Genomic DNA, 144,179 nt, shown 5'->3' on the forward strand with positions numbered 1-144,179 from the left:
TGGCATTTCAGCCGTCTTGAACCAGGCTTGCTTGAATCCAGTGGCAAAGTGAGCAAGGGACTCACGTCTGAGCATACCCTGCCAACTTATGGCGAACAAAGCGGTACAAAAGGGGGTGGTGATGGACGGAGCATCAGAACCAATCAAACACTCACACCCAGTCAACAGATCTGGGTTTGATCCATCACCGTTCTTTAGCCCACTCTGCCACCCCAGTTCAGACATGGCCATATGAAAATCAGTCTGACCCTGTGCCTCATGGGAACAGTCCAGCACGAACTGCCAAGCCATGCCTTCCCTGGACCGGAAACAAGCTTCCTAGGACCGGTATCTGATACTCCGTCCATCACCACCCCCTTTTGTACCGCTTTGTTCGTTGGAGAAAACCATTAAGGAAATCGACCACCTCTTCTCCAGATGGAGAAATCTTCCCTTGACGATCTATGGGAAGGTCAATTTGGTGAAGATGAGTATTCTCCCTAAGTTGACCTATCTGTTCAATGCAGTTCCTTTAGTCTTCCCCAGTAAGAGCATTAGTAAGATCCAGAGTAAAATCAGGAGTTTTATTTGGGGGGATAAAAGCGCAAGGATGTCCTGGAAAAAGCTGAGGAGGAGGCTCACGAAAGGTGGGTTGGCCCTTCCCGACATCAGATGGTACTTAATTGCTTTTCAATTTAAGGGTATTAGGATGATACTTTCAATCACAGATGATACAATATGGGGTAGGCTCCTGGGTGAGATGGCCATGGTCGAGGGGGGAAGTGGAGGAGAAGGTTTTCTATATAAGTTTGGGGCTCTGAAATATTTTAAACGTGTGCGTCTCAAGGTACTTAAAGCCGCCCTGGAGACATGGTATAAAGTGAGATGCAGATGGAGTATTGGATATTTCTCTGATTTTTCTCCCATATGGGATTCCCCTGGGACCCCACTCTGGCGTTACCAATTAAGAGAGCGGGTGTGGCTAAGTGGTCTGACTTGACGGATGCAGATGGAATTCTTCCATGGGAGGTTTTAAGAGCTAAGATAGGCCCTGCACTATCTAAGTTTAAGTACTTTCAACTTAAATCATGGTACGAGGCAGAAGTGGGCGAAATAAGAGGCAATTGAGAGCTAGAGCGGCTTTTGCAAAATGTTCAGGCAAAAAGAAAGAGATATCCATGTGGTATACAAGGCTTCTTGAAGCAGATGATATAGACCTTCCATCCCAATCATCGGTTTGGAAACAATCTCCTCTTGACCATAATATTGAAGATGTTTTTTGAGCCATCTTTTAAACTACTTTATAAACACAACAAACCAGCCAGCTTAAAAAAGAATCATTTTTTCGTTCTTAACAGACTTTACTATACCCCGGCCAAGATAGCCAAGTTTGCTCCGTTACCCCCCCTAAATGTCCTAGATGTAAATCACCGAATGCGGACGACATCCACATCTTCTTTGAATGTCCGGAGGTAAGATCTTACTGGAAAGATGTGGGAGACTCCTTATCGGATATCTTCGAAGTAAACATTGAGATCAACCTCCAGTTGGTGTTTTTTGGGGATAATGGCTCTACTAACTTGGCTTTATGACAGACCCATAGGAGATTGTTGCTATACCTCATTTTGCTCGCTCGAAGGGAGATATGTATAAAGTGGAAAGACTCTATCCCCCTGAACAGAGAAGACTGGCTTAAAGCCTCGTTCGTTATGGCACGATTAGAGCAAGAGGGGAGCAGGGAGACACTGATTAACATTTGGCAACCTTTGTTAAGCTGAGGCCGGGATTTGTGATTAATTTTTAATTCGACAATAGTAATTTGAAGAGTGTTGGTCTTCCCCCCGGGTCCTATGATTACACCAAGCCCTCACTACCCAGGGCAGGTCGGACTGACCGAGGCGAATGCAGTTAGCCGTGAGGCGCCCAGCTGTAAGATACAATGGCTTGTTAAATCTTCAGGTGTCTATTGGTGAGATGAGGAAATAAAAAAAATAAAAAAAAGATAATGGTAGAGATCAGACAAATATTGGCATAGATGCCGAATTTTACAAATGTTGTACATCTGGATATGACAGGTGCAACACATATGGGCAATAGGTGCATAGAATGCATTTGATGGATTAGCAATTGCAGTTCGATCACAGGCGGAAGAGGATATAGAAAAGGAGATAGGGAAAAGAATAGATTTTGGAGGAAACAGGAAAAGGGAGTACTTGCACAGAATTAAATGACATTCATGCCAAAACAGATTACGTTAATTCAGAAAGGCATCATAACAATTGAAAGTAATGAAGACCTTCAGTGTAGAAATAATAGGTTACCCCAAAAGACCTGGGGCCATATTATCAAGGAACGGCGATAACATTATCGCCGCTTTAGCGGAAGGAAACTGCCGCTAAAGTGGCAATAATGGGCTTGATGGGCTTGATAATATGCCCTTGTTAATTCCCATAGAAGCCCAGGTTTTGGTGTGAAAATGTTATCGCCGTTCCTTGATAATATGGCCCTAGGAGAGGAGGAAGTGATGTAAATGATGAGTAGCCACTAGGGAACTATGAGGTGCCCTGCAGTGAAAGAGGGGCTACTACCAGTACTAGTTATCCCACAAAAATAAAATGAGAGTGACAGAAAAAGAACTTACTGAATTTTTAATAAAGGAGATAGTAGCAAGAAATATATTGCAGTGCCAAATAGTGAAACTATTCAAAACAGAGATGAGAGTTTTTCAATATAGTGAGCTGAGTGGGGTCCAAATATGAGGATAGAGAGAAGAGAATTCTATGCAACGTAAAGACTTTAGGCTTGATTTAGACTTAGGCGGATAGGATACTGGAGTGACATAACAGTGATCCAGGAGTGAGTTGGCAGATAAACAAGTGAAGTAATTCAGTTTTATTGAATATCCATCAAAGCAATGCATAAACAAGTACTACAACATCTCAGTTAAACAGCCATGTTCCAACTATTTAATTTGAAGGACAGCTTTCTCAGGTAACACTGAGAATCTAAATTTAACTAGAATTACACATACGTTAGGAATCTAAACTAATCAAATTATAAATAAACAATATGTCACAGCAAGGACACAATATTGTTTTTGCCCTGTTTAAATAAAAATAACTAAGACACTGTACAAGAACTAGGGAGACCACATGCACAATTCATATAAACATTATGCAGACATACAAAATGCAAACAAGACTATAGGAGAACATATATATCAATTAACGATTGTACTACTAAATCGATCGCTCCAGAACAGGATTTTATAACAGATAAGAGTTCAACGTCTGAGGTGCAAATACACTCTGATAATATGATTGCTTTTGCCATTTACCTTGTCACCTTTGGCATTGTAAGAGGATATTCTTTGAAATTGTACATTATCACTGGAACCTTGACTTGAAGTGCCACTGATGGCATCACTACTAACATCAGAACAAGGGGCCACATCTATCAACATTAGGAATAGTGATTACCTTATTACAATTTTCAGTGAATCGCAATTACGTAATAGCTATTCCTAAAGTATGAAACTCCACGAGTTTCATTTAGCGATTCCTAAGGGGTCACAAATTGACCAACCTTATTAATATTAATGAGGTAGGTTGTAATTTGCGACCCCCTAGAAATCGCTGAAATCACGGGTATGACGGCCAGCTGGGATCCGTGATAGCTTTTCAATAAAGCAATCTTTTTTTTTTAAATGCAGCCCGATTTTCTTAAAGGTAAATGGGTTGTGTTTATAAGAAAAAAAAAAGAAAAGTTCCACCACTTGCTCTTAAAAAACATTTTCAACACCATTCCTAAAAGGGAAGGGGTCCCTATCTCTCATTTGAGGATGGGTTACCATTAACTTGAAGTTGTTGGTAAAATGCGAAGGGCAGATTTACAAGCCCCGTACGCCACATTTGCGCCGCCATTGCTTCACTTTTGTGACGCAGCGGCGGCGCAAAGCCAGCGCCATGCTGCGGGGTATTTACAACGTGACACATCTAGGGAGATGCGTCACGTTGTAAAGCCCTGCGCCACATGTGGGCGTTCTGGCGCAGGGGGGAGCGTTCCGGTGCAGGATCTACAAGATTTCACTCAGTCACTTTTACGGGCTGCGTCAAAACCCTGCGCCGGCTTGAAGCACGTGTAAGGATTGACGCAGCATGTTAGGTATAGGGGCACCCCAAGCCTTGCTGGAGCTGCATCACGCTTACTGGAGCTGCGTCGCGCTTGCGACGCGACTTTAGCAAAGCCGCACCTTTACGGCAGCAGATACGTGACGCATCTGTCTATTCTTGCCCCGTGGTGCGCCGCATTGTAAATGCGGCGTATCCATGGTGGCGCAAGAGGTGTCTGCAGTGATGTAAAATACCTGCCGCATCCCTGCTGATATGCAGGGATGAGCCAGTTATTGTAAATCTGCCCCCGAATGTTTTGCGACTGCATTCCCGGTTACAAAACATTCATACATACCACTGCGATTTGGTATTTGAAAGGGATGCCCTAAACATGCCCCGTCCAAATACCGAATAGCAAGCACATTTTGCAATTCGGTAACAGGTCACCAAATCACAAAATAGAGTTTGACACATACGAAGTGTCTTTTTTGCATTTGCAAATGGTCCGATTCTGCAAATCGACCTGTTTGCAAACTCAAAAGAGGTTCATACATGTGGCCCTTGGATCTTTAACCACCTTGTTGACATCCCGTCATTGCTTACTACCAACTCTGATAGCATTCCCCCAAAAATTGTGAACACAACCAGTTCAATAAAACTGGGGGTTACCTTTAGCTACATGTTACATTTTCCTGACATACACTACATCTCCAACTTGAATTTGTGTGACTTTGGCTTTTTTCTTTGGTTTGTGCTTGTTCAACTCTTCTTCATGCAACCCTCTCCTCTACTTCCCCACTACCAGAACAGCTGGATGCTTCCAACAATTTCCTACCCAAGCAGGACATACCTTCAGAAAGGTTTGACTTCTTCTTAACATTCTAATTGGAGAAATTCCTATTACTGAATGTATTGTTGTATGATAGAAAAATAAGATTGTTCTAACAGCACCTTAAAGGTCAAGCTTGTGAGCAATTATCGATTTGACACATTCACCCAACACAGGGTTTATCTGTGCCACAGGACCAGGTGTCTGTGGATGATACAATGAGAACCTCAGATTACTTACACCTATTTTTTTAAGAATACTTCCATCTCCTCACAACGTGGACCCCATTGTCAGTTAATATGCGTGCAGGAAAACTCTCTCCTCAAAAAAAAATATCTTTCATAAACTCAGTAATGTTCTTTGTGTTCGATTCACCAAAAACTCTCACTTCAGGCCACTTCAAATAGCAGTCTACGATGACTGCAGCATACGAGTGACTTTGAATAAGAACATTTATTTGCCCAAGTAAGTCATTGCACGCCATGTTCCATTGATCAGAAGGAAACTCAATCGGATTTAAAGGTGGGACACAGGTAGTCAAACCTTTTTCACTGCTAGCACACAAAGTACAACACTTCACCAGATGCTTCAATTCCTATGAATTCATTGCCAACAATAGCATTCATGAAGCCTGCTTTTCGTCAAAGTGAGCCCCAAGTGTTCCTCATCTCCACTGGGAGAACCCTCTGGAGAAAAATTGATTTTTCATCATGTAAAAGTAAACCATATTCAAAAGATAATTTACTTGAAACCTTAGAGTATGTTTGTAAAGCCTCTGCCAAGCTATTTTCTCTGAGTCAGCCATTACTAATATCTCGCCATCTCCTGTGACAAAATATTTTTCATAAATGATTCTTGTAACTCTTTCTCACAGATAGCGTTGGCAGCTTCCATATCTGCAGAATCTATCAGGTTGAGGTGTGTAGCTCTTGATATTTTCATTATTCAACATATAAACTAAAGGCTTATGATTGGTAACTATAGTAAACTTCCTACTGTACAGCTACGTCATTTCTAAAACCCACAGGCACCATTGAAACTCCTTTTCAATAACAGAAAACATATATTAGGCTTTTCTCAAACCTTGTGATGCATACTCTACTTTGAGTTCACAATCTTCTTGCTTTTGAGTCAAAACTGCACCTAACCTGACGTTGCTTGCATCAGATGTAATCGTACAAGGTAGACATCGGTCATATGACTACGACTTTTGCACAGCGGCGATGGCGCAATGCTGCCTTCGATGTGCCTAAGCTCCGCAAGCACCACTGACAATATTATGAGTTGCAAATGTGCAACTCGTAATACGGTTGGCGGTCCTTTGGCCTTTCCCATGGCAGTGTCTTGAAAACGTCTTGAGAACTGCCAAAAAGTTACAGCATACTATGGATTGTGACATCTGTGCCGTGCTGGAACTGGGGGAAATACAGACAGGGGGGCACATGTTGTGCATCATGAATGCATCCTCATGGCGTGAGGGCCGTTGGGGCCCTGTAGGGACCCCTTTGTTCTTGCACCACCATTTTTTTCTGGGCTGGCTCTGCCATGAAAAGGCTGGTGGTGCAAGAACTCAAAATATGATGAGTAGGACTGCACCAGTCCCTGCTCAGCCTAATGCGTAGTGGTGCTCCTGCTCCACTGCCAGGGAACAGGTGGTCCACCACCGGTATGACTTTGTAAGTTGTAATCAGCAAAACGGTGAGCCTCCACTCCTGCGCCACCGTGAGTCTGGCAGTCACAAGACCGCCAGTCAGGTAATCAGGCCTATAGTTATAATTAACACTTTTTTACCTATTCAATACTATTCATGCATTCCTGGCTCAAAATAAACTCAACATGTTTCTTCAATAAGTTGTTTAAGTAATGCAAGTGTGAAGCATAGGCAGGCATAAGTCCTAGAAAATATTTCAGTGAACTTTTATTTTGTTGAAAGTGATCTTTCGATTATCCCAACAAACTTCACACCAAGTATTCCACTTCTTATCTAAAACATTTGCATTTTCCCTCTTCAACACTAAACCTCTTGTTTGCAAAATAGTCAATACTTGTATTAGAACTGTATCATGTTCTTTGCATTTAGAATAAGCCTGGGCAAAGCACTACGCTACGCTCGCGTAGTTTGCGCAGTTCGCGCTACTTCGCACTACGCGAACTGCACGTAACACAGTGCGAACACGCGTAGCGTAGTGTTGCGTAGTGCTGCGGTCATTTTTTGCTTGCTCGCGGTCCTCAACGTCAAGTTGGCGACCGCGAGCAAGCAAAATGACATCCCGGCGAGACTTTTTCCTTGTTCGCGATCAGCAACATCAAGTTGGCGATCGCGAGCATGTAAAATAAACCTCCCGGCGAGATTCCCAATGCGAGGAGGTCAGGTTTCTCATTGCGAGTGGTAGCGTATGCTCGCGACCGCTTGCAATGAGAAACTACCAGTTCGCGTAAAAATCTACTCGAGCAGCAGAAAACTACAGCTCGCACTGTGCAAGATGCCATTTTCAATGATTGCACAGTGCCGGTTGCTTGTCCCCACTGTGCAATAATTGAAAACAACATCTGGCACAGTGCGAACAAGGTACTACGCAGTTCGCGAAGTGCTACGCGTAGCTCGTGTAGTGCGAACTGCACTTTGCGGAGCTTCGCGAAGTGCTACTTCGCGAACTACGCCCAGGGTTAATTTAGAAACAAAAATTAAAACATTGTCTTGAATGACTGCTACACATTTAATTCCTTTTAACATCGGCTCCATGATCTTCTGAAAAACTGATGCTGCTGATTTATATCCAACTGCCATGCAAACTTATTGATATGTTCCAAATAGAGACACAAAGGATGTGAAATGTGTAATATCAGCATCTATCTCAACCTGATGATAGGCTAAAGATAGATCTAACTTGGAGGAACACCGGGACCCACACAACATGGACAAAATAGCATTGATTTTTGGCAGAGGGTGTGAACCCAAATAAATGCTCCTTGGAAACAGTGCGTAAATTGACACACACACACGCCCGCACACAAAGATCATCATCTTTCTTGCAAGTTACAACTAAGGGAGACTATAAAAAAAAGACTCAATGGGTTCTATAATACCATGACTATACAAACATTCAACTTTACCCCTCAAAGTTTATTTAATGCCAAATGGTACACCTCTCAATTTGTGTGTCACAGAAATGGCTCTATCCTGTATTTTATTCATGTGTCTAAACCGGAGAGGGCAGAAATCTCCACTCCACCATGGCGTTCACGGAGTTTTAACACTCGGCGCTCCGCTTAGAGCACGGACTTCAGCAACAACTCTGCCAACCAACAGCAGAGCGGAGTTTACCAGCTCGCTCACCTCTTACACACACACACACACATTTCCAGCTCGGTGATATTACAAAGATTAAGGGAATCCTACCAAGCACCCTTTCCTAACTCTGTGCTATTATAAAGATTATGGGAATAGGTCAGCAAAGTGATCAGTGCAGTGTGTCGAGAGTCGAGAGCCACTGGAAACTAATCTGATGGGAAGGGTTGGCCTAACCTGGCAAGGGCTCAACAGCTCCAGAAGCCTCTTCCAGGACGAAGAAGCCTGTGAGAAGCAAGGGCTTAATGCAGGAGAGCTTGGCCGACTGAGGGAGGAACTCATTTCGGGCAGGGATAAGGCAAAACGTGGACCCGGGGTGAGCTAATTGAGGTCTCAAGGAGCGCCCCCCAGCATGCAAAGCCCAGGTGATTTGCAGTGGCCTGTGTTTGCCCATGCCCCAGTAGTGCAGCACTGACCCCTGTGTGTATGTGGTGAGTGGGTGGGCTCATATCTGTACTTGCTTCAACCACAACGCGTTAATGAGCAACTAAAGTATTTTATTTATCCTGGGAACCAAAGCGTTCCCCAGTGTTAGCGTGGGATGGTGTTGGATACTGTTTCATGGAGTTTGCATGCCTAATCCAGCCAAAGGTGGCACTGCGGGCAAGGATCGCTGTTCCTGCCACAGGAGAATTAGGTAGACTCACAGCTCCTTTGGGCTGGGGAGGTTGCTGAGGCTTGGGCTCATGAACTGTCACAGCTTGGCTCGGGGTCACCCTGCGGCCTTCATGCCTTGTGTTCATTATTTACTGGTACACCAGCCTCAACAGTAGGTCAGGAAACAAAACTAGGGCAGATCTGAATGACCTTCACTCTGAGGTCAGGGCAGCTGCATGCAGCACTGGTGGCCTATGGTGACCAGCCTTCAGTCAGCGCAAAGCCCTCATGCACAGCCTTTTACTGCTGTTATTTTTTAATACATAAAATCTGGCATGTAATCTTGACGCTCACTTTTCAGAAGATGACTGCAGCATCCTAACTGATCCTATGGCCAGACAACATGACCGTGTTTACAATTACTTCAATGCATCAGACGGTGCCAAGGCATGAATCAATTTTTTATCTCTTCCATGACACTTCTTTATACAGATAAACTGCTTACTACCCAAATCAGAGGGCCAGAAGTGTAGCATAGATAGGGGCATACCTTTCAAGTTGCTGTGTGGTGGTGTTGCACCCACATCCCCTTTAGATGTACATACTCTGGTCGGTATGAATCAGAGATTCTGAGCCTGTCAAGTATTTTCTGTTCAGGTGTTGCACAGCATGTGGTGTGCCCTTGGTATTGTATCTCCCCTCCACTTTTGCTGTCTTCCGTGAATAAACTCGGTCCAAACAGGATTGGACAGAAGCAGCGGGTCCTCTCTCTGAGCCACTGCTGATCAAGATGAGACAGAAAGCATATTGTGAGTAATACAGAGAAGAAAACGTGAAATAAAATTAAATATAATGCATGCATGGGGTAAGAATGAAAGGATAGAAAATATTTTCAAGCAGATGGAAGCAAATTATACTATAACGGTTGGCCAAGCAATACTCCGCCTGCTAATGCAACTCCGCAGAATTTGGCAGAGTTTTCTAGTAACTCCAACGTCGAGAAATTCCACAGAGTAAAACTCCACAAACTCTACCCAAGCCTAGTTTAAACCCAGTTATTATCCCTAGTGATGTGGAAAACACACTTGAAAAGCAGTCCAATAGCCACCCAATTTTACATTCATCGTGTATCACCAAGGCTTGATCTTCAGTGCCAGGTCTTAGAGTCATCCCAAACAATCCTTGATGAAACTATTCTACTATGTTTAAACCCTGTACAGTGACATATATTGTACCTTGATTTCTCCTATCCTTGAATTCTAAGACATCTTCAAAGAACCCAATAAGCTCCATGCTACAACCTTCAAATGAAACAGGAGCTCTGTCAGGAGGCTGCAATGGTCTATCCCTCCACACCATGTAAATAAATTATTTGTGATCATGGTGATCGTGGCATCCTGAGTCCACCAGTATATTAAAAACTTTGTCCCCTTCTTTGATTTTAACATATGGGCCTACACAGTCAGCAACCTCCCCACATTTGATTTCCTCATGAACAACTAATATCATATATTGTAGTTCACATTGGATATAATTTACTGTTTCAGCATTGTTGTTGCAACACTGTCTCATTCTAGCACACATTTACCACTTTCACTTCGACAAAGTGCACAATTTTCAAGTATTATTCCTTAAGGCACGGTTTACGGCCATTGATTTGTGAAGGAAACCTAAACTTGAAACAGGAGTTTTCGGTTTGAAAAAGAAAAAGAATGTTGGACACAGACTCCTCTTTTAACAACTTAACCCCTTTGTTTTGTACATCCCTTAGAACCTCATTATGCTTTTCATCTGATTCTTCAACTCAGATGTGAGACGGTTCTGCGCTAATGGCTGCATGAATGGTTTCTTCTAATGATGGGCTACCCTTTGACAATAGTCACTACTGAATAGTCACTGCGGAACAATGGCTGACAGATTGATCTAAAAATATTTGATTAATATATTTCAAAAAATGTAATTAGGAGATCGATCTGTGGAGTGCTGTTACATCCAAATCAACAATTTTATGCTGACCATGATATCTTTAAGAAATGTGTGTCTATGCACCACTACACTAGGCATAATATCAAATTGTGCGTCCGATTTGTTTATTGGAATCTGGTACTGATCCATGGCCGCAGCATGCGCATTGCGCATTTCTTGTGACAAATGCGCAAACAAAGAAGTGCCTTGGGGACCCCTGACTGTGTCCCATCTGCAACTGACCACATCATCACCACTCAGAACTGACAAATCCCAATTATGAAACACCAATTAACAGTAGTGTGTCATGCACCCACACATCTGGTAGCCCATGGCAAAGATGTGGGATGAACACAGTACAACTCAGCAAGCATCAACAACAGGAACATATCAAGGGATGCTCACACAACACACACCATGGGTCCAGGCAATGTCACGGAACAACACACTTACTTGAGGGGACTCAACTCCTGTGGAAGCTCAGCTGTTCCAAATATAGTCCCAGGAGGTCTCAGTCATGTCAGCAGAACACTTGGTCAGTCAGCCATCAGTTACCACACAATGAAGGCTCTGGTCACAACAGCCAGGGTACGGGAGTGTCCCTTAAGTCATCTGCACCTACTCAATACATATGTCCAGCAAGTTGCACAGAGGACCCAGTTGCTCCTACACCAATGATGCCCACACCTACATGTCCAGTGGAGATGTGCCCACAGTCAGGGAAATAGACAAATTGGACAATGGGAAGCACATCATATGTGCATGTGTGCAAGCCACAGATGTTCAAAACGAAGTGTCAACGTGCACTCAATGTAGCGTTCAGGAATTATTTGTACGTGTTCAAGGGAGTGCTACCAGCGCTACGGTGACTGTCCAGAGGCTCCTTGTGGTAAATGTCCAGTCTATGGTGCAAAAGGAAAAGGTTCCTTTTGCTAGTGCGAGCACAATTTAAACAGGCTGGGGTAGCCTCAAATAAATTTTATCCAATGTAGAAAATATATGTGCCAGTAGTCAAAATTCTTACTCCAAGCAAAATTGATTTATTCTCAATTGTTTGCAGTATTCATTATCATTGTCAATAAAGTTTTTTAACATTGAGAGATTTTCTCCATCTCGTAGAGGTAACAGCAGTAAACCCAATGCATTTCGGGTTCAAACCGAACCCTTCGTCAGGGGTATTTCTTGAGCTGTAAAGTAACAAAAGACGAGATAAACTTAAGGTCCTCGAGCGGCACAAGGCAAACGCTAAAAAGAATAAACGCTAAAAAGAATAATGCTTGAATACGTGCATATCTATGTCTATGCGTGGTGCTGAAATACCAAACAGATCGTGTTAGTAAGTAGTGTATGTCATAATAGAACATTAAAAATATGGAAGTGTCTAAGGTTGTTAGATTGATAAAAAGTGCTTGATAGGTAGAACCTAAAAGCGAGAAATCCATTCCCGATCATAAGCGAAACCCGAGAGTGACTGGAGTCGAAAAAAGAAATGCGGATTATGTATAGACCCGGCGTGACTCGAACAAAGGAAACACCGTGTAAACAGCTCATAGCGGTAAAATAACAATGAAGAAACGTGAAACCAGGTTCAAGCTAAACATACAAGCAACCTTGAATTCTTACCCGGGAAATACAAAAGAATTCGCATCCGGCGAAAACACGTACGGCACAGGAGCTGGCGTGTGATCGTCGGAGGAGATGGGAGGAGTATAAGAGCAAACATAGAAAACGGGTGGTCACGTTCACAATGGACATAGAAAAAGTGCGCAAAGTAATGTATTAATTATACGAATTGAAAATAAAATAAAATAAAATAAACAAAGTGCACATTGAGGCATGAAGTGTAGAATATCAATATAAGTAAACAATATGAGTGAAGACGAAATGCTAAAAAGAGGAAGCAAATTTTAAGAAAAATTAAAGTGTAGATAGAAGAGGTACAAATGAAGAACCTAATATCTAGAATGACATAGTGAATAGAGACGGAATAAAGAAAAAGAAAAATGATTACTGAGAGAATTACAGAAAGATAATGGAGAAATAACAGAAAAGTATTAGATGCAAAACCTAACAATGTTTATAAAAAACAGTTAAGTTCAATCCGATCATAGAGTCCCAGAGGTTGTAGGGATTGCAGTTTTTTGGTCCAATAAAATTCTGCTCTTGCAAGAGTTTTCTGTGGGTCAGCGTCATTACGAATTTTGAGTGACTCTAGAACAGTGAAACGTAACTGAGAGATGTTATGTTTAGCTTCCATCCAATGTACTGCAACAGTGGATTTCTCATTATTCGTGCGAATGTTGCTTTTATGTTCTCCAATACGAATTTTTATTTTGCGTTCTGTTCTTCCAACATAAATTTTTCCGCAGGGGCATTTAAGTGCGTAAATCACATTGGATGTATCGCAGGTACTGGAGTGGCGTAATTTGATTTTATGGCCTTTGGTAGGATGGATAAAAAGGTTACCCTGAATTACATTGTTACAGTGTACACAATTAAGACACCTCTGCATGCCTTTAAATGTTGCGTTAAGTGTAATGGATGGTGGATTTAGTAGTTCTTTCAAATTTTTTGATCTTTGCATTGCAAAAATAGGTTTTTGTGGAAACAAGGCGGAAAGGTCTGGTTCTGTCTGGATGATGTTCCAATGTTTCATCATGATAGATTTAATGGTGGTGGCCTGTGTGGAATGTTTGAGAACACAAACTAATGGATTGATCCTTTTCTTCTTTGTGCGTTGAAGTAAGTTGTTGCGTTCAACCATAGTGAGTCTGTGTTTGGCCTCGTTCAGCAAATGAGGTGGATATCCTCTTTGTAAGAATCGATCTGTAAACTTATTCGTGATGGAAATCATCTCATCAGGATCCGAAGTGATTCTTTTGAGTCTGATAAATTGTGAGTATGGTAAGTGTTTTTTTAGAGAGGACTGGTGGAAACTGTCGAAATGAAGAGAGTTATTTCTGTCGGTTGGTTTAATGAACACTTTGGTTTGGATAAATCCTTGGGTGATAGAGATGAGTACATCCAGGAAGTTGATATTGTGCTGATCTATATGATGGGTGAACTTAATCCGTTCATGGATATGGTTAAGTTCAGATATGTTACATTCCAAATCTCTGAGGTCTCCTTTCCAGATGATTAAAATGTCATCAATATAACGTTTGTAGAGGACCAGATCATGAGACCATTTATGATTTTCAAGAATATGCTCATGTTCTAGTTTAGCCATGAAGATATTGGCGTACGAGGGCGCTCCAGCAAATCTCATGGATGTTCCATTGTTCTGGGCGTAAAAAACACCCTTCCATTCAAAGTAACTGTGGTATAATGAGAATTGAAGGAGTTCCAAAAAAACTGAGAAGTTTTTATACAGATTATCCACGTAGGCCTAAGCTGTACATGTTGCCTAAGATTCATAAAAATTTGGAAAACCCACCTTTTCGTCCAATAGTTTAATCATCTGGAAAGGAGACCTCAGAGATTTGGAATGTAACATATCTGAACTTAACCATATCCATGAACGGATTAAGTTCACCCATCATATAGATCAGCACAATATCAACTTCCTGGATGTACTCATCTCTATCACCCAAGGATTTATCCAAACGAAAGTGTTCATTAAACCAACCGACAGAAATAACTCTCTTCATTTCGACAGTTTCCACCAGTCCTCTCTAAAAAAACACTTACCATACTCACAATTTATCAGACTCAAAAGAATCACTTCGGATCCTGATGAGATGATTTCCATCACGAATAAGTTTACAGATCGATTCTTACAAAGAGGATATCCACCTCATTTGCTGAACGAGGCCAAACACAGACTCACTATGGTTGAACGCAACAACTTACTTCAACGCACAAAGAAGAAAAGGATCAATCCATTAGTTTGTGTTCTCAAACATTCCACACTGGCCACCACCATTAAATCTATCATGATGAAACATTGGAACATCATCCAGACAGAACCAGACCTTTCCGCCTTGTTTCCACAAAAACCTATTTTTGCAATGCAAAGATCAAAAAATTTGAAAGAACTACTAAATCCACCATCCATTACACTTAACGCAACATTTAAAGGCATGCAGAGGTGTCTTAATTGTGTACACTGTAACAATGTAATTCAGGGTAACCTTTTTATCCATCCTACCAAAGGCCATAAAATCAAATTACGCCATTCCAGTACCTGCGATACATCCAATGTGATTTACGCACTTAAATGCCCCTGCGGAAAAATTTATGTTGGAAGAACAGAACGCAAAATAAAAATTCGTATTGGAGAACATAAAAGCAACATTCGCACGAATAATGAGAAATCCACTGTTGCAGTACATTGGATGGAAGCTAAACATAACATCTCTCAGTTACGTTTCACTGTTCTAGAGTCACTCAAAATTCGTAATGACGCTGACCCACAGAAAACTCTTGCAAGAGCAGAATTTTATTGGACCAAAAAACTGCAATCCCTACAACCTCTGGGACTCAATGATCGGATTGAACTTAACTGTTTTTTATAAACATTGTTAGGTTTTGCATCTAATACTTTTCTGTTATTTCTCCATTATCTTTCTGTAATTCTCTCAGTAATCATTTTCTTTTTCTTTATTCCATCTCTATTCACTATGTCATTCTAGATATTAGGTTCTTCATTTGTACCTCTTTTCTACACTTTAATTTTTCTTAAAATTTGCTTCCTCTTTTTAGCATTTCGTCTTCACTCATATTGTTTACTTATATTGATATTCTACACTTCATGCCTCAATGTGCACTTTGTTTATTTTATTTAATTTTATTTTCAATTCGTATAATTAATACACTACTTTGCGCACTTTTTCTATGTCCATTGTGAACGTGACCACCCGTTTTCTATGTTTGCTCTTATACTCCTCCCATCTCCTCCGACGATCACACGCCAGCTCCTGTGCCGTACGTGTTTTCGCCGGATGCGAATACTTTTGTATTTCCCGGGTAAGAATTCAAGGTTGCTTGTATGTTTAGCTTGAACCTGGTTTCACGTTTCTTCATTGTTATTTTACCGCTATGAGCTGTTTACACGGTGTTTCCTTTGTTCGAGTCACGCCGGGTCTATACATAATCCGCATTTCTTTTTTCGACTCCAGTCACTCTCGGGTTTCGCTTATGATCGGGAATGGATTTCTCGCTTTTAGGTTCTGCCTATGAAGCACTTTTTATCAATCTAACAACCTTAGACACTTCCATATTTTTAATGTTCTATTATGACATACACTACTTACTAACACGATCTGTTTGGTATTTCAGCACCACGCATAGACATAGATATGCACTTATTCAAGCATTATTCTTTTTAGCGTTTATTCTTTTTAGCGTTTGCCTTGTGCCGCTCGAGGACCTTAAGTTTATCTCGTCTTTTGTTACTTTACAGCTCAAGAAATACCCCTGACGAAGGGTTCGGTTTGAACCCGAAATGCATTGGGTTTACTGCTGTTACCTCTACGAGATGGAGAAAATCTCTCAATGTTAAAAAACTTTATTGACAATGATAATGAATACTGCAAACAATTGAGAATAAATCAATTTTGCTTGGAGTAAGAATTTTGACTACTGGCACATATATTTTCTACATTGGATGAAATTTATTTGAGGCTACCCCAGCCTGTTTAAATTGTGCTCGCGCTAGCAAAAGGAACCTTTTCCTTTTGCACTATAGACTGGACAAGCCACAGATGTTACCATGCAAATTAAATGTTTACAGAGATGTTCCCAAATTGTTAATCATGACACACCCAGTTAGCTGCAAAGGATGACATGGAAACCGACCAGAATAGGATACATATATCATGGACCACATGGAGTACCTCACATCAACACCTCAGTATTCAACTTTGGAAATCCAGCATTACAACTGCAAGGTCATACTAAACATCATCAACATAATGTACAGCTAAATCAAATTAACAAGGATAAACAAAATGCTTTATTCAGCAATTTTTAAATGCTAAGTCCTTTCAAAACAAAGGCCAATGGCCAGTACATGTCCAAATGTCAACAATGTGATTTGAGTGACAACTGTCACAGGTTGCTTGCCTGCACTGGTGAGGACAGGGGACATCCCCTCGGAGGGGCATACATGGGTGCAGGCCAGGCACCACAGGGACAGGATCAGGGCTCAGCAGAAGGAGGCAGTGAAGGGGTGGTGGGTGCATGAGAGTCACTGGTAACTGCAGTGGAGCTGACTGAAGTAGTGGGTGCAGTCACAACTGTGGGGCACAAGTCAGATGGGGTGGGTGCCGGCACAACTGCAGTGCGCAGATCAGATGGAGTGGACTGGGTCCCCACTACAGTGCCCAAGTCAGACGGGGTGGTTGTGGACTCCACTGCAGTGCCTAACTCAATGGGAGCGGAATGGGGTTCAGATGAGGTTGGCAGGACAGAGGGGGACACACAGTCCCCACATCAGTGGCACAAACTGTCTGACACCCGCCTCCACAAGGGAGTCATTCTCCGAGCTGCTGTGGCCCTCAGCTGGGGTGGATGGTGCTGAGGACTCCTCGGTGTGGCTCCACTCACCCTCTGTGCCACTGGGTGCCTCCAACTCCTCGCCTTCTGTCCCACTCAGGCTCTGTGGCTCCTCCTGGTCCGTGGAGCTGTCCCCTCCTGTGGCCGTGGATGTATCTGGATAGAATTAGGAAAAAAAGAACAACATCAGTCACCTGCACTGACTGCAAACACCACAGTGAGTACAGCACATCACAGGGCAAGCCCTGGCATCATCAGCTGAACACTGCTCAAAGTGCTCAGACTGTTTAGAATAAGCCAATTGTCAGTCTCACCATCAATCATGGCACTCATATCCCTTCTGGACTTGCACCCATATGTCTGTTGGAGGTTGGATGCTAATAACTCAATGTGCAGACATGCACCACCTACAAATTTGTTGGACATGCAGGTGAACATGTAGGAGTATGTCACTATACACACATCACATTTATTGCCACTGACTCAGTACAGGTGTAAGGATGAAGGTGTGGCCAGAGTCTCATTTCACATGCTTGTGATGCATACCAGCAACACACACTATGATGTTCTCATGTCCTGATAGTCAATGCCACAATGGGGTGCATGGAACATATTTGACCCAAATGCAGGATCACTCATAGCAAGTTAAATGCCATGGCACTGGCATGCCTGGAAAGTCAGTCATTACTGTCTCATGTCACAGGGGCAGGGCATCCAGACAACAACAGTATGCACTGTGTCACAACCATAGCTCATGGGTAAAGCAAACTCTGCACCTGAGAAGTGCACGTGTCCATCCCCTGCAAACAACATATCCCGGACCCAGAAGACCCCACATCATACAAAACAGACATATGAGTCTCTTCGAACACAACTCCCTGTACATGAGCACATCACAGTCTGATGTGCATGAAACACAGCTGCCTGAAGTTCACAGTTGCATGCACCATTGTGCACTGTTAAGTGATCACACACCTATATGTCACACAGGTCTTGTCTCTCATAGTCACATCTCAGATGTCCTGCTGACCCTCAAACTCATGAACACCCCAGTTGTCCGGAAAAGGACGCCACTTCACAATGACACAGAGGCAGACACCTGAAGGCACATGTCACAAAGCACAACCTGTAAGTTGACACACAGGAGTGGGATTACAGAGTGTTTCTAAATGCCCTTGAGTAGACATGACTGCCCAGGTCTACGTGAAACAGTGTATAGCCCTTGACAGTAGTCAGGTGGCTAAGCAAGTGTGACACACTTGATATACATACTCCTGAGGCCCACACATTGGAGTCTCCTGCTGCATGGGTGTGTTTGAAATACCCCAGGCAGTTGTGGCGAGTCAGACCAGCAATTGGAACACATATCAAGGGCACACACAGATCACATGACAGATCTCAGGCATTGTGTAAACAATTGACCCACCCATGAAACCCACAACAGAGTCACGGTAACAGATGCTGTCCGGAACCTGAAGCATAGCTGACTGCAGGGACACCGTGCCCTAGTGACACAAGCCACAGACTGTAGGGTCCACACCTGTGGATCAGGTGAGGAGGGTGCATCACACAATTAAGGGACATGAGTCCTGGACTACAAGACCTATGGAATGTGGAAGTGTGACCAGGCCAAAAGACTGCAAATAGCATGTCAGACATAGTACACAGATTAGGCATGGATTTATCCCCCTCCTTGCTGCTGTCTGGCCTTCAGCTGCCCATCCAGGTCCGGGAAGACCACCGCCAGAATTCTGAGCATGTGGGTGGTCAGGGTCCGGTTCTGCCCCTCTTGCAAGGAGGCGACAGCTTCAGCTGGACCCTTGCGATCCTCCGGGTCCAGCCCCGAAGGTCCTGCCACCTCTTCTGGCAGTTGCGGATCCGGCGCTTGTAGACCCCCACCGATCGAACTGCCCGGGTGATGGTCAGCCATATCTCCTGCTTCTGGTGGGCATCAACATGTGAGGATGACAAATTAAAAAGTCTATTAACACACATGCCCCATATTTTTGCTGCACACAGTTGGATATACATGTCATCATCACAAAGGAACATGAGTTTCACAGGTAGTGCACCCATGGAAATGGACAAATGCCCTGCATGTCTGACATGTTAACAATGCCTGGGAAGTTTAAGCTTGCACAAATGCACTTTAGGTGTAGAACACCTGTTCATTACATGTACCTACACACTTTGGGGGATGAAAGTACTCAGTGAGTATGTTTGCCACTGGTGTACACACTGCTAGTACTGCTAGTCAGACAACATGCACAATTAGGAAGGCAGTGGACTGCACACTCACCTGCTCTCCTGGTTTCCCATACAGCTTGCTGTACTGTGGAACAAGCCCATCCAGTAGGGCCTGGTTCTCCTCCTCAGTGAAGGCTGGGGCACTCTCCAGAGTACGTGCCATAGCAGTAGCCAGAGGATGCAGAGACAGCAGCAGTGATAGCAGATATGTGGTCCAGTAGCATGTAGTGCAGGCAAGTGACCTCCCTGGGGGGCAGCCAGCCTTATATCTGTGCTGCAGAGGCAGAATCTGTGCCATGTGTTCCAAGTGATAGGTCCAACACGGTTGCATTCTATGAATCTGGCCAATCCATGGAATTGTACGATTCGTACACGTCTTCCGCATCATTCAAATCTTCACCTTCATAAAACCCTAGTATTTGCAACATTGTTGTAGGCATCCAACTGAATTTCCAGCGCACGACTCGTACAAGTTTTGAATCCGCATCCGTCTCCATGACAGTCCAGAGCCAATGGGTGCACATGGCTCGGTCAACGCGTAGTTTGAAAATACACATGCACCCATCTCCATACGATTCAATGGCCAAGGCGTACACAGGTCTCGGTCCATGCCTGCATGACGCGTATGCATGATAGTCACCCGCATCGGTTCTCATTGCAGTCAATGGCTAAGCACACGCATGGCTCGGTCCTGAACTGTGCAACGCGTACGCATGATAGTCACCCGCGTCGGTTCGCATTGCAGTCAATGGCTAAGCTTACGCACAGCTCGGTCCTGAATTGTGCAATGTGTACGCATGATAGTCACCCGCGTTGGTTCGCATTAGAGTCAATGGCTAAGCATACGCACGGCTCAGTCCTGAACTGTGCAATGCGTCCCTGTACAAGTCACCCGTGTCAGTTGACATTGGTGTGACTTTTTGAAGGCTTCCACACACAATTACTTGACAGGGACTCTGGTGCACACCTACCACACAACAGCATGTGCCACACTGTGTCCCATGGCATGTTAGGCTGCATTACCTGTGTGTTTTGGTGGGCAAAAATGTGGTTGGTTGTGTGGCACTTTTGTGCAGCCACTCCCAGGCTGTGCACGTGTTCATGGGGACCGAATCCTTTGTGTGTTGTGCACATTACCACTGTGATGTGCAACTGTACAGTTATGATCATGAGTCATGGACACAGTTGCAGGTTATCTTTGTATGCTGCCTGCTACACCACATGGCAGTGCGGAAGAAGTTACCTCTCATCCAGGATGACAATGACCTACCTCCGCCACCTATGGAGGATCCAGGCCTGGGCCATGATGCCAGTGATGATGATGATGAGGGTGACGTCCACACACAGTTCATCAACAAATTCTTCTACTGAATGTGAGTTTACAGGGTTGCTATTTCAATGTATTGAGTTAGCCTGAAATGTGTTGGGGCTGCTCTATTGCTGTTTAAGTGTGTCTGTGTGCCATTTGGCTGGATGTGTGCAGTGATGTGTCCTTTCAGATGAACCGTACTCCACAATAGTGTTGAACTGCTAACTTGTTTCTGTGTAGGTTTATTTTTACATGTTTTGTGCATGTGTATTGCATTTCTCTCCTGTTCTGCTGTGCTTTTGGCTGTGTCTTGTGTCTGTCCTTCCCAGGGTAATTTGCCTGTTGTTTGGTCAACACTGACCCCCAACACCCAAAATCCAACACCACGGTGGAAGTTGTCAATTCCCATCAAGTGATGTACCACACACCCCTGCACTTCAATTCTCCGTCACTATGTGACCATGTGTCCACTGTAGAGTACAATTACCTTGCAACTATTGTGGAATAAACATGTTGCTGATGTGTAATGAACCTGTGCTATGCCTTGTTAGGTGTGTTGTCTGTCTTCCCACATCTGACTGACATTTGCTTACCTCACCTGTGGGATTGTTACCACTGACTGTGGATCGGTGTGGTGTCTGTGCATTCCAATGTATTTCAGGTCAGCATCATTGTGTGGGATGAGTTACATGGACAAGGTGAGTATGTGTTGTGGTGCTATAGTGGTGTGTCTCCCTCACATGTGTCACGTCACCATGACTTACATAATGGTGATCACATTGTTGTAGTATTTGGCATGCACTGTGTTGTTTAGCAGATCAACATCTCCATGACACATGACAAGTTGGAATCACAACAGAGGCAAGTATAGTGTACTGGGGAGTTTATTTACAAACATGTGTGAGGATAGTGCACAGGGTGGTGGGTGCTGTACATTGGGTTTTGAATCCAAAGTTCACAGTAGAGTTGGAAGTGTTGGTAGCTGAAATGTCCAGAGTAAAGTCCACAGTCATATGCTACATTGGACCAACATGAACCCTCCATGTCATGTAGGCGAATTGTGTTAGATACGACAAGGTGAACGGTTTGCGCACAAAGAACATTGTCCAGAACAGGTTTAGAGGCCCTGGGGGATGTGCATGGACATCTGCGTCTCACTTGTCCTTCTCGGACGAACCCTCTTCTTCTTGGGGGGGGGATCCTCAGGTGCAGGCGTCTGCGGTGCAGAGGACTCTCCGCCAGAGTCATCCTCCCTCCCTGTGGCACTGGCAGATCGTGCGGCAACAGATGTTGTGGCCACACAGGGAGCTGTGGACATGTTGGTGCTTATCTGGTGGCAGCATTGGAGTATGTCCCGATGCACCACAGTAAGTGCATCCCACTTTGCCTCCATGCGGGCATGATGGGCAGCCTGCTCCTGTTGAATGTCCTTGAGGATCCCCACTACCTGGCCGAATCCTCCAGTGCTATCCTGGTACGCATCTATGATGCATGCCAGTTGGGGGTCATCATGCAGTCCAGACCCCTCTGCAAGGCATGCATTCTGCTTACCACCCCACCCAGCACCCCTATCCACACAGGCAGGACCTGCGGCGGCACGCACAGGTGATACTGGGCCCCCGTGGTTGTTGTTGCTGGTGGTGTTGTCCGTAGCTTCCTCGGGGTCCTGTGTCCCAGTGCTGTCGGTGTTCTGTGGCCTTGGTCTGTCAGTGTTGGTGGGGGTGCCCTATCTGTTGCCAGATGCTGGAGGCGTGAGTACAGGGGTTGCAGATGTTGGTACTGCTGGTGCTGCATGATGACTCACACCGCAGGTGCCAGTTTGTTCGTCGTCATCCAAAGAGGACACAGACGGATCCACACCAGAGAGCTGAGGGTCCACCAGAGTCTGGGACAGGGCCTCCTTTTCATTTGCTGCTGTGTCCCCAGCACCACCTGTGTTTGGAATAGACACACAATGTAAGTTATGTTTCTACAGGCATCAATGGTTCACATACATGACATTTTCTACTGTACGTCAGGATGCGTGCCTGTACACTGCTTTGTCCAAGCTTGTCACGGACAGAGATTGATATTGTTGTGGCACATTGCCCAGCCAAAATGAAACATTTCAATGTGCATGTCGAAGTGTGTGCATGCCCAGCTCATGTATAGATTTGGCTGTACATGGCCATTACTACCCAAGGGCCATCACGTTGCTGACACAGGTGTGTCATCCCTGTACACATTTGAGCTTTAACAAGGACATACGTGAAATTCCACTGAGGATATGTTGTAAGATTGCAGCATGTGTGGTAGCAGATTTTGCTAGTCTTTGTGTGTCACATTGGTGTATTGGTACGACATGGTCACAGTCCAGTATGCCTGTGATCTCTTGTGAGAAAGGTTTTTTTTACAGTGTTCCAAGTTCCCATCTCATTTCATGCAAGTGATGATGTCACCATCGTTTAAGAGTCTGGTGCTGAGTTTTGTACGTGCATATGTGATTTTACTTGTCAATGTTCTCCATGGTGACATGGATTGCACAAGAAAACTCTCTGGCTTTTCAATGCTCATGACAGTGAGAGCCGGTGTTGTGTGTGTTGCGGTTTGGCTGCTGTAAGTAGCATGTCTCCTCCAATGCAGTTCAGGTTATACCTTGTGTCTACTGTGTCAATGACAGTGAGTGGTGTGTTGTGTGAAGGATGTATGTGTGAATGAGACCATGCTACGGTGTCAGCTATATTGGGGTGTCCATTCCATTCTCTGTCAGATGTCCCCTGTCCATGATGTATATGTGAGTTCTTGTGTGTTTTGTGCAGTGTACTATATATGGATCTCCACACTTGTCATCTGCAAGACACACCTCCACAGCCAGGCCAGGGGGCACCCCTGGACACTGCATCCCCAGACAGTGAGTTTGAACATACGGTTGCAATGGCTGTGTGTGCGACCGTGTTTGGTTTGGCCAGTGCATATGTGTGATTTGCAGCCACATCATTTATCAGGCCCATGTGTCACACATCTTGCCCGGGCATTATCTTTGTGAGTGACTGGTACCATGTGTGCAATGTGTTTTAGCATAGAAGGTGTGTGTATGGCCAGCATCAGTGTTATTGATTTCAAGTCAGGACTTCTTTCTCCCCCAGGCCAGTTATCCCATCATGAAGCATGCCACCATTGCAGTGGGTGCAGGCTAACTTTCAGGATGTCAGTCAGTGCAGTCCTGGTGTTTGTTGGTGCCCAGTTCCCAGCAGCGCCTTGTGCTCCCTACAACAGAGCCCAGTGTGAGACATCTTGTCAGTCCATTCCCACTCCCTGTGAGGTGAGCATGTTTCAGTGTGAGCTTGCTGGGCCATGTGGGTGGGGATTGTCTGTGACTGAAACTCCCATCATGCTTTTGGCTACACCCCGCTTCCCAGCATGCCCATACTTTCTTCCTTTTGACTCTGCTTCCCTGTGAGGGAGTGTGACAGCAATGGCAAGATGGCTGACTGTGCAGTCCTGGTCTTTGTTGGTGCTCAGTTCCCAGCAGGGCCTTGTGCTCCCTACAACAGAGCCCAGTGTCAGACATCTTGTCAGTCCATCCCCACTCCCTGTGAGGTGAGCATGGTTCAGTGTGAGCCTGCTGGGCCATGATGTGGGTGGGTGGGGAATGTCTCTGACTGTAACTCCCCTCATGCTTTTGGCCACATCCCCCTTCCCAGCATGCCCATACTTCCTTCCTTTTGACTCTGCTTCCCTGTGAGGGAGTGTGACAGCAATGGCAAGATGGCTGACTTTGAAGTCCTGTTGTTTGTTTGGCTACAAGTCCAAAGAGAGCCCCTGTGCTTCACACAGCAGCAACCAGTGCGGTGTATCTTTGGGTGATATTTCACTACAGAGTGAGTCAATGCATTCTACCCGGTGAGTTGCGTGGTGTTTGTGTTGAGGGGTGTGTGTGTCTCCACATGCCGGTAAGTATGGTCAGAGCTGTCAGTCCTCCTTCCCACCCGGCCAAACATCCCACCATGAAACGTGCTTCCATTGGAGGGCACGCAAGTTGTCTTTCAGGATCTCCTGCTTCTGATTTGCGCACAACCCTTACCAGGACCTTGTGCTCCCCACAGCAAGACCCAGTGCCAGCCATCTTGTCAGTCATTTTCCACTCCCTGTGATGTGGGCATGGTTCAGAGAGGTCTATGCTTTTGGATACACTCACTTCACCTGCATACCCACTATTCATTCCTGTCAGTCAGCTTCACTGTGAGGTAGTGTGTTTGTGGTGACAAACTGTCTGACAGTGTTTATTTGGCTTTGTGCCACTGCCTTGCTCTATTTTTTGGTAGGTTTGTACATGTGATGACACAGTTACAAGTCACTATGAGATGGCAGGTATTGTGTTTGTCTGACTAGCATACACATCTTGGGATGATTATCTATTGGTTACTGTGGCTTTGCTAACGGTGCATGGTTTCACTGTTCCCTTGCCACACAATATTGAGTATGTTGGTTGTGTACTCACCAGGCTCTGGTATGTCTGCTAGACCATGGACGCTCTCTGGTGGTAGGATGACCCTCACCTTCTCCTCCCAGGACCTGAAGTAGACTGGTTTGGCAGGAGGGCCACCACCAGTGCGCTGACTCAAGGCGTGATCTTTCTCGATGGGTTTCTTGACCCTCCTGCGCACATCATACCACCTGTTCTGGATTTCGTCCTTTGTGCGCAATGTTGGTGCTTATGCATTCGCCTTGTCCACAATCCTCACCCACATCTTTGTTTTCTGTGACATGGGGGTCCTTTGGACCAATGTACCAAACAAATGTGGCTCTACGCTGATGATCATGTCTACGAGCACTTCTAACTCACTATCTGTGAACTTTGGATTCTTCTTTGGTGGCATGGTGATGGGTGGTGGGGGTGAGTGATGTGTGTGTGAGGGTGCAAGTGAGCGTGGGTGAGTGTAGGTTTTGCTAGGTGTATGTGTGAGTGCTTTTGGTGTGGTGTAATGGTGTGAAAGTTGTGTGATGGGTGAGTTGTGAGTGTGTCTGTGGTTGCTGTGTGATGGTGTTCTCTGCTGGCTCTTGTCTTGAATTTGCAAAGGATCATGGTAGTGATTGGTGTCCTTTATATAGGTGGAGTTGTGGGTGTGTCTTTTTTCCAAGTTTTTTTTGTTATATTTATTGACTTTGTCATTGCTTGTTTGGTCCTTTTTTCGTATTTTTTCCATTGGGTTTTCTAGGAATGAAGGAAACGTTCTTCTGACTGGGACAGACGCTGATGTTGGCTCATCCAGGCTTCTCCGGGTCTTTCACGCTGACTTTCTTCTGTGTTTCATACGCGTCGGTCGTGGAGATCTCTATTGCTTCAGGTCCCTGTTTTCTGTGCGTGTCGGTCATGCGGCTTAGGTTCCATGTGAGTCAGTCTGAGTTTACACGCATTGCATCGTACTGCGCGGATCGGACATCACGGGTACATGTCGGTAGGGTTCATTCCTGGTGCATGTCGGTCGGTGCAAAGTGTGTCCGCTTTCCAGGCAAATCACTGTTCTCCCTATGGCTCAGTCGTACGGCTTGTATTCCGTACGTGTCGGTTGTAATTCACACATGTTGCTGCACGGGTCGTACGGCGCCGGTTTGAGTCGGTCGGTCTCCGTTCTGGGTCCGTGTCGGTCGGTACGTTTTACGGCCGGAATCGGAATTGGCCCCAAAGTGTTGCTTTAAACAAGATAGTGCACATCAAACGTGGCACACCACTCCAACCAAGCAGTAGTTTTAGGCAGAAAGAGTGCACTAGGCCCCAACCACAACAGACGGTACACACAGGTACAAGGCCCACAACAGAATCTGCACCATCATATTCCACCTACTCTTCACCAGCTTTGCGCGACACGGAGAGCATGCCCGTTATTACTGATGACACAAATGCAATGCCCCCACAAGGACAACCACCAAGACCCTATCCTCCACAACACACCTTAGTAGGGGTGCTCCAACCATTCAATGAACTCGCTGACCCAGGGACCACTTCCCCTCATTGCAAAACCTGTGTCAGAATTCCAGAAAATTACTTTATCGCCACCTGCAAAATGGGTGGAGCCGTCAAAGGCTCCCTTCTACTCCACTGTGCAGATGATGAAATTTACAAACTTTTTGATCACGTTCCTAACACTGGGGCAAGGAACAACTACAACGCTGCAGTAAGAGTGCACAATGCACACTTTGATCCTCAATTGAATCCTGATTTCGAAAGATTCAAACTACACCAAGCGTATCAGCGAGGAGTTGAACCAATCGAAACATTTTACGTATGGCTGCCTAAACTAGCCAACACCTGCACTGCAGATGACCAAGCAAAAGCAATAAGGGTGCTAATCATTCAAGGGAGTAGAGACAAAAAACTGAGGGGCCTAATCCTGCACCAACCAAACAATGTGCTTGATGACATACTCATCAAAGTCAGATCAAATGACCTTGCCGCAGCCAGGGCCACCAAGATGGGCATCCCGATTAACCTACCCCAGATAGATCTCTAGCAGTGAAGGTAGAGAGAGCCGACACGATGTACACCAACAGCAAAGCCAGCAAGCTGAAGATGCAAAACACCTCTCAAGCCACTGCTCATTGCAGGAACTGTGGCATGACAAACAACCAATGGATGACTGCCCCGCATGTGGTCCAATGTCCTCCACTGTGGCAAAGCAATTAACTTTGGGTTAGTATGCCACAGAGGCACACGGGGGAGCAGTGCAAGAGGACGATGGCCACCATATGTCAACTCTCCCTCGATGAGATTGAACCCCAGGGCACCCCCAGCCGCATGCCCCACCCAAAGCACCAGCTTGAAGACTCACAACAGGATGACGAAGAGGAGATTTTTCTCATCTCATTCACTAATGGCCTCAAGAAACACAGATGGCCTCAGCCTTCCTGCATGGTGGAAATCGCTGGCTCAGAGGTCAGGGACATTATCGATACAGGAACCTAGGTGAATGTGATGGGCACCCAACAGTGCCACCACCACAAGCCTAAGACGATGCTGTCCCCATCAAACACGAAGACCTTCATGTGTGGCATCCAGACCCCACTGTCACTCAAGGGATGAATGTGTGTGAATGTGAAATAATGTGACCAGGAGATCACGACAACCTTCCACATCGTTAACAAAGAAGCAGACACCCAGATAGAGAGCCACATGGCTCAAGACCTCGGTCTTGTATCTTTTGTTCAGAATGTACGTACATACTAATTCGATGAGCTGCTGGACCAATTCCCTGGGCTAATCACTGGAATGGACTGCCTGAAGCCCCTCTTGTAAAACTTCACATTGACACATCAGTCAAGCCCAAAGCTCTTCATCACCGCCGAGTGCCAATCCACCTGAGGCCGCTAAAGGAGCAGGAGATTAACAAGTTTGAAGGTCTCAGAGTTACTGTGAAAATATTGGGACAGACCCCCTAGATCTCACCGATGGTCATAACCGATAAGTCAAAGCAAACAAGTAAAATACGCCTCTGCATTGACATGTGCCTTTCCAACCTAGTGATCAAGCAGTAGAGACATATCACACCTACTATGGACAATATCATTGGTGAGCTGATTGGCTCTAAGTGGTTTTCCAAATTAGACCTAAATGCCGGACACCACTAAATACTGCTAGCGGAGGAAAGTAGATACATCACATCTTTGTCCACACATCTAGGATTCTGCAGGTATAAGAGATTAAACTTTGGCACCACATCTGCTACTGAAGTCTTCCTGGATGGCATTTATGTGATGCTCTTAGGGCTCCAGTTTGTCATGAACTCAAGCAATGGCATCCTGATCCACTCTGCAACTGCGGAAGAACACCACAGACACCTGTGAACCACCCTGAAGCACCTGTGGGAGCATGGCATTGCTATCCACAAGGAGAAATGCTCTTTCTTCCAGACATCTGTGGAGTTCTTTGGGTAGATGCTCATCCAGAAGAGTACAGGTCGATTCCAGCAAAGCACTGGCCTTCAAGCAAACCCTGGCTTGGATCACCGTCTCTGAAGCACACAGCCTCCTAGGCATGGCCACTTATTGTGGCAGGTTTATTCCAAATTTGGCGACTATCAACGAGTCACTCAGGACCCTAACCAAAATCAACACCTTACAGATGTGGGGGCAACACGAGGAAAAAGCCGTCCTGAAGATAAAGCATGCACTGCTGAGCAAAACAACAATGGCATACTTTAATCCCAAGAACCGCGGTACACTGACAAAATATTGATACTCAAAATATCCCCATACCAAAATATCATGACCAAAATATCGATGTCAAAAAAATAAACATCATATACTTATAATGGTAAGTACAAAAGTATCAGAAAAAAATATTGATGTAATTCGTATAGGGGCCTATGCATCAACAATGCCATTTGCGATTCCTTATTAGCGAAAAATAAGGAATCGCTAATAAGGAATAGCAAAAGGCTATGCATGTAGGAATCGCTATTCAAATAGCGATTCCTTAATATTCCTTATTACCGAATCGGTAATACCGAATCGGTAATAAGGAATACCTACCCATTCATTCCTATGGGCTTGGAGGCCCATAGGAATGAATGTAAAGCCAGTCTGTATTAGCGATTCGGTATTACCGAATCGCTAATAGCGGGAGCACTTTCAAGGGTGCCAGGGTGTCAAAAGGACACCCTGTTGCACCCCTGAAAATGATATGTGCACATATGTTGCACACACACATGCTCTAAGGGCATGTGTGTGCGCAACATGAAACTTTGAAAAATGCACAAAAGTGCATTTTTCAAAGTTTTTGCAAATTACCATGCAGTTCATCTTCATGGTAATTTGCTCCCCCTATTAGCGAAATCGCTAATTTTTTAACTTTGATGCATTGCATTTAAGGAATCTCACTTTGGGATTCCTTAAATGCAATCGCTATTTAAGGAATCGGTATTTAAGGAATCCCTATTTAAAGAATCGCTATTTAAGGATTCCTTAAATAGCGATTTCTGCTTTTGGGTTGATGCATTGGGATTGGGTATTTTTTACTTAATACCGGGAGCTATTACCGAATCGGTATTTACCGACTGGATTTTGGGTTGATGCATGAGGCTGATAGTTGTTTTAAATATACATTTTTAAATATATATAAAATAAAATAATAAATATTAAATATAATAAATAGTAACATTAATGTAATATATATCTTAACAAATACAACAAATAAACCTAAAAAATAGTTAAACACACATATATAATAATTTACATATATCTACTAAAAAGTTATTAAACTAATCATTTTAATTGATATTATAATTGTATAATAATATAAAACAGACAGATATATACATGTACCATCAACATACAATCTTTAAGAAGCAAACCGTTATAACTAAATAAAAAATTCAACATTCTGAAATTCTTCAAATGTAGCCAATATTATTTTATGCAATAAAAATATTAATAATTAAAAATATATTATATTTTTAAATAAACAAAAACATAATATTATACATTATAATAGAATACCTTTTTTTTATAAAGTATAAAATGTAATACATATACTGTTCCCACTACAATGTATATCAAACTATGCAAACTATTAAAATGAATACATCAAAAATGCACTACTCCCAAGTCACACAAAGCAAAAATATTAAAACTGGTTACAATTTACAAATCGCCCACCAATAAATGCAACAGTAGTAAAAGCATTAGATTACGGATAAGTAATATTTACTGTACCCATTCCAGCCAGTACAACAGTAGCAAAACTGTTGGAGGGTGAAGAGATACATTTACTATTCCCACCCCAATGAGTGTAACAGTAGGGGAAGTGTTGTATAGCGGAGGGATAAAATGCACTATTCCCACTTCAGTCAATCCAACAATAGGGAAAGTGTTGGATAGCGGATGGGCAACATTTACTATTCCCACTCCATTCAGTACAACAGAAGGGAAGTGGTGGATTGCAGAGGGGTCACATTTACTATTCCCACTCCACTAAATGCAACAGTAGGGAAAGTGTTGGCTAGCTGAGGGGTAACATTTACTATTCACACTTCAATCTGTTCAACATTAAAACAAACAAAATATCTTTAACAAAATAAAATTATTTGAAAAGCAAAGTAAAAGAAAATATATATATAATCATGTTGAATAAAAAAAATATATATATTTAATATTAAAAAAACTACAAATAAAAACAGATCACAATCTTACATACATATTATAAATACCTACAAATACGATTGTAAATAAAATACAAAATAATTTTCATGCAAATAAATATTTTCATTTAGAAATTATTTATTAACAAAAACATTAATTATTACATACATTAAGTTTAGATACTTTTCACCCTATACCACCACAGAACTCACAACCTGCACCTACAAAGTCTTTACACTATTAATATAAATATTTATCAACAAACTCATTTCCATTAATTCAATTTAATATTTAATTAATTATAATTAATGTACTTCCCACAATAAATCCTCACAAAGCACACAACACACTCATAGCAGAGCGTGAAAAAATTAAGCATTTCAGTTGTATTGAATATCTGTCAAAACAAGTCACCAACAGCTACCACAAGTTGTCATGTAGGCACCCTGGCTCCAAATGTCTCAATTTGAAGTACGCCACAACCGTTTGCACATCACTTAGCACTTCCTGTGAATCAGAGCAGCTTGGAGGGACTGCATGTCCCAACAGTCAACGCGGCCTGGGTGATGAGATCACTGCACGAGGAAGCTCTCTTAAGCCCGCTAGTTATCCCGCAGCGTGGGACGCCACAACAGTTTGTACAGCACTTACCACACTCTGTGAAGCAGAGCAGCTTGGGGGGACTGCAAATCCCAACAGTCAACGGGGTCTGGGTGACAACATCACTATGCCAGGAGGTGTTCTTAAGCCTGCTGGTTATCCCACAGCACCAAGGGTGGGCCGCTTGCACCCCTCGGCGACAGGAGGAGGCAGGGTAGGGCCACCCCCTTTGGTTGTCTGCAAACGGTCCCTGAGTAAACTCTGTTGATATAGTTGTGCACCAGCTGGAAGTGTGGGCTCTGAGGAGGTGGACTCTAAACTGGCTAAGTAAAGCAGCGATCTGACAAAGTTAACAGCGGATTACAGGTACACTTTTTTACCTTTACTCCCGTAAGCTGCCCGCTAACTAGTTGGCAACTAGTCGGGATCTGATGTTGCCTGTTTTATACCAGGGTGAAGAGCTTGATTAGAACCCTGTCATATCCCTGAAGAAAAACTATAGCTCTGGGCTTGAATATATATTGAGGTGGATGAATAACCAGAGCAGTGTCTTCTCGTGCTAGTGACCAGCCCTGGTTTAATATTAATATAAATTGATTGACTCTTTTTTATATTTTGTTATTAGTACTGAAAGATGCCTGAACAAAACTAGAGGGACAGACAATACTCTATTGTGTTTTTGGGATATTTATAATTGCAATAGATTGTATACGAATTATATGAACTGTACTAGGTTTGGAAAAAAGAAAGATTCTTACTGCCCTGTACATATATTGGTGATTGTAATTAGGGTTACTTAAAATTAAATATCAGGTAAAGGAAATTACCACCTGATCAAGGAAAGTCCGGCTCCCCTGACCGGGTACAGACACAAACACAGACCTTATAACTGAAGTTTATTACAGGTGCTATGGGCGCAATAGAGAAACATATTACTAATGTTGAGGAGTCTCTTTTAGTATGTGGAGAACAGAATCCGATATCCTCAGCTACAGCACATTGTTTAGACAGCGGTATGGCTGGACAGACTGAGAAAGAAGCAAACGGGTATATTCAGAATATATCTGATACTATGAACACCTCTAGATCGGACTCGCCACTCCCGGCAAGATCGTCAAAAAAGTTATGCATGTGTACAACAACTAATGCACAAATTAAGAGATTACAAGTAGTAAAAGGTCTAAGCCTCAATGTAAAAATGCTAGAAAAGTAACAACAGATGCTCCTGACCAGTCTAAGAAGGCCAGTGATCTAAATATTGGGAAACTGGAAACATTGTGTGTAGCTGTTAAACCCCTTGAGTTATTTATGAAAAACAGCATAGAGAGTATTAACACATGATTAACAGAGATTGAAGCCAAATGTGTGACCTGGATGGATAGATTGAATTTCCGACTAACAAATGAGCCCTTGAGAAATGTGATGGCTAATAGCAATGCAAATGAATCACATCAAGGGAGGCATTTAAATGACGCATGTACATATAGCCCACAACGCCCTAATTTTCAGGTCCAACTAAGCAAACCAGGGAAAGTAGGGACACACTCGGATAGACCGCTACCAGTGTATAATAACCCAACTTCTGCAGAGGCTCCACCGCTGCATCCAACTGAGTTTTTAGACCTCCAACCTGCTGCCACTCAATATGTTATAATTTTATCAAATGTCTGCCTCTAAATTATAAGACTACTGAATCCTGGACTTTGCTTAAAAATAAGTCCTTTAATTGGTTAGGGGTGAGATCAGGGCTAATGGATTTATCTAATTGCAGATTTAAAAATGGCTAGAAGAATTAAATGGGTGGGCAGATCACAGAAACTTTTTCCAGGTGATTGCATAGTTTTGTCTTTTAAAACGCCGAAACTTGTGGAAACAGTATTAAATAGAACCAGGTCAACTTGCACCACCTTAGACTCGATATCTGCCCTTCCCCTAGGCTATTTTTATCAACTAGGTATTCAAGGGCCCATCCAACGGCATACCATGCAAAGTATTCAAACACCTCCCGTTTATCAGCCGTACAGCGTTCCGATCTAGAGATTTCAGGGCCTTGAAAACTTAGAGGACATAGATTGACCAACAGCAATGGGCCAAGGAGGAATGGAGCAGAGTCAATAAGAGACAAATGTATCTAACTGCTTAGGAGGAGGGAGGCAGGGAGATCCCCCCCATTCGCTGGATGAACATATTGGGCTACTATTTTGGAATGTGGCAGGGCTTAAGAATAAAGTCAACAATCAAGAATGGTTAGACTTTGTAACGAGGTATGATTTTATATGTCTGCAGAAGACCTGGTTGACAGAACCTGTACGTATAAACAGGTTTAGAACATTTTTTGTCCCTGCTGTCCCGGCGAGTCATGGCAGACCCAAAGGTGGTTTATGTATCTTTGCCTCGAATAGGCTGCCACCCGTCAAACCAGTTACAGGGCAAATCAACCCCTATTGTCAAGTGATCATGTGTGAAGGGTCAGGCTCGGCCAGGATGGTTGTGGTGAACTTGTATAATAATTCTCAAAATGGAGAGAAGTGCCCCATTTAAGTAACTTATATGAGTGCCTAAAAAATCTGGACAACACAAAAAAAACAGCTATTGCTCGTTTGGGGAGGTGATTTTAACATTCAACTGTGCCGCTCACACGATGAGCAAATAAGGGGCATTAACAGCTTAGACGGTGCATGCAAAATGCATTTCCAACACAATAGTTATGGTGAGAAGTTAAATGAATTGATCTATTCGCTAGATTTATCTTTTTGTAATGAATTGGTAGTACCATATGCACCTTTTAAATGTACTTTTAATGGGTGTAACAATCCTAGTACTATTGATTATGTTTTAAGTTCAAATAACTTGATTCCTGAAGTTTTTCATTTTAAGACCCACTCTATTTCACTAAGTGATCATTATCCTCAATCTGCCCAAATAACAAAGTCTCTATTAACTAAAAATAATAAAGTCCCTGTAACGGCTTCCTGTGGTGATTTACAGCTAGCCACTATTAAGGGTTTTTCATTGCGATGACGCAAGATCATTCCAGAGGACTTCCTCGGAAAACTAATTAAAGAAGCGAGGGAAGACTTCAAGATAGGCCTGGACGACAGTGCACAGCCAACAGATGTTATTAATTTTCTTCTAACCATATGCAAAACGGTGAAAGAGAACCTACAGTCGACAACAAGAATGAGAAAGACTAGAAATGGTTGGTTTGACACTCACTGTACAAAGGCAAACAAAAAACTTAAAGAGGCACTTCACAGAAACCCAAGGAATATAGATGAGGATAAGCAGTGTAGAAACGCTTAGAGACAGGATTTGAAAAACCCAAAAATAATGTTAAGACACAAGGCCTGGGATGCTTTGTGCGAAGCAAGTAGGTTAAATGATAATAATACATTCTGGAGGTTAGTAAACTCTGCCCCTTTGAGCAAAGATACTGGTCCTGGCATTGTGGTCGCAATCCCTGAGGATGATTGGATCAAACACTTTTCTGCTATTTATGCTGCACATTCCCTGATCTCATTGCTATTAACGATGACAATACGGACACAGATCAGCCACCAATTATCGCCTCATTTTCCCTAGAGGAGGTGATTGAGATGATAACTTATAGTAAAGGGGTAAAGCACCAGGCCCTGATGCCCTCCCGGTGGATCTGTATAAAGCGAACATCCCATTGAGGAGGCCCATCTTAACAATCGTTTTCAAAGCCTGCTGCATGACAGCATTTCTCCCAACATGGGGGGAATCAATTAGCGTTCCCATTCATAAAAAAGGGGACCAACACAACCCAGCCTGCTACAGACTGATTTTGTTGCTTGACTCTTTAGTCAAAATAGTTGGTTGAATAATTTTAAATAGGGTGCAAGAGTAGGCTGACAGTAAGGACGTGCTGACTGATTTAAAATATGGGTTTCATAGTGGGGTGGGGACAATTGAACAGAGCCTCAACTTGTCCATCCTCATAGGGAAATACACGAAAATCAAAGGCAGAAATCTGTATTTGGGATTTGTCAATCTTTCTTCCGCCTTTGACTGTGTCAACCACTCCAAACTCTGGTTGATTATGGGCGAGTTGGGTGTGGATTTCCAGATAATTTATTTTTTAAGGGAACTATATTCAGGAGCCAAGGTTGGGATCAGATACGGAATCCACTACGCGTGTACTCAGTCGTTCCGCATAGGAAGGGGGGTAAGGAAGGGCTGTGTCCTGGCACCTTTTTTGTTTTGACTCTATATCAACAATGTGGACACTGCCCTGGTATTAGAATCAAAAGATCTGGCACAGGTGGGACACCACCCTGTGCCTGCCCTTCTCCATGCTGACGACGCCGTACTGATGACGCATACACCCATCCTCAATGCAGCTGAAACTTAACGACGTTGTCAAATACATGCAGGATCTTGACCTAGGTGTAAATCAGGCCAAGACGTTTATAATGAAGTGCAGGAGGAAAGCAGGCAGCTCCCGAGCTATGAGAATCAAGGACACTAATATTGAACACACAAATACCTTCTCATATGTTGGCGTGTTATTTGACAAAGGAGGTTCTTCGAATCAAGCAATTAAAACAAGGTTGTTACTCTTTAGAAGTGCCTGTATGGCCCTATGCAAATCTGCCTTGAGATTGGGTTCCAACCCCCCTAAGGAAATGCTCATTATCTACACGGCAAGGTGTGTTAGCAAAGCAATATATGGGGCAGGTATATGGGGACATGTGAACTGCATGCCGATACAAGTAGTGGAGAACTAATTTTTAAGATACATACTCGCTACCCCCAAATCTGCATCAACCTTTGTTTGTCACGCCGAGTTGGGATTACCGTTTCTTACAGATTTAATCAAGACTCGACCAATTTTGTGGTAGCACAAAGTATGGACATCTGAGTATACTGTCTTAAATTAACTTGTCAGTTAGGATTGCTTAAACTGTACTTACTATACACAAATTCCCTGGTTAAAGTATGTAGGGAGCTTTTGTAAGGACCTGGGTCATCCTGAATACTTTAATAACCCTGAAAGCTTAGGGAAACTGAACAGATCTAAAAGCTGACTGCCTAGCACATTTGGAGAATAATAGGATGTTGGAAGAACTTTTAAAATCTTCTGTCCAAAGAAACCAACTAATTTTAACTAGTTATGACATCCAATTATATCTCAGGCTGGTCCCACATCGAAAGCACAGATATGTTTTAACACATTTCAGGATGGACATTTTTCACCGCATGGTTACGTTTCCGTAGGTAAATGATTGGTCCGCCAACTTACCTAATTGCCATGCGATAACGCTTCTCCACAGACAACAATGCATGTTGTCCTCTTTTGTAAATTTTATAAAAAATGGAGGAAGCATTATATATTGAGTTGTTTAAAGCATCTAGATGTTTACCTGTGCTGTCCGGCTTATCTTTTCTTGCAGTTCTTACCGACAGTTGACATATGTGTAAGAATGTCGTCCTTTCTGTGTAGCGCTTTTTATGCCAGGAAGTCTGTTTTAACAATTTTATAATATGTTATTTATTGAAGATTTTTATGTATTTTAGAAAATAGGTATTGGTATGGGTGAGCCCATCAGGATCATATGGCGGGCCTAGTTTTTAAGGTCGTCACCTTCCTGTATGCTGCCACACGAGGATGTACCAAGAACTTTTTAATGAATGCAAGTCAATACCTCACCTAGAGTATTGTTAATTGGGTTTGGAAAATATTGTCTTTTATAATTGAGGGTTGATCTATATGTATCTGGCACTGTGTTTTGGACAGCATTTTATTTGATATTGTTATGTTTGTTCTATTGTGCTTTTATGGTCTAATATTTTTTGACCGAATTAAGATGATGAATGAATGAAGTACAACATTCTCGAATAACACTACCATTCTAATTCTAACTATAACTAACTTAACATTGGCGAGATGCGCGTGAGAAAAAAACTCTGCCACGCGGCGGTTAGCGGAGTTTCGCCGGGACTCCGTGTTGCAAGTGAAACTCGGAGTGGGCAAAACTCTGCTAACTCTGCCAGAGGAGCGGAACTTATAGCCCACCCCTAGTTCTAATGAATGAAAGGCGAGAACGATCAATCTTAGCCATAGGTGGGGCATCTTTCATTTTAGGGACGACTGCTGTCTGGCAATACTGGGGTTGAGCTTAAAACAGTTATAGCCGTTCACACGCTCAATGAATAGTAGCAAATGTCTTACAAAATATTTGTTTTACAAATATTTAATGATCTAACATGCCACCTAATAGAAGTCTGAAACATACTTTTCACACCTCTAATTGTAATTCATTATGTCAGAGAATGTATTTGCTTGCATTCATTTTGCCTTTTAATAATAAAACCAATAGGAAATATGTGCATTCATCTTTTTATATAAAATACAACCCTAGGCAATTATATTTGCATGCTGCATGGGTGCTGCGGACCACTTTCACTCCTTCAGATGAAATATAATCAATGTAACCCTGCTCGAGCTGCCGCCTTTGAGTTATCATACTGCTCACTACTCTGCCACCTTTGCCCATCCACGGTGGCCTTCTTCACAGGGGGGCATAGTACAGGACGCAGCTCAATCCTTCACAGGGTCCAACCTCCTTAATTTCTCTGCATTTTATGTTGGTGGCGCAGACTGCTTGTATCATTAGCTCTCGAATATCACAGTAGGGGGGAAATCGCCCTGCAGTGCCACCGATCTAAAAAGAGAGAGAAATAGTTATGTACTGCCTCATCCTGCTGCTACATGACTATCTTTTGCATGCCCTGCAGTATAGTTTAATATATATCAATGGTATGCACAGCAGGATTGGGTGACAAATGTGCAGTATGTGCGTTTGTTTAAATGCCCCATTCATAGTTGAAATCCCTTAATAAACTAGCCTCATCAACCAGTTTTTTTAATTGATTAACTATTCAAATCAGATATCTAGAATGGTCTAGCAAACCTGATTGGACCCTGACAACGGCAATACAAAGACATGTTTTGTAAATCATGTATAAATATCAGAATTTTAAGCAGATTTAGTTTAACTGTTTCAGAAAGCAAGAACACAGGAGGACTGCAAGGTCTTAGTTTGATAATTCAATTTACGTCATGCAGAAATCTTCACCACCCTCCCCTCACTCCTTCCACAGTCTTATTTTTCTTGCAACTCATTAAATATAAAATCCAAACCTCTGTTTCTGCCTCTTACAAGGCGGGGCTAAGGATACTACTGTTTGGGTGTGGCCAGAAATAACTTTAGCTGTCATGTCATCAGTTCTCCCGAAAACTACAATAAGCAGAAGCTCAGAGAGAAACAGTGGTTTTGGTTGGCCCCTTTCAGCCATTTGTCTGCTTGCTTTATTTAACTTTAGGCATTCGTTGAATGGCCTGTCAGCAAAGACGACAGCATTTTGCAAATGTTCACATTATGCTATGCCTTTACTTCAGCTTTGTGATAGGGCATACATGTATTCCTTTCTGTAACTGTTGCGCCAGGGGCCATAGCATTATGCCGTTTTCCCTGCTGCAAAAACACAGACGGGATTTGTTCACTTTGTTTTTTGCAATCTTGAGTGCACATATTAACTCAAAATATCTCAGAGGCACTGGATGTATGCTCGAAATAAGTTTGTAGTCTAACTGGGGTATGAACCCTAGTCAAGACGCAGCTTGGCACAGAGCAGGCAGGCTTAACCTAGAGGCAATGCCTAAAGTATTTGTGCAACACTTCAAACAGTAAAACAGTGAAAACACCACACAAAAAGATTCCACACCCGAAAAATAGAACTTAGTTTTATAAATAAAACAAGATCAAGACAACAGAAAGCCAATAAGTAGATGTTGAGGCATGAATTTTTAAAGAAATAACCTTTAAGATACCGCTTAGAAGCAATAAGTGCTTATTGGGGATATCATGCCGGACCAGGACAAAGTCAAAAGTTGTGGCCGACAGTGATGGAGCACGTGTGAGATAAAGGGACCCAGTGAGGCCTGCTGAACAAAAGTACCTTGATCTTTGCTGCATCGATGCTGAAGATACGAACCGCAAAAACCAAAGGAAATGATGGACGGAGTGTTGAACATTGCAAGCACTCACCCCCAGTCAACTGATCTGGGTTTAATCCATCACCGTTCTTTAGCCCACTCTGCCACCCCAGTTCAGACATGGCCATATGCAAATCAGTCTGACCCTGTGCCTCATGGGAACAGTCCAGCCCGAACTACCAAGCCATGTCTTCCCTGGACCGGAAACAAGCTTCCTAGGACCGGTTTCTGGCATTTCAGCCGTCTTCAGCCAGGCTTGCTTGAATCCAGTGGCAAAGTGAGCAAGGGACTCACGTCTGAGCATACCCTGCCAACTTATGGCGAACAAAGTAAAAACCAAAGGAAATGATGGACGGAGTGTTGAAAATTGCAAGCACTCACCCCCAGTCAACTGATCTGGGTTTAATCCATCACCGTTCTTTAGCCCACTCTGCCACCCCAGTTCAGACATGGCCATATGCAAATCAGTCTGACCCTGTTCCTCATGGGAACAGTCCAGCCCGAACTACCAAGCCATGTCTTCCCTGGACCGGAAACAAGCTTCCTAGGACCGGTTTCTGGCATTTCAGCCGTCTTCAGCCAGGCTTGCTTGAATCCAGTGGCAAAGTGAGCAAGGGACTCAGGTCTGAGCATACCCTGCCAACTTATAGCGAACAAAGCAAAAACCAAAGGAAATGATGGACGGAGTGTTGAACATTGAAAGCACTCACCCCCACTCAACTGATCTGGGTTTAATCCATCACCATTCTTTAGCCCTCTCTGCCACCCCAGTTCAGACATTGCCATATGCAAATCAGTCTGACCCTGTGCCTCATGGGAACAGTCCAGCCCGAACTACCAAGCCATGTCTTCCCTGGACCGGAAACAAGCTTCCTAGGACCGGTTTCTGGCATTTCAGCCATCTTAAGCCAGGCTTGCTTGAATCCAGTGGCAAAGTGAGCAAGGGACTCACGTCTGAGCATACCCTGCCAACTTATGGCGAACAAAGCAAAAACCAAAGGAAATGATGGACGGAGTGTTGAACATTGCAAGCACTCACCCCCAGTCAACTGATCTGGGTTTAATCCATCACAGTTCTTTAGCCCACTCTGCCACCCCAGTTCAGACATGGCCATATGCAAATCAGTCTGACCTTGTGCCTCATGGGAACAGTCCAGCCCGAACTACCAAGCCATGTCTTCCCTGGACCGGAAACAAGCTTCCTAGGACCGGTTTCTGGCATTTCAGCCGTCTTCAGCTAGGCTTGCTTGAATCCAGTGGCAAAGTGAGCAAGGGACTCACGTCTGAGCATACCCTGCCAACTTATGGCGAAAAAAGCAAAAACCAAAGGAAATGATGGACGGAGTGTTGAACATTGCAAGCACTCACCCCCAGTCAACTGATCTGGGTTTAATCCATCACCGTTCTTTAGCCCACTCTGCCATCCCAGTTCAGACATGGCCATCTGCAAATCAGTCTGACCCTGTGCCTCATGAGAACAGTCCAGCCCGAACTACCAAGCCATGTCTTCCCTGGACCGGAAACAAGCTTCCTAGGACCGGTTTCTGGCATTTCAGCCGTCTTCAGCCAGGCTTGCTTGAATCCAGTGGCAAAGTGAGCAAGGGACTCACGTCTGAGCATACCCTGCCAACTTATGGCGAACAAAGCAAAAACCAAAGGAAATGATAGACGGAGTGTTGAACAATGCAAGCACTCACCCCCAGTCAACTGATCTGGGTTTATCCCATCACCGTTCTTTAGCCCACTCTGCCACCCCAGTTCAGACATGGCCATATGCAAATCAGTCTGACCCTGTTGCCTCATGGGAACAGTCCAGCCCAAACTACCAAGCCATGTCTACCTGGACCGGAAACAAGCTTCCTAGGACCGGTTTCTGGCATTTCAGCCGTCTTCAGCCAGGCTTGCTTGAATCCAGTGGCAAAGTGAGGAAGGGACTCACATCTGAGCATACCCTGCTAACCTATGGCGAACAAAGCAAAAACCAAAGGAAATGATCGACGGAGTGTTGAACATTGCAAGCACCCACCCCCAGTCAACTGATCTGGGTTTAATCCATCACCGTTCTTTAGCCCACGCTGCCACCCCAGTTCAGACATGGCCATATGCAAATCAGTCTGATCCCTGTGCCTCATGGGAACAGTCCAGCCCGAACTACCAAGCCATGTCTTCCCTGGACCGGAAACAAGCTTCCTAGGACCGGTTTCTGGCATTTCAGCCGTCTTCAGCCAGGCTTGCTTGAATCCAGTGGCAAAGTGAGCAAGGGACTCACGTCTGAGCATACCCTACCAACTTATGGCGAACAAAGCTAAAACCAAAGGAAATGATGGACGGAGTGTTGAACATTGCAAGCACTCACCCCCAGTCAACTGATCTGGGTTTAATCCATCACCGTTCTTTAGCCCACTCTGCCACCCCAGTTCAGACATGGCCATATGCAAATCAGTCTGACCCTGTGCCTCATTGGAACAGTCCAGCCCGAACTACCAAGCCATGTCTTCCCTGGACCGGAAACAAGCTTCCTAGGACCGGTTTCTGGCATTTCAGCCGTCTTCAGCCAGGCTTGCTTGAATCCAGTGGCAAAGTGAGCAAGGGACTCACGTCTGAGCATACCCTGCCAACTTATGGTGAACAAAGCAAAAACCAAAGGAATTGATGGACGGAGTGTTGAACATTGCAAGCACTCACCCCCAGTCAACTGATCTGGGTTTAATCCATCACCGTTCTTTAGCCCACTCTGCCACCCCAGTTCAGACATGGCCATATGCAAATCAGTCTGACCCTGTGCCTCATGGGAACAGTCCAGCCCGAACTACCAAGCCATGTCTTCCCTGGACCGGAAACAAGCTTCCTAGGACCGGTTTCTGGCATTTCAGCCATCTTCAGCCAGGCTTGCTTGAATCCAGTGGCAAAGTGAGCAAGGGACTCATGTCTGAGCATACCCTACCAACTTATGGCGAACAAAGCAAAAACCAAAGGAAATGATGGACGGAGTGTTGAACATTGCAAGCACTCACCCCCAGTCCACTGATCTGAGTTTAATCCATCACTGTTCTTTAGCCCACTCTGCCACCCCAGTTCAGACATGGCTATATGCAAATCAGTCTGACTCTGTGCCTCATGGGAACAGTCCAGCCCGAACTACCAAGCCATGTCTTCCCTGGACCGGAAACAAGCTTCCTAGGACCGGTTTCTGGCATTTCAGCCGTCTTCAGCCAGGCTTGCTTGAATCCAGTGGCAAAGTGAGCAAGGGACTCACGTCTGAGAAGATACGGACCGCAGCTGAAACGATGCATTAGTGTTGATCCATGCAGTGGGGGTGATTCACCGGCTCTAATCTGTGCAGCGGCAACAATGCGTCGTCTTCGGTGTGTAAAGAGCTGCAGTGTAGAGATTCAACGTCGTTGTTGAAGGTGCCATGGGTGGAGATGAAGAGACCTTATGTAGTGATTGTTCCAAAGGTGATGTGTCGGGCCCATGCATGCAGCGGACATGATGTGCCGGTTCTGGCTATGCAAGAGGATCTGATTCATGCAGCAAGAGCAGTGCGCTGGCTGGGATCAACACAGATGGGGTGATGTGCCATTTCTGATCCATGCAAGGGTGTCGATGTGCTGGTTTGACAGAGGATGCATGGGTTTAGCTCAAGCAAGCATCTTAGGCCTCATTACGAATGGCCTAGGACTGGTGTGGTACCACTTGGTTCAACAGACTCCCCGACAGCAGACTCCAGGTGCAGAAGCAGGTAAGTTGAACGTTTTTTATGTCCCGAGACTTCAGATCAGAAGGCAAGTGATGCAAGTACAGAGCTTCTCACCCAGGCAGGGGACCAGCAGAGAGCGAGGCAGCACAGCAAGGCAGTAGTACAGCAAAGCAGAGACCATCAGAGTGGCAGCCCTTCACCAGCACAGCAGTCCTTCTTCCTGGCAGAGTATCCATAGGAAAAATAAAATAAACAAAGAAGGGGGTCTCTTTAGATGAGAGAAGGTAAAGACCTTCTGTCTGTTAGAGAGTTCTCAGAGAAGAAAAAAGAGAAATTATTTCTTTTTTATGAAACCCCTCACTCACCAACCTAGTTGGTGACATGCTTCATCATCGGGGTCCACCCGAGCAGTCGAATACCACTCGGGTGTGCTTCAACGCCTGATTACAGCGGAGCAAATTTGTTATTATATCAGTACGTGTAAGTGACGTGTGTGAGTGAGTGAAATAAAGTTAAAAGTAATCCTACTGTACTCCCTAACAAATTTAATATGGAGCAGCAGGGTCACGATTAAAAAAGTGGTGAAGTGTAATACTAATGTAGGTTTAATTTGACCTAAAGTATTATCCAAATATTGACGGTCTACATGTTTCAACCTTTGAGTGTAATCACAGGTTTTCGTCAGGACCTATCGACACACCGGGCGGTCTACACGCACTAAGGTGCATCCAACCCTGAGCGTCTGTGTGCCACCTACATATACTTGCGAAGGTGGTAAAAAGGGTTCAGGGAGTCCTCTGTGTACAGATGAACCTGAAAAAAGCACATACAGTTCTGGGCAATCAGAAAATGATCTATTTAGAATTTAGAATGAACAGTGCCCATTTCCGTGTGAACTCTCATTTTTGCGCATATAATCACCTCATTCTGAGTTATGCGCCCCATGTAATTACCATTGGTTGTTGGAACCGAGCATTCGTTCCATATTATGCGAAACTAGCATCAACCCACTAAATCATTGTGGAAATCGTGGGTGTCTTACAGCTACACAGCAATTGTGAGTATACTTGATGTGTGATTCTATAGAGCGGACAAAGACGCACGTGAAAAAAGACTCTATTTGTGACATGTGTGCGCTAAGGAAATAATTTAAAAACAGAACACGGTGGAAAAAAGGAAACGACTCAAGACTCACTCGCGATTCTTACTCGAATCGTGTCATGGGCTCATAAGGGAGACAGACGGTGCTGCATTACTGTTGGACAAGAAACACAAAACACGGGCGGCAATGGTCAGAACACTTAACTCTAAGTGCTTCACGTGTGCGTAGCCACCATACATACTTTCCTACCTACTCTTACCTCAGCTCACCGACTGCCTGCCACAAACCTGCGGTGCTTCCCCCAGGCGCCCGGATGTTACTGAATGGGCAGCAAGGCTTCAACTAAATACTCCTCACTTCCTGGTTATACGTCACATGACTAGTGGACGTGGCCTGGAGTGAGGAGACAATTCTTAAAGCGACAGGTCGATTTCTGCCGGTGAATGGCTAGTCATAGGTGAGAAAATAAAAGGTCTCCTAGTTACTAACGCCCCACGAATTTTTCTAGATGACCCAGTTTTTAGAAGGGATTGGGCCCAGATAGCGTGGCACTGTACACGAGACTGGATAGTGCTGATAGTTAAAACCGCCAAAAGACTATCAGACGCTATGCTTATCGAAATACAGCTCACTGAGACACACATTAAAACCACCATCATGGGTTAAAAGAAAAAACTAGAAGAAATTAAGAAAGAACTCAACGAATACAAAGAAAACCTGACACAACAAAAGATCCAGAAATTCCAAAAAGATCTAAAACGGTTTTCATTTGTAAAAACGTATCCGTACTCAGACCCAGACTTCATTCCCCCCCCTAGGACTGATAGGAATTCAGATCAGTCGAGTAATGACTCATCCGATAGTAGTACCTCCAGCACGAACAGTGGGAGGTTCAGAAACAAGGGCAGATCAAAACCGTTCAGTGGTTGGCCCACCGTAAATCCACCAATGATGGGGGGACCACCCGGCCTTTTCAATCCACATCAGCAATATCCCATGTACGGTTGGCAACCACCTTTCATGCAACCCTCTTTCCCACAAAATATGTTCAGGCCTCCTTTTTAGGGAGAGGCAGGAGGGGAAGAGGACGAAGGAAGCCGCAAAATCAACAACAGGTTCATTGGGAAGAAGACGAGGGGGCAGTGGGACACCACACGAGGAGCAGGACCAAGGAACCCCAGGCAGGGACGAGCAGCAACAGAGCCTAGTCACAAACCTGTCGAAAAAAGAGCTCACATCGGCAGAAAAACAAGTTTTGGAAAAGGGACTGGGCTTTGTCCTGACACCTAAACTAGATAAGTTCAATCTACACTGTGAACTTGCCACTTTCTTCCGTAAACTAAGACTAAAAGCGTTCTTTGCAACTAAAAGTAACGACATACCAAGTGTTGACACTAATGAGACGGGACTACGACTCAAATCTAGTTTTACACCACCACCACACATGGTCCCTGGTGAAATAAGCACCTTTGAACAAGCGGTCTTCAACAAAATCGAGAGATTACCAGACAAGAAGCTGTTTTTCAATCTCAACAAAGATTGCAAGATTGCTTTAGAGGGTCTCAAGAACTGTGAGGACATCGTAATAAAACAAGCTGACAAGGGTGGAGGGGTGGTCATACTGGATAAAGCAATGTATCAAGCAGAATGTTTGAGACTGTTATCTGACAGGAGAAATTACCTCCCACTCCCCTCTGATCCATCTAATGACCTAAAATGTGACATCAGTTCATTGGTTAATTCAGCAGCCTGTAACAATGAGATCTCCAAAATGGAGGCAGATTGCTTGACAACCACGGAAGGCAAAATTCCTTACTTTTACATCCTCCCCAAAATGCACAAAGATAAGTTCCCACCACCAGGGAGGCCCATTGTTTCTGGGATTGGTTCACTCCTGGAGCCACTATCATGATTTTGTGACTTCTTTTTCAAGACTATGGTCCAACAATCGGAAACATATCTCCAGGATACCAAAAGTCCTCTGTCATTACTTAAAACAATCCAGGTTGACAAACACACCATCCTCGTCAGCCTGGATATTGAAAGTCTCTACACCAGCATCCCTCAGGATGCGACCCTAAACGTGCTTGAGCAGTCACTCGAGAACTCAGAATGGTCCCATAGAACCCCCAAGGGGTTTATCATCGACTGCGCCACTCTAGCCCTGAAACGGAATTTTTTTGAGTTCGATGGTACCCTGTATTTACAAACGGACCGTACTTCTATGGGTAGTACCTTCGCTCCTAGTGTGGCAGGACTCTATGTCTATGACTTTGAGAAGAAGTTCATCCTGACCACATCCAACCCCTTCTCTAGAAACATAACACTATGGCGCAGGTACATCGATGATGTACTCCTAGTATGGAATGGACCCCAGAATGTTCTAAATGAATTTTTCTTATGGATAAATACCTGCGATGACCATCTCAGATTTACTCACTGTAGTGACACCCAGTCCTTAGTCTTCCTGGACGTTGTGATCACTATAGAGAACGGGGCCCTTGAAACCCGCACACACTACAAACCGACTGCGAAACACAATCTACTTAGGTTTGATAGCTTCCACCCTAGGCCCCTCAGGGAAAACCTCCCTTTCGGACAATATCTCAGAATTAGGCGAAACTGTAGCAAGAGCTCTGACTTACGCTCCCAAGCTAATGACCTGTCACTCAAATTGTCAGACAGAGGATATCCGAAAAGATATTGGCAACTTGCAAAAAACGGGCTGCTAATCAGAACCGTGAGACACTGTTGGAACCCAATCCGAAACAAGGGACGGACACGCCTCTTACGTGCGTCACCACATACAGCACTATCTCTAACCAGGTCACAAGGACAATTAACAAACACTGGAACATCCTGAATACAGGCAATCTAAAATGAGAAAAACCCTTGTTCTCTTTCAAGAGAGCAAGGAGTATTAAAGATGCATTGGTACACACCAGACCAAAACAACCAGAAACACCAACAAGATGTACTGTCCTTAATTCATGGGGACTACCTAACATTACAGGTAATTTTCCATGCAGAGACTGTAACGTGTGCCATCTCACCACAGCCACAAAAACACTTTCCTTAGAACCTGGCATAGAATGGTCACAAAGAAAACATACAAACTGTAACACCACTAATGCAGTATATTTAATTACCTGCCTGTGTGAACTTCGTTACATAGGGATGACAACAAGGAAAGTGAAGCAGAGGATCTGTGAGCACAGGAGCACTATTAGATGCAAAAAATAAACCACGCGTCTAACAGAACACTTTCTTCAACACAATCATACACCCAACGATATGCGTTGGACGACAATTGAAACTGTGACTGGTACTAACACACAGAAATATCTGTATGAAAAAGAACAACGCTGGATACACAGATTGTCCACCCACAAACATGGTATGAACGATTGCATACCTTGGAACTCTGTGCTGAACAAATAACCTCATTGTGCCATGTAATTTTAACTGAACTACTGTTTTCCTTTCTGTAGCATTCCTCCTACGTGTGGAAGGTCCTATTCCATGTAAATATATTTTTAATAATCACTCTATTTTCTCACCTATGACTAGCCATTCACCGTCAGAAATCGACCTGTCGCTTTAAGAATTGTCTCCTCACTCCAGGCCACGCCCACTAGTCATGTGACGTATAACCAGGAAGTGAGGAGTATTTAGTTGAAGCCTTGCTGCCCATTCAGTAACATCTGGGCGCCTGGGGGAAGCACCGCAGGTTTGTGGCAGGCAGTCGGTGAGCTGAGGTAAGAGTATGTAGGGAAGTATGTATGGTGGCTACGCACACGTGAGGCACTTAGAGTTAAGTGTTCTGACCATTGCCGCCCGTGTTTTGTGTTTCTTGTCCAACAGTAATGCAGCACCGTCTGTCTCCCTTATGAGCCCATGACACGATTCGAGTAAGAATCGCGAGTGAGTCTTGAGTCGTTTCCTTTTTTCCACCGTGTTCTGTTTTTAAATAATTTCCTTAGCGCACGCATGTCACAAATAGAGTCTTTTTTCACGTGCGTCTTTGTCCGCTCTATAGAATCACACATCAAGTATACTCACAATTGCTGTGTAGCTGTAAGACACCCACGATTTCCACAATGATTTAGTGGGTTGATGCTAGTTTCGCATAATATGGAACGAATGCTCGGTTCCAACAACCAATGGTAATTACATGGGGCGCATAACTCAGAATGAGGAGATTATATGCGCAAAAATGAGAGTTCACACGGAAATGGGCACTGTTCATTCTAAATTCTAAATAGATCATTTTCTGATTGCCCAGAACTGTATGTGCTTTTTTCAGGTTCATCTGTACACAGAGGACTCCCTGAACCCTTTTTACCACCTTCGCAAGTATATGTAGGTGGCACACAGACGCTCCAGGGTTGGATGCACCTTAGTGCGTGTAGACCGCCCGGTGTGTCGATAGGTCCTGACGAAAACCTGTGATTACACTCAAAGGTTGAAACATGTAGACCGTCAATATTTGGATAATACTTTAGGTCAAATTAAACCTACATTAGTATTACACTTCACCACTTTTTTAATCGTGACCCTGCTGCTCCATATTAAATTTGTTAGGGAGTACAGTAGGATTACTTTTAACTTTATTTCACTCACTCACACACGTCAGTTACACGTACTGATATAATAACAAACCTGCTCCGCTGTAATCAGGCGTTGAAGCACACCCGAGTGGTATTCGACTGCTCGGGTGGACCCCGATGATGAAGCATGTCACCAACTAGGTTGGTGAGTGAGGGGTTTCATAAAAAAGAAATAATTTCTCTTTTTTCTTCTCTGAGAACTCTCTAACAGACAGAAGGTCTTTACCTTCTCTCATCTAAGGATACCCCCTTCTTTGTTTATTTTGTATACCTCAGGGGACTGGGAGTACCCCTTACAACTTAGTTGTGAAATCCCTTTCTCTCCCTTTTGTTATAGAGTATCCATAGGTCCAGAAGTGTACTGAAGTGGTGGTGTCTGAGGTCCAGTTCTTATACCAAGTTGTGCCTTTGAAGTGGGGGATACTTCAGAGACAGGTCTTTGATGTGTACAAAGGTCCTTCCTTCCTGCTCTGGCTCCAAACTCTTTGTAGGGGGTTATGCAGCCCTTTGTGTGGGGACAGGGCATTCAGGTGTAAGGGAGGCTGGGTCCAGCTCCTCCCTTCCATGCTGCCAGGATGGCCCATCAAGTCACACCTAAGCTCCTATGGTGCATGGCTCTCTAGTGGGAATGCACAAAACCCAGATGTCACCCTTCCCAGACGTCTATCAGAGACAGTCAGCAGGCACCAAATAACTAACATAAGAAAATGCCAGCTTTCCAAAAGTGCCAGTTTCAGAATTGCAATTTCAAATCTGAATTCATCATTAGTTGTGATTTTAAATTGGGATTGCAGAGACACCAAACTTGAAAAGTCTATCTCTTTGCAATTGGGAATTACACTTAAAAAAATGTAATAAGGTAATCCCAACGGTATACTATAGGAGAGATAGGCGTTGCAGCAGTGAAAAGTGAGTTTGAGAGTTTTTCACTTCCAGGATATGTGAAACTTCATAGTTCATGTCCTGCCTTTTAAATGCATTGCACCCTGCCCTGTGTGTTATCCAAGGCCTACTTTAAGGGGGACTTATATGTACAAAAGGGGAAGGTTTATGCCTGGCAAGAGGTTTTTCTTGCCAGGTCAAGATGGCAATGTAAACTGCACAAACAGGCTATGCAATGGCAGGCCTGACCCATGGTTAGAGGGCTACTAATGTGGGTGGCACTATAAGTGCAGGCCCACTAGTGGCATGTAATTTACAGGTCCTGGGTTCATATAGTGCACTCTACTAGGTACTTATAAGTAAATTAAATATGTAAAATGGGGATGTGCCAATATTACCATTTTTAGTGGAGAAAGCAAAAGCACTTTAGCACTGTTTAGCAGTGCACAACTTCCTAAAGTCAGCAAATACAAGGTCAGAAAGGTGGAGGAGGTAGGCAAAAATTGGAGGAGGTATGCAAAACGTGGGTAAAAGACCACCCTAAGACTGTCAGGTCTAACAATGTTTTTTCTGGCAGCAGAGATCGGGAAAACAAAGAGGCAACTGGTGCCCTGTGTTTCACAGCTCTTTTGGTAGCAAAACATGCATTAATTTGGAGATATTTTGAGTTAAATTATGCACTCCAGATACTAAAAAAAGTGCAAAGGCCCCTTCTGCACTGCTGCAGCACAGAAAACGGCATACATATATGTCCCCAGATGCATATATATCACTTACAGTTATAAACAGAATCCTTTCCTTGTTCTGCTTTCCCTTGCTCTAGCAAAACCAAGTAAATATCCTAAATGTTTATTGTTCTCCATTAGTCACTATAAGAAAATGGGTTATTAGTTGAGGAAGGGTGTAAGCCCCACTTACCATGATCCTTGTGCAGGTGAACCAGTAAAATCACTAAATAAATTTGTGCTTAGTCCTCTGGTAGCATGGCACAAAAACAATAAGGATCAACTTAAAGGCAACATGTAATGCATTTCTGCAAAGTGTAAACAGTACTAAAGTAAAAACAAAAGAAAAATTGCAAACCAATTTAAAGAAATTGAAGATTTGTTAATAGAGGAAATGACACCAAAATTACCAAACTCCAAACAGCAGAACAAGAGATACTGAATTTCAAAGTTTTAAGTGAAATTAGCTCTAATAATCAGAAAGCACTACTCACAGTTATATGGGCAGCTAGACCAGGAGAAAGTCACAAGTTCAGGCTGACAATGACAGAGTACAGGCTGGATACAGGGACCAGGCCTGTCTCACTGTGGAGTAACCTTCCCAAGCCGGGTGCAAAGATTTCCGTTGACGATGGAGGAGGCAACGATGAGGAGGCTTTCGGTGCAAAGAGCAGGTCGATCATCACAGAGAGTCATCACTGTAGCATGAAGCTATGGTTATTTCTGGAACTTTGCGGTGGTGGATCATCAGAGACTGTCAGCGTGAAGTGCAGGTCTCGCGTTGCCAGTCATCACAGGTGGTTGCTTTTGGCTCAAAGAGCAGGTCTTACTGAAACTTTAAGTCATTAAAAGTTTAAGTCATGGTTGTAGAAGGCAGCAGAGTCAAGTTACAATGAGCCTAGACTTCAGGATTTTTACCCTTTCTTCAGGAGGAGTAAACTTTGATGTCAACTAAAAGAATAGGACCTGGGGGCATCTCTTGGGGATCAGGTCTCACTACAGGTAGAGGTCAACAGCAGGGTTCAGGCAGGTTCAGCTACAGCTGGTCTGCTGGGCAGTTGCAGGAATGTCTTTGGAAGTTTATTGTGTCCCTGCTGCTCAAACAGGAGGTCAAACAACTGACTCCTGGAGTCACTCTTGTCAGCCCATGGATCAAGGCAAGCAGGTCCAATCATCCTTCTTCTGAGAGCAAGGCAGTCGTTCAGGCAATAAGGCAGTACTTCTGAATCTTTCACAGGTTCAGGTGTGTCTCATTCGGGGTCTTGGAGTGCCACCTTTTATCACCAGTGCCAGCCATTGTGAGGGGACAAACCCCTAGCCCACCCCCATACAGTGGTAGAAGTAAATCTTAGCAGACCACCCCTCTGCATGAAATGGTGAGGTCCCCCCCACAATGCCCTTTCCTGCACAGTCACCAACGACCTTGTAGAAGTACTTTACCTTTTCCTCCTGCATCCATATGATATCAGCAGGAGTTTTCCATGCTACATGTTATCCTTGTCAGATGAGCATACTCTAGATACAAGCACACTAAAAATTGAGTCATTGTCATATTTATTTATTATAATTAGGGGTCCCGGTTTTATGCTATCTATATTTTTGTCATTTACGACTGTATTTATCTATATTTATTTTTTGCTAATTTTACCTTTATTTATCTATATTTATTTTAGGTTTTGTGAAAAAACAAAGATGTAATGTGTATATATCTGCATTTATTTAACCAGTTAATGTTCACTTGTGCCTCAACGCCTGACAGGTCTCAATGTTATATACACACACACTTAGATAGTAAAATATGCACTTGTAAACAAATATGTAAATTTTAGTATCAAGGTTTTGCAAATCTACTCCTGTTTAAGGTTCTTTACTAAAATCCCTATATGTTTTTGATCCCCTTGCCTGTCAATCCGCACAGCTATTGTCCTGGCAGTCATGATTGACAGCATAGAGAATCACTCAAAAACAACGCAATTTCCATTTTTATCCACAATTAAATAAATAGACAGGAAAATAAACAGTTTCTGTCTGTTTTTATCTGTAAGAATCGGTAAAAACAGAAAACAAGGAGTCCTAAATATAATATTATTATTATTTTTATTTACAAAATGTACCCTCAGGATCTGAGTGAATGTTCCCCTCACTGACGCCTAAATAGTTGAGTAGGTATGTAAGGGTTGTGCAGACGAATTTAATAGAGCAACCAAAAGGCGTAGATTAAGCAAGTTATTTCCATTTTGGCAGCGCAAGTTAATCTACCATAAATTTGTGAAGCTTCCATTCTATGAGACTGACAGTTCCCGTATCCATTTATTGTCTCATTCTCAGTGCCCAGGTGTAACAGCAGTCTATCGTGTTTAATGGGTGCGCCCCCCCCCCCCCCTAAAATTTCCTTCAAAGAACACTAATGATAGTCTGGCAAGTGACATTCTAAACATCGCATATAATTAAAATACATAGAGAAAATAATACAGATGCATTCGATGGCCCATGCAGGCATGGGTAATTGCTGTTTTGCGTAATGGATAGGGCCACTGGAATTATGCAATTTTGTGGTGCGCTGTTTTATGCATAATTATGGATTTGCCACAGCTCATCATCTGCTGCATAGGCTGAGATTTTGGCAAAAGAAAATTCTAACTCACATGGATCTAATGTTACAAAAATCTTGTGACGTTTTGCTGTGCAGTAGAAGGACCTAGGCAAAAGTTAACCAGTTACCTTTCTGTTTCTTTTTACAGTATGTATATACTAGCCTAGTACAAATATTACCATTTTCCCAGGCATTGTTAGCATGTTAAAAAATTACAAAATTATGAAGTAATACTATCACAAAATGTGCCACATTATATCACGTAACTTGCCTTTTCCTGCTGTGTAATTTAGTCAACCCTCCCACATAAATGCTCTTTTCATACCTCATAATTCCACTGGCCCTGGTAACAAATTTAAATTACTTGCTGAGCGGTTCACATTCAGTGTAAGAGGTGATGCTACCTTTTCAATGCATCTGGAATAAAATAAATCACACGTTCCTACAGAACTCCTCCCCTTAGTTTATTGCATATACAAGGGACTGTCAAGGCTGGGTGATCCCGTTCTTCATTCAACTCCAGGGCCGGACTGGTGATGCCGGGCACCGGGCAATCCCCCGGGAGGCTGGAAGGGTGGGGGGCCGGTTTTGTCACAGGGGGCCGGTTTTTAAGCAACATCAGCCCCAGTTATAAAATCCGATGGCCGCCATCCATGACAGTCTATTTCTCTGCACTCTGACCTCCGTGCGGGGAAAAGCTTCTTTTCACTCACCGCACAAAGGCCAGATCGCACACACAACCTAAATTCAACAACAATGCAGTTGTTTGAATTTAGTAGTGCCTCACGTGCGTGTGCGGTGCGCGCTGTGTACACTTTTGGCGCATCCATGTAGGCAGTGCACGCACACAATCGAGGACTAGAATGCCCCCTCCCTCCCCACCGCCAATGACAGCGCAGGTATAGGGCGAACTTGGGGAGGGGGCGTAGATTTGGGGAGGGTGCACAGATCACGGGCCAATGGTCTACGCCCCCTCCGACACTGCAGCATAGTAGGTAGTTCCGCCCAAGCTTAGTAGAGACAGCCAGGATTTGTGTTCAATGGGCATCCATAGTGAGGAACTCGCCACAGCAGACGTCATGGTAGACTGCAAGCATGTGGATATAATGCAGGGTGTAAATATGACATAGCCTCCGGAGCACCACATTGGCATGAAGTTATACGTTAGCACAGTCCTGATTCTTGCTTGTTGGGGGCGCAGTTTATGCCAGGGAAGTAAGTGCAACAGATGTGTGTGCTCTGAAGCCCATCCATGCCAGTGCAGCTGATGCCTACTAGGCCGTGTTGGCATGCAGGTATTCACTTTTTAGGGCCCCTTCACCGACAACCCAGGCCCTGAGTCCAGGCACCGCCTCCCTTTTAATGTTTAGATCTCGGGAGGGGTCCTTGCAGGGCAGATACCAAATGCCATCCATGTCCGTGTGCGCCACAGGAGCCTCCAGCCACATAGACCAGGGGAGAGGAGCTCTATCCTGGCAATGAGGAACTCAGAGTCAGAGGGAAACTGGACAAACCTGTTCTGACCAGCCTCTCGTCCTGCTTTAATCATGGGCCACAATAACTGCGTCACCTTTTCATGCCGGGCATGTTCTCCTCGAGAAGCAGCAAAGTCCTGAGCAGGCCTTCAAGTCTGCCCACTCGATCCACACCACAATATAAACTAATGTAAGTAATAAAAAACGTTGTAATGTTGTACTGTCATGATTGGGCAAAACGTTTTAAATGTACAGAGAGGCGCGTGCTGGGCTGGCAGACGGCATAATTAAGACCAATAGGTGAAAAGCAGGTAAAGGCGAGGTTGGTGTGATTCAAGAGTAAGGGGCGGGGAGAAGGGCAAAGAAAGAAAGTTCAGAGGAAGTGCAGAAGCCAGAAAAGTGGGGTAAGGGCGGTGGGTGGCGACTCGATAGAAGCATGCATTGGCCCAATTATTTTGAAAGGAACTCGAATTGTTGTTGCCAATGGGCTCTAGTCAATAAATGAATATAAATGATTCAGAGAGAGGGCAGTGAGAAATATAAATCCTATTTAAAGTAAAGATTAATAGAGAGGAAATATGAAACTAGCTGAGAGATGCTAGGGGCAGTAAAGGGGGGGATTTGTGGTGGGAAATGTGCAAAGAATACGAAGGAATGGTTTTAGGAGCACGTTCAAATAAGTGTTGTGACAGCTACCACATGAAATCCCTAAAAAGACACACAGGTGAAAAAGAGATACTGAATGAGGACCAATAAACCACCAAATCCTTTGTAACAGACGCCCTGTACTTCAGGCCTGCTGGCCTCTTCAGTTTGAATTGAATCTATCTAACTCGTGACCTGGCTGCACATCACCTTACTAATCAGCAAGTGATGAGTGACCCTGACCTTGCGCTTTTCACTCTTTGGTTCAGGGACAAGCAAAGAGTCATCTGATGAGGCTTGTCAGGCAGGGTTTTAAGTGGGATGAAAAAACGGGTCTCTCAAAGGGGCGTGGCTGATGTAATTAATTGTGTGGTTTAAAAACAGGAAAGCTAAACATCTGTGCTTAGCATAGTGTGCTGCCCAACTGTTATTTTGCTGGTTCTGTCATTGTATTCAGATATATAGTGCAACACGTTACATTACACCTACCTATAACAAGCTAGTGGCTTTGTCAATTGAAAAATGCATTGTTTTGGCCTTTCTTTTTCCAAATTTTTCTTGGGGGGGACCCCCCCCCCCCCCCCAACGCCCTTAGCAGTGGTCTGCTCGCTGGGTACGCTTGCTCGTTATGCACCTTATGGGGGCTGGTCTGCCAACATTTGCCAGGGCTGCTTTCAGTTCCCAGTCCGGCCCTGTTCAACTCCCAGGCAGGCTTAAAACGCAAGGAAATACTAAATTACCCAGATTCACTCCATAGAAAGATTGTGCAGGATAAGGCAGGCACCTTTTTCAGTACTTATAAGATCGCGGCTGCCAGTAGGATTCCCGTGCTGAGAGAGAGTTCTAGTGTTCACAGGAAGAGTAGAGTGTTCAGGTGTTCGCGCGCGCGTCTATTGCACCGCGCACTTCAACTGTCATTTTGAGGAGAAGGCAGCATTTCAGTTAGGCGCACTCTCCGAGTTAGAGTTTTTAAGTCAGGCGATTAGCGTTTTGGAGCATATCTCCGCCTGACATTTCCCGCAGCATCTGGCGAGCATTACGAGGCAGTTCCGTTTTCACCAAGCTGGTGAATTTGCCTTCGACAAGATAAACAGTCTCATTCTGAGTTCAAAGGAACCGCTGGAGGAAAAGTTTGTCTTCCGAATTTAAGAAAAAATCAGTAAGTTCAGTCGACCTTTTTTTTTTTACTATTTCACAGCACATTTTCTGGCTTGCTTGCGACTACACTATTTAGAGCGATATCGTGTTTTGGCAAAATTCAGTGCAGTTCAGCCATTTTAGAGGACAAGTAACGTTAAGAAAATATTCCGGCACGTTCACAGTTTAAGTAAGTGAAGTTATCTGAGAAAACCCAGATTTTTTGAGGAAATATACAGTGCCAACCTTGAGTATTTTGCTAAACAAATTAAAGACTCAAAAACGTGAATTTAATACATATGATTACTGTTGGACTTGGCCCTTTTTGCAGGGTCATCTCTGAACTGTTTGCCTTCCTCCTGTATTTTTTCTGACCCATTTTTTGGGTTTTATGACTCTGGGCACTTTACCACTGCTTGGAGTGCCAAAGTGCATATGCTCTCCCTATTGTAAATTGATGTATGGATTAGTGACTCCATGATTGGCTTATTTGGTTTAGTGGTCAGACCCTAGTACAGTGCACCATGGGTGCCCAGGGCTTGTAAATCAAATGCTGCCGGTGTACTTGCAGCACTGGTTGTGCCACCTACAGAAGCAGCCTGTAGAGTACGTCTCAGGCCTGCCATTGCAGAGCCTGTGTGCAGTCTGGTACTGACATATTGACTGGCCAAGTGCACCCACTTGCCAGTCCCTAAACCTTCCTTTTTCTTCATATCAGACACGCCTAAGGTAGGCCCAAGGGCAGGGTGCATTGTAAGTATAAGGTAGGACATGGCCTGGTGTGAATTGCATGTCCTGATAGTAAATTACAGCCATTTCCGTTTTTCACTTTTGCAAGGCTACCTGTTCCCCATAGGCCAGAATGGGCAGTTTGATTATAACATCTTATAATCTTAACAGACCCAGGGAACATGGTAGAAATTCAAGTATAGTATGCCTGAACTCAGAATGATAAAATACATCTTTTAGTGAAGTTGGTTTTAACATTCTGTGTTTGAAAATACCACTTTTAGAAAGTAGGTATTTTCTTGCCTAACTATCCAAGCCTGCCTCTGCTAGGTTGTGTATTCATTGTCTGGAGTTTAAGTGGCAGGGGCTGGGGGATTCCAAGAGACAGGGTGAGTCAGCACAGGGCTGAATAGAGAGATCTGCATGTAGATGGGTGGGAGGAGTTGCACCTGGGACCTAAATAGGGCTGTGCCTTCCCTCCACAATGCTGGCTCCACCTCTTGTGGTGTGTCTGATGTCCCTGGCCTGCACTGTGAAAGGAAAGAAGGAGTCTTGTCAACAAAGTTCTCCAGGACTGACCAGAACTGGTTTGGACTAGGCAAAGGCCTCTCTGCCTTCAGAGAACAAAGAGAAACTGTGTATAAAAAGGGGGACCCAGACCCCAGAACTTTAGATCACTGTTGGGAAACACGAAGAAACCTTTGCTGAGGAGAGGAACCAGAGAGACTGAGGAGAGACTATCCCTAAGCGTGAGGGATTGGCCTGAAGTTGTTGCCTGACTGCCAAAGAGAGGAGAAAGTACTTTGTGCTACTTTCAGTCAACTTGTAAAGTATCTCCAAGGGCTTGAGATAGAGCTTGCCACCTGCTGAAGTCTCAGGGACAACAGACTTCACCCACCAGCTCCCCAAGAGTTCTTTGGAAGTACATGCAGTTGTGTTGGGCTTTCTGAGGGACTGCGTGTCGCAAGGAGCTGGAAGGGCGCCGCACGAAGAAGAAGCGCGTCGCCGAACTGCCGCTGTCGCTTCACAATGCAAAAGCGCCTCGCATCACCGGAGAAGGGAATCGACGTCTCATCAGATGCCGCCGCATCATCGGAGAAGCGTGTCACTGACGCAGTCGTCACATCGCTGGGAAAGCGTGTCACCGCTGCAGTTGCCGCATCGTTGCCGAAGCGCCTCGCATCGCCGGAAAAGAGGATCGATGTCGCATCAGACGCCGCCGCATCACCGGGAAGCGTGTCGCAGGGCCTGTCGCGGCTCAGAAGAATCGTTGAGTCGCCACACAGCCATTGGGCATGCACGCATCGTGTCGCATCAAGGAGAAGATGCCATTTTTGTTTCTTTGCACCGGATCTTCATTGCATCACGGCATTGCGGACCGCATCACCACGGAAGCGCAGTAAGAAACCTACGCATCTCCTCCCCACGCCGAGAAGACCTGACGTATCGCCTACACATCAGTAGAGACCCAACGCATCACCGTTCTTGTGTGTAAGGAACCGACGCATCACCTTCCCTACAACACTTTAGTTGTATAGCGTTACGCATCCAAAGGTACATTGAACTCAAAGTGTCATATTTTACATCTTAAGAGAACTAAGCTAATTCTACAATTTTTAAAGTACAGTATTGTGGATTTTTGTCGTTTGTGGTCTTGTGTTAAGTCTATATAAAAATACTTATTTTTATACTACAACTTGTGTAGTGTCCATCTGTAGTGTTGTCACTGGGTTTCTGTATGTGATCACAAATGGTTTACACACTGCCTCTGAGATAAGCCTGTCTGCTTGTACCAATCTACCAAGAGGGTGAGCAGGGGTTATTTTAGTTGTGTACCCCCTTACCTTGACTAGAAGCAAAGGTCCCTATTTGTTCAAAGGTACCTACCTCTGCCAACTAGAGACCCCCAGTTCTATCAATTACCATTCTGGAATAAAAGGACCCAGCACCACTAAGGACAACTAAGAGCAGAATCAGTCAGGCAACAAAAGATCTCTTAAATCATCTGATGTAGTATGTAGAAATATATCTGAACTAACTATAATGGGGGAATTTCATTGGTTTTTTTACGAGTGAAATATCCACCTAACTATAACATGTGTGAAACCTATGGTTTTTTAAGTGAATATATATATATATATATATATATATATATATATATATATATATATATATATATATATATATATATATATTATACTTACCAACAAATTCTTCTGGCTGCCAAAGACAAAGAGAGAGATTATAAGCACGGAAGATTTAAACAATCACCAGTAAACAACGTAAAAGTCAGAAAGAGAGGAGCTAATCCACTCCGGAAAACAGGTAAAGGAGATACGCTAGGGGTAGTGCAAGAGTGGTGCACCAGACTGGGTTTAGGGAGGGGTTCTTTGAAGTATTAATGGTTGTCATTTTTGTTTGCAGGTGCCTGGCAGTCCCGCATTAAAATACCAGTGAGGAAGAGGCGTAGCAGTGGAGTTTCTCTTGTTATTCCCATCCCCCTTTCCCCCTCTTTACTGGGAGTGGATTTAGTATTTGCTTGCAGTGGAGTTTGGGATTTGGGGAAAAGTTCTTCTGCTCCTGTGGAAGTCCAGTAATCAGGTGCGTGGTATTGACAGGGACACCATACCCATATCTAGCTATGTTAAACAGGGCTACAAAGTTGTAAGTCTGCTTATGTATGACATTTCATTGTTTGCAGCAACTAACGTGAGACATTTTCAGGCCTCAAGTGTACCACTCTGAGTGACACCTCAGGGAAAGCTTTGTTTTTGAGCCAAGCAGATATTTTTTATACACACGTAGCAGGAATTTTCCCTGAGGCACGTTCAAGGACCCTTTGCGGGAAGCTCACATCTAACTGTGTTAGGAATTGTACCTGCCAATACAAATTGACTACATTTGGATCTCTTACGATATCATGACTCCCCTTTCAGAAATAATTCCCTTACAGACACCTGTCACTATTATCACCTGCCCAATAAAATCATGTGTTGGTCCCCTTCCCCGCAGGCACCAAGACACTGCTTTAGTATGACAGACTGCCATCTTATACATGAGGGAAGGATTTTAGTTTGTAAACCTAATAATTCTAAAATTGCCAATGCTGTTGTACATTCCTGTTATCGGAGTTACCAGTTTGAAAGCACAAATGTACTTTATGGAAAGAATGAAGGAAAAGGCTTCCGTGCTTCATATGCGTACAAGAAATCATTAATTAGACCTTACACAATGACCTCACATTTTTCCATTTCAGGCGCGAGTAGTTGATACATTGCATTCTGGTACTTGTAGTCCTGTCTAAAGTTGGGAAAAGCAACATAACAAGAACTAGTTTAAAAAAAAAGATACATCTGACAAGAGAGAGGTTGAGATCTCTAATTTAGAATGAAGCAACTTAATGTGGTTATTTAACCAATTAATTCACTAAATCTTTTTACGTAAAGCAGAGGCAATGTGCTTTGCTGACTTTACTTTGGTTTTAAAAAATACAAGAAGCACTTGCAAATATTTCAGTAAAGCTGGTCACTTTCATTTTATAGTGCTATGTTTTTATTGGTATATATTTGTCCATTATCTCTAAATTATAACTATTGAATATTGCTTTTTAAGTTTGGTATGAGAGGTTATTCAAATCATGCTTGAGGGAAACAATAACTCTGGTGTTCCATCCAGATCCTTTAACAGAAGCATTGGGAAATCACCTGCAATTACTAACATTTGAATGTCCTGGCTGATCCCTTATCAATACAAACCTTTAACAGTTAATGTAGGGAGAAAACACAATATTTTATTTATTTTATTTTTTTTGTTTCAATTATTTATTGAAATTTATAAATGGAAAAAATACATATATTATGATAACTGTATGCATTATCATACAATAAATATATAAGAACATTGTTATATATAAGCATATAGTAAAACTTTCTGAATAATGAATCATATTATATAATTTAATAACTACATAAACCTATAAGTGCAAGGACAAATATTTGGATTTATATTGAGGCCATAAAAAATGGAATTAATGGAAGGGGGAATAGAGAGGTAAGGAAAGAAGGGATCACAAAAGAAATCGATAAGTGAAAAATGTACAAATATGAAGTATAATACAATATGAGTATGTTACAAGGAGAAAAAGACACTCTAGAAAAGCAATGCGAATAGGTAAAAGGTGAATATAAGGGTTAAGTAATTTCATTTGATGTACATAAATATAAATGTATGAGAGGACATTCTAAAAGATAGATAAGATAAGGTAAGATAAAGTAAGATAACATACGAAACCATAAATACTTACCATAACATAAATTAATTATGCTGATTCAAAGAAAGTAAAAAAAAAATATAATAATATTCTGAGACATAAACAAAATTAAATAAATTACATTATATTACAGGTATATGAATATATTGTTACGGAACCAAGGGAGATGAGGTAGGAAAAGGAAATACGAGATGAGGCTAGAAAAAGAGATTAAAATGGATAACATAGAGAAATGTACAAACAATAAATGAAAACAATAGGCATATTGTGGAGAATGTAAGTGTAAGCAGAGAAACACACGTATAAATATGTATATCAAAAGATACAGAATTACTTGTAAATGCTCTGGTGAATAGCTATTAAAAACAACATCAAATAGTAGATAACCTCTTCCGTGCTCAGGACGGCATAAATACAATATGTGTAAGATTTATAACCACCAATAATGAATAATGAATGAGAATAAGTTAAATTACTGCGTTGAAGGGTCATTAACGTTAGCATCGGTATTTGAAGCTAGAAAGGGTGACCATATTCGAAGAAAGAGATCAGATTGATCTTGTGTGTTGTATATCATACGTTTGTAAGAAGCTGTTTGGATCATGGCCACCATCCATGTTTCTTGTGATGGTGGTTGAGGCAATTTCCATTGCCGTAATATACAAATTTTGGCTGTAGCTAAGGCTGTCTGTAAAGCTTAGAAAGGGATTGTGATTGACGTGTATCATGCAGAAGAATGGTAGCATGCGAAAGTGGAATTTGTAGAGGCATCGTGGAACGTAAGGTTTTATCTACATAATTCCAAAAGGGTTGGATCACAGGACATCCACAGATGATATGAGAAATGCTACAAGATGTACTATCACATCTCCAGCAGTTAGAATGGGGAAGCCAGCCAGCTTTATGCAGTTTTGTTGGTGACCAGTGCCAATCATGTAAAATTTTGAATTAGCACAATTTCAATCGTACTTCCCGAGCACCCTTATTGAGATTGTTAAGAATGTCAGACCATTCATTATCGGTATAAGAGACCGATAACAAGGTTTGCCATTTAGTACGCAAAGATTGCGATAAAGGTTGAGAAAAAAGATGCGAAGTGAGAGTTTGGTAGAAGCCAGATGTAGCTCCTTTCATCTTACCCCAAGTGTGGAGATATGTCACAATTGGTGAGTCGGAAAACACTTTAAAATATATGCTAAAGCAGCCCTAATGGACCCTGACTGATAAGTACAAAGATGTAGTCCTTTATTACTAGTATCGGTGACAGGACGAGTACATAGCACGAGTACATAGCATATGCCACAAATCCCACTCTCCAACTGTCCCCATTACTTCAGTTCCATCTCCCTTGGCAACCACTAAGTTCCAAGAAGAATATTAGGACCCAACACATCTTCTCCCTTCCATACCTGAATGAAATAAATGTAACAATAAAGTAAACAGAAACATGGGAAGACAAAGATATTGAGAGTATAGCACAACAGGACAAACAAAAAAGGAAAGAAAGGCATAGAGAATGCAATTACAATTGAACAAGATACTGAGAGTACAGCAAAAGAGGAGAACCAAAGAAGGAAAGGAAGGCATAGAGAGTGCAATTACAGTTCACCAAACAGTATTACGTACATTATAAAACATACGACCAGCAAGATGACAAGGTCACTATGGCACAAATTCACATAATCTAGCAGGTTGTTTCCTTTTTCTGGTGGAACCTCTCCTCCCAGCCAACCTTGCCGTCTCCACCACTCTCCATATTTGAATTTACAACCTTCTTGCCAACCTCATGTGCAATGGCAATTTTGTCCTTTTTCCACCACTTTCCATTTTGCAATTTGACCATATGCTTCCTCACATCCACAACCCTTTGGGGAAAGGAAAACTTGGACTCCCCCCTTAGAGATGATTCTGGGTATTTTGACTCTGACGTAATCTCCAAAAACCACCTTGGACTCTCAAGCTCGCACACCCGCGTATCTGTCTTGAGATTGATGTCTTTTTGTGACTAAATCTTCCAACTTTTGCTTAGAAGCAGTATATTGCCCCATCCACTGTCTTGTCATTTTGGAAGCTGACACCTTGCCCCTTAGCTACACAAAAGGAGATAGTCCTGTGCCAGCAATGGGAGTAGTGCGGACAGCCCACAACGATTTCCATAATTCTTCCTTACAATTTAGACCACTAGCCCTAGCCAACTGTATGTTGTCTTTGAAAACTCTATTGAATTGTTCTACAAGACCATTACTCCTCGGATGATATAGAGAAGTCTTGGCAAGCTTGATACCCCAAAACTTTAAGAAATCAGAACATTGGGCAGATGTGAATTGCCATCTGTTGTCTGATAACATTTCATCAGGAATTCCTTCTTTAAGAAAAATGGATTCCAAAAACTCAATTACTTTAGAACTATTAGGAGATTGCACAATCCCAATTTCCAGCCAGCGGCTGTAAAAATCCACTGCAATTCCATATTCCAACATGCCCCCAGAAAGTACAATGGGACCAATGATATCAATGGCTAATTTCCCCCATGGCTTGTCGAGTATCTCAACTGTTTCCTTAGGACTAGGAACAGTGACTTGAAATTTGTCACTGCTTGCACAATTGACACAATCTCTGACAAAATTTTCAACACTCCTGTCCAGCCCTGGCCACCTGAAATTCTCCCTTATCCTCCTTTTCATTGCACACACACCGATGTCCCCTTCATGAGCCAAAATCAAAATTCTGTTACTAATACCTTCCGGAACTACTAAGGCATTAAACAAATATAGAAGTTCATTAATGACGGATAATTCATCAAACACGTGCTTGTAAGTGTCACTCTTCACACCATCTGATCTCCACTGAGATCACCCTTGACGAATACCCTCTTTCACCACCTTCATTTGTGCATCTGAATCACAGTCAGTGAGTCACTCACTTCCCAATATAGCGCCATCATATCGTTGTTCAACTGCACACAAAAGATTGGAGTCCATGTCCTCTAATATTTCCATATTATCATGCAGATTCTGATTGGGAAGGCAAAGATCTGCAATCAGCCAACACGTTTTTAGCACCAGGAATATATTCCAACTTATAATTGTATACATGTAGCCAATACTGCCAATTGGCATTTCTAGGTGTGGCTCAGTCCATGCCTTTAGTAGTGAATAATTAGATCAAGGGTTTATGGTCATCTTGCACAGTGAAATGAGAACCCCACAAGTACATTTTAAAATGGACAATGCCCCACCAACATGCTAAAGTCTCCCTTTCGATCACAGAAAAGGATGCCTCAGCATCTTTCAAACTCCTCGAGACAAAAAGCAACCACTTCATCTTTGCCCTCCCTGCATTGCATGAGGACAGCACCTAGTCCCATCGGGCTGGCATCTGTCATAATGATGGTTTCATCACATGTGTCGAAGGGTTTCAAGGGTGTGGCATGTACTATTTCTTTTTTTATGAGCTCAAATGCCTGATTAAACCCATCACCCCTCACAAATGTTTTTAAAAAAATCAGTAAGTTTTCTCTGCACACTTCAGAATAAATCTGGAATAGAATTCTATCAGACCTAAAAAAGATCTTAATTGAGCTTTGGTATTAGAAGATTTAAAATTGTCAATGGCTTTACCTAAATTAGATGAGGGTTCTACACCACTTGCTGATAGCTTATACCCTAAATAATAAATGCTGGAGGAGCTAAGCCTGCATTTCTCTACACTGAGAGTTACACCCCTTGCTTTTGAAATGGATAATACTTGACCCATTCTGTCATCATAATGGTCCTGATCCTAACCAAACACTAGAACATCATCATGGAATGCTACAACCCCATTGATGTCTTTGAAAAAACGTTCTACCACTCGTTGAAATATGGAGGAAGCCGTTGCCAACCCAAATGGCATGCGCTTGAATTGAAATAACTCCTCAGGGGTTATAAAGGACGTTAGATGTCTAGAGTCTGGATGTAGGTTGATTTGATGGTACGCCAATGTCATATCTGCTAAGATGAAAATATTACCCCCTACAAAGTAGAAACCATTTCAGTGATGTTAGGAAGTGGATGGCGATCGATCCAGATTTGCTGGTCGAGATCGCACAAATTCACACACATGCAGACTGACCCATTAGCCTTGCACACAAGAATGATGGGGGCAACCCAATTTGAAAATTCAACAGGTTCAATGACTCCTTGTTCGCAAAGTTTATTTAATTCTTCCTTTAATTCGGCCCGCAAGGCTAAGGGAACTCTTATAACCTTGTGACATGCCGGGCAAGGTTCTTTGATCAACTTGATCTTGTGTGTGAAACCCTTCAGTGTGCCCAGACCCTTTTTAAAAACTTGGGGATATTGCGTCTCCCAATTGTGTTGACCCTTCACTGGAAGGATGGGTAAATAGTTGTTACTTAACAGCACCTGAGCTGGATTGTTGGAGTCAAACAAAATGCCCAGGTTCTTCTGTTCATACCGACGTAACAAACATGAATCATCCCTTGCTACATATACAACCCCATCTGTGCAATTGGTTTGAAATGTAAGAGTGGCAGTGAATTCACCTACAACATCAATTTGATTTCCACCGTAACCCACTGGGTGAACTGTAGAATCAGGGAAAGGAAAACAAGGAAAGGAGTAGAGAGGTACCACTCAGCGAGTGGTGGAGGTGGATACTTCCTCCCAGTCAATTGTACATAAACAAAGGGATCCACCCACGGGTATAAGGGATCTCCCGATTACTCAATATGTATCCCACGGTTGTGGAGAATACACATTAGTTGTTTAAATACCCCTCACACACCAAAAGGGCCCTTGGTGTCATGCTTCATCATAGGGGTCTTCCTGCCCCTCTACGGGACAGGGCGTGCTACGACCTACGTTTGCGTGGGAGCACTGTTGTTAATGAGACAGCTATGTGTGATGCGGGGGTGTGAGAGGAAGGGTCAGGAGTGAATAAGGAGTGAGTTAAAAAATACCTGGCTCTCTGGTCTCGGAAAATTTATTCTGCCGTTCGAGCTGGTATTAGTAAAAGGTGGGGGGAGGAGGGTGTATGCCTCAATGAGCTATGCCTCCTAGTGGTGTCGACATGTTTCGAAGCTTCCCCATGCTTCTTCGTCAGGACCTTAAGGATCCCTTCCTGCCACTCACTGTGATGTGTGAAAACAAAATTGTGAGAGAATAAATGAAAAAAGGAAGTAAATAGCCGACCGGGGTGTTTCGTTTGGCGGGACATTGATCCTTGGAGTCGTAGCCTACCTGGCACGCCCACCACTCGGTCCACGAGCTCATGAGGTTACTTATCTCCTTTTAGCAAGTTAATAGGATTATGTAAGACCTATTAAGGCATTACGACTTCTTTTACATACCGTGGCAGTTTAATGTGGCACTACAGGCTGCAGTGGTAGGTCTGAGATGTGTTTTAGAAAGCTACTTTAGTGGATGGCAAAATGAGTGCGCCTGCCCAGTAGTAGCATTTAATTTACAGGCCCTTGTTACATGTAGCACCATTGTCTAGGGGTGTACAAGTAAATTAAATGTGTCAATTTTACTATGTTGAAGGAGAGAGCATAAGCACTTAAGCATGGTTAGCAGGGATAAAGTGCACGTAATCCTAATGTCAACAAAAACAAGTTCAGCAGAAAGAAGTGGTGAAGGCAAAAACTTTTTGGAAATACCACACCGAGAAAGTCAGGTCTAATGTGTCCCCACAGCAGAAAGCGGGGAGAACTACCCATCCTCATGGTACTTCTCATTGCTAAGGTGTAAAGAACATCAGCATTTGCCTGGCCAGACCCAGGGTGATGTTCCACCATGAAGTGCATTCCCTGTAGGGTGATGGACCACCTTAACAGTTTGGAATTCACACCTATCATCTGCTTAGCTATCTGAGCATGTGTGGCTTGTCCGAACATGGAAGTCCCAAATACCTGTGGTCTCAACTTCTTCAGTGCCCTGTCCACTGCAAAGGCACACAGGGGATCAGTGTCGGAATTTGCATCTTATTCTGGTCAATTGCAACATAGCCGGGCACTGCCCACTGTACCTTGATTTTATGGACCTGTCCACAACCTTTGATTGTGTTAATCATACTAAGCTGTGGCTGCTTTTGGTGGACATAGGGATAGATGTCTCACTGATGAGTTTTCTTCATAGCCTTCATGATAACCTGGCTGCAAGAGTTCATTTCAGCCCTTCGGGATAACTGACTGATTCTTCAAATCTCTCCCGTGAAGTCTGTCAAGGTTGTATCCTGCCTGGTTATTATTTAATCTTTATATTAATAATCTTATCCCCTGTCTAACCGAAGCCTCTGAAGACCTCCCGGTGGTGGCGATGACCTGTGTTCCAGCTTAATTATCTGCTGATGATGCAGTATTTATGGCCTGTACACCAAAGGCTGTTCATGAGATGGTGCTCCGTATGTCTTTAATGAGTGAACTGTATTTACTTACCAATTTCAGAAAGTTCATATTGTGGCTTGTGACCAAGGTAAAATCCATCATTTTTACTGGTAGCAACATCCAAACTAGGGTCAACCGTTTCTCATAGATTGGAATTCTTTTGACTCCACGGGCACTATGCATAGTCAGATGCAGAATACCTGTTTGAAGATGTCTAAATCTGCAGGAGCGTTACTCAATTTACCACAGCCCCAAGACATTACTGCCTTTACTTACAATGTGTAAAGCGAGTGCATACCAGCTGCTTTATATGTGGTTGATGTTTGGGGTTTTTCTGAACTATGATCACTCCAGTATGCAGAAAATCGTGTCTGCAGATGACTCCTTTCAGTTCCACCAGCTAGCAGACATATAGGGGCATATTATCAAGAAACGGCGTTAAAATTATCGCCGCTTTTGCCGCTAAAGCGGCGATAATGGGCTTGCTAATATGCGTTATAGAATTCCAATAGAAGCCCATGTTCTGGTGACAACATGGGCTTCTATTAGAATTCTCTGCGGCATATTATCAAGCCCATTCTCGCCGCTTTAGCAGCAGTTTTCGACCGCTAAAGCGGAGATAATTTTAACGCCGTGCTTGATAATATGCCCCTATATTCTGCATCCGGAGCTTTCACTGCAGTATGTTTTGGATTGAGAGTTCTTGGTGTCTTTGATGCTTTGGCATCTAATTGGGCCGTGCAGGAAGCAGGCCAGATTAGTGTGAAAATCAAGGACTGCTTGTCCTGTGAGTACAGGCTGAGGTTACCTTTGCTCTCTGACGTGAAAGATTCTTTATGTAAAATAGGTTTCTTGCAATTTTTTGATGCACAGGAGTCCCTTCTTAAAAAAGACAAGCCGTTGGTTAATCTTAGGTGTTTTGGAGTTAGCTGGACAGATAGACTGAGGGAGGAATTAATTAGTGATGTTTTCCATTAAGGATTACATCCAATTTTGGGGAATTATTGAGCCCTGTATGGATATCTTCCTTTGACCCGGTGGGAAAGGTCCCTCCTAGTTTGTTATAGGGCTGGGACAATCTGAGGACTATTACGTTTTCCTCGTGGGCCTCGTTCGTTTAGTAGCAGCTTGCCAGTTTGCGCTACATCCTCCCAATGCTCGTCAGTAAATATTTTAGGGGCATATTATCAAGAAACGGCGATAAAATTATCGGTGCTTCAATGGCAGAAAACTGGCGCTAAAGCGGCGATAATGGGCTTGATAATATGTAGGGGTGGGTGGAATTTGCGAAATTCACTTTCGCAAACTATCGCGAAACTGTAAAAAATCTCCGCAAACACGCGGAAATATCGCCAAGACGCAGAAGTTTTTTTCCCGCCCGTTCACGGTATTTTCGGCGTGATCGCGGCTCGCCAACTTACCCATGCGGTTGCTCACGGGCGCGGCCATCTTGTTGTCACTTGTCTCGCCCACTCTCGTTTGATATGACGTGCCCACGTCCTAACACTCTCGCTCGTGGTGGAGAATGACATGTTCGAGAGCTCAATCATCTCATACTCTCGCGGTGCATGATAGTGAGAAGAAAGACGTGATCGCTCGACGAATCACGTGATCGCGCGACAAATGATGTTATTGCGGGCGCAAACTGTCACGAGACAGGGCAAATGGCTACCAACAATCCAACATCTCGTGGAGAACGCGACCGGATCGGGAAAACTTGTTCGGAATTTTCACCCAGGCCTAATAATATGCCCTTGAGAATTCCCATAGAAGCCCATGTTCTGGTGTCAACATGGGCTTCTATTGGAATTCTCTGCGGCATATTATCAAGCCCATTATCGCCGTTTTAGCAGCAGTTTTCTGCTGCTAAAGCAGCGATAATTTTAACGCCGTGCTTGATAATATGCCCCTGTATAGTAAGAATGGTTGAGGAAAATCTTAGTGCTGGAACCTTTGACTGAGGCAAGGTGGTGTCTATCTTCGGAACGTGCTCTTTACTCATGCGACATGAGTATTGGCTTTCCATTTAGGATGTTGTATATGCTTAATATGTAACAAATTATACAACACTACTAAGCCAAAATGCGTGTACCTTGCACACAAAGCACATGTGAACTGTGTCTTCATTCATTCAGAACCTGCCAGCAGCTGCAAGGAGTCCAGTGCAAACCAGACATTTATAGAATGCAATGCATGTTCTGCCAGGCCCACATGCCTACAGCATGCTTCCCATCAAAACACCCGAAGGCTCTAGAATCCTTCACATCTAAGGTAGTTCGGCTGCAAGGAAGTCGGTATTCGATCCCCTAAAACCAGTAACGCCCACAGAGAAGCATCAGCTATTAAGCACAGCGGCACTAGTGGCTGAGAGACTAAGAGCGACTGAGGTTAATCTCTGGGCTCCTCTCTAAAAGGAGCTTTTGGTGACCTTCAGAAAACTACTGCATTAACTCCCTGCCTGCTAATCTTGCCCGCTGCTTAGTTTATATAACAGTGCTGGGTCCCAGTGTTATCGCGAGAGGCTGCGATTGGCAGTAAAGAATCAGGGGTACAAATACCAAGACAATCTCAACCTGTTACCATGCCATGCCACCATCAGACATTTCCTGCCCCATCTTTGTCTTTCTCTTGTCTCTCCCTTCCCCTTTTGTGTTTTCCTCTCAGTAGCTCTGGGTAAGCGTCTGAGGAGGAAAAATAAGTGCTGGATTCCCAAAATGAGTGGCAGTGAGCCACACCCCACAGGCATTCACCGGCTCAAATTGAGTACTACTCTTCTCTGCGGGGGCTGGTGCCCTCCCTGCCTCAGCACTTGAAAGAACAAGATACACCAGTGGTTTTTCAGTTACATCTGAATGACCAGGGGTTGTGGGAGCCCCCTTGAATGGTAGAATTTTGAGGACGGTCAGGGGGCAGACTGTGCAGATGAGGACTCCTGCTGTCTCCACCACTTTGCTAATGAATGCAGTGTCAACATCTCAGTCTTAATTACCACCCACTCCCTCCCACTGTAACCACAAAACTGCACTCCCACACTGAAGCTGTGTCCCCATTGTAAACTCCTTCCCAGTCCCAATGTATTGTTGATTGCTGCGGCACCTTACTAAAGGCAAGCCCCCGGTTGCTTAGGCTTACAACTGCCCGAGGGACTAGTGGGACGCCGTCGTTTTCAACCAGGGTCCTGCCGAAAAGACTCCTGGGAGTTTGGCATAATGCACCCTTATTGTGCTCCTGAAAGGGTACCCCTCGTACCAATCAGCCTCCAGATCGCCCTGTAACTCTGCTTGCAACACAAACGAATACATTAATACGTTCAATTCATTAGCTCAGTCCTCACGCTGGCATGCAGGATAAGTGGTTGGGAGTGTAACAGCGTGTCCAGCGGGGGACAAAGTGGGTGGCCAGTGGGTGGGGGCAGGTATAAATACCTTTTCCCTGCCCACTGTGCATCGGAAATGATGCCACAGAGGTGCCAGACCTGTGGGGGGACTCCTAGAGGAGGGGGTCCCAGTGACAAGGTGCTGGCAAATGCCTGAAGCGGCACTAAGGGGGCCACCCTTTTAAATGCCCCACTGCGTGCACTGCGGGCAGTTGCATAGTGCTGATATTGGCAACCCCCCCCCCAGCTTAGCAGTAATTAGTCGCGCTGAACAGGCTGTATTAACATCAATTCAAATATTTTCCAGGACAATTTACCCAAATTAAGTTAGATCATTTACCTGTAGAAGCATGTTGAAGAATAATAAAAGCATAAATGAATAGGATATTTCAAAGGAACACAATTCGATTACATTTTTTATAAAAAATGGTCTCACTCACGTTATTCTGTGTCCAATGCTAGTACAGCAAATGTAAAATCAGCAGTACTTTACAATATTTACAATATACCAATTGAGAAATCTCATAGATGTTGATACAGTTTATCAGAAGTAATGGCATCAAACTCACTTTAAGACAGATTTTCAATAACAAATACTCTGTTATTATGCAAAATCAAGCAACACTAAAATGTATCCAATACATGGTTTTCCAAGTTTTCTGTACCTCACATCTAAGGGCCTGCTTGCCACATTAAATGTAAAGGTACATCAGGAACAAGCATTCAGGCATACTATAAGTCAAGTGACTTTCTGAAAACTGCCTAGTGCCCCTTTGCGGAGCAGTAAATAGTGTACAATTCCACAGATTAAGAGCAGCCAAATGTGAAAAAACATAGTTTTTTCCGTTTACTCCACTAGTAAAATAGTTTTGAGCTGCCAGGGATCATTTTATGAATTCATGGAAGGTGTAAGTGTAGGTATTTTTAACCGTAAAAGCACATCTACGGATGAAAATATATTTTGTGTATTGGTTCCTCTGGGTTGTTCTCTAGTTTAAGTGTTTCGTGTTTCTTTCTGAAAAAGGTCTTTTTTAAATGTCATCTTAATGCGAAAGTCGTAATCAATGGCAGGATGACATGGTCATATTGTGCTGCTCTTCTCAGCCATATTTATTATTTTAAACTTTGTTGGCTGCAATCACTATTACTCGCATGTCAATCCAATATGTTACATTTAAGAATATATAAATGCTATTCATCAGTGCGAGTTCTAAGTTCTGGGCTCTAGTCATCGGGCGCAATTACAAATCCATTGGGGAAGTGTGTGTCTATATATATATATATATATATATATATATATATATATATATTCACTGAAAAAACCATAGGTTTCAGGGGTGTTATAGTTAGCTGGACTTTTCACTTGTACAAAACCATTGAAATTCCCCCGTTATAGTTAGTTCAGCTAACTATAACTCGCGCGCCCGCAATGCACTGCTGATGACGTCACATATTACATCACTCATGACATGGTCAGTGACATCACTCATGACATCACTGATGACATCTCAAATGACATCACTGATGACATCACTGATGACATCATCCAGTGAATGTGTGTTTTTCTGAAAATGAAATATGTTTTATATATGTATATCTCAAGGTCGATGGAAGAATAAATGGGTATATAAGTGTCTAAATGGATGATTTGTTTTTGAAAAATTGATTGTGTAACTGACTGATTAAGTGTATCATAGTGAATACATGGCTTAGTGAGTAATGTTTAAATATGTAAATATCTGTATCAGTCTCTCACTTTGTGTATAAGTGGCTGCATGGGTTGGTGAGTAGCTACATGGGTGTCTATATAGGTTATTAGTTGGTTTTTTGAGTATCAGTCTGAGTGTCTGCATGGTTCGGTGGGGGGTATTACGTAGTGCATAGGTGCATGAATGAGTGACTCACTGTTTGTATGTGTTGGAAGGCGGACCCCGAGGAGTCGGTACGACCACCAAGGGGGGGGCCCTCACACTGCACGAAGTAGCCGAGCGCTGCCGAGAAGTCTCCTGAGAGATCCTTCTCCTATCACGTACTAGCACAGTAACACCACCACACAGGACTCAAGGAGGTTGTCTTGTGACAAGCAATTCTTTATCAGCAATAAAAAGGTTACGAGGTCAATATTTACACGAAGGGATCGAGGGATCCACCAAAAGTCTCAGTGTCTCTTTGGAAGGGTCGGGGTAGCGGGACAGTCTTTGGCAGGGATGCGGTACGAGGGTACCTGGGGCCCAGTTCTTATCCTCAAGCTGGAGGACCTCCGGATCTCGGATGGGTCGAGCCGCGACGGCGTCAGCAGGGCTCTGGCGTACAGTTCGTGGAGAGCCGCGATCAAATCAGCAGGGCTCTCAAGATGGTTTCTGCTCAGCTCGAGCCGCGACGTCGTCAGCAGGGCTCCTAGGAAGGTTTCAGCGAGGTTGGGCCGCGACGGCGTCAGCAGGGCTCCGATGTTCCAGGTGGTTCAGAAAGGGTTCACAAGAAGGAGCCGCGACGCAGTCAGCAGGGCTCGTGATGGTTCCGACAAGAGTTCTTCTCCGTAGGGTCAGCCGCGATTCAATCAGCAGGGCTCTCGACTCCGGGATACAACTGCCGAGCTGTGGTGGGGTCGCCCCAGATATAGGTCTGGAGCCCTTTGATGTCCGGACCTATGCGCCTGAGGGGGCGGAGTGGCCGGGTGGAGGTGGCCAGACGCCCAGCAGGAGAGGCGCCAGGCCCATGGGAGTTGCAGGGCGATCACACCTCGAGAGGGGAGGACAGTTGGGGGTCCCATCGATACTGTCCTCCGCCGGGGGCGATGAATGGTTCCTGCGGCACCCCCTGGCTAGTTCGTGGTGCCTCGATGTCGGGGCTTCGCTGGGGTCGAGGCCGGGTTGAGCGGGGGTGCACGGTGTGACGTGGATGCCAACAAGATGGCGGAGCCACGAGGAGTATGCGACCACGTGCAGCTCCGGGTGAAGGGCCTTGGTGCAGTTCAGACAGGTGGCCCGTGAAGGCCAGGGTGGGGAACGGGCACAATCCAGGGGGTTAAGGACCACGCCACGCGGCCGGGTCCAACAGGCGTCCCCCCCAGCCGAAGGCATGGAGAGTCACCCATCTCCTTGGGGATTCTCCTCGTCAAGGCGGAAGAAGCGGGACAGGCCGTCGGCGTTGGCGTGGTCATTGCCGGGCCGGTGTTCGACGTCAAAGTCCATCCCTTGTAGCGAGATGGACCACCGCAGCAGCTTGGGGTTCTCGCCCCGCCTTTGCATTAACCATTGCAAGGGCCGGTGGTCGGTCTGGACCCGGAAGTGGGTGCCAAAGAGGTAGGGCCGGAGCTTCTTGAGGGCCCACACCACAGCGAAGGCCTCACGCTCAATAGTGCTCCAGCGTTGCTCTCGGGGCAGTAGTCGTCGGCTGATGAAGGCCACTGGTCGGTCGAGCCCCTTTTCGTCGGCTTGGGATAGGACGGCCCCGATCCCATACTCAGAGGCGTCCGTCTGTACCACGAACTCCTTCTGGTAATCCGGGGCCTGCAGCACCGGAGCAGTACACATGGCTGTCTTTAGGGTGTCGAAGGCTGTTTGGCAGCGGGGTGTCCAGTGTACCTTCTTGGGCTGCTTTTTGGACGTTAACTCTGTGAGGGGGCCAACAATGCTCCCATAGTCCCGGATAAACCGCCGGTAGTATCCGGTGAGGCCCAGGAAGGCCCGGACAGCGGTCTGGGTAGTGGGGGGTTCCCAGGTCCGGATGGCATCTATCTTCGCTTGGAGGGGGGCCACCTGCCCGCTCCCCACTTGATGGCCCAGGTAGGTCACGGATCCGTGGCCGATTTGACATTTGCTGGCCTTGATCGTGAGTCCGGCCCGCTGGAGGGCGGCCAGGACGGCCTTCAGGTGGAGGAGGTGCTCGGCCCAGTGGTTGCTGTACACGGCAATGTCATCTAAGTAGGCCGCGCTGAAGGCCTCAAGCCCGGCCAACACCTTGTTCACCAGTCTTTGGAAGGTGGCCGGGGCGTTCTTCATTCCGAAGGGCATCACCCGAAAGTGGTAATGCCCATCCGGGGTCGAAAAGGCGGATCTTTCTTGGGCGCCGGGGGTGAGCTGGATTTGCCAGTACCCGGCGGTGAGGTCCAGCGTGCTCAAGTAGCGAGCGGCCCCTAGGCGGTCGATGAGTTCGTCGGCCCGGGGTATCGGGTGTGCGTCTGTCTTGGTTACTGCATTCAGGGCTCGGTAGTCCACGCAGAATCGCAACTCTGGGGGGTGACCGGGAGCTGCGGCCTTGGGCACCAGGACGACAGGGCTGGCCCACGGGCTGTCGGACGGCTCGATGACCCCCAGGGCCAGCATCTTCGCTACTTCGGCCTGGATGCAGGCCCGCACTCGGTCAGGCACCCGGTAGGCTCTGTGTCGTATGGGGGGGCTCTCCCCGGTGTTGACGTCGTGGACGCACCAGTGGGTCACCCCCGGGGTGAGAGAGAAGAGGGCTGCGTAGTCCCGCAGTAATTGCTGGCAGTCGTTGCGCTGTTCCGGGGTCAGGGACGAGGCGAGTTGGACCCCTTCGATTGATCCATCGTGAATGTCGGATTGCAAGAGGTCGGGCAAGGGCTCGGAATCGTCCTCGCCCCCTTCGTCAGTCGCCAGCAGCAGGCTCAGTTCGGTCCGGGCGAAGTGGGGTTTTAGCCTGTTAGCATGTAGGACCCGGAGGGGGTTCCGGGGGGACTCCAGATCGACCAGGTAGGTGACGGGACTTTTCTTCTCCACCACCTTGAAGGGCCCGGTCCACTTGTCCTGGAGGGCGCCGGGTTCGACCGGGGCCATGACCCATACTTTCTGACCTGGCTCGAATTCTATAGTAGAGGTGTTGCGATCGTACCACCGCTTCATGTCCTCCTGGCTGGCCTCGAGGTTGGCTTCGGCCATGGCTCGGAACCTGCGGGTCTGGTTTCGGAGGGTCGGGAGGTATCGGTAGACGTCAGGAGGGGTGCCTCGGGGCTTCATCTCCCAGCCCTCCTTGACCAGGCTGAGCGGTCCGCGGACCGGGTGTCCATACAATAGTTCAAACGGGCTGAACCCCAGGGACTTCTGCGGGACCTCCCGATAGGCAAACAGGAGGCAGGGCAGCAGGACATCCCATTTCCGCCTGAGGGGTTCTTCCAGGCCCTGGATCATCCCTTTTAATGTTCGGTTGAACCGCTCAACCAGTCCGTTCCCCTGAGGGTGATAGGGGGTCGTGAACTTGTATGTGACCCCGCACTGTTGCCACAGGGACCGCATGTACCTGGAGATAAAGTTTGTGCCGCGGTCGCTCACCACTTCGCTGGGGAATCCCACTCGGGAGAAGATCCCCACCAAGGCCCGGCCGACCACAGGGGCCGTTATAGTTCTTAGCGGGACCGCCTCCGGGTACCTGGTGGCGTGGTCCACGAGGACCAGGATGAAGCGGTGGCCCAGGGCGGTTTGGGGGTCCAGGGGTCCCACAATATCGATTCCGACCCGTTCGAACGGGGTGCTGACGGCTGGAAAGGGCTGGAGGGGGGCCTTGACCCGACCCCCCGTCTTTCCGCTGGCTTGGCAGGTCTGGCAGGACCGGCAGTGGTTGTCCACATCTCTCCGCATCCGGGGCCAGTAGAAGTGGGTCACCAGACGACTGTACATTTTGTCTTGCCCCAAGTGTCCGGCGAGGGGCACATCATGGGCCAGGTTGAGAAGGAACTCCCGGAAGCGGAGGGGGACCACCAACACGCGGCTGGCCCCGAGTTCTGCTACTTTCTGTTCACTGTACAACAGGCCCTCGGCCCAGTAGACCCAGTGGGTGCCGGTCTGGTCACCGTTGGCTTGTGCGGTCGCCTGTTGTCGGACCCCTTCGAGAGAGGGACAGGACTGTTGTTCTTGCTGGAACTGCTCTCGGGTGGGGCCCCCTTCGTGTCGCCATTGTGTCAGCTCTGGGAGGGCGCTCGGAGAAGCCATCTCTTCGGGGGAGGATTCGCTGGGTCCAGGGTCGGTGTCCGCCTCCTCCTCGCTGCTGGTGGGAGGGGGTGTGAGCCCCTCGGGTTGGGCGGTCCCGGAGGTCGAGGATGAGCGGGGGGCCTGGGTGGTCATGGACCGGGTGATGGCGCAGGCCCAATCAGCCAGTCCCAACATTCGGAGGTGCTCTCGTCGCTCTACTTGAGCCCAGGGGGAACTTTCCAAGTCGTTCCCCAGGAGGCAGTCGACCGGGGCGTCGTCGCGCACTGTCACCTTCAGCAGGCCCGTCACCCCTCCCCACTCGAAGGGGACCAGGGCCATCTGGCATAGGCTTTCACTGTTGTCGGCCGTCCGTACGGGGCACAGCACATTCGGTAGAATCTGTTCAGGGGTCACCAGGTGGCAGCGGACAGCGGTGATACTGGCGCCTGTGTCACGAAGGGCTTCGGCCCGTTGTCCATTGACCGTGACCTGCTGCCGGTACTTCTGGGTGTTGGTTGGGATGGGGGTGCAGGGTACCATCTCTCGGCTACCCAGGCAGACCAGGGACATGGCTGCCGGCTCCCACTCAGTGTTCTCTCGGTCGAGGGCCTCCTCTTCCTCTTCTCCTCCCCCCAAGGCGGCGGCTGTCAGCTGCCGGGGCGGGGGCCCGCCGGCCCCGTTTCTTCGGTTCAGGGGGCAGGCCGGATCGCTGGCAAAGTGTCCGGTTTGTTGGCAGCCGTAGCAGGTCACGGGTGGCCGTGGTCCGGGTCGGGCCGGGCCCACCCTTCGGGCTAGGCTTGGGGAGAGATGTGGCTGCGGTGGCCCTCGAGGGGGGCTCCTGGGGGCCCCGGCGGGAGGGTCTCGGTTCCGGTTCGGCCCTCCCCCCCCACCACGCTGGCGGGGGGGTCCGTTGGGGTTCCTCTGGTACTCCCCCATTGAGTTCCGGGGGACCCGGGAGTTGACCCATCGATCGGCCTCGACGGCAAGTTTTCGCGGGTCGGTCATTTTGCTGTCGAGGAGGTGCTGTCTCAGTTCCACGAAGCAATTGTTGGAAAGGTGTTCCCACACGATGAGGTCGACCAGCTGCCCGTAGGTGGTTACTTTGCTCCCTTTGATCCACCCTTCTAGGGCCCGACTGAAAAAGTCCACATATTCCACCCATGTGGTACCCGGGATTTTCTTGCAGTCTCTGAACCGCTGGCGGTACATTTCCGCTGTTAGCCCGTAGCGGGTGAGCAGGGCCTCCTTCATGTGATCGTAGGAGGTCATCACCTCCTCCGGTAGCTGGAGCAGCGTGTCCCGCCCCTCACTCAGGAACCGCCCCCACAGGCCCGCGCCCCAGTCTTTTCGGGGCACCCGATGAGAGGTCATGGCCACCTCGTAGGCCTTGAACCATTGTTGGATGTCGTCATTCTTGTAATACTCCTTGACGACCTCTTTCGGGATATGTACCTTGGCCTCGGAAGGCGGTAGAGTGTCTCTAGTACTGGGGGTGTCGGTCCCTCCGTTCTTGGCCTTGATCTCGAGCTCCTTGAGACTGCGCTCGTGCTCAAGAGTTAGTTTCTTTTCCTCCAACTCCCGGTGTCGTCTCTTCTCCTCTATCTCTTCTTGAAGGCGCAGCTGCTCTAGGGCCAGTTTCTTTTCTGCCAGCTGGAGTTCGCCGTCCAGCCGCAGTCGGGCGAGCTCTAGCTCGTGGCTCCGGACCTTTTCCCGCTCTCGTATTTCTTCTTCGGAGAGGCCGGTTTCTAGGCTCTTTCTTCCTCCGGTTGCCGGAGTCCGTGCGGTTGCTGTGGTCTCAGTCAGGGGCAAGGGCCCTTCTTCCTGGGAGGGGCCTGCCCCGGCCTCCAACCATGCCCTCAGAGCTTTCTGCATCTCCTCTTTGGTACCTAGGCTGGTGGTTGCAATGCCTTTGTCTTTGCAGAACTGTTTTAATTCTTTGTGCGTATATTCTTCCAGCCGTTCGGGCTGGAATTCCATTGTCGCGTTGTTTTCCTGGCTGCTCATGATGCTGTTCGTTTGGATGGGTAGCTAGTGGGTACTGGCTGGTACGTACTGCGTTCGGCTCGGATCCCGTCGCTGGCCACCAAATGTTGGAAGGCGGACCCCGAGGAGTCGGTACGACCACCAAGGGGGGGGGCCCTCACACTGCACGAAGTAGCCGAGCGCTGCCGAGAAGTCTCCTGAGAGATCCTTCTCCTATCACGTACTAGCACAGTAACACCACCACACAGGACTCAAGGAGGTTGTCTTGTGACAAGCAATTCTTTATCAGCAATAAAAAGGTTACGAGGTCAATATTTACACGAAGGGATCGAGGGATCCACCAAAAGTCTCAGTGTCTCTTTGGAAGGGTCGGGGTAGCGGGACAGTCTTTGGCAGGGATGCGGTACGAGGGTACCTGGGGCCCAGTTCTTATCCTCAAGCTGGAGGACCTCCGGATCTCGGATGGGTCGAGCCGCGACGGCGTCAGCAGGGCTCTGGCGTACAGTTCGTGGAGAGCCGCGATCAAATCAGCAGGGCTCTCAAGATGGTTTCTGCTCAGCTCGAGCCGCGACGTCGTCAGCAGGGCTCCTAGGAAGGTTTCAGCGAGGTTGGGCCGCGACGGCGTCAGCAGGGCTCCGATGTTCCAGGTGGTTCAGAAAGGGTTCACAAGAAGGAGCCGCGACGCAGTCAGCAGGGCTCGTGATGGTTCCGACAAGAGTTCTTCTCCGTAGGGTCAGCCGCGATTCAATCAGCAGGGCTCTCGACTCCGGGATACAACTGCCGAGCTGTGGTGGGGTCGCCCCAGATATAGGTCTGGAGCCCTTTGATGTCCGGACCTATGCGCCCGAGGGGGCGGAGTGGCCGGGTGGAGGTGGCCAGACGCCCAGCAGGAGAGGCGCCAGGCCCATGGGAGTTGCAGGGCGATCACACCTCGAGAGGGGAGGACAGTTGGGGGTCCCATCGATACTGTCCTCCGCCGGGGGCGATGAATGGTTCCTGCGGCACCCCCTGGCTAGTTCGTGGTGCCTCGATGTCGGGGCTTCGCTGGGGTCGAGGCCGGGTTGAGCGGGGGTGCACGGTGTGACGTGGATGCCAACAAGATGGCGGAGCCACGAGGAGTATGCGACCACGTGCAGCTCCGGGTGAAGGGCCTTGGTGCAGTTCAGACAGGTGGCCCGTGAAGGCCGGGGTGGGGAACGGGCACAATCCAGGGGGTTAAGGACCACGCCACGCGGCCGGGTCCAACAGTATGTGTTGAACACAGCATGTGTGCAGGACTGTATGGGTGGATGAGTGTGTGTATGGGTGTGTTAGTGAGTGAATGACTGTCTCAATAGTGTCTTTATGAGTAACTACATATGTTTTAAACTAGTATATGTGACTATTGGTGTATATATGTGAGTATATGTGAGAGTGAGAGATTGAAAGAGTTCCTGTATGAATAAGTATGTGTTTCTATAAGTGATTGTTTAAAAGACTAAGTATGTGTAAGTTTCCGTAGAAGTAAGTATGGTGGTGTGTGTATAACTGTATATGCAAGTAAATGTATGTTTGATTCTTTATTAGCATGAGTGACTATGTGTGTGAGTAACTCTATGGATGAGTGGCATTGTGTAACAGGATGTATAGGTGTATGAGTACATATGATGAGTGAGTACATGTATGAGTGACTGTATAGGACTGTTGGTGAATGAGTGGATGTGTATGTGGATCTTAGAATTACTGAAGAGGTTGTTGTAACTGGTATTGGTATGTCCATTGTTTTGAAAATTTTAGTCTCTATTTTTGAATGTGTGTATCAAAGGTTATATTAGGGTGAGAGGAGGTCTGCCACTCTGTCACAAGGATGATGTCATCAGTGATGTCATCAGTGATGTCATTTGAGATGTCATCAGTGATGTCATGAGTGATGTCACTGACCATGTCATGAGTGATGTAATATGTGACGTCATCAGCAGTGCATTGCGGGCGCGCGAGTTATAGTTAGCTGAACTAACTATAACGGGGGAATTTCAATGGTTTTGTACAAGTGAAAAGTCCAGCTAACTATAACACCCCTGAAACCTATGGTTTTTTCAGTGAATTTCTGAGGTTTTTTAAATGCTAATTCCTAACTATAACGTGCCTGAAACCTATGGTTTTTTCTGTGAATTTCAAAGGTTTTTTAAATGCTAATTTCTAACTATGCCTACAGAGATAGGACATGTGAAGAAAGAAGAAAAAATGCACAGAAAGAAACAAAAGAAGTGCAGAAAGAAGCAACAGTAGTCCTCAAATACGAAGATAAGTGCAGGAAGAAGGATAACGTGCAGAAAGAACAAAAAGAAGAGCAGAAAGAAGCCTTGTTGCAAAATCATCCTGTACCCTCAACTTTTTCAGACGGATACTGGTGGTAACTGAGTCTGACTAACCAGTCCTAGAGCCAGTGCTATGTTAAAAGACACTTAGAATACAGTGAAAACACCTACATACACTAGGGAACATTATGCGTTGGGGTCCCCCTGTGATTAGCATGACCTCCTCTGTAAGCCCCTAGTGTATAATAGGGCATGGGGATTAAAACTACCTCTTAAAACAGGCCACAGGGCGTTTTTGCACACGTTAACTCAGGCCCCGTCCCCTCCCTTCACCACTGTGTAAACACGCCCTGTGTCCATTTTTAGTTGGGAGATTAAGTTCATTTCAATCCTGAGGGTCCCTAGGGTCCAACTAGCCCACTAGGTACCTCCAGTAAGTGCCACAGAGCTGCGTTGCAGAGAGGTGTAAAAAGTGGCACGGCCTGGACCACCTCTCTGCAATGCAGCTCAGTGGCGCTTACTGGAAGCACTTGGTGGGCTAGTTAGCCCCCAGGGGCCCTCAGTATTGAAGGGAAATTATATCCCCAATTTAAAACGTGCCATAGTGCGTGTTTGCACACGTCACCTCAGGCCCCGTCCCCTCCCTTCACCACTGTGTAAACGCGCCCTGTGGCTGTTCTAAGTTGAGAGATTAAGTCCCCCTGAATCCTAAGGGTCCCTAGGGTCAAACTAGACCACTAGGTACCTCCAGTAAGCGCCACAGAGCTGCGTTGCAGAGAGGTGTAAAAAGGGGCTTGGCCTCAGAACACCTGGCTGCAGCGCAGCTCCCTGGCGCATACTGGAGATGCCTGTTGGGGGCGCGTTTGCAGAGTGCTGCACGGAGGGGGCATGGCCTCCGGCACGATGCCAGTCTTTTATTTATTTTAGTTTTTTAAGAAGGGGGGCTGTTTGGTTCCCCTTCTTATTCTAAATTATTGGCCCTGATGACCCCATCCCCCAGGGCCAGTCTCCTAATTATATTTTTTTTACCCCAATCCCCAGGGCCGGCCACTGTTTTTTATTATTTTTAAAAAATAGATATTTATAGACACACCTAGGACATGCTGGACAAACCGTACGTACCTATCACCATGACGATTTGCGTGATATTCATTAAAAGGCGACTATGCATGCAATGAATCCACGTGGAATGTATTTACACCACTAGTGAAGCTCTGACATGTCTGATGCCCTACCGTGCCTAATCCTGGTAGACACCCTTGTCGTTTATTTATACAAACATGGGTAGCTATTGACGGGCACATTTAATACACATGCACACCAAGCCATTCAAAGGGGATTCGACCAAAACTATGCAAGAAACCCCCCTCACGGTTAATAAAACACACATCCACTGCCGGATGTGTAATACTTTTTATTTTACTCTCTGGAAAGGGGAAGAACATCACTTGAGAGTCACAGCGTGCTCCTGACAGAGCCCAATGCTGTGTTACACCCACCATTGCCTGCCGAGTGCCACACACTTCTGTGTTGTATTCCACTAGCTAGTGCATATGCTATGACACTCTCTAGCCCATGTGCACTGTAACACCACCCCGTGAATATGTCATGCCACACTTGTCTTCGCACGGGTTATATTGCCCCATCTAACGTGCCTTTCTCGATGCCTATGTTAAAACGCACAGTGCTATACCATACATATTACAATCTGGGATCCATATCTTTGTCACAGTGCATATGCAACGTTACACTCCCCAGCACATATTTTATATTACAACTTTAGAGACTAGTTAGGTTACACAACACTGCCCTGTGCATATTACACTCCAAGGCGCATATCGCATAGCACGCGCTAGTGCCTGTGCTATCTCGCGCTCTCCAATGAATCTGTCATTGCGCACAATGTATTGCATATTATATTTCACGCCCGGTTCATCTTATATCACACTTTTTGGTGCATAGTTTATACCATACACTATATCTAGTTTTCATTTTCAATCGTGCTCTCAGGACTATGTTCTATATAACACTGTGTTCACCTACCCTTTTCACGGGCATTACATTTTGCGATAGGGGGTGGAGGGTCAGTTGGTGTTTCTGCCAAGTGAGCCCGGAGTCACAGTCACAAACGTCCTCTTCTTCCTGAATAAAAGTGAGATTATGCTGCATACTTGTTCATATTTTAAGTAGTTCGCACAGACACAATGTTTTAAAAACAATAAAGTTCCTAATACCCGCCTTCTCTGAACAGTTAGCTTGCTGCCCCATCCCCTTCCTCCCTATCCTCTGTTGTGTGAATCCATGGACTAGCCTCCTCCCTCCTGCCATGCATGGTCTGATGTGCTGCCACTGCCCTCAATTTAGTATGATGTACCAGTCCACTCCTCCTGCCCTCCATTGCCCAATTCTATGCCCCATCATTGACCTCCTGCTTAAACTCTGTGCTTAGCTTGCTGCCCCTATTCTCCTTCCCCCTGCCCTCCGATGTCTTTGTGCATGCCCCTGCTCCATCCTTTTTGCCCACCATGTCCCATGGACCTGCCACTCCTATCTACTCTGAGTGTTCTGTTGAGCTGCCACTCCCCTCCCACCTGCCTAGCATTGTCAGATGACTGTAACCTGTCCCTGCCACCTCCACCCTGCCTGTCCACATGCCATGCCCCTATCCTCTTCCTCCTGTCCTACATGGTCCATTGTACTGCCACACCCTTCTGCCCTCCCTGGTCTGTTGTGCTGCAACTGCTCCTCCTGCCTGCCCCGTGTGGTCTGTTGTGAGGTCCCTTCCCCTGAACTTTCTTGTCTGTGCACAGGTCCTGACCCTCCCTTCTATCCTCCATCGTCCTTTGTGCATGCCCCTCCACCCTCCTTCTTGCCCATCATAGCCATTGTGCTGCCACTAACCCTCCCACTTGCCATGCATGGTCTTCTGTGCTGCCATGGCCCCTCCCACCTTCCCTGTGTGGTCAGTTAGCTGCCCCTGACCCCCTCCCACCTTCCCTCCATGGTCTGTGTGTATGCCATCACAGTCTCACTGTTGCTCTTCATGGTGTGTCTTGCTTCTAGTGCCCATCCTGCCTGACCTCCATGGCTATCTTGCTGCTCCTGCCCTGCCCCCTTGCCCCCAGCCCTACTCCCTCCCTCCTGGCTTGTCTGTTCCATTGTAATGCCCCTGATCCGTCCCTCCTGCCCTTTATGGTCTGTTATGCTGCAGCTTTCTCTCCTGTCTGTCTATTATGGTCAGCTAGCTACCATTGCCTCTTGCCCCTCTGTTCTCTGTTGTCCATGTGCATGGTCCTGTCCCTTTCCTCTTGCTTTCTATGGATTGTTGTGCTGCACTCCCGTCCTGCATGCCCTGTGTGGTGTATTGTGCTGCTGCAAACCCTGATGCCTGGCCTGCAGGGTCAGTTTGGTGCACCTCTCCATGTCCCTCCTGTCCTCTGTTATCCAAGTCCATGTCCCTATCCCATTTCCTTCCATGATCCAATGTACCATACTTGCGAACATTTTGAACTTGGTAAGAGGGAGATTTTGAAAAAAAACTGGGGTATTGATTTTCCCCTTTGAGTTACATTGAAAAAGAGGATATTGTAGACAGGAGACAGATCAAATAAAGCCCATTTGAGCTTAAAAACATTGGACGTTTCCTGGCTGAATCGGGTCTGTTGGCATGTATGGTTGTACTACCATTGCCTCTTCCTTCTGCCCACAATGGTCTATTACATTGCCACAGCCTTGAAGGAGGGTAGATTTTGTATCACAGGGGGCCCCTGACCCGTTCTGTCCACACCTGAAGTATGAGACCCTTGTCCTTGCCCTGCCAGCTGCATTTGTAGGCCGTATTAAATTGACCAGCGGGTCCTGTGTTGCTATATAATTATCCTGAGACATCCTTACCACTCAGCCAGCATAAAACCCCTGTGTAGGCCCTTCTGTTCAATATGTAGGCCTCTTTGTTAAATTGACCATAGCTCTGCAATTTTAGTGTATAGCAGTCTGAAGGCAGGTCTGCGAGGCCTTCTGATCCAAACTAGTAGCCCCCACCCTACCCGAGTGCTCCGTGCTCGGTATCAAAGTTCAACATCCCCCTGAAGCTGTCGACATACAGTAGGCTGCATCCTGGACTGGTACTTGCTTCCTGGGCAGGTTTCCCCCTTTTAAGGAAGTGGCAACCGCAGAGCGTCAAGTTAGGAGAACTGAGGAGATTTTATACATGAATATATTGAATTCCCGTACAATACCCATTATTTTCTGCTTGCTCTATGGAACTTACGATAAGCGATTGGCCTGAGAGACTGACCTTTTCACCCAGTCCATTGTCAGCATTAAGTGGGTAAATGACGAAATGTCTGGTAAAATCTGCAGACGAAGCTTTTGGGTAGCATACGTAGGTAGATGTAGAGTGCAAAGGAGCCCACAAAATGATATAAAAAGGGAGCACCCACAGATATCGACGGACTACCTCGCCGTCTGTATGTAGGTTAACAGGCAGTGCAGGTTTTCCCCAAGAGCTGGGAGCTCTTGTCTTCCTTTGCTTAAAATGTCTTGCTCTGCTTTGCTTGAAGTATCTTATTCTATTTTACCTATATGAAATGTCATGTTATGTTTAACCATTGTTCTCTTTACTTTTGCATTTAAAAGATTTTGTATTGTAATTGCAGGAATGCTTGCTCTAAGAGTAAACGTGAGTGTTCCTAGGTAACATTTTCCTTGGTGTAACTTGTTTCTCATGATGCATTTATAGATGTGTTTTCTCTCTCTCTCTGTCAGTACATTAATTGAGATACAGAGAATATTATGACAGCTGTATGATTATCTGGATTCTGTATTTTGTACTTTATGTCTCTATTCTGCGGTTTCTTTGAAGTTGCATCTTCTCATTAAACTGCCATTGTATTCTGCCTCCAATTCCATGTCTCATATGTCTGTTTTCTTCATTTTTGGAGCAAGCGTTCCTAGGCACCCCGGCTCAAATTAAGGTGCCCCTTTTGTCCCTGACTCACTCTCCTGCTCAGTTCTGTGGTGGCTCCCGGGGATCTGGGGACCGCCCCTAGCTTCCTTGACCCATAATAGATCTTCCCTCCAACAGCCTCTCTTGCAAGTCCTGTATTGTTGGTTTGTTGCCCCTGCCCCCCTTTCCACTGCCCTCCATAGTCTGTTGTGCTTCCACGGCCCTTCCTGCCTGCTCAGTGTGGTTAAATTGTTGCCTTTGCACCCTCCTACCTGCCTTCAATTTTCAGAGTCCGTGCCCCTGGCCTCTGCCTCTCAACAGTATCCTAATGAACAACTAGATTGCTAACATTCTATATTTATTACAAAAGTGTGGAATGCCTGACATCATCTTGATGTAATCAAAACTGTAATACCTAGAGCATTTCCTTTAGAAATTACATATATGAGAGGGTCTTATTGGCATCAAAATTATGGTTAGTGCTCTAAAAGACTAAAATAAGGACATATTTTCTGAGTTTTCAAATAGCGACAAAGCACTTTTAAATTATTTGTTATCTTTATGTTTTTTTATCCAGTTGACCACTTGATTAAATGTTGCACTTAGGGGAGAGGATGTGGTGTTACTTCCAGAACTGCAGACTTTGCAACTGGGGAACCAGGTTGAAGTTTCTGCTTCAGCTCGACATTCTGTGATTCTGGTCAAATCACTTAGTCTCCCCATGTCTACAACCAAAATGAATTTGTTCTTGTGTGATGTAACCAATGCTCATGTAAAGCACTCCAATACCTGACAAGTCTGCACTATATAACACTGCAAAAACACAAAATAATAAGTGTTTTGCACACTTCTGTCATTGGGCTATATTTGGGCTACATCTGGGTGATTTTGGGCTACATTTGGGCTCTTTTGTCTCCGGTGGCCATCTTGGGAGATTTATTTGTTATGAAGTTTCCTAATTTCCTCATGTACTGCAGTCTCCTCAGTAGGAAATGCTTTCAGTTTTTTACTTTGATTCCATCATGAAGGTATTCAGATATGTCACACATTTGCCATAAATTCTGAATGTTAGCACTCTAGTTGCTCATTAGATCACTGTAGTAAAACTACTGCACCATGGAAGTCTGCTCCTGGTATTAAAAGTGCATGTTTCAGTCTGCATGTCAGAATGTTTTAATGAAATAGAAGAGGATTTGAGAAGTCACTCAAAATGTGCCCTCATTTTCTTTCTTCAGCATTAATCATAATTTCTATGGCAAAATGAACCTCCTCATTGTGTTCCTTTTTAAATTAAATGTTTTAAGTGTTACCCGTTTATTCCAATCAAGATGGCTTCAGGTGTGCCATACTTTTGTCATAATGAAGACAGTAAGCGCTCTAGTTGTTTTTAAGAACATTCTGGGACATTCTGTCATTGGGCTATACTTGGGCTACATCTGGGTGATATTTGGGCTACATTTGGGCTCTTTTGTCTCTGGTGGCCATCTTGGGAGACTTATTTGTTATGAAGTTTCGTAATTTCCTCATTTACTGCAGTCTCCTCAGTAGGAAATATTTTCAGTTTTTTACTTTGATTCCATCAAGAAGGCATTCAGATGTGTCACACATTTGCCATAAATTCAGAATGTTAGCACTCTTTTTGCTCATTAGATCACTGTAGTAAAGCTACTGCTCACCAGGGAAAACTGCTGCTGGTATTGAAAGTGCATGTTTCAGTCTGCATGTCAGAATTTTTTAATGAAATAGAAGAGGATTTGAGAAGTCACTCAAAATGTGCCCTAATTTTTCTTTCTGCAGCACTAATCATACTTTTTATGGAAAAATGAACCCCCTCATTTTGTTCCTTTTTAAATTAAATGTTTTAAGAGTTACCACTTTAATCCAAGCAAGATGGCTTCAGGTGTGCCATACGTTTATCATAAGTAGGACTGTTAGCGCTCTAGTAGTTCTTTGGAACACTCTGGGAAGCTGCAGTAGAACACAAAGGAATCAACTGACAGTCTCTGCCCTTGTTGGATGTACATGTTTTACTGAGAATGTCAGACTTCATTCTCACATGACTGAGAAAGATAATGTGAATTTACAGAAAATAAGCTCTCAGTTTAGCCTATAGATCACCTTCCAAACCTCTGTGGTAAAAGCATGAGAAAATATTTTTCTCTCAATCATGATATCCCAGCAGAAGGCTTTTTCACATGGTGAAATCACCTTAGAACATACCACAATTCCTAAAATGAGTATGGTACCATCAACAAATGATTTATAATGTAACTAAAGTTTTAAAACCTTCTATTAACTGCAATGCTTTTTAATGAGGTGCTATCATGTATATTGGTCCCAAGATGGCTGCCAACACTTCTTGGATGAAGTGCTGACAGCCAATCAGATCTCAGGATGAGATGTGTGGTTAGGCTCCGCCCACATATATATATGCTTTTAAATGCTATTTTCTCAGGAAATACTGAACAGATTTACACCAGACCTGCAAAAGGCACTTCCTTGACCTTATGGCTACCTCTCTGCCAAATTTCAAGTAATTCTGTTCAGCCGTTCGGGCTGTAGCTGTGTCTAAAGGTCCTATGGAAAAATGCATGGGGAAAACGCGTTTTGGGACCCCCCTTTTTTCTCGGCCCCTGCTTGACGAATCCCCCCGAGACTTTCAGGGTAGGAGCGGAGCGTAGCGCCCCACCTATTTTGAAAATTTTGCGAGGATCGGTCGACCGGCGCCAAAGTTATTCCAAATAGAATGTTGCAGATTTCCTATGGAAACAGGGTCCTAACTATAACTACCTACTGGCGACCGCCAGTAGGTAATATATATATATATATATATATATATATATATATATATATATAAAAATCCAATCCACAATCCTGATACGCACTCTCGATGAGAAATCGGGTACGGACCACTCGAGTAGATTCAAAAGTGCAATGCTTTATTTTTCTTCTCACAGTGATATTATTAGTGATGTCACTGACCATGTCACGAATGATGTATTATGTGACATCATCAGCAGTGCATTGCGGAGGCACAAGTTATAGTTAGCTGAACTAATTATAACGGCCAAATTTCTCTGGTTTTATACAAGTGAAATGTCCAACTAACTATAACGTCCCTGAAACCTGTGGTTCTTTCAGTGAATATATATATATATATATATATATATATATATATATATATATATATATATGCTTTCAACACAGCCCACTTTTCTGCTCCTGGGCGCTCTTGGGCGGTGCATCAGAGGTACGGCAGAGCCAAGCCATTTAACAATTTGTACCTTTTCCCACACAGGGCTTCCTTGCGCACTCACGAATTCAGGAAGCGGTTACACAGCGATAAATGCAGTTCAGTTTTTATTTCAGCATGCCAGTAATGAAACTCTACGCATTTCGGTCTCTACGGAGACCTTGTTCACGAGACTGACAAACAGGAACCACAATTATTTTCAAATATAAACCTCACATCCCGGTATTTACATCATTTCCTGGTTGAGGCAACTGAGCATTCTGGTTTTTGTAGTTTTTGTGATTTACGTGAACAATGACACAATATAAAGAAATGTATATATCAATTTAGACACGTGAATTTGATTGTATATCACATAATATTCGACATCATATTTAAAATCACCAAATGTCCGCATATATAATGCATTTATAATACATTCTAGCCTGATTGAAACAGCAGTGACCGCACTATCATTCAATGATATTTTATCATAAATGATTATAATTAAAGCCCTCCAGTGGGCAATTGTGCTTACTAAATCGGTCTTTCAGTTTTGCTTTATACTCGCCCTCTGGTGGGCTTCAATTCAAACTAGAATTTAGTACCTTCATTATTTCTCAATACACTGCGGTGTCAAGATCTCTATTACTAATATACAATTACTGTGGGCTTGCCAACATGGTTTTTGCCCTATATCACCCAAAACCCAATAGTAAATGAAATTGATTCTTTTTAGACTTTTAAAAAAATGATATACCTTCTTTTTACCCCTGTTGCCCTCTATCTACCAGCTAATGTGACTAAAGAAATCTGTGAAAAATATATGGTTAAGATATAAGGGAGGCTATTTATAGCTTTAGCTCTAATCTGATTCACATATTTAACATTTGTTAATGGTGGAGCTCTCTCACGGTCAGTTCATAGATGATAATGAAGCTCCTCATCCTGGTTCAGTCCATAAGGCGTTAATGTTCGGAAGTTCAGAATGTGTCGCGATTCTTTCTGCCTAAGGATTTTTTCTCGGTCCCCCCCTCTTGGATGCATTACCACTGCTTCCACAGCATAAAATTTCAGTTCTTTCCAATTTCCTCCGTGCTCCTTCTCCATATGTTTGGCCACAGCATTACTCCTATCCGTGTTTATTGTAGCCCGCACATGTTCCAAAATGCGTTTTTTGAGTTCACATTTCGTACTCCCTATATATTTCATCGAGCACGGACATTCAATCACGTATATTACAAACTGACTTTTGCAGTTAATCAACTGTTGGATTTTCCACATGCGCCCATTGGCCATCATTATTTCCTTCATGTTCTGAGCAATTGCACACACCTTGCAACTGGTGCATTTGAAAAAGCCTCTCGGTTTCAGCCATGTTTCTGGCTTCTTTTGATTTTGAAAGTGACTTTGGACCAATTTGTCCCGTAAGTTCTTAGCTCGTCTGTAAGTAATATTGGGATGATCTCCCACTATTTTAGATACTGTAGAATCCATATGTAAAATGTGCCAATTCTTGCGCAGTATTTTTATTAGTTGTTGATTTTCCGTGCTATAAGTCATTATAAGTCGTATTTTATTGTCCTCTTCCTCATGACTTTGTTTCTCTTTTATCAGATCAGTTCTCTTTACAATTTGTGTGCGTTGCAGTAATGCATGAATGATTTTAGAGTTGTATTTTCTTTTTGTGAATCTTTGTATTGCTCGACTTCGATGTTTTTGCCATTCTTCTTCTTGGGAGCATATCCTTTTGATTCTGAGAAATTCCCCGTAGGGGATATTTTAGATTAGACTGGTTTGATGAAAGCTTTCAGCATGCAGAACCGCATTTGTGGCTGTGTTCTTTCGATGCAAGGTGGTATGTACGACATCATTTATAATGTAAATCTCAGTGTCTAAGAATACAACACATTCATCGCTGATGTCATATGTGAACTTGAGGTTGAATTCTGAGTTGTTCAGTATCTCAAAATACTCTGCGAATTCATCCTTGGCTCCATCTCATATTATTAGCAAGTCGTCGATATACCTCAACCATGCTATGGTCTTATTAACATAATGGTCATTTTCACTTTTCCAGGCCCAGATTTTTTCCCATAGCCCCATGGTGAGACAGGCGTAGCTTGGACTAAAGGAAAAGCCCATCGCCGTACCTTTCACTTGGCGATAGATCTCTTCCCCAAACATGAATGTATTTTGTTCCAGGCAGATTTGGATCATTTCAAGCAACATTTTATTGTGATCAGCAAACTGAATGTTTCTCTCTTGTAAAAAATGTTTGCACGCTCTTAGACCAATGTCATTTCGAATGTTGGAATATAGTGATACCACATCCATCGTTATCAAATTATATGTTGCCTGCCATGGTGTTTCCTGGAAATGCTTCAATAAATCGCCTGTGTCTTGTAGGTATGATGTTAAACCTTTAACATATGGTAACAAAAATACATCTAAAAAGTTGGCCATAGGTTCCAGTAATGCCCCTTTCGCCGATATTATAGGCCTCCCAGGTGGTTTTGTGGGGTTTTTATGAACCTTAGGGAGAAAGTATATTGTAGCCATTTTGAGATGTTCCATTTTGAGATATTTTACTTCATCCTCATCCAATAAGTTTTGATGCATCCAGAAATCAAGTTTAGCATCCAGCTACTCTTTCCATTTCTTTGCTGTATTTGTTTTAAATTTTTCATATTATTCTCTATTTCTCAACTGTGAATATGCTTCTCGCATATATGCTTCTTTCTCCAGGATGATGATATTTCCTCCCTTATCTGCCATTTTTATTTCGATTGTATTGTCATTCTTCAAATTTTGTAATGACCTGCACTCCTCAAAAGAAAGATTATCTTTTGTCTTTGAGTGATTCAGTTGATACAAGTCTTTTATTACACATTCATGGAATGCGTCAATTTTGTTGCCCTGTGATAATTGCGGGTAGAATATGGATTGAGGTTTTTTTTTACTACATCCAGCTCCCAATTTTGTGCAATGTATCTGCAATTCTCTCATTTCACACTCAGGATTTTGGTCTAATTCCATAAGGGTAACAAAATGTTCTGCATCTTTTGCCATCAAACTCATGTCCGGTGTTAGGATCTTTTCACTATATTTTGCCATCTTGGGATTTTTCACAAAAAGTTTCGCTAATTTGATTTTTTTCGAACAAATTTATATAGATCTATCCTTGTTTCTGCCAGATCGATGGTGTTAGTAGGGCAAAAATTAAGACCACGTTTTAAAAGTCGCAATTCTATTTCAGTAAGTGTTTTTTTTGAGAGATTGATCACTTCCAAATCCTGGGTCTTGTTGTCTGAAGACATCTCTAACTCCATTTCTGCTGCATACTCCTCGTTGTTGTTCCCACTCGGTTTATATTGGAACTTGGATTTGGTATGCCGCTTGCCTCATCTTGTTGATTTCTGCGGGCAATTCCTCGCCCCCTGCCTCTTCCCCGGCTGTTTCCTGCTGGCGATCCCATGGTCTTTTCCCAATTCTTTTGTTGCAGCGCCAGCCTCATTTCGCCTAAAAAAGAGCATTTCGGTCTTACATCCCTTTGATCTGCTTCTCCATCACTGGCGTCAGTTGATGTAAGCGATGACAAACTCCCTGTATTAGTTGCCAGATCCAATTTCTCTTGTTGTTTGAATCTGTCATATTTGCTAGCATATGTGAAGATGTGACCCTCTGAGTAATCTTCCTTGTCTCTCTGAAATTTAGATTGTTTCCTCAGTCGTACTGTTTCTTCGTGCTTCTCTATATAAGTTCCTCTTTGAACTTGGTTAATTCTGAGCTCATGTCCAAAGTTGTCAGTTCTTTTTCCATTTCTTTCAGTTGCGTCGTAATTTTCTCTAAGGCCACTTCAATGTGTCTCACTAAGATTTCTATTAATCCTAATGATGATTTCAAAATATTTTCCCCCCACTCATTGAGTAGGTCATTACTGGTATCCTGGTGATTAGGCATCAGGTTTATGCGTAATCCGCGTGGGACACGTTTCACCTCTAAATACTTCTTTAGAAATGCTACCTCCCACCATTTATTGATTTCTTTCTTTGAAAGTTTTTCTTAAGCGCGTAATTTATTTTTGGCATCCGGTTTATATGAACTACTGGGTGCTCCACTCCCAGTGCTGGTTGATGCTTCTTGTTCAAAAAATGTGTCTATTAGAGCATTTCTATTTGCCTCCCTTTTTTCCATGTTGAACTGGCAATATATTATCAGCTGTTTTCTTTCATGTGCATTTTTTGTATGTATATCGCTTTTCAAATGCTCCTTACTCGTCTCCTCGTGTAACTTTTACCAATTCTAAATAATCAAGAACAGTTCTGCGGTTTAGGTGGAAAGCAGCTCCTTTATGGAGCACCCTAAACACCAACGACACTCTAGATCTGCTCATCTCAAATGTCTGCTTTTCTATCAAAATCTTTAAGCATAGGATTAGCACAGTGCTATTCATGCCGAGATAGAAAGGGACAAAGTCTTTTGCCATTTCTACAGCAAAGTCTTTAAGCACAGTACTAGCACAGTGCTGTCCATGTCGAGCTGTAAAATAACAAAAGCCATTTACCACTCCAGGCACAGTATTACAGCTTTGAATTGGTAAAAAACCAACCAAGCAAACCTGAAATGAGTAAAAGCAACACCTGACGAAGTGATTCATTCTAATTAGAGCTCTTCAGAGAGGTATATCTTTTTTCAGACAAAAGGGAGCACCCAGTATAAGTCAAAACAATACCCTTTCAGGCATAGAGTGATGAATAAATTATGCAAAAAAAGAGGCAGGTAACTCTGGGTTGTTCTCAAGTTTAGGTGGAAAGCAGCTCCAGTAGAGAGCACTCTCAACTCCAGTGACACTCTAAATTTTCTCACCTCAAATGTCTGCTTTCCTATCAAAGTATTAAGCATAGGATTAGCACAGTGCCATTCACGCTGAGATAGAAAGGGACAAAGTCTTTTGCCATTTCTACAGCAAAGTCTTTAAGCAGTAGAATATGTGAACATTGTAGGTATTTATTTATTTTTTTCCTCAGCATTGGTGGATGTCATGGTTGTCTTAAACTTTTTATGCATTAGAACACAGCAAGCTTGTGTGCTTATGAACATAGAATTAATTTCAAAATCTACTTTATCAAGTGTTATTTACTTTTATTTTTTGTTAAAGTTTATTGACATACAATGCATCATCTTTTAATGCATGTCATGGGAAAACACATCTGTGTCTAATTGTGATTATGAATGCATTTTTTACAAATTTGATGGTTTGTATACACATTGTTTGACACTAGTCTTTTTTTCAACCGTGAACCAATTTCTTGTACCGTACGTTTTTTTTCTATGTTCGGTGTTGGGAGAATGCGTTCACAGGGGATAAAGCACTATTATCACTTGTTACTCCGAAAAAGACAGAGTGGTCGAAACGCGTTAGCCAATCAGTGATGTCATTTGAGATGTCATCACGGATGTCATCAGTGATGTCACTGACCATGTCATGAATGATGTCACATGTGACGTCATCAGCATTGCATTGCGGGGGCGTCAGTTATAGTTAGCTGAACTAACTATAATGGCTGAATTTCTCTAGTTTTGTAAGAGTGGAATGTCCTACTAACTATAATGTCCCTGAAACCTGTGGTTTTTTCAGTGAATTTCTAAGGTTTTTTAAATGCTAATTTCCAACTATAGCGTGCCTGAAACCTAGGCTTTTTTCAGTGAATTTCAATGGTTTTTTAAATGCTAATTTCTAACTATAACGTTCCTGAAACCTATGTTTTTTCAGTGACTTTCAAAGGTTTTTTAAATGCTAATTTCTAACTATAACATACCAGTCGCATTTCCAGAGTGGTGGCGAAAGGTGAGCGTGGCCTCCGAAACATATCTTACCAATCCCAATGTGTTGGATTTACTGGAGGTAAAAAGAGGAGTACTTGTCAACCTTGGGGGCCAACTATCCCTCTTTTTACCACCAGTAAGTCCCACACATCAGGAATGCTAACTTCTTATATCAGGCCCACCCCCTCCCTGCACCACTGTGCAAACGTGCCCCCTAGCAAGTTGAAAGTTGGGGGATTACGTCCCCTTGAATCCTGAGGGTCCCTGGGGACCAACTAGCCCACCAGGTACCTCCAGTAAGCGGCACAGAGCTGCTTTGCGGAGAGGTGGTCCAAGGCCACACCCCTTTTTACACCTCTCTGCAACGTAGCTCTGTGGCACTTACTGGAGGTACTTGGTGGGCTAGTTGGACCCAAGGGACCCTCAGGATTCAAGGGGACTTAATCCCCCAACTTACAATGCACCAGAGGGCCTGTTTGCACAGTGGTGAAGGGAGCGGGTGGGGCCTGATGTGACAAGTGTGGAAACGCACCCGTGGCGTGTTTTAAGTTCAGGTATTAAGTCCCCTTGAATCCTGAGGGTCCCTGGGGACCAACTAGCCCACCAGGTACCTCCAGTAAGCGGCATAGAGCTGCTTTGCGGAGAGGTGGTCCAAGGCCACGCCCCTTTTTACACCTCTCTGCAACGTAGCTCTGTGGCACTTACTGGAGGTACCTGGTGGGCTAGTTGGACCCAAGGGACCCTCAGGATTCAAGGGGACTTAATCCCCCAACTTACAATGCGCCAAAGGGCCTGTTTGCACAGTGGTGAAGGGAGCGGGTGGGGCCTGATGTGACAAGTGTGGAAACGCACCCGTGGCGTGTTTTAAGTTTGGGTATTAAGTCCCCTTAGATCCTGAGGGTCCCTGAGGTCCAACTAGCCCACCAGGTACCTCAAGTAAGCGCCACAGAGCTGAGTTGCAGAGAGGTGGTCTGAGGCCGCACCCCTTTTTACTCCTTTTAGCAACGCAACTCTGTTGCACTTACTGGAGGTACCTGGTGGGCTAGTTCGCCCCCTGGGACCCTCAGGATTCAAGGGGACTTAATCCCTGAACTTAAAATGCGCCACAGAGTGTGTTTGCACACTTATCACATCAGGGCCTGCCCCCTGCCTTCACCTCTGTGCAAACGCGCCAGTGGCACATTTTAAGTTGGGGGACTAAGTCCCCTTCAATCCTGAGGATCCCTGGGGTCCAACTAGCCAACCAGTTTCTCCAGTAAGCACCACAGAGCTGCGTTGCAGAGAGGTGTAAAAGGGGCATGGCCTCGGACCTCCTCTCTGCAATGCAAGACCTGTGGCGCTTACTGGAGGTGCCTGGTGGGTTAGTTGGCCCCCAGGGACCCTCAGGATTGAAGGGGAATTAATACCCCAACTTAAAATGCACCACGGGCGCGTGAACACAGTGGTACACAGAGGGGGCGGGGCCTCATGTGACAAGTGTGCAAACGCGCCCTGTGGTGTGTTTTAAGTTGGGGGATTAGGTCCCCTTGAATCCTGAGGGTACCTGGGGGCCAACTAGCCCACCAGGAACCTCCAGTAAGCACCACAGGGCTGCGTTGCAGAGAGGTGGTCCAAGGCCACGCCCCTTTTTACACCTCTCTGCAACGTAGCTCTGTGGCACTTACTGGAGGTACTTGGTGGGCTAGTTGGACCCAAGGGACCCTCAGGATTCAAGGGGACTTAATCCCCCAACTTACAATGCACCAGAGGGCCTGTTTGCACAGTGGTGAAGGGAGCGGGTGGGGCCTGATGTGACAAGTGTGGAAACGCACCCGTGGCGTGTTTTAAGTTCAGGTATTAAGTCCCCTTGAATCCTGAGGGTCCCTGGGGACCAACTAGCCCACCAGGTACCTCCAGTAAGCGGCATAGAGCTGCTTTGCGGAGAGGTGGTCCAAGGCCACGCCCCTTTTTACACCTCTCTGCAACGTAGCTCTGTGGCACTTACTGGAGGTACCTGGTGGGCTAGTTGGACCCAAGGGACCCTCAGGATTCAAGGGGACTTAATCCCCCAACTTACAATGCGCCAAAGGGCCTGTTTGCACAGTGGTGAAGGGAGCGGGTGGGGCCTGATGTGACAAGTGTGGAAACGCACCCGTGGCGTGTTTTAAGTTTGGGTATTAAGTCCCCTTAGATCCTGAGGGTCCCTGAGGTCCAACTAGCCCACCAGGTACCTCAAGTAAGCGCCACAGAGCTGAGTTGCAGAGAGGTGGTCTGAGGCCGCACCCCTTTTTACTCCTTTTAGCAACGCAACTCTGTTGCACTTACTGGAGGTACCTGGTGGGCTAGTTCGCCCCCTGGGACCCTCAGGATTCAAGGGGACTTAATCCCTGAACTTAAAATGCGCCACAGAGTGTGTTTGCACACTTATCACATCAGGGCCTGCCCCCTGCCTTCACCTCTGTGCAAACGCGCCAGTGGCACATTTTAAGTTGGGGGACTAAGTCCCCTTCAATCCTGAGGATCCCTGGGGTCCAACTAGCCAACCAGTTTCTCCAGTAAGCACCACAGAGCTGCGTTGCAGAGAGGTGTAAAAGGGGCATGGCCTCGGACCTCCTCTCTGCAATGCAAGACCTGTGGCGCTTACTGGAGGTGCCTGGTGGGTTAGTTGGCCCCCAGGGACCCTCAGGATTGAAGGGGAATTAATACCCCAACTTAAAATGCACCACGGGCGCGTGAACACAGTGGTACACAGAGGGGGCGGGGCCTCATGTGACAAGTGTGCAAACGCGCCCTGTGGTGTGTTTTAAGTTGGGGGATTAGGTCCCCTTGAATCCTGAGGGTACCTGGGGGCCAACTAGCCCACCAGGAACCTCCAGTAAGCACCACAGGGCTGCGTTGCAGAGAGGTGGTCCAAGGCCACGCCCCTTTTTACACCTCTCTGCAACGTAGCTCTGTGGCACTTACTGGAGGTACTTGGTGGGCTAGTTGGACCCAAGGGACCCTCAGGATTCAAGGGGACTTAATCCCCCAACTTACAATGCACCAGAGGGCCTGTTTGCACAGTGGTGAAGGGAGCGGGTGGGGCCTGATGTGACAAGTGTGGAAACGCACCCGTGGCGTGTTTTAAGTTCAGGTATTAAGTCCCCTTGAATCCTGAGGGTCCCTGGGGACCAACTAGCCCACCAGGTACCTCCAGTAAGCGGCATAGAGCTGCTTTGCGGAGAGGTGGTCCAAGGCCACGCCCCTTTTTACACCTCTCTGCAACGTAGCTCTGTGGCACTTACTGGAGGTACCTGGTGGGCTAGTTGGACCCAAGGGACCCTCAGGATTCAAGGGGACTTAATCCCCCAACTTACAATGCGCCAAAGGGCCTGTTTGCACAGTGGTGAAGGGAGCGGGTGGGGCCTGATGTGACAAGTGTGGAAACGCACCCGTGGCGTGTTTTAAGTTTGGGTATTAAGTCCCCTTAGATCCTGAGGGTCCCTGAGGTCCAACTAGCCCACCAGGTACCTCAAGTAAGCGCCACAGAGCTGAGTTGCAGAGAGGTGGTCTGAGGCCGCACCCCTTTTTACTCCTTTTAGCAACGCAACTCTGTTGCACTTACTGGAGGTACCTGGTGGGCTAGTTCGCCCCCTGGGACCCTCAGGATTCAAGGGGACTTAATCCCTCAACTTAAAATGCGCCACAGAGTGTGTTTGCACACTTATCACATCAGGGCCTGCCCCCTGCCTTCACCTCTGTGCAAACGCGCCAGTGGCACATTTTAAGTTGGGGGACTAAGTCCCCTTCAATCCTGAGGATCCCTGGGGTCCAACTAGCCAACCAGTTTCTCCAGTAAGCACCACAGAGCTGCGTTGCAGAGAGGTGTAAAAGGGGCATGGCCTCGGACCTCCTCTCTGCAATGCAAGACCTGTGGCGCTTACTGGAGGTGCCTGGTGGGTTAGTTGGCCCCCAGGGACCCTCAGGATTGAAGGGGAATTAATACCCCAACTTAAAATGCACCACGGGCGCGTGAACACAGTGGTACACAGAGGGGGCGGGGCCTCATGTGACAAGTGTGCAAACGCGCCCTGTGGTGTGTTTTAAGTTGGGGGATTAGGTCCCCTTGAATCCTGAGGGTACCTGGGGGCCAACTAGCCCACCAGGAACCTCCAGTAAGCACCACAGGGCTGCGTTGCAGAGAGGTTTTCCGAGGCCACGCCCATTTTTATACCTCTCTGCAACGCAACTCTGTGGTGCTTACTGGAGGTACATTTTGTTTAAAACTCCCAGGGAGGTGGCAGTCCCCAGGGCTGCAGGGCGGCCGCGTGCCCCCTGCAGGTATTTCTGAAAGCCCCGGGGAGGTGGCAGTTCCGGGGGCAGCGTGGGAGGATTAGGACCCCCATGCATTTTTTTTCACCGTCTCAGGAGGTGGTGGTCCCCGGAGCTCAGGGGTCCGTAACGGACCCCTGCATTTACATATTTAGTGCCCCAGGGAGGTGGTGGTCCCCGGAATGTATGGGGGCCTCGAGACCACCACACAGGTTTTTTATTTTAAAAAGAGTTCTGGGGAGGTGGTGGTCCCTGGGGCAGCGTGGGGGGATTGGGACCCCCACACATTTTGTTCACAGCCCCGGGGAGGTGGCAGCCCCCCCTGCAGCCCTGGGGACCGCCACCTCCCTGGGGCTGCAGGGGGGCCACGTGCCCCCTGCAGTTATTTCTGAAAGCCCCAGAGAGGTGACAGTCCCCGGGGCAGCATGGGGGGATTGGGACCCCCACACATTTCTTTTCACAGCCTCAGGAGATGGTGGTCACCGGGACTCAGGGGTCTGTAACAGACCCCCGCATTTACATATTTAGTGCCCCGGGGAGGTGGTGGTCCCTGGGGCATGTGGGGGACTCGAGCCTCCCCAAAGGTTTTTTTTGTAAAAGAGCCTTGGGAAGGTCGTGGTTCCCGGGGCTGTGGGGGGCCACGTGCACCCCCGCAGTTATTTTTGAAAGCCCAGGGGAGGTGGTGGTCCCCAGGGCAGTGTGGGGGGGATTGGGACCCCCAAGCATTTTTTTCACAGCCCTGGGGAGGTGGCAGTCCCCAGGGCTGCGGGGGCCCCCATGGACCCCCACTAATAAATTAGCAGTGCTGCCCCCAGTACCTGGCTCACCTGGGGGCTATTTTTAAACGAAGCGCGGTTTTTTAAAAATAATTTTGAAGGGATTCGCGACCCCATCGCGATTTATGCTGAAATTATTTTTAAAAAATGCTATTTTTGGCCCTGGGGGTCCTTGTGGGGCCCCCTGAGCAGGCCTAGGGGGTCACGGTGTTTCCACTCTGCCTCCTTTTCTTGTATTTTAATGATTTTAATGTATTTTCTACTGTTTTCTCGCGACTCGGTTCTACCAAGTTAAAAGATGGCTGCCAACACTTCATGGTTAGGAGTGTTGACAACCAATCACAGTGAAGCTCGTGCTCAGGATGGTTCGCGAACCCACTGCTGCCCCAGATATCAAAACTTTTTCTTTTCCTAATTTCTCAGGAACTACTGAACGGATTTACACCATTTAGCAAAAAGTGCTCTTTTTGAACCAAGACCTACCTTTTTGACAAATTTAGTGTAATTCTGTTCTGCATTTTGGCCAGTAGCTTTGTCTAAAGTTTCTAATGGAAAATAACGTGGGGAAAAGGCATTTTTGGACCTCCTTTTTTCTCGGCCCCCGCTTGACGAATCACACCAAAACTTTCAAGACAGGAGCTGACCGGAGCAGGTCACTAGTTTTGAAACTTTTGCGAAGATTCGTCAACCGGCGACAAAGTTATTGGGAAAAGAAAAAATGCTTTCCTATGGAAACTAGGTCCTAACTATAGCTATCTACTGGCAACCGCAGTAGGTAATATATATATATATATATATATATATATATATATATATATATTATCTACTGGCGGTCGCCAGTAGACAGTTATAGTTAGGACCGTGTTTCCATAGGAAATCTGAAAATTCAATTTTATATAACTTTAGCGCCGGTTGACGAATCCTCGCAAAATTTTCAAAACTAATGGGGTGCTTCGCTCTGCTCCTACCCTGAGAGTCTCTGGGTGATTCGTCAAGCGGGGGCTGAGAAAAAAGGGGGGTCCCAAAACGCGTTTTCCCCATGCATTTTCCCAAAGGACCTTTAGTCGAAAGTACAGCCCGAACGGCTGAACAGAAATTACTTGAAATTTGGCAAAGAGGTAGTCCTCAGGTCAGGCATGTGCCTTTTGCATATATGGAGTCAATCTGTTCAGTATTTCCTGAGACAATTGCAGTTAAAAGTACATAAATATCTATAGGCGCGCACGGTGCGCGCACCCTAACGTGCGCGAGCGTAATTCTGATTGGTGGTTACATGTCAGTCAACGTTCGAATCGGTCGAAATCAGGAAGTGTCGTCCGCCATTTTGTTTGTTTTGGGTGTGACAGTGAAAAAGAGAGGTGGCGAACGTAAAAAGGGGGCAGGGTAGAGAGTTCCTGACCCCCTAGCCTTTGTCAGGGGTCCCTGAAGGACCCCGAAGGGTGAAATAACATTTTTTTTTTTTTTTTTTAAATCGCGGGGTGCGGTATCACTGACCATGTCATGAGTGATGTAATATGTGACATCATCAGCAGTGCATTGCGGGTGCGCGAGTTATAGTTAGCTGAACTAACTATAACAGGGGAATTTCTAGGGTTTTGTATGAGTGAAAACTCCAGCTAACTATAACGCCCCTGAAACCTATGGTTTTTTCAGTGAATTTCTAAGGTTTTTTAAATGCCAATTCCTAACTATAACGCCCCTGAAACCTTTGGTTTTTTCAGTGAATTACAAAGGTTTTTTAAATGTTTTTTTTATTTTTTTTTTTATTTTTTTTTTTAAAACCTTTATTCGTGCATCTTAAAAGAACAAATACGGGCCTACAACCGTCAGGCCGGCCACGATACAGTAAAGCACTGATACCCACATTACAGCCCCCGTGCATCAACGGTCAGGATTAACAACAGGTTATGAGTCACATACTGGAGATATCTTTGAAACCCGGGGAAGGAGAAGTGAAGGTTAATTTTAAGTTTTTTGATAATTTTATCAGAGAAAAAAGTCAATGAAGGATAAGAGCAAAGTAGATTCGAGTCCGCAAGATAGCTTCACCACACGGGCGAGCAGCAACATCAGTAAGAACAACAATGGGAGTAAAATCTCAATCAGTGAGGCGGTGCAGAGATATATCAGGATAGTCACATGAGCAAGTACGCGCCCCTCCAGAGCCGCCCCCACTCGATCCACCCCACACCCGGACCCCGAATCGAAGAAAGTAGAGCACAGAGACATAAAAGAAGAAAGGCCCATAGAACTAATTGAGAACAGAGTATTACCCCCCCACCCTACACCAATGCGGAGGCTACGGCCTACCCCCCCCCCAGCATAGTGCCTGTCGCCCAAGGAACCCGAAATATAGAGAAGAGAGAAAGTAGGAACAGAGTAAAGAAGGGAAGAAAACAGAAAAGAAGGTGGGGAGGAGCCCACTAGACACCAGAGCGCCCCGAACCATCAGCCAGTTATGGCCCCCACACACTGAGAGCCCTCTACGCCAAAAACGGCATGCAAAGATACCATGGCACCACAGTTTAAGCAAGGGATACAAGTCGCGACAAGTGCGCGCAAAACATACATACAGTCCCAGTCCCAGGCCAGCCCGTCCATAAACCATAGCGATAGAAGTCAGACTAGCCCTGGCCCGATCGCGGGCTTGGGATTAAACCAGCTCCTGCGTGAAGGCCCCGTGTCCGGAGCAGACAAAGACAAGATGGCCGCTTGTGAGAGGATGGGGAAGTAGGATCACGAAATGGCCGCCGACCATCGATTGAGGTCCCTTGTTGCACCACATAAAATCCAAACCTGGCAAGTAAGGTACAGGAGTTCCACAAAAAGGCAGCAGTGGGCCACCGCGGACGGTCCCTCGAAGCCGTTAGGTATCGCTCAGCAGGATAGCCTCGCGGACGCGATGAGGCAGGGAACAATGAAGCAGGCAGCCATGACCAGGGGGACAAAGTATCCGCAGTTGAGGTGGAGAGCGGTGGACCCTGGGCGCCGGGAGCGCTAGATGAAGGCACCAGTGTAGCACAATCATACACCGCCGCTGCGTCCCCGCAAGAGGACAAGAGCACCGGAGGACCCACGCCCTGTGGATGACAAACAGTGCGCTCATGGCCCGCAGCCGACAGTATGGGGTCAAACCTCTCACTCAGCGCCTGCAGGCCAGCGCACATCTGTAGTTGAAAGTCCCGCAGGACAGCCAGAACGGAGCCGCATGTCAGCGGAAGCTGGGCCCCAACATCGGCAGCAATCCGGGACGGCACTGTGGAGCTGGTGTCCGGAAGAGGGAGGGCGAAGTGGGCAGCGGGCGAGACCGGAGTATCACCCCCCAGCCGCGAGCAGGCACTCAACGCCATGTTTTGCCGCTATACGGTGCAATGGCCAGGGGGGGGGGGTCGTGGCAAGTGGTCAATTCCCCTCAGGTCTACGCCGCAACAGGAAAGGCCGACAGTCGCTTATCTTCTCGCCGGTCCCCCTCGCCGCTGGCTAGGCAATAGGCAAAGGGGGCAGCAGCCCCCCACAGCTCGGTCCTCAGAGCGGGGCAGGAGACTCACCGCACCGGGGCCCACCCCACCGCTCCAGCCCGTCAGGCACAGGGTGCAGAAGGTGTCCGGCCGTCTCTCCCCGGGCTCATCCGGCTACGATCCATGGTGCGAGGCGAGATCGGGACCGCAGGGCTCAGGTTAGCGCTAGCTGGTCCGGTAACTGCGGAGCTTCCAGGAGGCCGGCAAAGGCCGTAAGGGCGCAGGGTTTCAGTGCCGAGGACAAAAGCACCCAGAACTCGGGCATCCGGGCGGGTTGAGACTCCGGGAAAGCAGCAGCGCGGTCAGCGCGTCTTCGCACACGGTGCACCTCGAGAATCGGCGAGGATGGGCATCAGGATAGTAGTCCGAGGCCACGGACCGACGGAGCCGGGCGCTCAAGCGTCTGCTCCGGTCGCCATCTTGGCTCCTCCCCCGGTTTTTTAAATGTTAATTCCTAACTATAACGTGCATGAAACTTATGGTTTTTTCAGTGAATTTCAAAGGTTTTTTAAATGCTAATGAAGATATCATGTTTAATGATTTTGATTGGATTTCTATATTTTTCAAATTCAGTGTGTCAATTTCATTAATTATCTTTTTTTTAAAATACTTTTTTATCACCATTTTTTAATCTTATTTTTTCAATTAATTCTTTTAAAAATTAAAAAAATATTATTTGAACTTAATGGGTTTTTCAAACATATTTTTCAAGATATTTTTTTAACTATATGTTCAAAACTGTATTTTATATATTTTTTCAATGTTATTGGATCCGCGGACCCTATGCGCACCGTTCTCGATCCCTACGTGATAGCATCCGCGCATGGTATGCATTGGGTACGTGGTTAGTGCGCGATTCCAATGCGACCGGTACGCGAATCCCAGCCTATACGTGACACGTTTGATGTACGTAACGCGACGTTTACGCGCTTCCGCGATGCGTCATCTGCGTCTATGACGCGGTAGGTGCGCGGATTCCGCGAATTCTTTAACATTTAAAAAAACATATGTATGTATTTCATGTGAATAATAATTGGAGACAAACTCTAAACTGGTCTTAAAACTAATATATTTTTACATCTAATCCTATAATTTTTTTTTATTCAATTTCGCGGATGCGCGCTGGGTGCGTGCTGCGCACGCGCAGGGTTCGCGGATCCCATGTGACCTGCAAAAAAAGAGCTTTGATTGGTTCATTACACTTCCTCTTCTAACTATTGAAAGACCCCACCCATTTCAATCATTCTTCTTTGACCTTCTTTGGAGTACCATTTCTTTGGAGAGAAGAAGATTTTTTAGACTAAGTTTACACTTAGCTCTAACTTTTTTCAACCAAAAATGGCTTCAGGGCAGCAGGCATCACCTGCATCACCTCATACTTCTGAGGATGAATTTTTGCCGAAGGCACCACCCAAAGAACATTTTTCTTCAGTGGTGTGGACATTTTTTATTTTTCCCGAGGGGCAGAATAATACCAATGCCACCTTGGTAATGTGCAAGATTTGCAAAAGAGTCCTGTTGCGAGGGGATCCTAACAAGAAATACTCTTGCGGCACGGCAAGTATGATGAAGCACATGAGGACCCTTCATCTAAACAATCTTGCATGAGAAGAGTGCCGACGGATGAAAAACACTCCTGCTCCTGCGCCATCCACCTCATCGCAGCTGAGCACATCAAGAGTGCATCCATCAGCCCAAAACATTGGACATCCGTCCTCAATTTCAATTTTTAAAAGTGCTCTGCACTAAGTGCAATGCGACTTTGTGCTATCGTGAGCAGTCGATCGATCTGATCTGCCGCAGCCAAGAAAGTCACATTTGCTAGTTTTTTTTTTTTATTATTGTTCCCTGAAGTTCATTGTTTGGTTTCTCCTGTTTTGTTTTTTTGGTTTATTTGCAGAAAAACCAAAAAAAATAAAAAATTGTTCAGAAAACCCAAAAAGAATTATAAAAGAAGAAAGAAGAAGAAAAAAAGTTCTTGTAAGAACGAACTTTCCTGGTTTAAAAAAAGAGCTAAATTTCTTTGTTAGTGTTAGTTTAGATGAATGTATATGTAGTACGTAATTGACTGAATGAATGCATTAGTAGCGTATGGTGAATGTATAAGTGCAGAAGTATGAGGAAGAGCTGCAGCATCACACAGTAACCTCTTTAACTGCAGTGTGCTGTGGTACTTCCGAAGCACAGGGATGCAACATATGTACATAAATATGTTGCAAATCTATGCTTCTGTCTGCACGGCTGCTTAAACTGCAGCCATGTGGTGACACAGGCACCCTTGCACCGTAGTGCAAGGATATCTGTGTCATGTGCTGTTTGTTTTTCTGCAGGAAGACACACCTTCCTGCACAAAAACAATGAGAAAATGCATTTTTCTCCTTCAATGTATGCTCAACATTTCCGCATGCATTGAAGATATAAAAATGTGGAGAAATGAAAACAATTCTCCTTGTTGTGCTTTCCTACACCAATTTTAGACTGGTGCACCATTCACACACATATCGAGATTCATGATTTCTGATAAATCTAGACATGTGTCTTGTTCTATGAGTATTCAGTGCAATCATGCACAACAACACTTATAGAACACCCTATCAACGCAAAGTGGTCTGCATGATGAGGTTGTATTTACATGGAGTATATAAAGTGCACAGAGTGCCTTTTCCTCTCTTTGTAAATATGAAACAGTATCTTACACAATAACTATGTTACAAAAAGTGACATATTTCCGTTTTTAAAATTCCATGCAAATGATAAAAGGTAAGCACAGAGTTTTGTCTGCAGAGATGTTCAAAGAAGAATGATTGAAATAATTGCGGTCCTTCAATAGCTAAAATAGGAAATAATATGAACCCCTCAAATCTCTTTTTTTGCAGGTCACATGATATCTAATTATGGTCAGATTTCAAATCTACATAGGTATAAACAGAGTGTTTTTAGAAACATGTTTCCACTTTGTAGCTTCTTGCAGACCTCCTCATTCTACATATTGAGACTTAGTTAAAGTTACCTTCACAGTAATAGGAATAAAAAATGGTACACATTTTTTTCACATTTTCATTCAAATCTAAATTCTTAAAAATTGCTTATTTTAAAATTTGTATCTGTGAAAGAAAAGAAAAAAAAATTATGACATGTAATGATAGATTTTTTACAACACAACATAATTTCCACAAAGTAATTTGTTTGCCTTTTTTGCTGTTCTCAGAATATATTGAATTTCACTAGAAATAGTGATTTCAATCATACTCATCACTTAACAGTGGGCAAAAAAAAACAATCAGAAAGATTGTTAAAAAAAACCAACATACTATTGTCAGTAAAATGCCAGAAAATACAAATCATACATATATGAAATGCTTACAGATTACAAAATTTTATAACTTTAACTTATAAAAACTTTAAATGTTGCCGCATTAAAATAATCACCGAATAAATGACCACCAAAAAGTCCATAATTCAAAAATATACCTTTCCTTCAGGCCAAATGGCATTTTTGCACTTCTTCTTTATGTAAATTGTCCAATGGTAGTCCTATTAAATTATAATATGAAATTCCTCAGAGAGTGAATTATCTTCCTAAAATTTTGGCTTTAAAAATATTAGGTAGAAATTTGGTAATTCACTAGGCAAACGTTGTTTGAAAACCAACTGGGCATCATTACCAAGTGTCCAGCCTTTGTCACATTTTAGATAGGCAGTGTAATGTCCAGATGTGGTGAAAGGTCCATCATGGAAAATTATTGCAATTGCTACAAAAGTACTTCCTGATATTGATAGTTGTGCTGCTACAAATTGCTTTATTAAAGTATCCAATTTTCTTCCATCAGCTGTACAATGTTGCATCATTAAAATTATGTATTTTTCATATTTTGTTAAGAATAATGTGGATAACATTTCTGATTTACATTGGCTAAGCTCCATGTTTTGAATTGCACCTTTCACTAATTTATTGAAAGACACTGATTTACAGTCTGGTAATGTTAAATACAGATGTGTACATGCAATTTTCACAATAATATTCCCATTTGTAAGAAAGGCCAAAAATAATTTCTATTGCTACACCTTCATTTTCAAAAATGGTAAGCATATACATTAAAAATTCCGGAGCATCTTGTTGGATATTTTGTGTAAATTGTATAGAACCAGAACACAAATCCAAAAGACTACGAACATCTGAAACAGATTGGATTTTACTTCTATCTGTTGTCAATTTTTCATCAACAGAATGCAACAGAGAACAAAATCTTTTTTGCCGATTCTCCATGATTTGTTCTTGCAAACCTTCAAGATAAAAAGCTACATTGACCACTACATTAGCATAGCAGTTGACACCAGAACTATTTTCAAACTGATAACCAACAATCTCTCCAACAGTGTCCAATTTCTTTTTACCTGCAATCACAACATTATCTTGTTCTTTTCTTGATACCTTCAGAACAGATATTCTCTAACCTTCTTTTTTGACCAACCATACGCTTTTCAAATACAGGATATTGACCTAAATTTGGAGCATACACCCTTCTTAACCTATTATACTCTTTTACACAGTTTGCATCTGCAGTAACCTTTGTCTCATCAAAATCAATCAAAAACAAACCAGATAATGTTCTGAATCGCGACAAAGCAACATATGCCATACCCTCTTTAAATACGGTAGATCCAATGTTCACCAATGCACTGTCTACACTTAATCCTTGCGATTTATGAATAGTCACTGCATATGCCAGAGAAAATGGAAATTGTTTCCTGCGGACATATAAATCTTTAACAAGCAAAAAACGAACTGAACAACGACCAATTTCTTTAACTTCATCAATCTGATCAAATTTAAATTTTAAAAATTCAATTCCTTCTTTTTTCTGATAACTCACAAAATCCACCACTTTGCCCATTGCACCATTAACTAAACCTTTCTCTACATCCAAATTACGCCTTAAAATTACCCGACAGTTTACACACGCATACAGTGTCTTTTCCAAACCAGCAGTTTTAGATATTTTTTTTTCTAAACAATCCAGTTTTGATCTCAACTTACCTGTCAAAATAAAAGTGATTCCTTCATGTAGTATTTTATCGATGGCTTCCATTTTTACAATTTCTTCATTTTCCAATTTTAATAATTCTTCGTTGAATATTGAACACTCACGCAGTGTTGGCATTAAGCAAATCACTGACTTATTTTTAGCAATTTCCACGTACACTTTTGCAGGAACTGCATTTTCATTTGGAAAGACATTGCAGAGTAATCGACTCTCCAAAGCTTCTTTCCCTTGTTTTGAAAGAATTCCAATTCTTATATCTTGAAGAATACTTCCATATTCAGCATCATTTGCCTGTCGCATATTTGTTGTCAGTTCTTTGTATTCAAAATTACTCTAAATGTTCACATTACCAACACTGCCAAGAGACTTTCTGGTATCTTCATGGGCAAGTGTTTTAAATACCGGTTGTCCTTTTACCGGTGACAGTTGCAGTAGATCTCCAAAAACTATGACGTGTTTTTCTCCAAATAACACGTCATACTCTGTTTTAAGAATTTGCTGCATTCTTAAATGCACAAAGGCAAGCATCACGTTTGAAACCATGCTCACCTCATCAATAATGAGAAGTTTCATTTTCCTCAGGACTCTTGAAACTTCACAACAAGCTTCTCCAGATAGCTTGTGGTATTCAAATTTGTTCTCATGCTCTACTGGCAGCATTAGTAAACGATGTAAAGTAATTCCTTTAATGTTATGTGCTGCCAGCCCAGTTGGAGCAGTGACAACACAAGACAAATGCGATTCAGTTGTTTTTTGCAGATAACTTGTAATTACTTTAATTAAGAAACTCTTTCCTGTTCCAGCTTGACCACTCACATACATTCGGATAGGTTGAAATGATGTACATGAGCACATTCTCTTTTCATGAAGTAGTCCATGGTCAATCTGCTTTTTCACTTGCTGATATATTTGTTTCTGTTCAACATTAAGTTGCTCTTCCAAGTTTCCTAACTGTATTGCATCTTCTTGTGCTTGATACATTGCTGTTTCCACCTCATTCATTGCAATCGCTTCTTCATTTTCAACAATTGGTTGTCCTAGTGGATCTTGACTCAGTGCAGCAGAACTTCGACTGTCTTGAGAACTGTCTCTTGCAATCTCAGCTGCAATTATAGCTTTTTGATCAATTTCATCATTCAACATTTTGACATAATTTGCGAAAGCACTTCATTGTATGCTATCTTTACAAGCATTAAATGAATCTTCATAGCTAGGAAACTCTCCAAGTAATTCCAGTTCAGAACGCCATGGTTTGAACATTTGCAAAAGGGCTAAATAGTAAAATTCCCTTTTGTCAGCAGTGTCGCAACTCAGTTTTCTCTGATTAATTAAATTTCCTTTCCTTTGTTTCACCAGACATCCTTCAGAACCAATCACTCCATATTTTCCATCGTTGATGTTCTCTGTAATATTCCGTTTAACCCCTTCCATGCTGCGCAAATTCCGCCGCTGTGCTGACGGAATCTTGCGCGGGCGTGGTCATGACGGAACGGTTCCGTCATGAGCACAGCTCAACCGTGGCTCATGACGGAACCGTTCCGTCATGAGCACCGAAGGGGTTAAAAGTGTAGTTTAGCAGCACTTCATAGAGACACATGTTCTCAAGATGATGACTTCTATTTGGATAGTATGTGTCCAACATATTGGTTTTCAAAATATCTGTACCTTCAGGAACATTTTCTGCTAAATATTCAATTTCTTGAACAGATTTCAGTACCCAATTTCGCATTCCTGCAAGACCTAGACTCACCCAAATGATTCTTCTACTTTTGGAATATAGACTTGCAGATGATAACCGATCTGAATATTCATATGCTCCAATTTCACGATGCGATAACATCTTCAAACTGAAACTGTATAATTTCTTACTTAGAGTCTTCTCGAGAGAAATCTCTTCCCACATTTCTTTCAATTCAGTCTTTTCTGATTTAGTAATGTAAGACGTTACATATCGAGCAACAGCAATGGAATTGTCCGCAACATACTGAATATCCATGTTAGCGTTCCACATGGATAAAATAACTGGATTGTAGTCATTTATGTATTTTGATTCTTCGCTTCTTCTTAAGTTGTAGTTGTTTTTCGGAGACTTTCTTGTGATGGTATGTCGTACAGCTGACATAAAACTGTTCACTCTTCCTTTGGATAATACAGGACGTGGAAATCCAAAACGACATTTGGTATAGAACTTATCCTTTGACTTGTACTTTCGTCGACAGTATTTTCCACACCTGTGGCTTTGAAATTGGAAGACTTGTTGTTTTAAGTTTTTCTCTTCTCTGCTATTTGGAAGAGCACATGTAGCATAATCTTCAATGAAAGACAAAACAGTTTCATCTGACTCTGTTCCAAATTTGGGGGCGTCCTTGACCCATAACAACATTTGTATGTGAGGAGCACCTCTTGCTTGATACTCCTTTCTCCAAAAGAAATCCACAACTTCTCCAAGAGGAGGATTCTGCTTATTGCAGATGAAAGACATCATAGCTTCAAATCTATGATTGAAATATCTGCATACATTGACAGGATCCAAAGAGCACAATTCTCCAGGTGTCTTGTATTCAATATTTTTTATATTGGAATTTGCCTCTCGAAGAAATTCAAGTAAATCATCCAAGCTTACTCAGCACAGCTTAGTGTAACGAACCATGTAGGAGTTCCCAAGTTCCGTAGCATACATTTCAGTTCTCCATGTCGACGGTACCAATATTCATTACTCCCACGCTGACATGCCATCAGATTAATCAACTGAGATTCTAAATGATCATCTCTCTGATGCACTTTATCCATAAAATCCTTTGCAGTTACATTTTGAAGATGCATTCCAGTTTTTAAAATGTGATTTACTGCATATGAAAGTCCAGACAAGTCACTTTCAAACAGAAGATCTAACATATAAGGGATACATTGTTGAAATCTTGGACCTTCTGCATATAATCTTGTTGTCTGATATTCAGATGCAGGAATCTGCACAGGACGTTCATCATATCGTCCACCTTTTCCTATTGGAAACAACTGCGGGAAACAACGAGCTTCCAAGCTCTCTTCCCATACACTCATGGGACTTCCTGTTGCTTTTTTCATTTGAAACAACTCAATCGTATTCCCCATCACCTCTTTGGAATGAAGTGGATGTACACTGTAATGTTCATAGATCTCTACACATCTGGACATGTCCACTTTTTCAATTTGTCCACTTAATGTTTCACTATCTTCTGCTAAATCTATTTCTTCTTCTCCAAGAAACACATTTCTATAGTACTCATTATTTTTTAACAGATACAATGATGCCTTATGCACTTTTCTAACATCCACTAACTCTTGCCAGATTTTCTTATTCTTAGTAGGAACACCATTAACTAGAATGACTAGTGGCTCATTTTCTGCATGATCTACACCAATAGTTTCAATATTTTTCCTTAAATCTAATGGTAAATACACAACTCTTCCTTTCAATCCTCTTTGCAACTCTGATGGAGGTAATTTACTTGTTTTGGGCACCATACGAACAATAGCCTGAAACGAGTGAACACATTGTATAAGAATAGACTCATTCGTATTTAAATCTATCAGCTCTGGAGGAATAGCAACCAACTCTAGATTATTATGAACAGCTCTAGCAGGCATTTTATTCTCATCTAATTTGTTATAACAATATTTGCAAATACGCTGCTCACATCCCAAATCAAAACAATCCTCTACCAACAAATAAGTTGCAAAGTCCATCCACTTATCATTATCTTCTATTTCACTTTTTAAATACAGATTGACACCCCTAGTCTGATTTGTATAGTGACTTCGCCGACAACAAATACAAGAAACATTTGGTCTTTCACCTGAAATTACCTTAAAATTTGTGATTTCATCCTCCAATTTTTCTGTAATTACAGGTTCTACATTGTCTTCAACATTTTGTTCTACTAATGTGTCAGTTTCTTCACTCTCTTGCTGAGGCCCAAAGTAACAAAACTCAATATCCTCACAGACCTGCTTCACATCTGAAACTGACCCACGTAAAAGAGCACTGTTCAACTCACTTAACTTTAGTGCTGGACTTTTTGCATAATACAACCTTCTCACTAACTTCCGCATTTGAGTATGATGTACTGCCAGCATTCTGAAATGGTGAACAACACTTTCACAAACTTTCCTAGAATGACAAGCCAGAGAATGACCTTGCAAACCAGTATGTTTTCTCACTCTGCAAGGGTCTAGTCCTTGCAACAGCTTAATCTTTTGTTTTACACTTTTTTTTAGTATAGGCTCGTAAACAACTACAAACACTACTGCAATCCCAAGTGTACACAGGGTTTTTAGCACGTCTCCCTAAAACTTCATCAGCTATCACTTCTTCTGCATTTCTTTCAGCCATTTTCTCTTTCTCCATTGGACAACCATCACTAACCTCATAACCTCTACCACTGGTGTCAACTGCATACAATAATTTTTCACTCAGTGAATAACTCTCTTCATTAAAAAAAGGCTCTGAACTAGAACTGTGTTTCCATTCTCCCAAAAAAACATCACACATTTTTTTTTATTAATAACTCTTTTCCTCCTACTTTTGGCCTTCATTACATATATTGGTCTATCTAGTGATCGAATTCTGTTTAACACTAAAATAAACAGTTTCCTTTTTACTTCAAAAGCCTTTTCCACAATGCTTTCAATATGCTTCTTCTTTTTATAAAATAAAGCTCTCTTATTATATTTCTTCACATCTTTCAGCAAATTATGCACTACTCTCTTGTAAAATAATTTTTTGCGTAATTCCTTATACTGATTTTGTCTTCTTTTACCATACTTTATCTCCTTTGACTGAACATTTGCTTTTTTACTTTTCCTCTTATTTTGAATTTTTTACTTACTTGAAAAATTCTCAGAAGTTGCAGCATTATCTACATTCTGTTTGCTCCTACAAACATTTTTAATAAATTGCTTTGTGATCTTACCAGAAGATTTTTTCCTTTTAGCCACATTATCTTGTTCATTCAATACTTGTGGTTGATGTTTCTTCAAATAATCATCCTGTCTCTGTTCTTTTCTTTTTCTTTTTTTTCTGGCATAATTTCTCTATTTTAACTTTGAAAAACAGTATCTGCAAAAAAGAATCACAAATAAATGTATATTAATAACTTTCAAATTTACAGTATTCCATTACTGTATAAACACATTTTATATAAAAACTGACTAAGAAACTATATTCCTGAACCACAAGTGTGACGATGGTTAAAACACTACAAACATAGTGCATACTACTTTGAAACAGTTCATGCCCTAAAGCCTACCTCACTAAAAGACTACATGCTAACTGACTGAATGATTACAGTACTAAAAGGAGACACACTGGGTGAGTAACAGGGTGTTTGCTAGAAGTGTATGAATACTAACTGGGGAATTGAAGGTGTGAAAGACAACTGTGTAGCTGATTAGAGGACTGAATGCATACTGGATAGGCATTTAAAGCAGTCCATGTGCTAAGGCCTGGCTCACTGCATGAGTACTTGGGTACTGACTGAATGATTAGACTACAGCAAGGAGAGTGCCTGGGTGAATTTATAAGTGGTAGGCTTTTGGCACAGGGAATGGATTAGTACTTGGTACTGAATGGGTCACTAGAAGAGTGCAAAGGGAGTGACAGGATGTTTGCTGGACTATATGGATACTGACTAGGGAATTGAAAGTGTGAAAGACAAGTGTCTAGGTTGTTAGAAGACTGCATGCACAGTGCATAGGGGTTTGAAGCAGTCCATGTGCTAAGGCCTGGCTCAGTGCATGAATACTTAGGCAGTGACTGAATCATTAGAGTACTGGAAAGAGAGTGTCTTGGTGAATTTATAAGTGTTTGGGTTTTGGCACAGTGAATGGATTAGTACATGGTGCTGAATGGGTCACTAGAGGACTGCAAAGGGAGTGACAGGGTGTTTCCTGGAAGTGTATGGATACTGACTAGGGTATTGAAGGTGTGAAAAACAACTGTGTAGGTGGTAAGAGAACTACATGCACACTGCATAGACTTTTGAAGCAGTCTATTTGGTAATGAATGGTTCACAACATAAGTACTTAGAAACTGACTAAATCATCAGACTACTTCTAGGACAGTGCCTGGGTAAAACTTTTAAATTTTCAGTTCTGGTGCAGTGAAGACAATACTACATGGTACTGCACTTTAGTGTCAAAGCATGACTCATTTTATCAATGCATACGCAAACACTGGCTTCTCATGCTACTACAACTTGGCAACATGACAGGTTTTAAAACACTTATCTGCCACCAAATACACAATGTTACCAAACGCTTCTCTCACAGTGGTTCCCAAATGCACACAGACTCACAGTGTGATTCTAGACAAGCACCACTATCCCTAGGAGTTTACCAAAACGCATTCACTACAGTGGAAGTGGTAAGGGAACTGCACACAATCTACATATTTCACGACTGCACTTTACTGTCAATGCCTAACTCATTTAATCAACACATAAGCAAAGACTGGCTTCTAATGCTACTAAAACTTGACAACATGACAGGTTTTAAAATAGTTATCTGTCAGCAAATACACGATGTTACCAAATGCTTCTCTCACAGTGGTTCCCAAATGCACACAGACTCACAGTGTGATTCTACACAAATACCACTATCCCTAGGAGTTTACCAAAACTCATTCACTACAGTGGAAGAGGTAAGGGAACTGCACACAATCTACATATTTCACGACTACACTTTAGTGTCAATACCTGACTCATTTAATGAAAGCATAAGCCATAACTGTCTTCTAATGCTACTAAAACTTGACAACATGACATGTTTTAAAACAGTTATCTGTCAGCAAATACACGATGTTACCAAAAACTTCTTTCACAGTGGTTCCCAAATGCACACAGACTCACTGTGTGATTCTAGACAAACAACACTATCCCTTGCACTATACCAAAACACATTTCTTCATCTAGAAGAAGTACTACATTTTAGTATAGAAACATAACATAACTCATTTCACAAATTCATAAACAATGACTGGTTTCTAATTCTACCAAAAGATAAAAACAGCACATTTATCTGTCTGCAAACACATGAAAAACACAAATGATTATCACAGAATGGTTTCTACATGCACACACACTGTCAATAAGATTGTAGAGAAAAAAAGTACTCCCTACACTTTAGCAGGAGAAATACATTAGTCTGATCAAAATCAAAATAGTCTACATACATCCCCTCACAATTAAATAACCCACCTTTCAAGTTGTTTTGTAGATTAAGAAGTATATCAGTCACACACCAGATATCAGTCACACACCAGATTTTCTTATACATAATCTCTGCACTGTGCACCTGTCACCAGAACCAAAGAATGGCAAAGTTTCCCTCTCATTTTCCCCACATATACATGTAAACATCAAATCACATTCCTTCCCACAGAAATTCAAAAGCAAACACACATTTCTATTGGTTAAACATTTCAACCCTTTCCAAATGACATCAATTTCAACCCTTCCCCCAATCTGCCTTCTGCCCGTTAGCATAGAAACAGGTCATGGAACACTGTACTGAGCACACAGGTCACAAGTTCAGCACACACAATGTTGCTAATCAAGACAGCAAGTGTGCTTGACTTTTCAACATATCAGCTTATCATATATAATGTTCCTTACAATCAGTTTTTGTTAACCAATAAGAATCATGTGTTTGAAAATCAGAAATATACACCCTACCTTTCAGTGTAGAAGGTTGTCAAACAACCAATGATTTCTTGTCTTTTTTCAAAATTACATTTTAGCCACCATTTTAGAAACATCTTACTTTCCAAACTGCCATTTCATTTACAGAGACCATCTGAGTGCATCCAGACCTCCTTACAAGATGCTTAGAATGTGGATTGTGGGACACAGCTACATTTGCTGGAGCCAAAGGTATGCAGAAAACAAAGGCATTCACAAAGACCTAGGTTTGCCAAATCTAGACATTAAATGGATTGGACAGAGAGGGTTAAGGTGGCACCAATTGATGCCATTGGTGAAATCCTTCATGCAAATGCAACACCCTGACCTCATAATAGTGCACTGTGGTGGCAATGACCTAGGCACTTTGACTGGGGTAGGTCTGGAAATGCTTATGAAGGACACCTTTGCAGAACTGATTTAACTTTTCCCTAAAACTGCCTTTGTGTATTCTAAAATATGCCAAAGGCAGAAATGGAACTGGTCCGATCATTTTTGTCCACAGATTGAGAAAGCTAGGAAACATGTGAATAAATCTGTTTCTGCTTTTCTCCGAGACTACAGAATGGGGTCCATTTACAATAACAATCTACGCTTTCATATGCAAGAGATGTATAGGAGAGATGGAGTACACTTTACTGATGAAGGAAACAGAGTCTTCCTCAACAACTTTAGACTCTGTATAGGTACTTACTTATAAGTACCAAAAACTCTCAATGAACACAACAGCTCTTTTTAGAGCCACTCAAGAACAAAACACTTAAGCTTAATCTTTATCTCCCAACAATTTCATTTTTTTTCCCCTTGGATCCGCGAACCCACCGCGAGAGAATCCGTGCATCCAACGCGGTAGGATGCGCGCACCGTGCGCGCATTTCGCCATTTTTTTTTTTTAAAAAGGGGGGCTCCAGGGGGTCCTTCTGGGACCCCCTAAGCACCTCTAGAGGGTCAGAGTATTTCCACTCTGCCCCCTTTATATTATATGTTTTACACACTTTTTCCCCTTGCTTCTTCGGCCCCGCTTCTACTGAGGCAGAAAATGGCCGCCAACAGTTCCTGGTGTCGAATGTAGAGAGACACTCGACAGCCAATTAGCATTCAGCGCGCGATCTGGAGGGTGTGCGCCCGCTTCGGGGAGGGTGCGCTTATGGTGCGTGTAGGGTCCACGGATCCTCCGCGGCATAGATATTTATGTACTTTTATCTCTAATTTTCTCAGGAACTACTGAACGGATTCACACCATTTATGCAAAAGGCACGAGTCTGAACTGAGGACTACCTCTTTGCCAAATTTGGTGTCATTCCATTCAGCGGTTTGAGCTGTTGCTGCGACAACAGATCCTATGGGAAACTTTCGTTTGCTGCCTTTAAAATCCCCAACAATGTGTGGCTCACCGTTCTGCACAGCATGCAGCAGGGCTTCTCCGCGGCTGGAAAGCCGCTAAACATCCAACGTAAAAGTTTCCTTTAAGAAGGAGCCCACACGGAGAGTAGAATCGCCTCTTTAGGTGGAACTACGAGTACCAAGAGGCAGTTTTGCACACGCCCATGGGGCGGGACTTAACAAACATTAAAAAGAGTTCCTCATTGATGCAGTTGTTCTCCTGCCGCTTGCCAGTGAACAAGGAATGAAAATTCTGAAACGCGTTTGGCTTTACTTGTGGGGCCAATGATGGAACTGTCATTCTGCTGCAGTCTGCAATAAAGAGGTGATTCTACTCTCCGTGTGGGCTCCTTCTTAAAGGAAACGTTTACGTTGGATGTTTAGCGGCTTTCCAGCCGCGGAGAAGCCCTTCTGCACGCTGTGCAGATCTGCATCTCGTAAACACGAGATGTGAAAAGAACGGTGAGCCACACATTGTTGGGGATTTTAAAGGCAGCAAACGAAAGTTTTTCTTTTGGCACCTACCCACTGGGGTTTTTATCTGCATTGAACTTTAGGATACAACAAGCAAAGAAACACCCACTTGGGTTTGAATTCAGAGGAACTACGAGTACCAAGAGGCAGTTTTGCACACGCCCATGGGGAGGGACTTAACAAACATTAAAAAGAGTTCCTCATTGATGCAGTTGTTCTCCTGCCGCTTGCCAGCGAACAAGGAATGAAAATTCTGAAACACGTTTGGCTTTACTTGTGGGGCCAATGATGGAACTGTCATTCTGCTGCAGTCTGCAATAAAGAGGTGATTCTACTCTCCGTGTGGGCTCCTTCTTAAAGGAAACTTTTACGTTGGATGTTTAGCGGCTTTGCAGCCGCGGAGAAGCCCTGCTGCACGCTGTGCAGATCTGCATCTCGTAAACACGAGATGTGAAAAGAACGGTGAGCCACACATTGTTGGGGATTTTAAAGGCAGCAAACGAAAGTTTTTCTTTTGGCACCTACCCACTGGGGTTTTTATCTGCATTGAACTTTAGGATACAACAAGCAAAGAAACACCCACTTGGGTTTGAATTCAGAGGAACTACGAGTACCAAGAGGCAGTTTTGCACACGCCCATGGGGAGGGACTTAACAAACATTAAAAAGAGTTCCTCATTGATGCAGTTGTTCTCCTGCCGCTTGCCAGCGAACAAGGAATGAAAATTCTGAAACACGTTTGGCTTTACTTGTGGGGCCAATGATGGAACTGTCATTCTGCTGCAGTCTGCAATAAAGAGGTGATTCTACTCTCCGTGTGGGCTCCTTCTTAAAGGAAACTTTTACGTTGGATGTTTAGCGGCTTTGCAGCCGCGGAGAAGCCCTGCTGCACGCTGTGCAGATCTGCATCTCGTAAACACGAGATGTGAAAAGAACGGTGAGCCACACATTGTTGGGGATTTTAAAGGCAGCAAACGAAAGTTTTTCTTTTGGCACCTACCCACTGGGGTTTTTATCTGCATTGAACTTTAGGATACAACAAGCAAAGAACCACCCACTTGGGTTTGAATTCAGAGGAACTACGAGTACCAAGAGGCAGTTTTGCACACGCCCATGGGGAGGGACTTAACAAACATTAAAAAGAGTTCCTCATTGATGCAGTTGTTCTCCTGCCGCTTGCCAGCGAACAAGGAATGAATATTCTGAAACACGTTTGGCTTTACTTGTGGGGCCAATGATGGAACTGTCATTCTGCTGCAGTCTGCAATAAAGAGGTGATTCTACTCTCCGTGTGGGCTCCTTCTTAAAGGAAACTTTTACGTTGGATGTTTAGCGGCTTTGCAGCCGCGGAGAAGCCCTGCTGCACGCTGTGCAGATCTGCATCTCGTAAACACGAGATGTGAAAAGAACGGTGAGCCACACATTGTTGGGGATTTTAAAGGCAGCAAACAAAAGTTTTTCTTTTGGCACCTACCCACTGGGGTTTTTATCTGCATTGAACTTTAGGATACAACAAGCAAAGAAACACCCACTTGGGTTTGAATTCAAAGGAACTACGAGTACCAAGAGGCAGTTTTGCACACGCCCATGGGGCGGGACTTAACAAACATTAAAAAGAGTTCCTCATTGATGCAGTTGTTCTCCTGCCGCTTGCCAGTGAACAAGGAATGAAAATTCTGAAACGCATTTGGCTTTACTTGTGGGGCCAATGATGGAACTGTCATTCTGCTGCAGTCTGCAATAAAGAGGTGATTCTACTCTCCGTGTGGGCTCCTTCTTAAAGGAAACTTTTACGTTGGATATATATATATATATATATATATATTACCTACTGGCGGTCGCCAGTAGGTAGTTATAGTTAGGACCCCTTTTCCATAGGAAATCCGCAACATTCTATTTTGAATAACTTTGGCGCCGGTCGACGAATCCTCGCGAATTTCTCAAAATAGGTGGGGCGCTACGCTCCGCTCCTACCCTGAAAGTCTCGGGGGGATTCGTCAAGCGAGGGCTGAGATAAAAGGGGGGTCCCAAAACGCGTTTTTCCCATGCATTTTTCCATAGGACCTTTAGACAGGGCTACAGCCCGAACGGCTGAACAGAATTACTAGAAATTTGGCAGAGAGGTAGTCCTCAGGTCAAGGAAGTGCCTTTTGTAGGTGTGGTGTAAATCTGTTCAGTAGATTCTGAGAAAATAGCCTTTAAATCAATATATATATCTGTGGCAGCTTACGGTGCGCTTACCGTGCGCTTACCGTAAGCTTACCGTACGCGTACGGTGGCGTGCGCGAGCGCGATTCTGATTGGCTGTTACATCTAAGTAAACATTCGAATCGGTCGAAACCAGGAAGCGGCGGTCGCCATTTTCTCTCTCGCACTCTGAGGGGGGGGCTGTAAACAAAGGCAAAAAACATATAAAGGGGCTGTTTAGACAGCGCCCATGCACATAGCCATGTTAGTTGAGTCCTCAAAGATCCCCCAAGGCCAAAAACGGTAAATTTTTATTTTTGAAAATTTCGCCGATTACGCTTACCGTACGCGTACGGTGCGCTTACGCTAAAAATTTTAATAAAAAAAAAAAACACTCTCATGGCATATTATTGTCATCACTTACAAATTAAATTTAACAGATTACCTATCACAAGGAAGCGCATAATATGTCCTCCATGTGCGCACGGTGCGTAACGTGGGCACGCGGTGCGCGTAGCGCACTGCGTGCCCACCTTGCGTGTACGGCACTAACTGCGTAAAGTGGGCGCGCGGTGCGCGAAGCGCACCGTGCGCGCACGGAACGAACTGCGTTAAGTGGGCGTGCACGCCACGAATGGCGTAAAGTAACTTAGCATTTAAAACCGCAATCTTCTGCTGATGACATATGTGTCTTTATGAAAAAAAAATATTTGTAATATATGTATAGCTAAAAATTTATGGAAGAAGACATGGGCAAATAAGTGTCTAAATACAGTATTAGCATCAGCAGAGGATTGCGGTCGCGTGAGTTATAGTTGCCTGCACTAACTATAACGGGGGAATTTCATTGGTTTTTTATCAGTAAAATTTCCGCTAACTATAACATGTCTGAAACCTATGGTTTTTTCAGTGAATTTGCAAGGTTTTTTAAATGCTAATTCCTAACTATAACGTGTGTGAAACCTATGGTTTTTTCAGTGAATATATATATATATATATATATATTTTCACCGTAAAAACCATAGGTTTCAGGGGCGTTATAGTTAGCTGGACATTTCCCTCGTACAAAACCCTAGAAATTCCCCCGTTATAGTTAGGTCAGCTAACTATAACTCGCACCCCCGCAATGCACTGCTGATGACGTCACATATTACATCACTCATGACATGGTCAGTGACATCACTGATGACATCACTGATGACATCTGAAATGACATCACTGATGACATCACTGATGATGTCATCCAGTGAGTGTGTGTTTCTGTAAATTTTAAATATGTTTAATATGTATATAGGGAAAAACCTATGGAAGAATGAGTGGGTGTATAAGTGTGTGAATGGATGATTTAGTAGGTGCGTGACTGACTGTATAAGTGAGTCATTAAACGTATCTTACTGCAGACTAGTGACTAAACTGTGTGAATGTTTGTATCTGTCTGTCTGTTGGTGTATAAGCGGCTGCATGGTTTTGTGAATAGCTATATTAGTGTCTCCATGGGTTATTGATTGGTTTCTGAGTATCTGTTTGGGTGCCTGAGTGTTTGTGTGGGTGGGGTGTGTGTGACTCTGTGCATACATGTGTGAGTGGGTGATTCTATGGGTGCATGGTTTTAAGAGTGCATCTGTGATGGACTGTATGGTTGGGTGAGTGTATGTATGGGTGTGTTAGTGATTGAATGTATATCTCAGTGGTACATGTGTGAGTAACTACATATGTGAAAGGCAGTATATATGTGTGTGCTTGTATCAGTGATTGTATAAGAGCGTAAGAATGTGGTACTATTTTTATGATTAAGTGAACTTGTGTGTGTATAACTGCATAGGTGAGTAAATGGGAGTGTGATTAAATATTTGCATGACTGACAAGGTGTGAGAGTACCTCTATGGATGATTGATGGTGTGTGTGTGTCTATGTAGGTGTATAAATGCATATGATAGTCCTGTACTGAGTGACTGCAAGTATGAGTGACTGTACAGGTGAGTGAGTGGATGTGTGTGTAGATCTAAGAGTCAATGAGTGGGTATGTAGTTATTGGTATTGGAGTATCTATGGTTTTGAGAATGGACGTCTGAAATTTTGATTGAGTATATCAAAGGGTGTGAGAAGATGCACTAATTTATCACATGGATGACGTCATCAGTGATGTCATCAGTGATGTCATTTCAGATGTCATCAGTGATGTCATCAGTGATGTCACTGACCATGTAATGAGTGATGTAATATGTGACGTCATCAGCAGTGCATTGCGGGGGCGCGAGTTATAGTTAGCTGAACTAACTATAACAGGGGAATTTCTAGGGTTTTGTATGAGGGAAATGTCCAGCTAACTATAACGCCCCTGAAACCTATGGTTTTTTTCACTGAATTTCCAAGGTTTTTTTAATGCCAATTCCTAACTATAACGCCCCTGAAACCTATGGTTTTTTCAGTGAATTTCAAAGGTATTTTAAATGCTAACTCCTAACTCTATCAGGCCTGAAACCTATGGTTTTTTCAGTGAATTTCACAGGTTTTCTAAATGACAGTTTTGAATGTATTAATTGTTATACTGATTTTTTTATACTGATTTACCACATTTTTTAAACTATTTATTTTTAGATATATTTTTTTTAATTACATTATAATTACATTGTACATTACAATACAAAATATACTTTCTCAGAATGAATTACTTTAGTTTAAATACTTGGCAAATAGGCAACAGACTTTTAAGTACAGTAGTTACAGTTGTTGCAATGGGCAACACAATTTCAAACACAAAGCAACATTGAGCTCAATGTGAATTTCTAGTTAAATGCAATTAGTTACTTTATGGATTACTTTTCTAACCACAAGACTGGATCCTAGATTCAGTCCTTGGACATCTCCTGTAAACAGTTGAGTAAAAGCGCTTTGGTTACAGTAGTGATTTTTAAGGAATATTATTGTATTTTAAAAGTTGACACTTGGAAACTTTTTCCCAAAGAATCACCAATGTTATCCTATGGCAGAAAATTCACTTAGCAGGTAAGTAGTGTTATCGTTACTTTTTCTTACTCAGTGGTGGATCCTGGATCCAGCACTGGCCAACCTCCTGTAAACAGTTGAAAGAATGTGTTTAAGTCATACAGACGATTTTCTAGGAATATTTTTAGTTTGTGAAAATAGACACTTAGAAACTTTTCTGATGAAAACCACACAATGGATTCCTATGGATGGAAATACAAGTTACTGGTAAGTACGCTTAGTATTACTTTTCAGGGTCAGTGCTGAGCTAAATGATGCAGCCCTGGGTTCTTTCCTGATAACAGGTGAGTAAATCGGAATTCGTAGTTCGGCTGATTTTATAGGCATATCTGTACGTTTAAAAAATGGACACTGAAAATTTTCAGGTGAAAACCACACAATGGATTCCAATGGAAGGAAATACAAGTTAGTGGTAAGTACGCTTAGAAGTACTTTTCAGGGTCAGTGCTGGGCTAAAAGATGCAGCCCTGGGTTCTCTCCTGATAACAGTTGAGTAAATCGGAATTCGTAGTTCGGCTGATTTTAGAGGAATAAATGTACGTTTCAAAAATGGACACTTTGAAAATTTTCTGGTGAAAACCACACAATGGATTCCTATGGAAGGAAATACAGCCACGGCTGATTTTAGAGGAATATTTGTACAATGGTGAAGGAAGGGGGAGGGGCCTGTGGTGACGTGTGCAAACACGCCCTGTGGCGCGTTTTAAGTTAGGGAATAAATTCCTCTTCAATCCTGAGGTCCCCTGGGGGCCAACTAGCCCACCAGGTACCTCCAGTATGCGCCTCCAGTATGCGCCAGGGAGCTGCATTGCCCCTTTTTACAACACTCTGCAACACAGCTCCGTGGCACTTACTGGAGGTACCTGGTGGGCTAGTTGGTCCCCAGGGACCCTCAGGATTGAAGAGGAATTAATTCCCCAATTCGCCAGTAGATAATATATTTATATATATATATATATATATATATATATATATATATATATATATATATATATATATATATATATATATATATATATATATATATATATATATATATATATATATATATATATATATATATATATATATATCAAAAACCAAGGCCCCTCAAAGAAAGAAGAACCGGGCACACACTCAGGATCGCTTCTGGCAGCAGATTTTATTTGTAGTGGCATATTGCATTTCGGATTGATTCCTTCGTCAGATGCCTTTCCAGTAAAAGAATACTGCTGGAATCCAATTTAAATAGTGCCTGCTTCGCTACGATAGGCTGAAGACACACGGTGTTCGTGGCAGGGATTCGAGAAACGGTAAGTACCTTCCCCCATGTGGGTGGTGCTCTTATTTCCACCAGTCACACCCTAGTCACAGGCATATCTGCTGTTCCCACAATCCATCACCCTGCCGCCTCCAGACTCCATGGAAGTCCCGTACTGGAGTATTAGGTCACAGGAGAACGGCGGCGCTGCAGCGTTTCAAGTCCATTGAAAAAACACCAACTTTGCCACTTTCGCTGTAGCGCTGCTTGTAGGGTGGGGCGCCCTGGTGCATAGTGGCCGCGCACCGACATATCAAAAATCAAGGCCCCTCAAAGAAAGAAGAACCGGGCACACACTCAGGATCGCTTCTGGAAGCAGATTTAATTGGTAGTGGCATAATGCATTTCGGATTGATATATATATATCCCCAAAAAAGGTTGCCCTGCTGTGAGAACTCGCCAAGTGACAGGACATCAAAAAATAACGCCATGTTGATTCAGTCCAGAGATAATTTATTCACTGCATCCTAACGCGTTTCAAGGCCTTGCGGTCCCTTCGTCAGAGGCAAGAAGCGCCAACAAACAGAAAGAATACTGCTCCGGTACTTATACATGCATGCGCCAATTCTTCACAAGTGTGTGTCTTTAATTAGCATGCTGGTACCTGTAGTCCTGATAGACAGTACGGTATTACCTCCGTTGGCTCCGTTGTTTGGCTGCCATATCTAAGTCAATTAAAAAACCCCAGTGGGCCTCCGGGCCGAGGAACAGGCAATTTGCAAGTATGTCCCGTTATGCCTTTAACATCCTACGTGAAAATACATTCCTTCGTCGTAGGCCCCGCAAGCACTCTCACGGTGGCAAGTTCTCTGCGGCCAGGCTGCCGCAATTAAATCCATAAAAAAGGTTGCCCTGCTGTGAGAACTCGCCAAGTGACAGGACATCAATAAATAACGCCATGTTGATTCAGTCCAGAGTTAATTTATTCGCTGCATCCTAACGCGTTTCAAGGCCTTGCGGCCCCTTCGTCGGGGGAAGGAAGCGCCAACAAACAGAAAGAATACTGCTCCGGTACTTATACACGCATGCGCCAATTCTTCACAAGTGTGTGTCTTTAATTAGCATGCTGGTACCTGTAGTCCTGATAGACAGTACGGTATTACCTCAGTTGGCTCTGTTGTTTGGCTGCCATATCTAAGTCAATTAAAATACCCCAGTGGGCCTCCGGGCCGAGGAACAGGCAATTTGCAAGTATGTCCCGTTATGCCTTTAACATCCGACGTGAAAATACATTCCTTCGTCGTAGGCCCCGCAAGCACTCTCACGGTTGCAAGTTCTCTGCGGCCAGGCTGCCGCAATTAAATCCGCAAAAAAGGTTGCCCTGCTGTGAGAACTCGCCAAGTGACAAGACATCAATAAATAACGCCATGTTGATTCAGTCCAGAGTTAATTTATTCACTGCATCCTAACGCGTTTCAAGGCCTTGCGGCCCCTTCGTCAGAGGAAAGAAGCACCAACAAACAGAAAGAATACTGCTCCGGTACTTATACACGCATGCGCCAATTCTTCACAAGTGTGTGTCTTTAATTAGCATGCTGGTACCTGTAGTTCTGATAGACAGTGCGGTATTACCTCTGTGGGCTCCGTTGTTTGGCTGCCATATCTAAGTCAATTAAAATACCCCAGTGGGCCTCCGGGCCGAGGAACAGGCAATTTGCAAGTATGTCCCGTTATGCCTTTAATATCCGACATGAAAATACATTCCTTCGTCGTAGGCCCGTACGCACTCTCACGGTGGCAAGCTCTCTGCGGCCAGGCTGCCGCAATTAAATCCACAAAAAAGGTTGCCCTGCTGTGAGAACTCGCCTAGTGACAGGACATCAATAAATAATGCCATGTTGATTCAGTCCAGAGTTAATTTATTCACTGCATCCTAACGCATTTCAAGGCCTTGCGGCCCCTTCGTCAGAGGGAAGAAGCGCCAACAAACACAAAGAATACTGCTCCGGTACTTATATACACTTGCGCCAATTCTTCACCAGTGTGCGTCTTTAATTAGCATGCTGGTACCTGTAGTCCTGATAGACAGTACGGTATTAGCTCCGTGGGCTCCATTGTTTGGCTGCCATATCTAAGTCAATTAAAATACCCCAGTGGGCCTCCGGGCCGAGGAACAGGCAATTTGCAAGTATGTCCCGTTATGCCTTTAACATCTGACGTGAAAATACATTCCTTCGTCGTAGAAATAGATATATATATATTTCTACATACTACATCAGATGATTCAAGAGAACTTTTATTGCCTGACTGATTCTGCTCTAAGTTGTCCTTAGTGGTGCTGGTTCCTTTTAATCCAGAATGGTAATTGATAGAACTGGGGGTGTCTAGTTGGCAGAGGTAGGTACCTTTGACCAAATAGGGACCTTTGCTCCTATCAAGGTAAGGGGGTACACACCTAAAATAACCCCTGCTCACCCCCTTGGTAGCTTGGCACAAGCAGACAGGCTTATCATAGAGGCAGTGTGTAAATCATTTGTGATCACTTACAGAAACCCAGTGGCAACACTACAGATGGACACTACACAAGTTGTAGTATAAAAATAAGTATTTTTATATAGACTTAACACAAGACCACAAACGACAAACATCCACCACTAGATTAGCCAACTATCTTAAGGCCAAACAAAATAAACTCCATATTGAATCTATAATAATGGACACTAACACTCCAAAACACAGAGACGCTGATATTCAACAAGAAGTTGTTCAATTTTATGAACATCTATATACACCAGAGACCACCCCCACAGACATGGACATTTCTCTCATCTCTCCTCAATCCAAAAGCACACAACTTCTTTTTGCAAATTTGGAACTTCTAGATTCTGACGTTTCTCAGGCAGAATTACTCAACAAACTTAAAACCCTCACGAAGGACAAGGCCCCAGGCCCGGACGGTTTTACCAGATGAATTTTTTTTGCACTTTGCCCAAATAATCCTACCTAAATTGCAAACTCTAATCTCTTTTTTTACTGTTTCAGGTAACTCCTCAAGTACTTTCTTAGAGGCCCTGATTTGTCTTATCCCAAAGGAAGCCAAAGATCTTTACTATTGTAGAAACTACAGACCCATTTCCTTAGTCAATATAGATTACAAAATTTTTTCCACAACTTTAGCTCTTCGTTTGGAATCGCACATCCCTCACGTGTTAGATAAGGAACAAATGGGCTTTGTTAAGGGGCATTCTACCACTGACATTACTTGTTTGTTTTTTGACATCATTTCTAAATCACCAAATTTCTCAGAGCCTCTTGTTGCCATTGCCCTATGTGCAGAGAAGGATTTTAACAGAGTGCATTGGCCTTTCATTTTCAGACACTAAAACGGTTTGTTTTTGGCCCAAAAATAATTTCCTTGATTTCCTTGCTCTTTTCCAACCCTTAAGCTGCAATTTTTGCTAATGGTCTCACCTCCCCTTATTTTACTATTCACAGAGGAGTGAGACAAGGCTGTCCTCTATCTCCCTTTCTTTTCAACCTGGCTCTAGAACCTTTCTTATCCAAAATAAAACAAAATCAGTCCATTATAGGCTTCACCTCAAACTCTTTACAAGTTAACTTAGCAGCATATGCAGATGATATTCTTCTATTTCTTTCTCAACCTCACCTTTCCCTCACAGCCTTTTTAAATGAAGTACAATCATATACTTTGGTCTCCAGTTACAGATTAAACAATGACAAGTGTGAAATTCTACCCTTAACTAAATATACTTTCAAGGAAGACTTTTCGGTCTCTAACTTTACCTGGAACCCACTTCATATAAAATATCTCGGTATATGGTTCACTCCCTCCAACAAAACATAAATTCCTTTAATCTTGAACAAATTTATTGAGTAGCTGAGTACCCTCATGACTAAAAGGCATCCTCTACATCTTTCATTGTGGAGACGCCTCAACACTATTAAAATGATGCGAACTCCTATTATCCTCTACATTATTTCTAATATCCCCTTACCCATTCCAATTAAATTGTTTCATAAAATCAATTCCATCCTTACATCCTTTCTGTGGCTTAATAAAATACCTAGAATGTCATTACTAAAATTGTCTCGCCCGAAATCTGAAGGTGGTGTTCATTTCCCTGATTTCCCCAAATATCATAAAGCCTTCATTATTAAGACATATATCCAAGTGCACGTCTGACCCTTCTCCTGAATTGCCTTTAAGGATTGATCTGGAGAGATCCTTAATTTCCCCTTTTACTTTTCAGGAATAATTATCTTTCGCGCGTAAACCACAAACAATATGCACATCTATCATTAACCACTTTTGTAAAATATTGAACACTCTCCTCCACTCTAGCCAACACGATTTGGAAACTTTCCTCACTTCCACCATATGGCACAATAGTTTCATTTGCATTAAGAATAAACCTATTTACTGTAAAACTTGGAGATATAGGGGTATTCTGTGGGTTCATCAATTGTTCGATAATGATACCTTACTCACTTTTTCAATGGCTTGCTTCCTTTTCCATTTATCTTCCTCATTTTTACATATATTTTTAGATTCACGCATAGCTATATTAGATTCACACTCTTATTTTAAATCCCTGCCTCCCCCTTCTCCATTACATACTCGTTTATTACATCCCTCCACTGCAAGAGCAAAAACAAAAACTGAGCTTTCCTGGGAAGCCAACCTTGGTATACATTGGCCCATTCCTGTTTGGGATAAGATTTGGATGAAAATTAGGAAGTCATCCAGAGCAGCTAGCGCTACACAAACTCTCTTTTTTATATACAATAGACTCCTACTAACATTGGTTTCCTTACACAAAATGCATCTTGATATTCCTGACGCTTGTTGGTCATGTTCACTTCCACAGGCAGATCTTCAACATCTGCTTTTCTGATGTCCACAGGTTTTTTGGAGATAAGTCTGGTCACAAATGAATATCATTTTCTGTGCTAACATTCCCCTGTCTTTTGCAAACGTTTTTCTCGGTAGCCTTTCCACTGGTTGGATTAACAGGAAAGCACTATTGCAAATCATTGACTTGTTATTAGCAGCTGCTTTTCAACAGATAACAAAAAACTGGAAAGATGAGTCCAACCTTTCGTACTTAGCTTGGTGGTACTCTGTATGTCACAATCATAGACTGGACACGATATTTGTATTTCCTATGTCTCTTGCCAAGAAAAGACTACAGCTATGGGCTCCCATTACGCAATTCTTAGATATTACTGCTAAAAGATATATTGCTACTGTCCCTCATATGCAAGAAGTTGCTCAGCCTCCTTGAATTTTCTGATTTTCTGATTACTATTACCTTTATTTTGTTTTATTTGTACTCGTTCTCGCTGTATACTTATTAACTTTTGAACCTGTTTTTTTTATTCCTGCCATAAATTTCATTTTTCTTGTGATTTCCTGCCTATATGCCACTATTGATACCCTTTGCAGTGTATTTTTGATGTTGTAATTCATGATACTTTGATGCTTTTTCTATATGCATTCAATAAACTTATCTTTTGAAACTTAAAAAAAAGAGAACACATCGTCCTAAAAACATGACACAGGTCAGAACAGAAAAAGACGACAGGCCATCAAAAGCAAAATAATTTTCTTTGAAACTAAAAAGTTCAGAATTATTTGGGGGAAAAAAGTCAAACATTTTATGGAAAATGAACCTTAATTCAACTTGTTTTTGCACTTCTGAGCGGCACAGAACTTATTCAAGGCGTTTTTTTTTTTCACCATATTGCTTGAGTTGAACTTTGATTATAGCAATTTTGTTGCTTTTATGGAGGACTGTATGCGGATAAAAACACTAATTTAGCAAACACTATTTTCCAAATGAGACCTGACGTCTTGTCACAACATCACTTATATAGGAAATGGAAGTCATATCCCAAATGGGTGGACCCTGAGCTCGAGAATGCTGCCCTAAACACTTTAATTTGTTTTAAATCAGAGTACATTAGCCTTTAAAAAGAGAACGCTGCTAATGCGAAATGCATGAAGCAATGCCGCTATATACTGACTGTAAGCCATCACACGATTTAGAGCTCAGTGCCAACAAAATTACACATAGAAAGAAAGGGATCAATACCAAGAGCTGTCTGGAATAATGAAACAGCCTTTGGCTGGAAAATCTATTTTACTTCTGTCTCGCCACCTGCCCATTTTGACAATATCGGTCCTAGCAAAGTACACAATAGTCCTATTTCTTTTATTGATGAAAGGGAAAACTACAGATAAATATCTTCGGGTGTAAAACATTTCCCCAGTTTATCAAAATGCAGTTAAACAATCCAGTTGCTCCGAATTCATACCTAGTTGGGTGCAGTCTCTCTGGCTGACACGTCATTTTACACTGCTATTGCCACCCTGGAGGTCGTTCTGTGAAGTGCTAGGACTGTACTTTGTTTTTCAACGACCACATGATTTCACAGGATATGCCATGTTAAGCGTAAAGGATCTTTCAAAGTCTGAAAGGTCAAATACTCCAGGTTTTAATACCTTTTATTGGAAAACATGAAAACAGTATACTATGTTGATAAAACACTTCAGCGAAGAAAACCATGCAGGCTAACTTGTGTTTTATTCACACAATGTCCTAGATAAAAGCACCACAGCTACAAAATTGCTGTAATCGAGTTTCAAAGTCAAGTAATTTGGTGCAAGAAAACTACCCTCAGGAATGTTCAGTGACTTGACACGGTGTTTTTACAATGTCCCCCCTGTTTTTTTGTTGTTGCTTTGAGCATCTGGTACTTTCACCCCTCTTTGGCTGCAATCTATCGATTAGGCCGAGCAGAATGCGCTCTGATGAAAGGTATTCGTTTTTATTTTCAAAACTGCTCTGACTGCCCTTCTTTCATGGCTCACAGGTTCTCTTTGCTGCTGCAAACTATACAGATATGAAAAGAGGTAGCAAAGGATATATTTTCCGAAACAATTTTATTAACCATAAGGTTTGTTGTTTAAACTGCACACGTACTTGAAATGAGACATTTGCTTTCACATTTAAATGAGAACCAAGGGGCATATTATCAAGCCAGGCGATAAAATTATCGCCGCTTTAGCGCCAGAAAACTGCCGCTAAAACGGCGATAATGGGCTTGATAATATCCTCTATGGAATTTCAATTGAAGCCCATGTTAGACGTCCTTCACATTTAACATGGGCTTCAATTGGAATTCCATAGAGCATATTATCAAGCCCATTATCAGGGCAGAAGCTGGGAGGAAGAGGAGAGACTTGAACAGCTCTATAATTGCTCTACCACCCTGGTGTTTATTTAAATGGAACTCTATTGATACAACAAAACACAGCTCCAGAACAGGAAGTGAATAACACCATCACAAAAGAAGATGTGGGAAGAGTAGTTTTTATTCTTCATGGAATTGTTTTAGGAATGACAACCATTATCAAACAAGGGTCTCTTAAATCCCATGTTAGAAAAACTGCTAGATGGGAACCTCCTGGAGTTTAAAGAAGAAACATCTTGTTTGCTTTCTATACTGACAAATTCATGACAGTCTGCTAGGAATGTACAGGGAGAACTGTGTCCTGCTCTGTCTTACACTTCTGCCACACTGTTAGAAAGTCCTCCCCTTGTCCTGTTCACCCCCATTTTTTGCTGAATGATACTGCTGTTGACTAACTCTGACTGTACCCTGGGCTCTACTAACCAGGCCCGGGGCCAGTACATGTAATAGGGTGCATTTAGAATTGGCAGCGACAGACCCTATACGTTCCTAGTAGACTAGGCTAAGGGGTGCAAACTACCTTTAAGTCCCAAGTATATAATAAGGCATGGACGTTTAGAGATCCAGCAGATATCCTGCACTGGCATGTGTGCCCTGCTGTGTGCTGCTGCCCTTTAAAAAGCAGCCCTGCCTTGCAGGTTGTCTTTAAAAGTAATTTTTTGCAATTAGTATTGACAGGTCCTATAAAAGTCCCAAATATGTAATAGGGTATGGAAGGTTTAAGGCCCAGCAAGTTTCTTGCACTTGCGCAATGCTGAGTGCCTGCTCTCATTTTTAAGGCAACCTGGCTTTGCAGACTGTCTTCAAATGTAAATGGTGTTCAAACATGACTTTGCTGGCATGGCCACATAAAAAGTGATTAACTACCTACGTGTCCCAGGGGTGGAGGTCATGTAACTATAAGCAGGAGCCTTATAAAGAATGTTTTATAAACCCTGTGGAGGGAAAAACTGCCCATTTAGTTATCCCCCCATGGTAGATACTTTGCTCTAGAGGCTAACATTGCAATATTTTATGTAGAGATAGATATTTCTAGGAAAGGAGTAACAAAATGTAATTCAAGGACTTAAAAGTTTGGTTTTGATAAATGCAACAACTTGCCACTGGGGAATTCATCATAACTAGTACAGAAGAGAAGTTATGGAACTTTTGCGTCTGTAAGCCAAAATCCAGCTTTCTAGTGGTCTCTGCTGATTAGTCAGCCTTAACAAGTGTAGCCCGGCTTCTTTGATTAGTTGATATGTGGCGTGGAAGGAGAAGGGTTTATCTGATGGAGAGAGCTCTGCAGTTGGGGAGGATGGGTCCTGCAGATGGGGCTGGGTAAATCAAACTGAGCTGAAAGAGAGAGCAGATCAGTATTGAATTTTAGGCCCACCTTCCTCCACATTCTGTGCCCCAGCCAGATGGCAGGTTTAGAACAGGAATTTGCAGAGGTCAAGGAGAGGAAAGCTAATGGAAATGAGCCACACTGTGGGTTGGTTTAGCTAGCTCTTACTCCTTTGGAGGGATTTCACCCATTTTGGATTTTTGAAGTGCAGTGATTTGTGGGGCAAGAAGATACCACACTTTGGAGGGAATTGTCATGCTTTGGGTTGCCACAGATTACTGAATACATATCTGAGAGCTGCATAGTGTCTTAGATCTGCTGTCTGTAACTACAAGGAGAAGAAGGACTTCCATCCTGGGACCTGTATCTGCACCCAAAGGCCTGCACTCCGAAGGGCTGCGCCTGCTGCACAATCTGGTAATACAGCCCTGGGAAATGCACCTTGCTTCAAGAAGGATTAAGGAATGGACTCCATGCAGCTATAAGTTAACAGAGCCAACCTGCATCATCCCCACCAAGAGTCCCCATCCTGGAGGGCGGCCTGTGGACTTTTAAAGATTTGGCCCGGTGCATTGTGGGAACTGGAGTCGAGACATCTTAGAGACCATCTAGGAGATTCCAGACCTTTTTATTGGTGTTTTGGACACTTGGAAGATCCTGAAGTTTGGAGAAGCATGGAGGAGTTTGGGGAAGTTTGTTCAGCAAGCTTCACAGAAACTTGCATGAGGCCACACAAGGCCGCACAATACCTCAACAAGCCTTGATGCACAGCTGAACAACGCAAGGTCATGTGAAGCTACACAATGTCTTTCAAAGGCTCGCCTCACAGCTTCTCAGATCCAATGCCAGATGATGCGGAGCCTCACAAAGCAACGCTGGGCTGGATTTAAGGTACTTGTTCAGCTCTACTTCTGTGGTTCCTGTAGCCAGCCTTCGGTCCATTGAGGGTGGTCTCAAACTTTGACTTTGTCCCAGTCAAGCACAACCAGATGTCCAATTTGGCACTATTGGTTTCTAAGTGCTAGAAAGTGTTTATTCTTGAAAAATCTATATCTCTGGTTCCCACATTGGTTTTTTGTTGTTTTGTTGTCTATTTGTTCATAAACATATTTCCTATTTTTATAAATAGGTGTGCACTTTTTATTGTGTGTTGTGTCTTATTTGATGTATTGCTGTTTTTAAATGATTTACACTCCTGTCTCCTAAGTTAGCCCAGACTGCTCAGTGTTGAGCAAGGGGCTAATTTACTGAAACATTTACTGGACCCTATACTTTGTTAGTGGACTTATTACTTGTGGTAGGTGCATACTTACCCCTACCAATACCCATTTTTCAACGCTCACTCATTTAGATCAAGAACTAATAGAGGCAGCATTCACTCATGGCTACATTTAGCCCACCTAAAAAGACCCTGCTAGGTGCAGACATTTTTACAAAAAGGTCCCTGGGCTCTGGCACTGAGAAAGCCTGCTGAATGGAAGGGGACCGACTTTAGCTTTAGTTTTAGCTTTAGTGGGCATAGCACTGAATAAATCTACACTAGGTATAGGGCATGTTCTTTTAATTCTTCTTGTAATTGAAATCTTATAGCCACTGAAACCATCTGTGTTGAGTCACCTTAAAGCCAAGCATGTGTATACACTATGTGGGTGCAAATGAGGGAGGCTTTCACACAGAACCAGGCCAAAACTTTGAGCGAACAGCACCCAGGTTTGACTTCACCTTAAAACAGCCAGCCCTCTCTGATTCCAACTACCATTCAATACAGCCTCACTGACGATTCACTGCCAATGAGCCACAATGAATCAGAGGCTCAGCAGCATTTGTTCTCCTTGGGTTTAAATTGTTCTATCAAGCAAGTCAACTTTTTGACTTGCTGATTTGAGCATGGGACACATTTGGTCAATTAGTATTCAATTGTGTGTTTTTTAAAACCTCACACACTTCTAAAAACACCAACCGGGAGAGATGAAAGATGCACATTGATTGCATCAATAGCATTTAAACCAGCTGTGTTACCTTTGTGCCTATATTATATATTATACAAACATAATGAACGTCTTAAGGAAATTGCAAGAGTACACATAGTACATCAGGTGACCCAAAGTCAATAACTTTCGAAGAACAAGCCAAAGTGGTTCTCAACCAAATTGCAAGGTACTCCGAGGGCCTGCCCTTCCAAGAGAAGTGAGCAGATCAATCAAAGCTTGCAAACCCATGGCGAAAGTGTGGCATAACGGCCCATGTGCCACAGCTAACCTCTCTTGACTATCGCAATATACCTGAATGACTCATATTATTCCTCAACTTATGAATGAACAAACGTCTTTTACCCTGACTTTTGACCATATTGCATGTTGTTGCTAATAGCTAGCTGCAGCTGGTGTTCCCTGGTTTGTTTAAAAAGGCTTAGTAGGTTTTACAAATGTTTTACCATGCATATGCAAGTTCAGGTTTCAGGCTCTATGGAAACATCCAGAAAATTCACCAGAATAAGCATCAAGCAACCTGCATAGATGAACTCAACGTGAACCTTCCGGTAGACAGACCTCATCAAATTAATCCCCTGCAATGGTTCCTTGCTATAAGTAATTAGAACGCAAACTTTGTGAACATTCTAAAACACCTTCTAGAAGACAGCTTCATTAATTCAATCATCTGCACCTGTTCCTTGCTGTAAGCAATTAGATCGCAACCTTTGTGAAGATTCTAAAACAACTTTTAGAAAGCACCGTATCATGTTAATTATCTGTACCTCTTTCTTGTTGCAAACAATAAAATACGACCTTTATGAACGTTCAAAAGCAGTTTTATTTAAAAAAACGTCCACATGGCTTCCCTTCACTTGTTTCCCGTCCCTCCAGAATACTGTCTTTCCAGCTCCCTTGATCCTCCCACTTCGACCTCACCATAAAGAATGTCCCGCATTCGTCTCGCAACTGGATGGAGATAAGAACAAGAAGAACAGGAGAGACGCATTAAATAACTTGATTTTACTATGCACTGAGCTCAGTTGCAACATCGGGTTTCAAACAAAGGTAACCAGTGTTTTTGTTCAACTTGTACATCCTGTTGGTAGGGCTGTGCCAGAGAGGACTTGGGTGTAGCTCAGCCCATCCAAATGTGCTTGTGGGTTTGATGCTGAAATCATACCCACTAAAGTTTCGAGAACTTTGATAAAGGGGCCCCTACTGACAATCTGAATGATAACATAACAACAAAACTAAACGTTGGTTGAAATTTGAAAAGCTTTCGTAAGTTCATACCATAGGAGATAGAGTTAATACTAGACTAATGCCTTACTATTTGTTTGTTTATAGGTGCCATATCTGCCGGTACCATTCATCAGACTGGTGTGAATCCCTGCTGCACTGTTGCTGTTGCGTAGACGAGCCACAGCATCTTTGATTCTAAATGCTCTCTCCATCCCAACCCCCTTGCCCCTGGGATTTGTCACTGGAGCAGTATCTCTTCCTGTAAACCGAGGGTGAGTATTGGGAGGATTTGTGAACTAGCATTGCCGCCCCATTGGAATCATCTGGGGCCCACCATGTTTCCTGGAACATGCATAGATCAAATTGGTTCACAAAGCTACCCCACTCGGGCATGGCAATTTCTTTTTAATACCAGTGAGTTTCCAAGAAACAAGCTTAGTAAGGTGGGGCGCCAATGCAATAGAGTCAGCCAATAGAAGCACTGGGAAGAGAAGATGCAGTAAGCTGAGGGTTACTTGGTACATGTCGCTGCAACAAGACATCGTGACTAGGGACTTTCAGTGCAGAGGAAATAGGCTCCACAGGTAAGGAATACAGTTAAGTCATAGAACCAGTTTCACCCTCACTAATAGACAAGGTTCTAGACTCACTAGGTGGATCCAGGGAAGGGGCGAGTCAATAGTTAGCATCTAAACCAGAAAGTGGCAGGTATCTGTTAGAGATAGTGATAACTGGAGGAACCTATAGAGCCTGTTCGACAATTTCTATCTTCCCTCCTTGCAGGTCAAACTGATCGGCTAAATGAGCTAGTTAGACTTGGTTTATAAAAGTAAAGTGGGTCGATACTAATGGTTGATCTCACACAGCCATACTCGACCCCTAACCCAGAACCAGGATGAATCAAACAACGTGCCAGACGATAATACAGTCCCCTCTGAGGATTTACGTGAATAGCCAATCCACCTAATTCTCCTCACTTGTAGTTTGTCTTTGTACTCAGGTATGGTGAAAGCAGTGTTCTGAGAGAGCCAATGGCAGACTTTGTTTTTCAATTCTGAGTATGATATCTCTTTGTCGGCTGATAGAGACAGCACTCCGGGCAGAAACGCAACATAGGGACAACAGTAGCATGGCACGTCCAGAGACTGATAGATGCGAACAGCCTTGGCATAGAGGGAGTTCTGCTACCTGAGGAGGCCCCAACAAGCCTCTTGTCCCTGGCTTCAGATGTTGCTTTCCTAGGTGGAGGAGCAGCCCTGCTGTTGCAGGTGGTAGGAGAGTCAAAGAAGCTGGTAGATCTGCAGAAGGCAAGGACAAAAGCATCAGGACAGTATTGCGGTTATCAGTGTTGGAGCTGGGACCATTGCAGGTGGGTGCCCGAGTTGATGGGTGAGAGGGATCTGCTGGTATCAGGGGCTGGTTCAGCCTATTCTATTAATCCTGAATGACCCATTCCAATGAGATTATTCTGGCTACAAGGGGGGTGAGTGCAGACGTTACTAAAGATTTGACTTGCTCTAAGACTGCTTCCCATGTTAATATAGAGCCACCCCCTTTGCTTCTGAATTTTTGGTCAGTGCCAACTCTACATGGCAAGGGCACAAGTTTACAGGTTTCCAGGCACTGGTGGAGAGGTGAGTGGAGGGTTCCAGCTTTTTTAAATTTCCTGTAGTGACTCCTGCTTTGGTTTTCCTCCTCTTCCTTGCTGATGGTTCACAGGGGCTAGTGGGTAAATGCAAGTTAAGAGCATTCGAAGATTACTCTCTACCCAGGACCATTGGTGAAACATAGCTTAAATGACCATTAGTGAAGCATAGCTTAAATCGTCTATGGGAGTAATATTATTTGTACAGCTCTTAGAAGCAAGCTCATGGGCATCAGTTGATAAAGGCTGCGTAACGGATGATGGTTGCTCCAGACAACTGGCAACAAATCCCAGCCCTTCCCCCTAGTCAACCGATAGATGCCTCTAAGCCAGTTCAATATCCATGTTGACTACACTAACTGTGAACACAAGAAATGAGTCTTAAATTGTACCAGCTTGAGGATTGCTGACAATACTGTATTTTGCTGAAACCAGTTTATGCTTCCCATGGTCACAAATGAAGTAGGGTCGGGGGGGTCCAGGGTCTTGTAGTCTCTCCTGCAGCGCCTACCCCTGGAGTGTCACACAGTGACAGGCAATCAAGTCTCTCTAATGAGAGAAGCCAACTAAAGTCAACAGATTCAGAGAGCAGGAAGGGTCTTGTCTCCAGTAAGAATGTCAGGTCATGTCATTAGTGACAAGGCTAACGGGTCAGGCAAAGTAAGATGCAGCAAAACTAACAACAAAGCCAGCAGGAAAAACCAGCAGCTTTGCAGCACAGCAGCACAACAACTGTCAACACTTACCTCCTCCCCCTTGTCTTGCTATAGCTGCCACCTCCCCCCACACAAACCAAGGCAATAGAGCAGAGCTTTCCAAAGTATGTGTCGCGACACGTTACTGTGTCGCCTGACCTTCGTGGGTGTGTCGCGCAACAGGAGCCTTGGCCCTCGCAGTGAGGGCTTGAAGGCAGGGGCGCAACGGAATTGAGCTCAAAGAGCTGTCTGTGTGTGCGCGCGCCCAGGCTGAGACAGCTTCCCACACACACAGACAGCTTTGAGATTATCGCAGCCGCACCCGGGTACTTCACAGGTCTTTACAAGACCATTAACGAGGCTTTGTTTTTTTTTTTCACCCCTCCATCTCCACATGGCGAAAGGGACAAATCCTTTGTTTGTCACCGGTAACCTTTGCCGACTGTCCTGCTGCGTGGATATTTCCTTTTCTATGCAGTGCAGGAGAAAATAAGTTTGTTTATTCCTGTCACCTTTCCCGACCCCTGCAGCAGTTTATCACAGCAGGCTGTGACACAGTTTGACTAATAAAGTAGGTAGGAGAATTTGTCACTATTTGTTTTTCGATTTCAAATGTGCACAGGACCAGCAGGACACATACTTTGTGCGTGCTTCATTTAAACAATTTTTTTATCATTATCATGACCGATGCAGGATAAAATAAGACAACACAACATGCCCAGATAACGCTGGTGATTAATGATCCTGCTGGAGGGCAATCGTTTGTCTGTCCGTAGTTTTTAAATGCAGATCAACTGTATTTTATGTGGAAGCTCAGTGGGTTACTGCCTTTGTCACAGAGATCCTTGTGCTACTTGCAGTTCAGAAGTTACAATCCTAACATAGGACAGTGACCAATGAACTGTCACCAAAGAGCTGCATACAAACATGAATGGTGTAGTTAGAACTTCGCTTATTTTTGTTTTGTGATATAGTTAGAACTTCCTCAGTCTTTCATTATTCTAATGTTGCTGAAATGAGTATGTTTGGGCAGATATACATTTTTATCAGTAAAGCTGACCCCCATGTAATACTCTTTAAATCCTAAAGTTGTTTCCCCACACCAAACCCTCTTAAAATATATTGCCCACCAGCATGTATGACGTGATTCATACACCTTGTCATCCTCATTGGCTTATGTGACATTCCCTGTAGACTGATTTACATACTTGTATGACTCATTGTCTCTGTATAATGTGTGCGTGGTGTAAAGTACTGACACACTACACTGACATGAGTAGCGCTATACAACAAATGAAATGCATATGAGAGAGGGTCTACGTAAAGATGAGGGGCACTGTTGGAGGGTGGCAGCGAGGGAATCTGAGGAGGAGGTGGTGGTGGGAGGGGCTATGGAGCAATGAGGGGCACTGTTGGAGGGCGGCAGTGAGGGAATCCGAGGAAGAGGTCATGGGGTGGAGGGGGGGAGCTAGGGAGAGACGAGGAGCACTGGTGGAGGGTGGTAGAGAGGGAGTCTGAGGAGCAGGTCATGAGGGGGAGGGGCTACAGAGAGATGAGGGGCACTGGTGGAGGGTGACAGTGAGGGAATCCGAGGAGGAGGTCACGAGGGGGAGGGGCTATGGGGAGATCAGGGGCACTTGTGGAGTGTGGCAGTGAGGGAATCCGAGGAAGAGGTCAATGGGGGGGCCATGGAGGGATGAGGGGCACTGTTGGAAGGTGGTAGTAAAGGTATTTACGGAGAAAGAGGTTATTAGTGTGGCGCCAAAAAAGACTTTCGCATCAGCGCTAAACCCGGCCCTGTCATGGCCTTTCTGTTTTTGTTTAATTAGCAGTCTGGTCATACAGGCTACTGTGGAACATACTTTAAAGTGCGTGCTAATTATATTTACTGCTTTATTCAATGTTTTAAGTTTGAAGGTGATTTTACTATTGTTTTTACCGGGAAAAATGAAAGTGGAGCCCGATGGTGCCTGATGTGGGGCTAGGGCCCAAGGTCAGCTGTGAGATAAGGTGCACTGGAGAGGAGTAGTGGATAATCAAGCCTGTCAGGGAGTGCGTTGCAGAGTCCGGGGTCAGGTGGAGGTAGTAATGAAGAGGGATTCTCCCTGAAGGCTCGCTCAGAGGGAGCCCGAGTAGTGTCAGTTGCCTGATACTACCACCTCAGAAACCTCCTTTTCCCATCAAAGGAACATTTCATAGAAAAAACACTTTTTGAGAGTGATAATATTTAGAAAGAGATTTGGAAAAGAGTGCGTTTTACTGGGCCTTGTAAGACTAAGAAGAGATAAAGGAGGGCACTGAAGCAGGCCTGCCTAGACATATATGCGACAAATCGATCCCGCAGTGGCCCCCCCAAATGCACCCTTGGCCCACCCAAATAAAAATTCCTGGAGCCGGGCCTGATCAGGATAATTAAATAAGAGGTCGCAGGCCATGGGGCCATTTTTACCAGCCCTTTTCTACCTTATTCCATGTCCCTCTCTCACTTACACACACCCAACACCCCAACCCTTTTGGTTAAGACATGTCATTAAACAATCCCTAACGCATGGCTAATGCAACATGTTCACTGCTCTTTAGCAGTTACTGCTTCAAGCTGTTTCAGGCAATACTCTCACCCCTGCACACTGCTGTTTACAAAAAGCTGAACTAAACAACAGGCTTTTCCCACTGAACGATGAGTTGAACAACTGTATTACTTTTACCAGGTAATAACCCGACAAAGCAGAATGACAACTATCAATTATTTAACAAATCCTCTCAATTATCTCACAGCTTTAATGACTGCCGCTGAAAACAAAAACTAAAAATCAATATTAGTCACTGCCAGTAGCACAAGAAACCAAACATGAAAGTTATATGTTTGTTTAGCAGGTCTATCGTAAGTACATTTGAGCTCATTACAATATTTAACAAATTAGATTTTGCTTCGGGGTTGTGCAAAAAAATTATGCAACCCGATGCAAAATCAGGGCCTTAACATGTATTTATTTTTTTAAATCCTGCCACAAAGAAACTGGCAACAAGGAGAAATGCGGCAGTAAATCTGTTCTACTCAACTGGTTGCAAAGTCTGTATTTTAAAATATCATGGGGTTAAGGCACCTGTGGCAGAGATCTTTGTGTGCTCAGTAAAGCTCGGGGAATAATAATAATGGTAAAATAACTATTTGCTGGAGAGGTTTGTGTTTTGTCTAGTCCCAGTTTTGGATCAAAGTAGCATTGAGGGTTAATAGGTCTCCTGGAAAGCACATTATGTAACGTGCAGATGACAGATTTTTATTGTATGTAAATGGGCAAGTGAGTTAGCGCTTTGAACACAGAGATCCTTTTGTTACTTGCAGTTCATACATTGTAATTCTTCTAATATAGCACAGTGAGCCAAGAAGGACATGTGGCTCCTACACCTTGTAACTCTCCCCATCTTATGTAACACTCCCTTGATTTACACACATCATTTATTGTCAATGTATAATGTGTATGTATAAAGCACTCTGACACTACAATGGGATTAGTAGCACTATAGCGCTGTAAAAGAAACAAAACAAAATAGTGGGATTTAAATTGTTTGTGTAAATACTGGGACAGACTAACAAATCTGACATTCCTACACACATGCATATCTCTTATATAAAAGGACTGAACAAAGTCAAAAGCATGCCTGCCTCTTGTGTGATGTGATGTGATAAGCTATGTGCCTTTGTTTCTCCTCCATTTCATTTAGATGTGAGGCTCCTGATAGCTCCCAGCCTGGATACTCCAAGAAAAGGAGACCTGATGGCCCCTTAACTTCGACCTTTGTTATAGGCCCAGCTGGAATCTGATAAGCCCCTTCCCCGTCTGTACATTGCTGCTTGGAACAAAAGCAAACAATGTGCAGGCACTGTTGAATGTGTCCCGGTGTCTAAAAATTGCACCAAGACAAGTTTACCATATTTCTGTGGGGCCCAATCTCATAGCAGGGTAGACTGTGATCACCCTGTGAAAAGAGTGGATAGACTCAGTCTACCCTCAACTTGTGCCCGGTCTACTACATAGTGCCAAGAGATGCATGTGCATCTCTTGACGCTATGTAGCAGCTATTGCTCATTTTAGTAATGATGAAGTTCACCTGTGTGCCCTAATACTGAAAAGCGAGGGCAAGAGATCTTTGCAGTGTAAGTTAGTAGATAGGTACATAGTACATTTCCTTTACAACGAACCATGAAGCGGTGTTTAGGAAATTATTAATATGCTAGTTAAAACAGGTGCATTTAGAAAACTGAGGCCCAAGCTCCTAACTAGCAGGAAGGCCATTTATTTTCTTGATCTGTGCGTAAGTGGATGAGCTCAAAGGGGTAAGTACACATCACTTATCATTTTGCTGGCTCGGTGAGTGAGGTGAATAATAAAGCCGATCTACAAAGAAAACGAATCAACAGGGTTGGGGCGGGCGGGAGGAGATGGAGTGAGTGAAAACACCAGCACTCGTGTGGAGTGCTCAAAGACAAAGAAAATAGTAGCTCCTATAACGGGAGTAGTGGAAGGACGCAAGCACTTGGTCCATGTTCAGGGGGAGGGTCAAACACAGGAAGAAGCATGACGCTTTTATGCTATGGACTAACGGGAACGACGGATATGAGAGCACGATGGAGCAAACAAGTGGTAAGGCAATGGGCGGGCTGAAGCCCACAGATTGAAAACATGCTGTTCGAGACAGCACATGCGCAGCCTAGACGGGACCTAAAAAAAAAAAGACAGAATATGACAAACAAGGCCAACATGCTTAAAGTTGATTATTATATAATAGCTCACCAGCAACTTAATATTTGGCCCAATACAGGAAATAGGTTTTCTTTTGATAACGTGGCGAAACAAAACTCCACAACCCAACCGACAGTTGATCTAATGTACTGCCTTGTTTTTTTTTAACTGG

The sequence above is a fragment of the Triturus cristatus genome, chromosome 4_1 (assembly GCF_964204655.1).
Source record: "Triturus cristatus chromosome 4_1, aTriCri1.1, whole genome shotgun sequence".
Taxonomy (NCBI): Eukaryota; Metazoa; Chordata; class Amphibia; order Caudata; family Salamandridae; genus Triturus; species Triturus cristatus.